This window comes from Mangifera indica, chromosome 6 (assembly GCF_011075055.1).
Source record: "Mangifera indica cultivar Alphonso chromosome 6, CATAS_Mindica_2.1, whole genome shotgun sequence".
Taxonomy (NCBI): domain Eukaryota; kingdom Viridiplantae; phylum Streptophyta; class Magnoliopsida; order Sapindales; family Anacardiaceae; genus Mangifera; species Mangifera indica.
Genome location: NC_058142.1, coordinates 9291730 through 9415754, shown reverse-complemented (window position 1 = coordinate 9415754; position 124025 = coordinate 9291730). Strand labels below are relative to the sequence as shown.

At 32.2% G+C, this 124025-nt stretch overlaps 11 protein-coding genes across 15 annotated transcripts; 6 read left to right on the top strand and 5 right to left on the bottom strand.

Annotated features, from left to right (window-relative positions):
* The first annotated feature begins 8521 nt into the window (after positions 1-8521).
* On the top strand, positions 8522-8878 carry LOC123219640. The gene has a single exon (XM_044641642.1). It carries the CDS (start codon positions 8522-8524, stop codon positions 8876-8878), a length of 357 nt encoding a protein of 118 aa, XP_044497577.1.
* Positions 8879-21325: 12447 nt separating this feature from the next.
* Positions 21326-26676, top strand: LOC123219356 (linoleate 13S-lipoxygenase 3-1, chloroplastic-like). Its single transcript, XM_044641266.1, has 8 exons — positions 21326-21875; positions 21981-22261; positions 22613-22850; positions 23796-24125; positions 24674-24867; positions 24960-25261; positions 25355-25621; positions 25709-26676. Exons 1-8 carry the CDS (start codon positions 21488-21490, stop codon positions 26463-26465), a joined length of 2757 nt encoding a protein of 918 aa, XP_044497201.1. The 5' UTR covers positions 21326-21487; the 3' UTR covers positions 26466-26676.
* Positions 26677-26901: 225 nt separating this feature from the next.
* On the top strand, positions 26902-28998 carry LOC123219357 (multiple organellar RNA editing factor 7, mitochondrial-like). The gene is made up of 4 exons (XM_044641267.1): positions 26902-27193; positions 27277-27374; positions 27459-27524; positions 28266-28998. Exons 1-4 carry the CDS (start codon positions 26952-26954, stop codon positions 28406-28408), a joined length of 549 nt encoding a protein of 182 aa, XP_044497202.1. The 5' UTR covers positions 26902-26951; the 3' UTR covers positions 28409-28998.
* A 3263-nt stretch (positions 28999-32261) lies between these two features.
* On the bottom strand, positions 32262-34252 carry LOC123219417 (putative receptor-like protein kinase At1g72540). Its single transcript, XM_044641377.1, has 5 exons — positions 33761-34252; positions 33530-33665; positions 33298-33434; positions 33088-33211; positions 32262-33010 (listed from the first exon to the last, which is right to left on the bottom strand). The coding sequence occupies exons 1-5, from the start codon at positions 34163-34165 to the stop codon at positions 32457-32459; spliced, it is 1356 nt and encodes a 451-aa protein (XP_044497312.1). The 5' UTR covers positions 34166-34252; the 3' UTR covers positions 32262-32456.
* A 10974-nt stretch (positions 34253-45226) lies between these two features.
* LOC123219561 (serine/threonine-protein kinase RIPK-like) lies at positions 45227-47069 on the bottom strand. The gene is made up of 5 exons (XM_044641569.1): positions 46680-47069; positions 46439-46574; positions 46214-46350; positions 46004-46127; positions 45227-45874 (listed from the first exon to the last, which is right to left on the bottom strand). The coding sequence occupies exons 1-5, from the start codon at positions 46986-46988 to the stop codon at positions 45297-45299; spliced, it is 1284 nt and encodes a 427-aa protein (XP_044497504.1). The 5' UTR covers positions 46989-47069; the 3' UTR covers positions 45227-45296.
* Positions 47070-49482: 2413 nt separating this feature from the next.
* Positions 49483-68967, bottom strand: LOC123218788 (exportin-T-like). Its single transcript, XM_044640415.1, has 15 exons — positions 66877-68967; positions 66662-66751; positions 66432-66521; positions 66077-66181; positions 65906-65965; positions 65554-65616; positions 65374-65469; positions 64615-64779; positions 51329-51502; positions 51144-51209; positions 50959-51057; positions 50606-50752; positions 49949-50091; positions 49822-49868; positions 49483-49723 (listed from the first exon to the last, which is right to left on the bottom strand). Exons 1-13 carry the CDS (start codon positions 68602-68604, stop codon positions 50002-50004), a joined length of 2973 nt encoding a protein of 990 aa, XP_044496350.1. The 5' UTR covers positions 68605-68967; the 3' UTR covers positions 49483-49723; positions 49822-49868; positions 49949-50001.
* A 9000-nt stretch (positions 68968-77967) lies between these two features.
* LOC123218871 (probable GTP diphosphokinase RSH2, chloroplastic) lies at positions 77968-81576 on the top strand. Its single transcript, XM_044640526.1, has 6 exons — positions 77968-79109; positions 79208-79393; positions 79760-80220; positions 80370-80528; positions 80613-80964; positions 81057-81576. Exons 1-6 carry the CDS (start codon positions 78447-78449, stop codon positions 81363-81365), a joined length of 2130 nt encoding a protein of 709 aa, XP_044496461.1. The 5' UTR covers positions 77968-78446; the 3' UTR covers positions 81366-81576.
* Positions 81577-82399: 823 nt separating this feature from the next.
* On the bottom strand, positions 82400-84428 carry LOC123218141 (transcription initiation factor TFIID subunit 9-like). Of its 5 annotated transcripts, XM_044639383.1 has the most exons (4): positions 84281-84346; positions 84091-84168; positions 83322-83594; positions 82400-82923 (listed from the first exon to the last, which is right to left on the bottom strand). In XM_044639383.1, exons 3-4 carry the CDS (start codon positions 83577-83579, stop codon positions 82618-82620), a joined length of 564 nt encoding a protein of 187 aa, XP_044495318.1. In that variant the 5' UTR covers positions 83580-83594; positions 84091-84168; positions 84281-84346; the 3' UTR covers positions 82400-82617. The 5 variants fall into 5 exon arrangements, with proteins under 5 accessions (XP_044495318.1, XP_044495319.1, XP_044495320.1 ...); XM_044639384.1 differs by lacking the exon at positions 84091-84168 and having other exon boundaries at positions 84281-84428; XM_044639385.1 differs by lacking the exon at positions 84281-84346 and having other exon boundaries at positions 84079-84168.
* A 4385-nt stretch (positions 84429-88813) lies between these two features.
* On the top strand, positions 88814-90442 carry LOC123218523 (2-hydroxy-6-oxononadienedioate/2-hydroxy-6-oxononatrienedioate hydrolase-like). Its single transcript, XM_044639993.1, has 4 exons — positions 88814-89691; positions 89772-89858; positions 90017-90084; positions 90173-90442. The coding sequence occupies exons 1-4, from the start codon at positions 88948-88950 to the stop codon at positions 90288-90290; spliced, it is 1017 nt and encodes a 338-aa protein (XP_044495928.1). The 5' UTR covers positions 88814-88947; the 3' UTR covers positions 90291-90442.
* A 2476-nt stretch (positions 90443-92918) lies between these two features.
* LOC123217888 (E3 ubiquitin-protein ligase SPL2-like) lies at positions 92919-96436 on the top strand. Its single transcript, XM_044638960.1, has 6 exons — positions 92919-93494; positions 94060-94158; positions 94720-94890; positions 95056-95177; positions 95670-95789; positions 95926-96436. Exons 1-6 carry the CDS (start codon positions 93111-93113, stop codon positions 96215-96217), a joined length of 1188 nt encoding a protein of 395 aa, XP_044494895.1. The 5' UTR covers positions 92919-93110; the 3' UTR covers positions 96218-96436.
* A 6727-nt stretch (positions 96437-103163) lies between these two features.
* On the bottom strand, positions 103164-105116 carry LOC123219572 (protein NODULATION SIGNALING PATHWAY 1). The gene has a single exon (XM_044641577.1). The coding sequence runs from the start codon at positions 104987-104989 to the stop codon at positions 103298-103300; it is 1692 nt and encodes a 563-aa protein (XP_044497512.1). The 5' UTR covers positions 104990-105116; the 3' UTR covers positions 103164-103297.
* Between the last annotated feature and the right edge of the window lie 18909 nt (positions 105117-124025).

Below are 124025 nucleotides of genomic sequence, written 5' to 3'. Positions count from 1 at the left end.
TTCACTGTATCGAGTAGCACATGGATGTATATTTATCGTTCTTCCTATGTTTATATGTATATATTCATTGTCTAGTCGTCTACCTCTATGTGTATGATATACTTTATCTGTGGTTATATATGGATATGTTTTGTATTTGATTTCAATTTTTTAAATCATCTTGACATGAAAAAATAATAAAAACGTATGATTACTCAAACATGTAAAAACATAAAAAAAACAAATAGAGGAAATCCAGTAATACTGAAATAACTCATAAGAAACACTAAATTTATTACATCAAATGACAATACAATTACACGTTTGAAACAATAATAAAAGTACATCGGTTACATATCAGTTCCACAATGAAGAATCATATAACAAACATAATTGAGTATAAACATGTCAAGATCTCGTTCCTTTGCCTTTTGTAGAGGAATGTTGTGGGGTGGAGCTTGGGACCGGTGCTGGGGATTTACAGTGGGTTCGTGTGTGCCCCGGTTCATGGCAACGACTACAAATCCTCGGTGTAACTATTTCTCCTTGAGAGGGACGTCGATTTCTGTTTGATGGACGACCTGCACGACGACTATCAAGGACGGGGGGCAATATAACTCTTTCCTCCGGTGAGTGTAACCAATCAGATTGATTTCCAAGAGGATTGATCGGTTCCTGATATATTGCACAGTAAATATCGGTGCGGAAGAATGGATGAACCCAGACGTGCACATTCGTGAGTCTCATATGTCGTGCAACGGCAATGACATGCTTGCACGGAATACGTGAAAGCTGAAACTTTCTACACGTGCAAGACATGTCACCAAAGTCCACAATACCCATGAATCCACCAAATCCAACAACCTGATACCGAGTAGGTGTAATCGGTCGAACTTCCAGACTTGCAGACTTTGAAAGGCGATTGCTGATCTTCTCTTCTGCCTAAGGGGTGAGGAAGTTATGACATTCACCTGTAGTTCAAAAAAAATATTAAGAATACATTTGGTAATATGATTAACAAAGTGGAAAAAAGTATATGAGACAACTTTTAATTAAGATCGATTTGATACTTACTTGCATGAGTTTTCCTCTCGTAAAACCATCGTTGCATAGTACCACGAATAAACTCCAAAAGCATGGTTATAGGTAGGCCCCGAGCGTGTCTGACAAGGGCATTAAATGACTCGGCAATATTTGTGGTCATGATATTGTATCGATGTCTTGGAAAGTACGCTCTACTCCAACGGTGAAAGCCGACATCCCGTAGATAAGCTCCAGCTTGGGGGTTCATTGAGTCAATAGATTGCATCATCGAACCAAATTCAGACTCTGTGTATGATTTAGCGGCTTTCCAATATGCCCCCGTGACCTGTAAGATGGTAAAAAATATGAAAACTCATTGTAAGCAAAATGTTTGAAAATGATAAACTGTTATAAATTTAATTACTTGTTTACAATATACCTTTGAGTCTCGTTTATACTTTGCCCGCATGTTACACAAAAGGTGATGACAACAGCATCCATGGTGGACATCTGGAAATACTTCAGCCATTGCCGAGTAGATAGCATGATGTCGATCGGAGATTATTGCAAGCTCAGAGAGGTCAGTGATGCATTCTTTAATTCTCATAAGAAACCAACACCACGTGTCGTGATCTTCTTTTTTGCCAACACCAAAACCAATAGGGTATATTTGATTATTACCATCAAGAGCCACCGCAATAAATAAATGCCCCAGATATCGACCTTTAAGGAAAGCAGCGTCAATGCAAATAACGGGGCGAAGATATTGACTAAACGCACGAACGGAACATCCTAACGCCATGAAAAAATTTGTAAATCGATGCTCATCATCTGTTTCAATAGCAGTAACGGTGCCCGGATTAGTACGTTGTAAATTGTAACAATAATCTGGTAACAACATAAAAGATTCCTCCGGTGAACCCCTCAATGAATTGATAGCCCAATTTCTTGCCCGCCAAGCCTGTAAGTAGGAAATATCAATTTTATATCGGTCGGCGATGTCAACAATTATTTCTTTAGGCCGATAAATTCGATCAATCATCACAAACTTTGATCTCATTAATTGACCTAAAGCTCGGGCGCCAGCTTGTCTGTGATGTGGCAAGATTTGATCAACTAAACATGTGTGGGTAGGATTCATAGAGTTGATACCCCACACATCACCAACAGTGGACTTGGTTGCATGTATATACCACTTACAATTTTTGACCTTGCACTTAATTTTCCACCGTTTCTTGTCAGACTTTTTGACATCAAATTGAAATCCTTTCAGTAAGGCAAATTGCTTCATAGCGTCTTTCAATTGGACTTTATTATGAAAAATATCCCCTATCTTGACACCATGCTCCTCTCGGATCGATCTGGAACTACCTGATGATGCTGATGGCTGTGGAGGAAAATCAGGAAGCCACCTAAATGGATCAGTGGGGACATTGTCAAAAAATGGCCCAGAATAATTTCCACCACCTGAAATAGGATCTTCAAGCTGTAAACTATCCATACCCTCGGTAACTGATGCTATATACTCAGGCTCTACATCTTCTGAAGGAATGTCGGGCATATCATTTCCATCAAAGTCACCCCAATAGGGAACTATATCTTTTTCTCCATGAGCCCATGAGTTTGCAATATACAACGGGTCATTACTGAAATCAATCAACTTTTCCAAATCATATTCTTTTTTGACCCAATTACTTTCGTTTTCATCTTCATCTTCATCTTCATCCTCTTGCCCTTCAATTGGGGTACATGTAACAAATACAGGAATACATTCCTGAAAGTACTGGGACATATCAAGAAGGCCCTGAACATCTTCATCATTTTGGATCTGGATAGGGCCGTCGAGCTCAATTTTTCTTGGCTTCATTGATACTTGAATGTAGTTTTTCATTGGATCAATACTGCAAGACTCCGTCAAAAGCTCAATAAATCCCTCGAATGTTGTTCCATAAGGGATTTTAATCAATTGTTTGGCTCCTCCAACATATTTCATTGTGTTGTTGCGACCTTGAATCCATTCTCCCTGATAACGAACTGATGCATAACCATCCATTTTAATTATGAATCCTGCAATGACCAGTTTTTGAAGATAATTATTCATTTATAATAAAAAAATCAATAATAACTATGAAAAACAATCGTACAATTATTAATAATTACAAAAAAAATCCTACTATTTTTCTGATAATTTATTTATCCCCCTATAATTATTTGACAATTTATATAACACTTTCGTATGTTATTTTACCCCTCAAAATGCATCTATCTGTTTGTAATGTTCTATTTAAAACGTTTTTATAATATCTATACTTTGAAATAGATATTCAAATTCTATACTTTGAAATGCTTTAAAATGTCAATAATAAAAAATTTCTTCAGAAATCTGGAAAATACTAGTGGATATATCTTAAAACGATAAAATTCAAAAAAACAGAACTAAAATTCAAATTCTAAAAGTTGAAATACCCTAGAATGGTAATAATCGAACAATTCTTTAAAAATCTGAAAAATACAAGTTGATATCTCCTAAAACGGTGAAATTAAAAAAAAAAAGAATTGAAATTTGAATTCTAAAAGTTGAAATACCTTAGAATAACATCAATCGAAAAATTCTTCAAAAATCTTAAAAATACGAATCGATATATCCTAAAGGGATGAAATTCAAAAAAACGGAACTGAAATTCGGAATCTAAAAGTTGAAATACCCTAGTATGGCAACAATCGAAAAATTCTGTAAACATCTGGAAAATGTGAATTGATATATCCTAAAGGAGTGAAACTCGAAAAAACGTATAATTTCAATTATAATGCGCCCACCATGTTTAATATGAAAATACGCCCTAATTTTAATAACATTTCATTTGACATTTTAGAAAAAGTAATTAAATAAATAAATATGAAAATGTCTTTATAATGTAAAATATCTAAAAACCCCCCCGTATTTATCTTAAATTACATTTAACCCCCTATACTTGTGAAACATTGCATTTAACCCCCATATTATAGCATAAAAACTAAACTTAACAAATGAAATTAAGTTTTAGACTAAGATTGACATAAATACCTTTTTTGATGAATAGTATTTTTTCGAGTCGAATATAGAAATACGAACTTCTTCCGTCCGAACGAATCCCTACTAATTGATGTTGAAAAACAAATGAAAGTGAGAGTGAGTGTTTGAGTGATATGAGAAGTGTGTGTAAATAAAGGGAATGAAGAGGGTTTATATAGATGAGAGGAAGGGTAATTTTGACATTTTAGAAAAAGTAATTAAATAAATAAATATGAAAATGTCTTTATAATGTAAAATGTCTAAAAACCCCCCATATTTATCTTAAATTACATTTAACCCCCTATACTTGTGAAGTATTACATTTAACCCCTATATTATGGCATAAAAACTAAACTTAACAAATGAAATTAAGTTTTAGACTAAAATTGACATAAATACCTTTTTTGATGAATAGTGTTTTTTCGAGTCGAATATAGAAATACGAACTTCTTCCGTCCGAACGAATCCCTACTAATTGATGTTGAAAAAAAATGAAAGTGAGAGTGAGTGTTTGAGTGATATGAGAAGTGTGTGTAAATAAAATGAGTGAGGAGGGTTTATATAGATGAGGGGAAGGGTAATTTTGCCATTTTAGAAAAAGTTTGAAATAAATAAATAAATATAAAAATGCCTTTATAATGTAAAATATCCAAAAACCCCCCATATTTATCTAAAATTATTTTCACCCTCATAATGAGTGAAGGGAGTTATATAAATAAAGGGAAGGGTAATTTTGACATTTTATAAAAAGTTTGAAATAAATAAATAAATATTAAAATGCCTTTATAATGTAAAATATCCAAAAACCCTTCATAGTTATCTAAAATTACATTAAAACCCTATAGTAAATGGGAGAGTTTATAAATATGAGGATAAGGGCAGTTTTGGTATTAAAAAAATTCATAGGCATTTTTTTTTTTAGAACAGTAATTTTGGGCATTTTGGCTTGGAAATAGTGATTTTGGGTATTTTTGCTTAATGGGAGGGCATTTTGGCCATTTTCTAAAATTTCCCTAAACAATAACCTGACTATATCAAATAGATATATCAACCAGATCAAGACAAATAGAACTCTGATCTAAAACATAAGACAAAGGCCAATTTAATATTGTAGTATATCGAGTCTAACCTATGAGTTTTCCAAACCGAGTCATGGGCATTAATATTAAATGTATAGATCAATCCAATCCGACCCGACCCATCGCTATTAAAAAAAATAAAAATTAAAACAAATATCTAATGCCCTTCTGCCAAAGGCAAAAGCCTTGTGGCAAAATAATCTGGCTTTTGCCTTAGCAGAAGCCTTTAAGGTTTTTTTTTTTTTTTTAATTTATTTATTTTTTTCTATATAAACCAATCTAACTCTTCTTCAATCTCAATTTCTCTCAATCTCAATTTTTTTATTATATTCTCAATCTCATTTTCTCTCATCAACTCTCTTTTGGAAACTATTTAAATTCACAAATAATAATTTTTTGTATTTATAATTTCATTTTTATTTCAATTTTATCATTACAAAATATTACAAATGAGTCTAATGTCAAAAGAATTCAAAGATTTGGATGTTAAAAATGAGTAGATAAATAATATAGTATATATATTTTATTTATATTTGTAATTTATATAGTATATAAATTAATTTATTTGTACTATATTATAAACTTATAATATTTTTTATCACCTAGTCACAATATTTCATCGTCACAAATGAGAGATTATAAATAAAATATTTGAGGTATTGTCTCTGGTTTTAATAATTGAAAAATAATTTGTATTTAAAAATTTTAATTAAATTAAAAAAAATTGTTTTACGGGTCGACCCATTTAAGGCCCACCCAACCTTATATATATAGGGTCGAGCTTTGGGCCTTAAAAAATGTATGGGCCTTCTCGACCCATAAACTTGATGGGTCGAGTTGGAGTTGGCCCGATCCAGCCCATTGCCATGTCTGATATCAAACATTACTGAAATGGTATATACAGTTTGATTCGGTATCAACTGAAAGTTTTTATAAACTAAACTTAAAAAAAAAAATAGTTTAAAAAATTTTCAAACTACGCTAAACAAAATTATTTTATGTTTTAAACTAAATTGAAAAAATACGATTTAGGTTACAATTTAAATCATAATTATCAATATCCTACAATACATGATACAGATGGAAACCCATACATGTCATAATATGTATTAAATTAATACGATATAGTAAACGTATCTTATGATACAATATATATTACCGATATGAATCAATACACTTTTTTTTTTTAGAGATAAGATATATCAATTATAATTTTCTATTATTTCAATTTTTAAAAGGGGCATCATACGATACAACATACAATATGAAAAATTAAATTTTTGATATATAATATATAAATATATATTTGTATTTGTACTTTTAACCCCCCAAAACCACAATCTAAACTGAAAAAAAAAATGTTTGAAAAATTTTCAACCCAAATCAAACTATTTTACAAACTAAACTAAACTAAATTATAATTTTTAAACGATTTGATTTGGTTTTACGATAAGAACCGAATTATGCATAACCCTGCATTGGTGAGTTGATTCGAGCCATGTTTGAAATTTCAGTTTGAGCGCTTATTTATCTTTCTGACAATATTATTCATTTTGCCTATGTAAATTGATATTTACTAAAATTAGGCAAACAATTAATCACAATAATATCAAATACTGTAATTAAAAAAACTCATAAAATAAATTCACATAAAAATGCAAAATATTCTTTAAGTCTTATTTTATATCAAATAAATATAAAACTTTAAATATGAATAAACATTGTTTTCGAATTTTACTAACCCTAAATTTGCCTAATCTATTCCCAAAAAATTAAAACTCGCACTTATCACATATTAATTGAACTTAGACATACTTGATTCCATTAGTGATCTGGTATAAGATTTTGTTTTTGGCTTGATTATTGAAAAACGGTTTTAGTTTTTCTCCTTTCTCCCGTAGACCTTTCTTACGTAAAATTGATACTGAAATAATTTTAATCTCATTTTGACAGAGAGAAAACTAGTCTTATATAATTATTAAAAAAACATAAATTACACTCCCATCAAAGTATATTATACTACATAAATTATTTTAAATTGATTTATAATACTTTAACTTATAATTTATAATTAAACTTATACTTTATATTAATTACATATGAATTATATTAATGAAAATATTTTTTAGTATTGTTTATCCCATCAATAATCGTTTTACAAAATTATGTATCAATTAGAATGAATTCGAATGATTTATTAATGATTCGAAATGATCTCAAATAGACTTTTATTCAAACACAATACTGAAATTAAATTTGTTAAACTCATAGGATAAAATTAACAATATAGTTAATTATAAATAAAAAATGGGTGAGATTGGTAGCCAGGCTTATGAGAATAAAATTTGTGTGGTGACGAAGAAGCATGACTCAATGACAAATATAGAGTCGTCATTGTATGCGTAACACTCATATGATAATATTAAATTATTCTGAAAAAAAACTATATATGTTATGTCCGTACCTTTTACATTCATAATTTTAAAAAGAAATTGACGATTCCATCATTTAAAAATAATAAATGGGTTCACATGCAAATCGAAATAGTTAATTTATTATTAATTCTCACCCAAGGTTTTATTAAATTATTTTTCACACTTTAAGTTTTAAAAAAATCATTTTTCCACCCAACTATTAGAGTTAAGTATTAGTTTTATTTTATAAATGCATTTATATCATGTTATTTAACTATTATAAAAGAATCAACATCACTTATATTCCTGAAAATATAAACAAATTACACATTAACCTTATGTATTTTAATTTTTTATTTTTTCTCTCTAATTTTATTTCACCTTAAATAAACATAAATATTAATGGTTAATAACAACATTTATGATCTAATTTTAGTGGAAATCACACAAAAAAACAGTGCAATTTCAACGTTGGTCTTTTACCAAATTTATAAAAAAATTTAAAAGGTGAGTGAAAAATAACTTTTTCAAATTTAAAAGATAAATATGTATCGTTTCATCAAACCTTTGGTGGAAATTAGTCATTTTGCTCTAAAATCATCTATGGAGATGTGTTGATTATTAAATATTTCATTTTAATTAATATAATAATTAATAATTAGTATTCCAGATTTTATAATATAAAAAAGAAATCACAGAAAAAACAAATTCTTACATAAATGTTTTAACTATTAGTTTGGTTTGATTATGACTTTGCATCTCACATGTCACATTTTAATCTCAAATATTTGAATTTTTTATATAATAATATAAAAAATTCTATTCAATAAATAAACAACAATAATAAAAGAATCAATAAATTAATAAATATATATAAAAAAATAAAGCATTATGAAATAATTTCTATATATTTTATGATATCCTATATAATACCACCTGTCGTCTCATTTCTCTCCTCGCATATCTTCATCACCATGGCACAAGATTCCCAAGGCAAGCCCCCCACCACAAACCGCCGGAGAATAATCCTGAGACGGCGGCGTAAACTGCCGGTGATTCGCCTGGGAGGGAGCGCCAGCGACAAGGCGAAGAGAGGGATATTTATAGTGAGACTAATGAGGAGGATGAAGCTGCGGTGGCTGAAGCTGCATTACATACGAATGATAAAGAAGCTGAAGCAGTATTATCGAGCCATGGTTAAGGATCTGATGGAGGCAAGTTCAAGTATTGAAATGTTTCAGCAGAGAGCTTTAGCTTTCTCCACCTTCCCGTCTACGGCGGTGGCCGGAGCAACAACAGGTCGTGGTAGTGACGCCGCGTTGTTCATGTAAACTCTATGTAAGTAAATAATTCTAGAAGTTTTTTGGTTTTATTCTTACTTAATGTAGATTATTATGAATAATTATATTATTCTACGTAGCTTAATCTCGTTAAGAATGTTAATAAAATGGTGGTTGCAGTGTGATAGCACCATGATTTATTTTTAATTATTTAAGCGTTTCTCTCCTCTGGGAGCCAATTTTTTATGTATATCCGATAGGATAAGAGACATGAGCAATGCTATATGTGTATATTTTTTGTTCAAAATTTGGGTACACAAATTATGTGTAATTATATAATTGGATATTGTTTTATCAATAAAACTATGTATACCCATTTTTGATACACAATTTATGTACACAGATGAGGTGATATCATGTGATTGGATGTTTCTTTATCATATGATGATACATGTTTTAAAATCACCTAATTACATGATGACACATAACTGTGTACATGAATTATGTACCAAAAATGGGTACACATAGCATTGCTCTTGTTTTATTTCTAATTCAAAATACTCTAATCATACATCATTTGTGTATAAAAAATGTGTACAAATAATTTTATCGGTCATAGGACTTATTCCCACCCGATTTTGATGCGTTTTCAAAGTCACACCAACGGGGTTTGAAAAACTCAAAGTGTCACTCAATGGTTAACTACAATTGAAATTTTCTGTTAGAGATAGAAGTAAAATCATTATTTTATTAATAATATTAAAAAAATATAAAATTTATTATATTTTCCCCCAAGTGTTAAAAGCTAACAACTTCACATTTGTCTAAAGTTTTCTAATTTTGAAAAATCACATTTTTTTCCCAAACCAAGGGTTTTTTTCTTCACCCTTCTGACCACAATCTCCAACTCCGACAATCTTCTCTCTCCACTTAAACCATTGGTTGACACACCTTAAACCATCTTCAATGAAAAGATCATATCTTTTCATCAGAAATGAAGAGATCTGCTTCATCGGAGACGAAGAGATCTATTCTAAATCTCTTTATCTCCGATAAAGAGATCTGCTCCAGATCTCTTCATTTCTAATGAAGAGAGCTAATCTCTTCGTCAAAGATGGCTTATGGTGCATTGACCAACCATTTAGGGTGGAGAGGGAAGATCGTCAACATCGGATGGGTGAAGAAAAAAACATTAGGTTTGAAAAAAAAATGCAACTTTTTAAAGTTAAAAAACTCTAGACAAGGGTGAAGTTATTGGTTTTTAAAACTTATGAGGGAAATAAAAGAGTGTTATGTTTTTTTTAATGTTATTAATAAAATAATGATTTTACCCTTGCCATTAATATAAAATTCTAATGGTAATTAGCCAATGGGTGAGATTTTAGGTTTTTCAAATCATGTTAGTCACCACTGCCAATGGTCAGAAATGGTAACAACTGGGTTCTCTCTCACTCTTTACTTCTCTCTCCACCCGGTCCATCCTTAACTATCATTGATTATTATTTAATTCGTCCTCATCATCAAAGACGATGACGTTTGACGATAGCCAAGGATGGATCGGGTGGAGAGAGAATTCAAGAGAGAGAGAGAACATAGTCATCATCGTTGCCATCTCCGGTTGTCGATAGTGGTGATTGAAAAACTTTAGGGGAAAATGGTTATTTTTCAAACTTTGCATGGGATAAAATTATTAGATTTTTTAAACCTAAAGAGGTGAATGTGATAAATTTTTAGTTTTTTTTTTATTTTTTTACTAAATAATGATTTTACCTCTAATAATAACATAAAAATTAACAAATTGATGGGTATTTGAGCTTTTTAAAGTTAATCAGTGACAACCTAGGAAAAGAGTATTTTTGGGTGGGTTAAGTCTTTTGGCCTTTATAATATATTAATCTACTCAATTGATATTTTGCTTTTTGTTATTTTGGTATTTGAATTGCATATCATATCACATATCCATACTCAAATTTTTCTTATTATATATTGTTTATCATACCATATCATATGATAGATCTTTTTAAAAGTAATAATTAAATAATTATAAATTTAACTTTTCATGTTATGATCTTGGAATATATCACAATCATATTTTAAAAATTCAAAATTATTAAGATATATCTCTACCACATCATCATTTCTAAAAAAAAAATGTATTAATCTATACTAATAATATATATTATATTATTCAATATGTATAATATCGTACGATATACTCACCTTATCATACCAATTTTTGATACACTTTAGAATACCTATCTTTTTTTTTTTTACATGTATTGTATCATAGCATATGATATATAATATGTATATTAAGATACTGATAACCATAATTGTTATGTGATGAAGTAAATAATATTAATGTTCAAATTTATATTTGTTATGTAGTTAAGATTACCACTTGAGAATGGTGTCATAAATAACACCTAGTCACTAGATGATGAACATTTAGCAAAGTGGCCAATGTCATGACACATCACCAAGCTAGATGCATGTTTTGTAACTAAATGTATATTCCAATCAATGAGCATTGAGAAACAAATTTGCCTCACATAGAAAGAAGGCTTGGCCATTGTTTAATTAAGAAAACACATCCACCATGGAATGAGATGCATGAGTTGTCACTAGAACAAATCTCAAGGAACAATCGTCACTATGACATGATCTATATCTCTTTAAATGTAAAATGACAACACCTTTTCTACACAATTCTAATAGCACATGTAACACTTATAGGTACATCTAAGGATAGAATTGTTTTTTTCCTTGTGTTTAAAATGTATTTGTAATTATATGGGTGCATCTATGACTATACACTACTTGGGGTGTACACCCATACATGAATGGAGAAGGGTCAAATCATCATTTTGTGCATGAAGTACAAAATTGGCTAAGTGTTAGAAAGGGTATGACCATGCATGTTAGAGATGGACGATCATATGTTTGAGAAACACAATGTATGTCTGTACGTGAAGTTATGTATGATCATACATGGTGTTTGAATTTCAGATAAAAACATTTTCCAGTGATCACAGATCATGATTTTTGTCACAAAACTACTGGTATGCATGAGGGTTGCATGATCGTACATAGTGTTATTTCACCAAAATAAAAAAGGTGTAATGTTTTGGATTGAAACACTTTTGCATATTTTATCTCCAAAGTAAATAGAAGGTCAATAGAGGATTTTAGTATGTTCAATGTGCATTTGAAGAGATTTTGGAGCCCCTAAAACATCCATTGCCACGTGAAAAACTTAGTAATCGTCGAAAGACAAGTAAGTAACTGGATCTTCCTTGGCAAAGTTTCAACTTTGTAGAATCCATATGCTAGGGTATGTTTTTGCATGAAATCAATAATTTTATGAATTATCAGATGGTTATATGATGATTTGGATGGTATAATACCTTATTGTTGATAGTTTATTGTTTATCACTGACACTTCATCATTTGAGTAGTCATGATGTCTTCCTAGATGTCAGTCTTGGTTTATAATGGCTAATGAATTATAAATTCATCACGAATTCGTTCACTAATAATATAATGAAAAGCTTATGAGTCACAGATAAAAGGGGTAGATCATCAAATCTAGAGACCTTAGGTTGTACAAAGTAAATCATGTTTAGGATTTGAAATGATAGTTTCAAGTTCGAAGAGATAGTTGGACTTAAGTGTGACTTTGTCTACTTTATAAGCCAAATTGACATAACCCATAAATAGATGAGCTAGAATGAAAATATAAGAGAGTTGATTTATCCAACTTGGATAAAGTGGATTTAAATATTGGATAAATGTCAATTCATATGAATAGACATAAATGAGCATTTGTTACCTCGAGTTAATCTTATCTGATAATCATATAACATATCTGGAAGACCAAATCGCATATGTGATGTGATGCAATAAGCTTGCATTAACAACCATGCATGACTATTGCCCGATCATTCACATGACTTTTGGTCAAATTTGAAAACGCTCTCTCATATATTTCTTTCCCTTTTCTTTATTTGTTATTGATTGTCTGATGTGGACATATCAGTGTCATCTCACATTTGATTGGGAAGTGATGTGCACACAACTTAAACCTTGAAAGTCAAAGGAGCCTCCAACTTGGTTTTATATGATACATAATATGATTCATAAATTGATCTTGTAATATTACTAATGAATGTCTTGTTAATTTAAATTTTTTTTTGTCCATCTTGTCACATGATGTTTTGAGTCCATAATAACACTTACAATGTACACAAATTCTTATAGAGAAAGAAATGGAAAAACCATAGAATAATACTATGTGTACAAACAATAATGTATCATTATATAATTAGATAGTTAAAACTTAAAGATAAAATAATATTTAATCACATGGTAATATATCTTTATTTGTGTAGGAAAGTTATGCTCATAGTTTTATTGAAAGTAACATACCAAAATACACATATTCCACTAAAATTCCACACACAAAGTCAAATGCTTATAGAGCTAATTTAAATATACTTTGAATTTTTAGTAATAATAAAAAACCTAAAAGAAGCCATCCTCTTAGAAAAATGCAAATTATCTTGCATTTAAATTTAGGATAAAATTTGGGTCGAAGGACTTTTTCCTACTCAAAGATTACCTTTTCTCCAACTCTTCATCTTCTATCTTTTAAAAACTCAAATATTCACTCATCTATTAAATTTTGTTGTTAAGGTTAAGGGTAAAAATATTATTTAATTAAAATATTAAAAAAACTAAAAATTTATCACATTTTCCTTCTATCTTAAAAAATCCTAACAATTGTCTCATACCCAACGTTTGAAAAATGAGTATTTCTCTCATAGGGTTTTTTTTCTCCACCTTCGATGACCATCTCCGTTCTTGTCGATGACTAGCCTTCCCAAATCTCTTCTTCTCCCATTGACGCCCGATGAATGACAACCATTTGACAAAGAGATAAATTATTGGATTTGGTTTTATTTTTAATTTGTTGTTACTACATCTTTGAATGAGGATCAAGACAATCGCATCAATTATTTATTAATTTATTTTTTATTTGCATTAATTAATTTCAATTTAAAACCACATATTATGAGAGTAAATTAATTTATTTGTGTAATTTGAAACTTATAATAATATCAATTTTGATATAAATAATTATGTGTTATAATATAGTTTGATATTTTAAATTAAAGATAGTTTAACATTTAATTATATAGTACTGCATAATTATCAATATCTAAATTGATACTTATTATAAATTCAAATTACATAAATAAATTATTTTTCTCTCTTAATATGTGGTTTTAAATTGACCAAAAAATAAATTAATATGGATTCATGTGACATTGTCCTACTGATTTGTATATCGACCAATGCATAGATTGTTGCATCAATATGTGTAATTTGCACAGATCGATTGCAACAAATTTGGCCATTTCGATCGAATTTTTGATGGTTTGTGCACCAAAAAACTATTGGGGAGGGAGAAAAGGTGCCAATTATGGGTTTGATGATGCATCAGAGTAAATCGCCAAGAAAAACGATCATCGGAAAGAGAAAATGAATTTTTAGGGTTGTAAGTGTAATATTTTGAACTTTGAGGGGAGGCGATATTAACCCTAAAATATATTAGCCCTAGGAATCCTAAATGTTTAGGGTGAAAAAAGAAATTTTTAAAATTAAGTTAGGGAGGAATTAGCAGTCTTCAAAATTAAGGTGAGAAATAGGGATAAATTATTATTTTCTTCAAATAAAATCTTAAAATAATGACTTTATCTGTGACAGTAACTATAAAATTTAATAGATAATTGAGTATTTTGGTTTTTGAAAGATAACGAGTGGAAACTTTGGAAAGGAGAAAACTTTAGGTGGGAATAAGTATAGTTATTAGTATCTTATAATACACAATATGCATCATACAATACAAGTATAAAATGATACATATCATGAAGTGTATCGAATTAATACAATATAGTGAACATATTGTACAGGTATCTTACAATATGATGCACATTGCCGATACATATCGATATATTTAAAAAAAAAATAATGATGTAAGAGAGGTGTATATGAAAAATTTTAAATTTTTAAGGATATTTATAATATTTTTTAAAATGAAGATGTGTCAATTAAAATTTTTTATTATTTTATTTTTTAAAACTCATATCATACGATGCAATACTCGATATATAATACATAAAATTAGACTTTTGATATACGATATGATACACGATTAGATTACCATGGGAATAAGTCCTTTGGCCTTCAAATTCTTTTATATATTGGGTGGGAAAATGTTATTTACTCTATTGAATTTAACTAAACTATATGCACTTATCATAATATTAATTAGAATATAAATGATGTTGTGTGACTTTAAATGATTTTAAATTAATAATAAAATAAAATTCAATCATATAATGAAATATTATTATTAGTGTTCAAATCAATAATTATTATAAATATATATAATGATATTCTTCGAATTTTAGGTCCATTTTCTTACAAGAGATTGTTTGATTTGAAATATATTGATAATTTTCATAAATCATTAAAAAAATTAATCTTATCAAAGGTTTTTTTTCAGTTTAATAACTTTTTAAAATGGTAGATTAAGCGAAATTAATTAATCTTATATAACTAATTTGATTCATTGCAGCCAATGAGTCCAAATTTAGATTCATCATGTGTAAGTGTAATTAAGACAATAAGGTAGGTTTAGTTTCGGTTTTATTTTAGGCTAAAAAACTATTTCCCACCCAAGATTTGTTGAAATGCTAATTTGTACCCTTTAAGTTAAAAAAAAAAAAATCATATTTTCACCAATTATCTATTTTTGTTAGTGAATTTCATTAAGTGAAAAAGATAGAAATGTTATTTTGCATTTTTTTTTAATTTTCTCTTTTTTCTTATATTCTTTCTGTTTTCTGTTTTCTCTCATATTATTTTTATTTTTTTCCCTTGATTTTTTTTTTATTTTCCCTTTCAATAGTTTGAAATGCATACTATTATTTTTGAAAATATTAGGGATATTAATGAATTTTATAGAATTGATGGTATTTTTTGAAAATTTTAAAATTCTAATATATATTTAATAGTTTAGAAAATGGTAGTTATACCTCAAAGAATTTATTGAAACATAACATTTTAAAATTGGTTAGAGTTTTAATATATTTTAATAGTCTAACTAATAAAATTTTAGACTAATAAAAATATATTGATAATTTCATATTTATAGTAAAACAATCATTATGAGAAAAAGAAAACAAAATGCACTGAAAGAAGTGAATGACAAATAAGAATTAGATTTTTTGAAACTTAAAGGATAAGAGTTTGTCATTTCATCAAACCTTAGGTGGGAAATAGTAATTTGACCTTTATTTTATATCCTCCTTTAAATTATTTCACATGGAGGGATTTTTATAGCTTCAAAAAATTGTGGGTGCATGATATCCTAACTGGTTTAAATTGATTAGTTAATTAATCTTTCATGTTATCCTTAATTAATCACTATGATTGACCTCATTTTGTAATGTAGATTAGAGCAGTTTTGGGCCAATGAAAAAGCCTTTCAGCTAAATAATAAGGAAACTTAATCACAAGAACAAGTATAATTAAGTGCTTAATGAATCATAACTTAAGAAAATGCTTTAATGTTAGTGGGTGTATTGCTTTTGTAATAAGACAAAGGTGTGGAATGAAAAAGATTTAAAATTTGTGTACTTTGGGAATGATAATCTCTTCCACTTAACCATTTTAATTACACTGTCAAAAGTTGATCCACAATATTAATTAACATCACTTAATTTAGATTATATTTTGTATTTGTTCATACTTCAGATACAACCTTTGCTCTTTGGAAAAGAAAACTCATTCAAAACAAAGGCCTAAGGAACTATTTTTCACCCAAGTTTTAACACAAAGACAAATACATATCTGCAAGAGATAAAAAATCTAAACACATATTCATAAACTAACTTTTGTTAGAATTTTCTTTTAGAGATAAGAGCAAAACTATCATTTTAACATAAGTATTAAAATATATATAATTTTATCTCATTTCTATCTCAAAATTTTGATAACCAACAACTTCACCCTTATGTAAACATTTTTTGTTTTGACAAATCCACCGAATCTTGATTGTCAAATCAAAGTTATCGTCGATTTATCTTCCTTCATTTTCCACCAGTTTCGTTCCAAATTAGGGTTCCAAATCGCATTGACAACAGAGATGATGAGATGCGTTTCAAATCGCGTTCGACAAACAAGATTCATCATCATTCGGGATGTTGTGATAGTTTCGTCATTGCATCGTTATCTAAGATGTAAAAGAGTGCACCGACAAATAAACAGTTGGCTAGAGAATGGTTGTTGGAGAATGTAGGAGAAGAAATAAAACCCTATAGGTGAAATGTTAACTTTTTAAATGTTGATAATGGGAATGGAGTATTATTTTTTAAAATCTGAGAGGAAAAATTATATTAACTTTCAGAATTTTAAAGTTTTGTGATAAAATAATAATTTTTTCTTGACCTATAACTAAAAATTCTACTAGAAATTAGTTTATCAATAAATGTTTAAATTTTTTATCTAACGTGGGTGTATAGTTATTTTTGTATTAAAACTTAGGTAAAAAATGATCCTTTGGCCCAAAACAAAATTAGGAGAATTCAAATACGACACCTTTAGCTACTCGTTGCATGACAAATATGCAAAGAAAATGATCTAAATTAGCTGCAGAAGCTACATGGAAGATGCAGCACGTTTATGATTACCAATTTCATTTGGTCACTTCTATGTGAAAAATGACTCATACATCGGCACCAATTTTGTTAAACTATGACAAGCCACGTTAATCATGCCTTTGAGAATCATTAACTATGGTGTTAATTTAAAATATATATATGTATATTCGCTTTTTCTTCTTAACGAAAGTCTGCATTGAAAGCAAGCAAGCCTGTGCAATGTAATCACGCAGGGTCCATCAAACTACAACATATCTTTTTCAAAGGTCAATATTTGTGGCATATTCTGTGGTTGGAATCAGGGAAATCTGTTGGCCAGATTGAGTATTAATTCTTTGACCTCATTGTTGAAGGCAATGTCTAATGGTATCGTCTCCCCAGTCAACTTAATTTACAGTTTAATTCTTCACCAAATCCGACCATTATTACCATTGTTCTTTCCTGGAATTTTTTTCTATGGTATAGTAGTTGTGTTCTACCAAACTGGAGAAGGATTTTTTTCCAATAATTTACTATTACGTGAAAGGAAATTTTAAGACAAAGATGATGAAGATGAAATGCTGTATTTTTTTGTTTTTTTTTATTGAGAATTACTATGGATTATATACAAAAAGTTTCAACGGTAATATGTTAAAATATAAAATGTTTGAATGATTTGTTAGAATAATAAAATAGATATTAGTATAATCTTGACCATTCAAATTCATGAGATAATGTTGTATATTTAGCAAGGTTTGACTCTAACACATCTTTACCATTTGGCCAAATGACTTATTCCCTTACGAGGTTTAGTTGTTATAATTAAGGATAAAATTGTTGTTTAAAATTTTTTATTTAAAGAAAAAAAAAGTTATTTCTTTTTTTCTCTTTAGTTTTAAAAACTAATCATTTCCTCTTAACTTAATTTTAAAAAATTAATTTTTTACCCTTATCATATATGGTTTTTAATATATAAAAAAATATATAAATTAATCAAATTTTCACCCTAGATTTTGAAAATAGACATTTCACCTTCAAGTCTTAACTTTGAAAAGTGACTTTTTGATCCCCAAACCTCTAGGTTTTCTCCTCTCCAACGACGACCACCATCTTCATCCTCCCTTCTCCTTCTGTCGATGACTCCGATGGCATGTGAAGAAACTCTGACCGATGATCAATCAAAGACGAATCGAAGATTATTGTGTTCCATCAAATCAACTGTAGCCCACCGCGTTTTTGTCACCTTTTGGTCTTCTCTTAGCCCATGGTTCTAGACGTGGCCATTGATTCCAGTTGACGAAGTTGAACCGACAACCTTGTCGATTCCAAACGACGACTCATCTTCTCTTGCGAAGACAAGGTTAGAAGAAGGGAGAGAGATTGCCAAATAATGTCAGCTACCAAAGAGAGAGAAGTTTCACTGGAAAATTAAAACTTTAAGAGAAAAAGTGAATTTTTTAAAATTTAATCTTGAGAGAAAATTATTGGTTTTTCAAATAAAAGGAAAATGAGATATATTTTTTTATTTTAATATTATTAATAAAAAGATAAAAAATTATTGGGTGTGGCAACAAAGGAACTTTGGGTGAGATATTTAGGTTTTTCATCTCTTATGGGCATGTATTATCTTTTCACCAAACTTTGGGTGGGAAATAGACCTTTGGCGTTCAAACAAATCATTAACATTTTTGGTCAAATGGCTGAATGTTTTGATCAAACACTGACCATTTTAATATTGGTATAATTCTTTAACATGGAATCCATCTTTTGGGACTTCGCCTAAAACCATTGACGGATTTTCAATATATTTGTTCTATTAACATAACATATTTGCGTCATAAATAGTAAAAAGGTGTATTATTTATATTTTATTTATATATTAAATATGTTATTTTAAATTTTTAAACTTAAAATATATTAAATACATATTTTATATATTCCTTATATTAAACATATATATATTTATAGTTTTATATATTTTTTGTTTTTTATAAATTTTTAAAATAAAAAAATATCTCTTATATTTTCAATTAATTATCATAATTTCATAAAACAAAAAACTTAATTTATTATCATCCATATTTTATATTTTCAGTGATACTATGAAAGTCTTTCACAGTTATTTTATACATATTTAATTTTCTTAACTTAAATATCGACAAATTATAATATTTTAGTGTAAAAATTTATGAAATAATAATTTAAAATCTATTTAATAATAGTCAATTAAATATTTTATATTTGATAAAAAACTTATGAAATAATTTTTTTTGGAATGATTGAATTTTGATTATAAATTAAGTTTAATAATCAATTAGATATTTTACATTTGAATTATTATATTAATTTTAACCGAAAGATCTATAAAATGTATTAAAATTATTTTTGATATTGTTATATTTTTAAAAATATATTATTAACTATTATGTGTCATATTAAACGCATATATACATATTCCTTATTTTTTTTATATTTTAATTTTATAGCTTTTTTTTATAAACATATATTTTTTATTATTAATCATATTATATTTATATAATTTTTATACTATTTTTTTCTTATTCCCGTATTTACTAATTAGGATTTGCACCAAACCTTAAGTATGACAAGCAATTAACTCCAGGACAACTGATGTTTCAGAATTTCATTCTAATGAGCTAAATATTTCTTAAAACTCAATAATGATAGACAATTTTCAGATGATTCCTTATGCAATCTTGATTAATTGTCACCTCATTTGATCACTATGAGCCTTGCAGAAGAAGAATTGAATTACAGCACGTCATTAATTTTTCTTTTTTTTAACCGAAACTATTCATATTTATTAAATAGATAAATCTGAGATATATATAATAATCAGATTTATAATTATTATATTAAATAAATTAAAATTTTATAGACATAACAGAGACTCAAATTTAAAATTTTATTTTAAAAATTTTAATATTTAAATAATAAAGATTTTTTTTATGTTATATTAAATAACAACAATAAAGTCAAATAACATTAAACGTAAAGTCTATCAAAAGGAAACATGTTTTTTTTTTTACATGAAATTAAATAATCCCAATTAATGTTGTGTGACTTTCTCAATTAGCAAGCTTATACGTTGAATTGAATCCTGTTTAAACTTCGTTTTTCTTTTTAAATCATTACAACAAGTATTCATGATTTATCAAAATACCTTTTTAAAACATTATATACTGTACAAATGTCGTTTATACAAAATTTTAATTTATTAAATAATATAATTTTAAGTAATAATTTAATTTATTCAATATTTTCAAGACAAATTTTTATATGTAATACAGAAGAGCAATACTATGTGTATCCACTTTAGGTATACAAATATATACACACTCATATGTGTCATCATATGATTGGTTATTGTTTTATTCTTAATTCAAAAACATCCAATCACATGATGACATATATAAATGTGTTTATATTTGTGTACCTAAAGTGGGTATACATAGTTTTATTGAATACAGAAATAAGCTAACCAACTTTCCCCCATTTAATAAATATCAGTTTCACCTTGCATAATTTTATATTTATTAAATCAACCCCTCTCACATAATAAAATATCATGTTACTCTAGTACAGTAAAATTCAAATAACCCAGTGTATGGTAAACTATCAGTTTACCCCAAAAGTTAAAAAATCAATAAACCCGAGGCAATCCTCTTTATATAGTAAAATGTCAGTTTACCCATTGCATACTAAAAAATAAGATTTCTCAGCGAAAATGTCGTGCCCATTTGCTTGACTTGATAATTACGGAGGAAAGAAAATGAGTGTCTGAAATCCATAACATAAATGGAAAACGTGCTCAGCATGAGATTCAGGTTTATTTAATTACCCTCTACACATCCACATTTTCACCACCAAAAATAAGAACTTTGAAGCTTTGATTTCGTCTGTTGAAGGGGATAGAAAGTTTGTCATCATCATGTCCGTGACAAAAGAGTTCATGGGTTGTTCTGTACTTGAGAGATCATTATCTTTAACTTCACCCTCTAGCGATTTTCAGAGGAAGTTGCAGAAGAATATCTTGATTAAACCGGCAGTTTTTGTGCCTCTGCAACCAAGAAGGTTAGTGCTGTTCAAGAAAGCGGCAAGTTTTACCACTCCTGTGGCAGCTCTGAGTGAAGATTTGGTTAAGGCTCCTGTGCCTGCACCTGACAAAGCTGTCAAATTTAATGTTAGAGCCATTTTAACAGTGAGAAAAAGTTTCAACGAAGACTTGAAAAAACAATTGGTTAACCAGTTAGATGCTTTCACTGATAAGCTTGGGAGAAATATTGTGTTAACACTTATCAGCACTGAGCTTGATCCCAGTAAGTTGTTTTCTCTTTTCTCTATCAGGTTTTTACTGATAATTATTCATAATTTATGGTGCTAAATTGGCTTTTTTTTTTTTTTTTAATTGTTTGTGATTGTAGAAACAAAGGATCCTAAGACAAGTGGTGAGGCTGTGTTGAAAGATTGGTCGAAGAAATCAAATGTTAAAGCTGAGAGGGTTCATTACACAGCTGACTTTCCATTAGATTCCGATTTTGGGATGCCTGGTGCAATCACAGTGACCAATAAGCACCAAATGGAGTTCCTTTTGGAGACGATAACCATTGAAGGCTTTGCTTGTGGTCCAGTTCATTTTCATTGCAATTCATGGGTTCAGTCCACCAAAGATCATCCTGGAAGAAGGATTTTCTTCACTAATAAGGTATTCTTTAAGCCTCTGCAGTGGGCTGTTGCTGTTGTCAATAATGATGACTTCGTGCAAAATGCCAGAGGACTGCCATTTACATTTCTTCAATCGGGTTAATTAAAAGTCAAAACCTTATGGTTCAGCTTTTGAATTTTGTCCTGGATTCAGCTTTTGAATTTTGTCCTGGACAAAATCAACTATGAATTCAATCATTTATTTTGTTTGTTTTTGTGCATGAATCATGACAAGTTCGTCACAAATGAATTTGACAAAAGCATCAAAATTTCCCACTTATTTTGTATTCTTGTTTATTTAAGAGAAGCAATGGTGACTTAATGTGTTTTATGATAACTTTATTTTGCTCAGCCATATCTGCCAAGTGAAACCCCTGAAGGGCTCAGGGTATTGAGAGAAGAAGAGCTGAAAGAGCTTCGAGGTGATGGCAAAGGAGTCAGGAAAATGTCAGACAGGATTTATGACTATGATGTGTACAATGATCTGGGAAATCCAGATAAAAGCAGTGATTTAATTAGACCAACTCTTGGAGGCAAACAAATGCCTTACCCTAGGCGATGTCGCACTGGCCGTCTTCCAACTAACAGTGGTAAGTTTTTTATTATTAAAACAATCAAACTATTTACATATATTTCTAGCATACAATTGAGTATACAGATAAAATAATCTTTAATTTTTAATTTTTAATGACATTCCCTCCCTCCAAACTTAGGTTTTTTTCTTCACTTCTTCGACTACCAGTGACCGTCTCTTTTCACCCTAAACTTAGCCGCCATCTTAGTTATCGTCTCTCTCTTTTCCTACCTCCTTCGTCAAATGCAAATGAAGGGATAATGAAGAACGAAGTTTGTTGTCTCATCTGGACAACACTTCTTTGTCCAAACCAAGGGGAAAAAGTGAAATTTTCCCCTTGGACAAAGAAGTGTCGTCGAGACAAAGGTTTTGTTTTTCATTGTCATGGAAGAAAGAGCCATTAGGAGACAGCGCCACCAAGAGAAAAAAGTCAGAATGGGAGGCTGCCATTCACCGTATTAGTTGGTCAAATTTGTTTTCCAAACCTTATAGAAAAAATTGAATTTTTCAAAGCCTAATTTTAAGAAAAAATTGTTAGTTTTTCAAACTAAGTGGAAAAAATAAGACATAATTTTATTTATTTTAATATTACTAGTAAAATAACAATTTTACCTTTGACCCTAACTTAAAATTATTGAATGTGTGGAAATGGACTAAACCTTGGGTGAATATTTGGATTTTTGAAATCCCATGCATTTATGTTTGTCTTTGCACCAAACCTTGGGTGGAAAATAGTCATTTGGCCTTCATAATATATGATACTTAAACCTTTCTGGGTTTCAAATTGGTATATATGCCTTGCCTAAACTTCATGGTAAAGGAAATTGAAAGTTACTTTATTCTTTTATTTAACAAACTGAGCAGAAAGCGATGACTCTGTTATGATCTTATTGAAAGAAAGTGTAAATCAAATAAGTGACCAAATTAATCTGATACTAATTTCTTGCATATATGCCTACAGATATGCATGCAGAGAGCCGAATTGAGAAGCCATTACGCGTATACGTGCCAAGAGATGAACAATTTGAGGAGTCTAAGCAAGACACATTTTCTGCTGGGAGGCTTAAAGCTATGCTTCACACCTTAATCCCCGTATTAAAAGCCAGCGTTTCTGCTGAAAATCATGACTTTAATGTATTTTCAGACATTGACAGCCTCTACGGTAAGGGGCTCCTCAACTTAGGAATACAAGATGGAATCCTTAAGAAACTACCTTTGCCAAGGTTTGTCACCAGAGTTCAGGAGTCTAGCCAGGGAATCCTAAAATATGACACTCCTAAGATCCTTTCTCGTGAGTATTCGGAACTCGAAAATTCTCTACAAATTACATCAAGAATTCTCTAAGATGAAAATTGTTCCAACATACATTTCTGTGATGCATATGAAATTATTTTTGTGAAGGCCAATGTGGATATCAATGTTCAGGCAATAATTTTAGTGAGTGCATGGCCCATGTTCTAGTGGGGGGGCCTTGTAACACTGAGAAAATCACCTTCACTGATTTTTAAAGGAAGATGTTTCGAGATTTTTGACTGCCTGTGGTGGCTTGTAAAGAAATAGAAGATATTGATTCTAGAAAATGACCCACCTCCATAAACTGTCTCCTTTGTTTGGCTCTTTCTCAGCAAATTGACCAGGCAAATTCCGATGCCACCACTAGCTTTGTTTTTTTCTGTAAAGTGCTTTATCATGCACGCATTAAACATGTGGGCATTTCTTAATGTTGCTTTGTTTCTTTTTCGGTTTTTATGAGTTCTTTTTGTTTTGAGTCAATTGGTTATTATTTAAATGAAAACCAATCCTTCTTTTGTTAAACCACCATGTGATTCACGATTGCAGTGGACAGATTTTCCTGGCTACGAGATGACGAATTTGCCCGGCAAGTTCTAGCTGGTGTCAACCCGGTCAGCATCGAGAGGCTTCAGGTTTTTCCTCCTATAAGCAAACTTGACTCTGAAATCTATGGTCCACAACAGTCTGCTTTAAAGGAAGAACACATTATTAGCCAAATTGATGGCATGAGTGTTCAACAGGTAATTGCAGTTTCTAAATAATCTTTGATGACACAAACGTATGACATCATTTATGAACGGGGAATAATAGTTCTGTATTTGTAAAATTTCAGGCCCTGGAGGAAAACAAGTTGTATATAGTGGATTACCATGACATTTACCTTCCATTTCTGGAAAAAATAAATGCACTTGATGGTAGAAAAGCATATGCAACAAGAACCATATTTTTCTTGACCCGTCATGACACTCTAAAGCCTGTTGCTATTGAGCTTAGCCTCCCGCCATCTGGACCAAGTTCGCGATCAAAGAGAGTGGTTACACCTCCTGTCGATGGCACCAGCAATTGGGTTTGGCAGCTTGCCAAGGCTCATGTGTGCGCTAATGATGCCGGGGTGCACCAACTTAAGCACCATTGGTAAGCACAATTATTCTTAAACGTATTTGTAATACAAATTCTCTCACCAATGTAAATAGATTTGAAGTTATTAAAATGATGTTTTGATTACAGGTTAAAAACACATGCAACCTTGGAGCCATTTATACTTGCAGCACATCGGCAATTGAGTGCAATGCACCCAATTTACAAGCTTTTAGACCCGCACATGAGATACACATTTGAGATCAATGCCCAAGCTAGGCAAAACCTCATCAATGCTGGTGGTGTGATCGAATCTTGCTTCACTCCTGGCCTTTACAGCATGGAGATTAGTGCCGCTGCATATAAAAACGGCTGGCGGTTTGACATGCTGAACCTCCCGGCCGATCTTATCCACAGGTGCTTATTAATCTGCAATCGTACACTAGTTTTTAGCATCATTGACATGTTTGAGTGAGTCTAATTAATCTGTGTTGATAATTTTAGGGGCATGGCAGTAGCTGACCCAACACAACCACATGGTCTAAAGCTTCTGATAGAGGACTACCCATATGCAAGTGATGGGCTGTTAATTTGGTCAGCAATTGAGGAGTGGGTGAGTACCTATGTCAACCATTACTACCCAAATCCAAGCATAATTTCTAATGATAGAGAGTTACAATCATGGTACTCTGAGTCCATCAAAGTGGGTCATGCTGATCTTGCCCAAGAGACTTGGTGGCCCACACTAACCAACGGTGATGATCTAGTCTTCATTCTCACGACCCTCATCTGGCTTGCATCCGCACAGCATGCTGCACTCAATTTTGGGCAGTACCCATATGGTGGTTTTGTGCCTAATCGGCCACCATTAATGAGAAGATTAATCCCAGATGAAAATGACCCTGAGTATGCTGTATTTCTAGCTGACCCACAGAAGTATTTCCTCTCAGCATTGCCAAGTGTATTACAAGCCACAAAGTATATGGCCGTGGTTGACACATTGTCTACACATTCACCTGATGAAGAGTACCTGGGGGGCAGACAGGAACCCTCCATTTGGACTGGCGATGCTGATATGATTGAAGCGTTTTATGAGTTCTCAGCAAAGATCAGTTGGATAGAGAAGGAGATTGAGAAGAGGAACACTGATCCTCACCTTAGAAACCGGTGTGGCGCTGGAGTGATACCATATGAGCTACTTGCACCAAGTTCTGAGCCTGGTGTAACATGCAGAGGAGTTCCAAACAGCGTCACAATTTGAACAAAATGAGATTCTAATGGTCATGTTTAATGATCAGCTCATTAGAACTTTGAGATGTAATCTCAAAATAGTTTCTAGTATAATTAGGTAGCATGATCATTCTTAAATTATATATTAATTTTGTGTATTATGATTCTATACTGGTGTAGTTTGAGTCTAATTGTATACGAACTGAATACATTTGAATAAAATTATAGCATATCATGTGGAATTTTGAAGATATAACATAACAATTTAAGTAATAAACAATAATTCTAACTCCTCTATATATATTGTTAATTATTTTAATTTTCTCTAACTATTTAAAGTATTTTGTAGAAGAAAAAAAGGGTGAATAATTTTGTATATTAAATATATGGGCCTTCGTATGTGGGCTGAGGGAAAAACTTGGGCCATCATTATTGTGCAGGGTCACTTCACCAAATCATCATTATTTTTATCTTTCAAGCAAAATGCAAAACGCAGATCCTTACCTTCAAAACGACAATGCCACGAAGCCTCATCAGGAATCTAATGGCACCTCTTCTTCGCCGTCATCTTCCGTCTTCGTCTCCGTCCAGTTTCTTCTCTTCCGGCTCGGAGGTGACTCAGTTGAGCCGGGTACCGAATTTGCTTGAGGGGTGTGACTATGAGCACTGGCTCGTCGTCATGGAGGCTCCTAAGGGATACCCACTTCGAGATGAGATTGCTAATAGCTATGTTAAGACCCTCGCCATGGCTTTCGGCAGGTAAAGTTTCAACCTTTTGTTTACTTCTATTTAGTTTTAGCTGTTTATCATTTATTTGGGTTTTCTTAATCGGGTGCATGCAGTGAAGAGGAAGCAAAAAAATCTATATATTCAGTTTCCACTAAATACTACTATGCAGTTGGTTGCAAAGTTCCTGAAAAGTTCGCTTACAAGATAAAATGTAAGGTTTCTTTTACTTTTTATTATTTTCCTTTGACATTTTTTTTTTCTAATTTTGTGGTGATGATTTTGTTCTGATTTGCAGCCTTACCAAATGTAAAATGGGTTCTACCAGATTCTTATTTATTCCATGGTGAAAATAGTTATGGAGGTACTAGTGTTCATTTTACTTGATCAAGATATATGATTAGTGATTGATCATCTCATTTCAGCAACATTACCCCATTTTAGTGACCCATCTCACTTTAACCATAAACCTGAGCTAGTGAACCAAGGTGTTTCAAAAACTGATGCAATGTATTGTAATCTATTTGATTGATTGTGGTGGTGGGTGGTGGTCTTTCTTTTCTTTCTTTTTTCTTTTTTAAGGGATAAGAGAGTACCCAATTGAATAGTTTCAATGCCACTATTGTTGCGTGAACTCCTTGCTTGGACAAATTGGTCTCTATGCATTTGAATTACTGAAGAAAACAAAAATTGATGCATCACCTTTTAATTAGTTCATTTTTTACATGTTTATTAATATAATTGTATTCAATGTATTCAGTCAATCAATCTATAACTTCTCTAGAGTGTGTGCTCTTGATTGATGAAATCCAATGTTGTGTCAATATCATTCCTACGAAAATTGGCAATCCATCATCTTGGTCTAAGTTCTTACCTAATACAATTAACTAGTTGATGCTAGTTGCAAATTGTTTTGAGTTCAAATCTATGTGAATAGAAACTCAAACAGAACGGTAAGGTAATGATTTGTCCCTCAATATCCTGATTTTGCATTCATTGCAACATCATGTGTTACCGGTTTTGTTTTTGTAATTGGAAGGCTCATTTTCAGTAAATTTACAAGTTCATTCTTTTTTATCATAACACTGGTATTTCTTTCTCACAGGAGAACCGTTTGTTAACGGTGAGGTTGTTCCATATGATGTCAAGTATCATATGGACTGGATCCAGGACAAGCATGATGATAAATTTCAGAGCTCACCCAACTCAAGGAAACCCAGGAGAAAACGTAGAAAAAACCAAATCTAACTACAGGCATGCAGCCGGCTTTGAACTTTTCCATCTTATTCACATTAAAGAAGCAATGCCATCCAAACTACAAATTGTAATTCACCAAGGCTATCGTTTGGATGCATCTGAATGGCTGTAGTTTTCTTTTCCAAACTAGTGCTCAATTGGATTCAGGCTTACTGAAACAGTCAAATGATGGGGAATCTTATGTAGTTTTGTCAAAAACTTATGGAGCAACTTGTATTACAACTATTTGGTCAGAGCTGTCCAAGCTCAAATCGCATTTCGGATCAGATCTGAGTTTGAGCCAACTTGATATGTTGAAGAATCCGCATTTTATAGAGGGAGTTTTTTCTACACAGAATTGGCTGCATAGTAGATGTTCCCCTAGGGGTAAAATGGTTGTAATATTAGCTGATGGAACACAGATTTTGAGAATCAGGAATAGTAAGAAAATTTTGACAAATGTTAAAAGGGGGAGCATTCTCATTGAACCTCCTGATTCAGCATTTGTATATATCATGCTGACATTTTCAGTAGGTAAGCAAAATGTAGCAAATTGCCAATTTTCTTTGTTTCAATTTCTTAAACGTGTGTAATTTTGTTCAGACACCTGAAAATTAATCAACCTCGTCCAAATCTGGCGTCGCAAGTAATCAATCTTCATTGATTCTGACCTTGAGCTCAAAGTTAAGCTTTTTTCACATGAACTGCATGTGGTCAAAAGTATAATATTCCTGAACCAGACTGTCAAGTTCCACAATAAAAAAAAAGCATCCGAAGATGTGTTATCATAACACATCGTCTAATTATCTAATTGAATATTTAAAATAGGATGTATATAGTTTTATTCAATAAAAAAATTGTATATCTAATAACTCCGATGCTTATGATAATCTTTAAGACCAAGAACTAATTAAGTTTGTCCTATTAATCAAGAAATAAGTCAAGACCATTTTTTTCTGCATATCTTGCCATTTAGTTCTGCAAATGGTGATCACCTTCTTCTATTTTGTCAAGATAAGATAGAAAAAAAGGGCACAAAATGGGTACGTTACCAATTTCACCACTCAACATAAACAGTACATAAAACACAAGAAATAAATATGTAAAATCAACTTAAGCTGCAGTTAATTATTACTGAACGGGCTGCAATTTGGAGAACCTTTGAACCCAAGCATTTCTTTTGAAAGTTTTAAATATTCTACCAATTTTGTTAACTTTTGAAGTCATCTTACTATAATATTCTTCACACACAAAGTTTTTGTAATTTATTATATACTACAAAGATCAAACTTCAAAGAATGATCTTTGAAATTTAAGGAGTCTTTGTTGCGTTGGAATTCAAGAGTTTCCACCATTGATATAACAAATGAATTTCAACTTTAAACTACTGAAAAATACATATGTGGCCACCTAAAATCCTTCAACACTTCATCATCTTCAGTTGACAATCTTGATTTTTTATACAAATTTCCATGGACTTTTTATCTTCATCATTGCTCACTTTTTCAAATAGAATAAGACAATGATAAGGCCAGATATACTTAAAATAAGATACATGCATTCAAGCTTTGCCTACTAGATTATTTGTAAATCGTAACAATTTTGTCTATGCATGATTGAGGCCATTTTTCCCAGTTCCCACCAATGAAGGAGCAAGAGTTCTGGTCTAACCTTGTACAACTTTTCTTTATAATGATAAGATATAGTTAGACTTTTGTAATAAATATAGGGCCAAAAGACCCCTTCTGACCTAAGATTAGGTGTAATCTCAATTTATATCCTCCAACTTTTAAAAACCCAAAGTCTCATTCAAAAGTAAAATTTTGTTAAAATTTTTAGTTAAAGTTAAAGGTAAAATTGTCATTTAACAAAAAAATTTAAAACCTAAAGTTTTATCACATCCTCCCCGTTAGTTTGAAAATCTAATAATTTTCTCCTATCTAAAGTTTGAAAAGTGACAATTTTACCTTTAAGGTTTTGAAACCATCATCGAAGATGACAAAGTTTGTCGTCTCCAGCCACGTTCGTCCTCCCACTTGGGTGATATCTCCATACTGATCAAATTCATGCTTTCAATTAAAGCGATTACCTCTGACAAAAACGAAATTATCTTTGTCAAAGTGTCTTCGTCAGAGGAAATCTCCATTGTCAGTGGGTGGGAACAAATCAATAGGAGGAGATAAACTGGGAGGGAGAGCCAATACGATCGGAGATGGAGGGGAAAAATTATCGCTTTTCAAACTTTGGGTAAGAGAAAATTAATATATTTTCAAACAGAAAAGAAAAAATATAATAAAACTTTAATTTTTTAAATTTTTAAATTTTTTTTGTTAAATGAAGATTTTGCCTCCAACATTAACTGAGTTTGTTGATAGAATTTTTGCTCATAGGTGGAAATTTAGATTTTTGAAAGTTAGAGGATATAAAATTAGTAGTACACTTAACCTTGGGTGGGAACAAGCCATTTGGCCTAAATATGGTATTGCAACTTTCTGAATTGACTACTCATCTATGGCTTTATAAGGCTCATGAAGGAGAAGATTTCACACCTATGATGATCAATATGCTCAACAGCTGGTGATTTCCCATTCCCACACAGATCTTCAATGATTTAGTATGAAATATTACTATGATAACATTTATTATACGTACCTAGGAAGCACAGAATTGCATCCCTGACGCGTTTTTATGTTTCCAAAACGTTTTCATTTCCAAAACGCTCTGAAATTGATACAAAATATTTTGAGGGTATTTCAAAAATATTAAAAAAAATCTTAAATGCATTAAAAAAATAAGGAAACACATTTTTCTTTATTTTTTAATCAATTAAAAATCGACTTTATGTTTCACTCTCTTTCTCAAACTTTAACTCTAATTTCATCTCTTCTCTAACATTTTAAGCTTTTTTTCTCTTTGATGTATTAAAACTCTTCTTCTCTTTATCTCTAACTTTTCTAATTATTAATGAATGTTCGAAAAATTGACTTCATCAAATTTAATATATTGGTAGACTAATTTGTCGAATACACACCTTATTATAATTGAAAAGTTATATTTTTTTTTAAATACAGGTTATCGTATTCTTTTTATAAAATTTGACATCTAGAAAAAGAACTTTATATTTTTTATATTTATACATTTCAACATTTTCATTTCCGCATTGAGTTTCTGTGTTGAGTAGGTTTTTACCTCAAAATCACATTTTAATTGTTTTAGAATGAAGTTGTACTTGTATTGATAACTATAGTTTTTCTTTTTCATTTAAGGTAAAGTTCACCTTTTCATCATTTCTTGTTTAGTAAGGATTTTCTTCACCATTTTAAGAGCTGTAAACGCTGAAATTGTCTTTCAGTCGTTTACTCTGAATTAAACAACTGAATCCAGAGACCGACACCGAAGTCTCTTTCCTTGTTTTTCACATTTCTGCTTTAAAATCCAACCATACCAAAATTTTCTGACTTGGAACTCCAATGGGAAATTCAAATTTCTTGAATAGTAAGCACTAAAGGTTGTGGATTGAGTAGGTGAAGTGGTGGAAATGCTCCAAGTCTTTGCTTATAGAAGTTTAAAATATATCCAAGCTAGCCCCATGGAATTTATTTCACAGCTTTCAAACATCAGCAAAAGCGGAGAGTCATCATCTCTGAGTTGTTGAAACTTTGAACATCCCACTACAGTTTACCTGTTCTTAGAATTTTGACTTTCAACTTTATTAAAACATTTTTAATTTTGGAATTCCAGAAGATTTTAGGTGGACTTGCACTTCTCAGCAAGGCTTCAGCATGATGAAGTTGGAATGTTGTCATCTTAAATATTAATGAGCTAAAAATTCAGAAAATTCAGAACATTGGACTGTATGTTATATAAATAGTGTAAAAATGAATATGTATAACTTGAAATTTAACTAATTTTCCAGAGTTCTTCCAGAAGTCTACAATTTGGGCTTTTTTGTATTTTTTTTCAATAACCCTTTTCTCCTTTTAACAGTATAGAACAATTGTAAGATCACATCACACAAATCAAAAAACAAAACAACAAAAAATCTGTGACCCTTTTGCCTCTAGTTTCTGGGGGAGTACAAGCTTGTTCCAAGAGCTTTATACAAAGCAGTATCAGAATATACAGCTCTAGACCTTGATGGCCTGATCCGTCGTCGACGTCGTTGACGGCGACCTTTTAGGAGTGGATGGCGGCCAGTTTCTTCTCTTTTTTCATCTTTCTCTTCATATTTTTGGGCATTGTTGTTGACATAAGTAATGTTGCCATCACTTGAAACAGTGCAGACAAAGGGTCCTATGGGGATGTCACTCAAGTCTAAAAGAGGCTTTAAAGTCTTGACCACAGTGCTCATTGTGGGTCTGGACTTGGGGTGATGGCTCAGGCATTGATATGCCAATGCTGCAGCCTTCTTAACTCCCTCAGTTGAGTACTGACCCTCGAGTCTTGGATCCATAATTTGTTCCAGTCGGTTGAAGTCCTTCAACAATGGCCTTGCCCATTCCACAAGATCTTGTTCCCTTCTAGGACGGTTCTTATCAATAGATTTCCTCCCAGTTAATAGCTCCAACAGCACCACTCCGAAACTATACACATCACACATAGTTGTCAAGTGACCTGCCGAAAATACTCATTGATGTTAGCAACTTTGAATGAGTTAGGATCTAAATTAAACTATGTAAGGCGCTTAGTACCTGTCTTTATGTATTCGGGAGCTGCATAGCCCTCTGTGCCCATGACACATGTTGTAATGTGAGAAACATCTCCTTCTGGACCATCTGTTGCCAATCCAAAATCAGAGAGCTTGGAACTGTAATCCTGGGAAGAAAATTAAAGCTTTGAAAACTTAAACTCCAGCTCACTAAATATGATAAACAAAAACGGCTTGGAGGAGAAGTGCTTACTGTATTCAGTAAGATGTTTGAAGTTTTCAAATCTCTGTATATGACTGGCTTTTCTTCTTCATGGAGAAAGGCCAGACATTGTGCAGCTCCCAGTGCAATTTTTATTCTTGTTAACCAGGGCAATGTTGCTGCATAATCTGCGATACACCATAAAAAATATACACACATTAATTATAACAAGAAACTTATGTAATACAGATGAGGGGGCAAGTTTAAGAGAAAGCTCATATACTTCTAAACAATTTATCCTCCAAGTTTCCAAGTGGCATGTATTCATAAACCAGAAGCCTGTGATCATCCTCACAGCAATATCCAATCAAATTCACCAGATGGGGATGCTTCAATTGTCCAAGAAATATAACTTCAGCCTGTAAAATAATAAAAAAATCTTTATTAAAATCATAATCTTCAATGGAAATATTGCTTTTAATGAAATTTATATAGACACTTATTATAATCTTACCAGCCATTCTCTATGCCCCTGAGAGCCATTCAAATCCAGGACCTTAACAGCAACAGGCTGAGCCTTCAAGCCAGTCCTGAGCTTCTCATCAATAAACCCTTTATAAACTTTTCCAAACCCTCCTTCTCCGAGAAACTCACCCTTGGAAAAATTATTTGTCACCATGTCCAGCTCCTTATGGGTAAAAATATGAAGATTTGATCCCACCAGAGAGCTCGACAAATCATTCAACGATATGAGAGAGCTGGTGTTACTCACATCAGAAAGCGACAATCTCCGCATAGACATTTGATTGGAATCATCATGAACTCTGGGTACTGATGAAGAAGAAGGACATGGTTTCTTGACCTGCAAACAACCAGGCAGGAAATATTTCCAACTCACCCTTTTTTTAACAAGAGCCATAGTGTATTAGTTAGCTGAAAGGTAATTCCTCAGCTTCTATGTATAAACAAACCCACCAATATCTATCTTCCTCAAGTGTATACAACTTGAAGAGATTCAAATGTGGAGGAATATCAAGAAAATGTTCAAAATAATTATGTATATATATAGATACATTCCTTGTCATGTCTCTACTGGCTAGAGAGTAAAAAGGCTGAGGCCCCAGGTTGACTTTGAATTAGACAGCGGTTTCATATTATCAAAATGAGGCCTGTGGCTGAGTGGATTTAGTGTATTGTCTTTTTTGTTTGATCATATGCTAAAATATTGAGCTTCTCAGTAATTTCATGGTTATTATCCAGTTGGCAATGTTTTAAATCCCTAGCTTGGATCAGAGTGGATTGGACCGACCAATTCGACTGTTTGGACCATCATCGGTAAAAAATAATTATTTGGGTATATTAAAAAACCGTTTTTGAAAATTAGACTAGATTAAATTTAATAAAACTTAAATTTGACCAAGTCAACAGAAAATTTATTTTTATTTTAAAATAATTTATATTATATATTTAACAATTAATTATATATAATTATTTTAAATATCATTTTTAAATAATTAATCAGTTTAACTATCAATTAAACTATCTAATCATTGATTAGAACAAACCACTTCTTTCATCATATTCATATCTAATCTTATTGCTAGAAAAGATATTATTATTATTTTATAAAATGTATAAAAATTAATATGAAAAAAAAAAAAAATCCCATGGCAACCAATCTTTCTCATGTTAAATGATTAAAATAAAATAAGGCTCTTGACTTGACTTTATTTCATTGTCATTAATTAAAAATATATATATACATAAGTGTGCTAGTCTTCGGGAGAATGCAGGAAGAAAGTTAGTTCATAAATTAAATGGTGGGCTTTTTTTTATATAATAAAATTATATATAGAATCTTTAGAAATAATTTTATACATAAATAATAATATATTATTATATAATTTAAAATTATTTTATTTTTAATTTTTAATTATTTAATCATATAATAACATATTATTATATATACCAAAATATATATATACATAATAATTTTATTTATATTCACGAGCGGTTTTAATATTTATTTGTTGATTACAACATCATGATGTAAATTTTAATACTAATATAAAGTAAACTTATTACTTAGTGGACAAAACATCTTATCAATTAAATAAGTTAGAACCCACAAAAGAGTTTTATCATATTCCTACCCACAAAAGAAATTCAAAATATTACATGTAAAGTGACCCACTTGAATTAGTGATCGACCATCATCATCAATGAACATTTATTATTATTTTTTTATTGATTCATATCATTATATAATAAAATTATGTGTATTTATTTTTGATACACATGATAATACATCATTGTGTATATAAATTATGTATCAAAAATAGATACACATAACATTGCTCATAATTATATTTAATTAATACACCATTTTGCATGAAAAACTTTACGTGAACTTTTTTGTAAGTGTTGTATTTGTTCAAGAAATTCATGGCTATTTTTTGCAAAAGGTTTAGAATTCAAAATAAGTTATCACCCACAAAAAGTTCTATCTTTGGAATTCGAAATTAATTACTAAACAATGTTTTATGCACAAACTTTTAAGTATATAATTAGGTATACAGATGATATATTATTAATTATTATTTTATCTTTAATTTAAAATAACATAATTACATAATAATACATCATTTATATATAATTATGTATTCAAAAGTGTTTGCATATAGTTTTAAAAAATTTAATATTGTTTCATACAGAAGATTTAGAATTCAGAATTAGATTACAACCACAGACTAATTGACGAAGACTTTCATCTTCATTAATTCTTTTGGAATCAACGAAAAGGTGTCTTCATCGCACGCCAGAAAGGATGAGAGATGAAGATGTGTTAGCTAGTCTGTCCTCAAGCAAAAACATAGTCATTGGTGGTCGAAGAGGGAAAGAATATAAACCCTATATTCGGGAGAAAATGTTTCTTTTGAAAGTTAGAAAACTATTAGCAGAGGTAAAATGGTTAGTTTTTAAAACTTTGGGAGAGAATGTTGAATTTCATATTTTTTTAATATTACTGATAAAATAACAATTTTACTTTTATCTCTAATAGAATGTTTTAACAAAAATTAGGTTATAAGTAAGACTTTGGGTTTTTTAAATTTCATAAATATGTATTTGTCTTGACATTAAATCTTGGGTGGGAAATAGTCCTTTGGCCACCACAGAATAATTTTACAGTGACAGAATGTTAAGAATTCATCTCTGGGAAAGAAAATTGAGTCAATTAAATTGTCGTATTGTTAAGGCAAAGTTCTTGGAAAAAAAAGAGGAAGAAGATGGAATATATTAGGCGAGAATTACCATCAAATGCTTCAGCCGTCCCATTAAATTCAATAACTTAACAAGAAGGTAATCACAAATTTTAGCAAGTCAAGTCTTCACACGGTGAGCTGTGGCTGAAATTACAAGGTTCATTGAAAAATTAAACCTCTTATGGGTTGGCTCCATCTATATCCCTTTCAGCATATTGCATTTTTTATTTAGGGATGACAAGGGGTGCGATGGCCGAATATTCTATTTCTGGTCCCTTTGCCCTTTTAGTCAATACCTTTGCCATCCCCTTTACATGAATGATGGAAAATCTTCGTTTCCACGACGTGGAAAAAATTGTATCTCCTTTCTCTTCTTGTCCCTATCCTTTATAAATTGTTCGCTCTCTTCTATCATCAATTACCAACTCTTGTCACCTCTACTCACTTTTTAATGCAACTACTATTAAGACTATAAATGAGTCAAGTTGTTTGTGATTAGCTCACAACTCAATTTAATTATTGTTAATTAGAGTTCAAACTTGTTGTTTCTTAATTCAATGAGTTTGTAACTTAATTAAAAAATAATATTAATAAACTTCTAAAAACTTAAAATCATACACTCACCCATAAAAATTTACATTTAATTTTAATAAAGGTCATTGATAAATATATATACTATAGGGTTTAATTGAAAATTTCTTAACTAAGCTCGAGTCATTTTGTTTATTCAAAATATGTACACAAATTTTATATTATCATATGGTTAGGTTATTTTGAATGAGAGATAAAATAATATATAATGATATAATTTATATACTTATTTTGTATATTCAAAATATGCATATATAATATTGCACAAAATAAAGAGGTTGCCAGTAGAATGATCAAGAGTGGAGATGACAGACCCAACAATTTTTTCCTAACAAAGAAAGAGAATCCTCCAGGACCCCTTAAAGGACGTTGGAGCAATACGAAGAAGGTTGAAAGATCTGAAAGGAAATGAAAGAAAACAAAGTGACAACCCAAACTTGGAGTTTCAGCGGGAGAGAGTAGTAGAGTGAAGACCGTAGAGAACATGAAAGTATAAGTTTTAGAAGGAAATTGGATTATGATTTAGGGTTTTGCTCTATACATTAATGACATTTTCATAATCGATAAAATTACGTATATAACTTTGTACATAAACAGTGATATATCATCATATGATTGAGTATTATTTTATTTATAATTTAAAACTATTCAAGTACATGATAAAATATCATTATTTACATATAATACTATTTTTTTGTATTAGTTTAAAATTGCAATATGAATTTTAGTAATTTAAATAGTGTAAGAAGTACTTGGCAATACAGATACAGAAAAAGATGAGTATACCCTAACCCATTTATAGGGATATTGTCTATTATCATTTCTATTTCTATCAAAAAGTCTCATTTTCATATCAATAGGGTATGATAAGGACCAAGTTGGGAGGGGCCAACTACTCTCATTCTTTAACTCAGATCTATACGTGCTTAAGAATTAAGTTTTAGTTAACTTGATTAAACATTTATTAGGTAAACAAGACTTTGATATCATTCACTCCCCATCTTAATTATCTAATTTTTTCACTTAAAAAGTCATTAAAAACAGACAACTTCTTGTGATCCTGTAATATTAAGAATCCCTGAGAATTATTAAAACCACACTCAAGCTCAAAAAGAAATTCTTGTAACAATATAAAAAATTAATTATTAACAAAATTCTCATTAGTTTCCAAAAGGGTAGACAGCAGGGTCTTTGGGAAGTCTAAGTCCCTTAGGCAAAAAACATAAAATAGCTAAATAGTTAAAAAAAAAAAAAAATCAAATCTATAACCTTGTTTGACGGGTTCTAAGCATAATAATAAAATAAAGTCTTAAAAATAATAATTCTAATCAAAGTCACATCACTACTTACCATTCAAAATTATTCTAATCAAATTCTACAGCTTTTCGGCGTCAATTTCTGGCTGCTTCCAAAACATCCGCTTACAGCTTTCACATCTTTCCTCATCAATTTCACAAATATTTCCTCATCATATCACTTTATCCTATAAATAAATAAATAAAATTTTTCTTTATTTTTATCATACCACTTGTTTTTTCAATGACCTAAAATATTTCTCGCCTAATTCAATAATTTCTTAGAAATTAGAAAGTTTCCAATGATTTTTAAGGGATTTTCAGATATATATTTTTTTATGAATTTTGATATGTGGGTACTTTCAATAATCTTAAAGTTATTTTTTTTAACATAATTTTTTATAGAAATATATAAATATGGATCATGTAAAGATGTTTGATTAATTCTAGGTCTTATTGTCACAAGGTTGAATGGAGAAAAATGGAAACAAAAAAGCAGCTAGAAATCCACTGAGCCCTCAAAATTTAATTTGAATGATGAGTCTTTGAAAGTGAAAATATTAAAGGTGAAGAAAAGATTGATTGGGGCGACAAGTTCAATTAATGCTTAGAGATTTGGTGTTTCATTTCACATTTAATATTCAAGTGAGCAAATGGGCAAGCATTGCCTGTTTTTCACTTACTTTATTCGGCCAGCTTTCAGCCAGGGCACACACCAATAATGAAAAGCTGTGATTGTCTTTGCCTATGTTAGCTCAAAAAAAAAAAAAATGAAAAGATTTACATGTTGTTGTTGCTATAAATTTTTAAATAAACAATAGTTTTATATAAAATTGGGTTAATTTATGATACTCCAAATGTGGCACATAAGTCCAAAGTAATTATTGAGTATTGGGTTTATGCATCAAATATTATTTGGGTCTAAATTAGTTTGCTTGAAGATGGGAGTACCCAATTTGGTTTTAGAGCCCCTCTCATAAAATTTTATGTGTATATACACTCATAATATATTTATTTATAAATTAGGGTATAATATAGTGGTTTGCCCTAGTGAATTGATAGCATTAGAGATTAAGGTCATAAAGATGAAGATTTAGAGCAAAATCACTTTCTCGGGTATTTTTCGTCATGTCACAAAATAGGTATACTAATCTTATTCTTTTAGTGTTTTGAATTTCGTAAAAACGATTTTTTTTATTTGTATATAAATAAATAAATATATATATATATCTTATAATTGATATCAGAGTTTATCGTGCATAAATTAGATTTCAAAAAGTTTATAGAATTTGTGAAAATTTTATGAAACTCATATAGAGACATGTAATAAAATCTATGTATTTTTGCCATTATTTTATGTGTTTTGTGATCAATTAATAGAATTAATTTGGATGTTTTGTTCTATTCTTAGAGGGTTTTAATTTGATATATTATTTGTAGTATAGAACCATTACAAAAGGGCTATGGGGAATATAAAAGCAATTATAAGAAAAGATTAAAGCATGCATGATTTATTCATCTACCTTGAGTAAAATTTTGGGTTCAAATTTGATAGAGAATGCATTAAATAATCAATATTATTAAGTTAAACACAATCTTTTGTAATAAAAATTCTGAAGAATTTAAAAAAAAAAAATGAAAGAGTCATAGAAACACCAAATTAGGCTAACAAGATTATACCATTTTCAACTATTTGTCTATGTTTTCTTTTAACCCAACCTAGACATGCATGATTTATGCATCTCCCATGAGCAAAATATTTTGTTCAAATTTGGTATGAAATGCATTAAATAATCAATATTATTAAGTTAAACAAAATCTTTTATAATAAAAATTATGAAGAATTAAAAAAACGTGAAAGAGTCAACGGAAGACTAGATTGAGCTAATAAGTTTAGACCATTTTTAACTATTTGCCTATATTTTCTTTCCATTTAACCTAGGCATGCATGATTTATTCTTCTACTATGAGCAAAATACTTAGTTCAAATTTGGTAAAAACCGTATTAAATGATTAATATTATTAAGTTAAACATAATCTTTTATGATAAAAATTCTGAAGAATTAAAAAAAAGGTGAAAGAGTCAGAGGAAGACTAAATTAGACTAACAAGGTTAAACTATTTTCAACTATTTGCCTATATTTTCTTTCGGGCCAACCTAGGCATGCATGATTTATTCATCTACCATGAGCAAAATACTTAGTTCGCATTTGGTATAAAATGTATTAAATGATCAATATTTTTAAGTTGAATAGAATCTTTTATAATAAAAATTTTGAAGAATTGAAAAAACGTGAAAAAGTCGCAAGCAGTCTCGACTGGGCTAACAAGGTTAGGTCATTTTCAACCATTTACCTATATTTTAATTTAGCCCAACTATTTTATTGGTAGGTAAAATTTGGTAAAAAATGTATTAAATGATTAATATTATTAAGTTAAACATAATCTTTTATGATAAAAATTCTGAAGAATTAAAAAAGGTGAAAGAGTCAGAGGAATACTAGATTAGACTAACAAGATTAAACTATTTTCAACTATTTGTCTATGTTTTCTTTCAGGCCAACCTAGGCATGCATGATTCATTCATCTATCACGAGCAAAATATTTAGTTCGAATTTAGTATAAAATACATTAAATGATCAATATTTTTAAGTTGAATAAAATCTTTTATAATAAAAATTTTGAAGAATTGAAAAAACGTGAAAAAGTCACAAGTAGTCTCGATTGGGCTAACAAGGTTAGGCCATTTTCAACCATTTACCTATATTTTTATTTAGCCCAACTATTTTATTGGTAGGTATGCGGACTAGATTAGATACTTAAGGAAATACTGATTACTTAAAGCTTTCCAAACTGACAAGCAAGACAAAAATGTTTGTCAATATTGCTGGGTTTTGACAATTGAAGATCTTTGAGAACTAGGGACACAATCTAATAAAATGGATGTCCTGGTTTATTGTGCTATAAATCAAACACAACAAAGAAATTAGATGTAGATAATTCAAAATTATTACAAGCTGAGACAAAACAATTTGAAACTGAAATTAAATGCAACTCTTTCTTAGGCATATTATTCAAATTATGAGTAACAAAGAATTCACATAATCTATGGAATAATTTTTGTTTTCAATAGTATAATCAATGGAGGTAAGACTAGTTTTACAAGATAATAAATTAGAAGAAGACACATGGAAAGGGACTTTAGTAGGTGAAGTTCAAATTTTTTGGGAAAGATAAGCTGATAGAGATCATTCTTATAAAGGTATTTGGTTTAGATAATGTTTTATTATTAAAATAAGAAGATTGCCTTGAAGATAAATTACTTAGAAGATTACTGGATATAAATGATTGCTATATTTGATAAAAGTTGGTAGATATAAATAATCATTGTGTTTAGTTAAAGGTAATAAAAGAATACTAGTAAATTATTTTACTTAAACGCCCTTGAATATAATTATTTTTAAATATTTTTATATTATTTGTTATATTAATTAAAAATAAATTTATTTGTCTAAAAAAATTAATGAATAATAATATAATTATAATAAAATCAAGATTATATTGGTAATCTTTTAATACTTAAGATGAAGTTAGTAATCAGATTATCACTTATATTACCTGTCACATCAACACTAATAATATAATATTACCGTAATATTTTATTACTGACAAACCAAACAAGGTAATATAAGTAATAAAAGATAGATTACCAAAGTAATAAAATCCCTATAACCAAACAGCCCTTAAGGTTTCCCTGTAGTAAAACAAAACGAGAGTTTTTATAACTTGTCATGCACTAATCAACAAAAAAACTCTACCAAAACATTATTATTTTTAGTGATTTTTTAAATTCTAAGTAAATTTTTAGTTTTGTAAGATACACATATTACATTTTTAAAGTGTAAGGCTTTAGTTTGAATGCAACTAGGAAAAGAAACCTTGACCAATATGAGATATTGTCAAATCCTTACCATTTTCCACTTGGAGTTGATCAGTCTCTTATAGGAAGAAGCTACTGATAACTAAGTTGGATCAAGAGTCACATGATCAATGGCTTTAGAATCCATAAACTAGAAGTTATCTTGTAATATAGAGGGAGTAGCCACAAGAACAGTATTAAAGATTAAGCTAGATGGGCTTAAAGTTGAGCTTTTGGCTTAAGAGGATTTTGAGAGAAAGTTTTGGTACTTACTGAGTAATAAAAGCTTAAGGATTCACGTGGTATTTAGAGGTTTTTCAAAGGTAGAACGATTCTTAACATGAGGCATGTAGAAGGAAGCTAGCGAAGAATGCACTTCTAATTGTGAAGTGTAACACCTCTCTCTAAGAACATACCCTTATACAAAATATAACCCAAAGAGATATGCACAATTTGTCTTTTTAACTCATTTAGTGGTATTATAGCACGATAATAAATACTTTCTTTAAAAGCATATAAAAAAGTGTTTAAAAAAAAAACAACTGAAATACTTCTATTTATTAAAATCATAATTAAAATATCTAAAAAATTAATCATTATAAATATAGTGCATAAATCATATGTATGGTCATAATTGAAATAATAAAATACACAATGTGAAATAAACTACAATTGACGATTTTTTCCCTATCCTTATACAACTACTCGATTGGATTGCTAGCTCTCTCACATGCCCTTCTACTTATCTTTACTTGTAAAACCACAAAATAAATACATGAATGAAAAACACTTAGTAACCAGGTGACCTCTCAACACATTACACAAAGCATAAAAATTAAAGCTAGCACTCCACTAGTGAATCTTAATGTGGTAATACTTGGCACTCTCGTGCCTTATACATAAGTCATTCACAAAGACTCTTAAGCTCTAGGCTGATTTCGACATATATGATACCCTAATGAAAACAATTGACACCTTTTTGTCTACAAACTATTATGTCTTGCACACGTCATACGACCTATCGGGTTGATTAACTATGATACTCTGGTCACACGGAGAAATTGGTCATAGTCCTTTATTTACCATATATATATAGTTACGAGACTACTAACTAAATAATCATCCTTGGATGGCTCTTACCATTGGCATGTACGTATGTGATACATCTCGCTAACCATATGTAGAACTAACTGAAGTGTCACTATCTTTAACCATGCACACCTGAACTGAATTGAACTATGTGGCTATTATGCCTTAGCGTTAAGTGCATAATGCATCTTATAGGTATTTATCTCTTTTAAAGTCTTATTGTTTTCACGTATTTCGTCACTTATACACACAACTGATGGCTATCTAGGTGTGTACCACGTTTCTTAACTTTCTTGATTTTCGATTCGAATTTGTCTTGGTCGAGGACTGTGTCATCTTTCACACAGTCGAACATTTTTACTATAAATGACTAGCTCATCTTGTTTGCTAAAAGTCTTTCTTTTCTTCCCTTTGCTCTTGCACATAGCCTAAGGATAAAACAATCTTTTTCCTTATTTTGTTACACGCACAAGTGTGCTTTGAGCTTGTACCCCCATGTTTGTCATGATCACACACACATGGGTGTGGCGTTGACTTACGGCGCCCCCCCCCCCCCCCCCCCCCCCCCCATGCTCCTCATAACATTCAAGCACGAGTATGCTATCTTCTAAACACGATTGTGCTCTATTGGAGAAGTCATGCATAGGTATGTATCCTATACCACATGGTTGTACAGACATCTCCTTAGAATGGAAGTGTAGCTACTAAGTTTTCTTTCTCATGCAAAGGATACATAAATGTGTAGGCTGTCTTTCATAGTTGTGTATCAAGATCTAGAAATCGCACCCTATTGGTTTCTACGAATTTTGACCAATTTTTGACAAGCCAATCACATACAAAGGTTCAAAGTATGTCTCTAGACATCCCAATACTTACACACACACACACACACACACACACACACATACATCAAACAACAACAACATCACCACTACATTCATAGATCATGATTATCAATATCATTGAATTCTATAATGGCCATATTGCAAGATAATCTCATAATTTCACATATCTCAACATTTTAATCATTGAAATTATACAATATGATCATTCAAATTTCCAACAGGCACGTAACAAGCCATGAACTACATAGGATGAATTATATAATCACAATCCATTATACTATAAGCTAAAAGGATGTCTTACTTACTTGTCCTTTGGCATTCAAGCAAGGTCTTCATATGGTTGATCGTTTTTCAACAATCCAAACTCCTCTCCGATGACTAGAGCTCTAACTCTCTTTCCCTTCTTTTCTATTCAAGCAGCTAGGTTCAGAAAAATAATAAAAATTTAAGGTTAGAGCTCCTTTTATTTTTGTTTGTCAAATATGACGCATGAGCGTGTACCTCCTATGCACGGGCATGTATCTCCTGTGTATAAACATGTGTGACACCGCACAAATATGATAGCCAATCGAAATTATTGCCTAACTATTCTTATCTAAAATTCAAAATTTGTTGACAATGCATGACCATGTGCCTTAGCACATGCAAGCATGCATCGTTCTGTACTTAATCAATTTCGCAAGTTTAATGCAAAATGACTTCCTTGCCCTTCCATGGCACGAGTAGGTGTCACCCTTATGGTGCAGGATTGCCCTCACAGCATCTCATCATTAATTACCAAGTAAATATAGATATGTTATACCAACAAATGTGTATCAATATGCCTTTTTTTTTTTTGGGTTTCAATAACACAGCATTCTACTTCAATTGAATATGCCTTGGATTCGATGAAGTATAGAGATCTTGTGAATAACTAACGACAAAAATAAAGAAAAGATTCGTATGAACAATTTGTTTATCTTAATTGGTTTCTTATTCTACAAATTTATCACTCAGAAATTGGTGCAAAAAATTGAAAAAAAAAAATTGCTCTTCTTAATGCTGAAAGCTACGGCTCATTTTGCCCTCTGTTGCCTCTTTTGGGAGAGTAGAGCCTACTTCCAAGGACTTTATACAAAGCAGAATCAGAACATACACCTCTAGACCTTGATGGCCCAGTTCGGAGCTGTTGTTGTTGGCCTTCTCGATGCCAATGGCCGCCATTGTCTTCCTTCTTCTTCTCCTTTTCTTCACCCTTTTCATCACTGTTATTAAGCACATTATAACTTGTGTTGCCTTCAGGTGAAACAATGCACACAAAGGGTCCCCTAGGGATGTCATTGAATTCCAGGAGAGGCTCCAATGTCTCGACCGCACTGCTCATTGTGGGCCGAGCTTTGGGCTCACGCCTCAGGCACTTGTAAGCCAATTTGGCAGCCCTTTTGACTCCCTCTGTTGAGTACTGGCCTTCAAGTGTTGCATCCAAAATTTGCTCTAGTTTATTAAAGTCCTTGAGCATTGGTCTAGCCCAATTGACCAGATACCGCTCTGCTCTGGGCCGGTTTCTGTCAACAGTTCGCTTACCGGTTAGCAGCTCCAAAAGCACCACCCCAAAACTATACACATCGCACATAACTGTCAGGCGACCTGTATAATTTCATCACTGTTAATCAATATGCTCGATAGTTAATCAAAAATAGTAAAATCTTTAAACATTCAGATGAGTTGGAGGATGATAATTTAGCTTATAATTGACTATATTCATAGATTTATTACCTGTTTGTATGTATTCAGGAGCTGCATAGCCTTCAGTGCCCATCACACGGGTTGAAATGTGTGTGTCATCTCCCTCTGGGCCATCTTTTGCTAGTCCGAAATCAGAGAGCTTGGCAACATAATCCTGAAAGGAAAAACACTTGAAATTAAACATTTTCATAGAATAAAATTATATCATCAGGGCCAGGAATTCAGAGAAGAAGAGATTACCTTGTCTAGTAAAATGTTTGAAGATTTCAAATCTCTGCATATTACGGGTTTCGCTTCTCCATGGAGAAAGGCTAGACACTTAGCAGTTCCTATCGCAATTTTAATTCTTGCTGACCATGTTAATGGTGCATAATAATCTGCATTATTCCCGAAAGGAGACATTTATATTAGTAATTGAGAGATGATATTGTTCAAAATAAGATTTCTAAGAGAAGGCTTAAGTACTTTCAAATAGTCTGTCCTCCAAGTTTCCAAGAGGCATGTATTCATAAGCCAGAAGCCTGTGCTCATCTTCACAGCAACATCCGATCAACTTCACAAGATGGGGATGCTTCAACTGTCCCAGGAAGATCACTTCAGCCTGTAAAAATTTAAATTAAAGCCACATTCAATTGAGTCTTCTGCACCTAATCAGAAAATCTATATAAAGAGATGAATATATGTATATGTATATATATAAACCCACCAGCCATTCTTCATGGCCCTGACAGCCATTCAAATCCAAGACCTTAACAGCCACAGGTTGAGCCTTCAAGCCAGGCTTAAGTCCGTCATCAATGAACCCTTTATACACCTTTCCAAATCCACCTCTTCCAAGGAACTCGTCCCTGGAAAAATTATTGGTCACCACTTGCAGCTCCTGGAGAGTAAAGAAATACAGATTTGATCCCACAAGAGAGCTTGATAAATCATGTAGCGAAATCGGTGAGCTGGGGTTGCTAAAGTCGGAAAGTGATAGCCTCTGGAGAGAAACCTGCTGCCTGGAAACATCCATTTGAGACTCTGAAGCTAATTTCTTGACCTTGGCAGAACCTGGAAGAACAATACTGGGCTTGATGCAATCAAGACAAACAGTTTTGCAACTCATCTTCTTCAGAATGGAAGCCATAATTTGGACTGAATTTTCGAAGTTTCCATTAGATGTTGATTTAATATATATAAGATATTTCTGAATTGGCTTCAGGACTGAAGTTTTGGGGGAATTAGTGAGAACATCCTTTGGACTTTTGGATGTGTACTCGGAGAAAGAATCTAAATATTGACATTTCTTATAACTAACCCGCAGAAAATTGTCAATGTTAGGCACTAATTTTTAAATCAAGAATCCTACAAATCTTATATGAATTTTATTAATTGAAATTATTTGATTTTTTTCACAAAAGAATACATATAAGTTTAAACAAATTTCTCTATAATGCTCTTATATACAACTAATCTGTTCCAAGTTATACATTAGCAATGTTTTGCATATCCAGATCTGAATGTCTAATTAGATATCATAATGATGTATTATTATGTGATTAAGTGTTATTTTATCCGTAATTTAAAATCACTCAATCATATGAACACGTTGTTTGAATACCTAATTATATACTCAAAACTAAGTGGATATAGTTTTGTTGGTTGTATATTCATTGAAAATATTTACACGAAACTTTGGATGGGACATGACACTGTTATAATTTGTTGACAATTTCATGCCCTGGACTTTTGGAAACTTTAGAGGGGAAAGTGAGCTGAAAACCATTAATTTGATTAATTCAATGGCGTGTGGCATTGAGATTACAACAGATTTAATTACTAATTTTGGGAGAGAAAGATGTAATTAGGTTGAAGGTGGCATCCTTGACTTCCAAAATCCCAACTAAATGAAGATTTAAACATGGAAAACTGTACAAATACACGCATTAAAGCTCCTCTATTTGTTGATTACGTCAATAGATTCTTAAATGTGAAATAAGAATTTAATATAATACATAATTAACTACCAACTTGTTTTATTTTCTCAGTTTCCGGAAAAGTGTTTCCAGAAGGGTGGCCATGGCCGAACAAAGTCAACATGACAACAAGAAAATTGGAACACTATGGCTCACAAGTTTTTTTATTTTTAGTATAATTAAATCTCGATCTTTTTTGAGATCTAGTTCATACTTATTTTTTTAGTCTTTGTTTGCAGTTCAATCAGTTAATAAAAGTATGCTTCATCACAACAGGTAAATTTTGATTTTTTTTTTTTTTAAAGCAAGTAAATAACATTTTCCCACTCGAACCCTCCAAAAACACTTTTCCCACATTGAGTAAATAACATAGTTGATTTGTTTGTGAAGATGAACATTAGTCTACCCAAATGACACCTTTGCTCATTAATCCAACTCAACATTTATGACAATTTCGGTCCAACTTTAAGGTCTCTACCTTGCCCCCACCCTATTAGAGAAAGAATTTTCTGATAGAAATAACGACGGAGAAACTTAATTAATAAAGGCAATATTTTTTTTCTTTTTAATATATATAAATTATAAAAGAATTCACTTATTTTCTCTTTCTTTCACTCTCATCATTTTTTCATCTCTTTTATAGATATGGATGTCTTTGTTATATAATCATTTATTGGGGGTAAATTTAGATTTTAAAAAATTTCATGGGTCTTTAAGAATTTTTTTAGGGGGTCATTAGAAATTTTAAAAAAGTTTGGAGGTGTTTTGAAAATTTTGACATATCATTTTGGCTCTTAATAATTTCAAAAATAACAATTACTCCCAAAAAATTGAATAAAATGAAATAGAGTTTTTTAATAGTTAAATTGTCATATTTAAAATATTTGAGTCTCATAAACAATATTCTATTTTTTATTTTTAAAATTAATAAATATTAAAATTATTATTTTACCCTTATCTTATTAGTTAGTTATTTTTAATCGAATTTGAGTTCAAGTGGAAAAATATTATGTATACAACCGAAGAGTACAAAAGTGTCTTTAGACCAAACCTTGGGTGAAAACATGTCATTTATTTACTCAAAGTGTGAAACTAAAAATTTATGTATTCCCAAAGTCCAAAGTCTCGATTTCTTTGACATGTAGTGTGGCTTAAGTGTTGGAGACTAATGGTGATCATTATTATTTTGTTACTACCTAAATTAAGCATCATCAATTGTGTGACCATGAGCATTCTTTCTTAGTAGGAATTCGGACTTTTAATTGATTTAATCAATTAAAATAATATATTAAGATCAAATTTTTAATTTATTTAATTTAATAATTATTAAATCAATTATTAAATATAAAATTTATTCTATTAACTGTAATTGATTTAATCTCGAAAACGATGATCTTTCAGTGATTAGAATATACCCCATAGAGAAAAAATATAGAATAACAGAGGGACTTTGTAAGAATAATCTTTTTAATTAAAGTGATTAATATGCATTAATTTGCGATATTGCCCTTCAATTTCATTTGGTCCGGGAACAAATATACTACCTGCACCTGGCATGAAGTAGAGGCTTTATAAAATTACAGTCAATCCAACTTTAAAAGGCTGGTTGAAGTAAATAAACATTATTCTGGTAATTTATATTTTATTACCAACATTCTAATAAAACAAAACATGGCCATTTTACCTAAAAAATAGTATACACAACCGTAGCCAGGGAAAACATGGCCATTTTACCTATAATATATAACATAAAAGACTGTCATATACACACCAATGTTATTAGGGCTGAAGCCTGCAGAATCAATACCAAAGGCAAAAAATATCAGTCACTCTGCTAGCAGCAGTTACAAAACGCAGTCAAATTAGGCGCAAAAAGAAAGCTCGACGCACCTCATTGTCATTGAAGAGAGGCAAATTGCTATTTACAAAAACAAATCCTGCATTATATGCCATTATAAGTCCAACAGAGAATTTATTGATTTGAATGAACGAGAATCTGATGGCAAGACAGTCGCACCTTTGATGAACAAAAAATGGATTGCCGACCAAAAGGATTTTTCTTTTGTGCTGCTATCTGAGAACAAAGCTCCCCTTCTGTTGGAGTCTTAGTTTTTCAATCAGTGATTGATAGGATGATTTTAATGCCTTCATATCACTACCCTGCAAACAGTGATAGCATTTGCATAAATTAGATAATACTGCAACCACTAATCAAGTAGTATGTCAAACACTAAACCTTAGCTAATCTAGGGCTATTACATGCCACGGGTTCAGGTAATGACCAAAGTTCAATCAGCTTCCAAGCCTATTTTATAGATATACAATTAAGTTCCAAATTTAAGGCCAAAAGGCTTGTTATTGTATAAGCTCTTGCTCCAGATTGGAGAACATCCTAGCTTGAACAAAGCATAAACATATCATTTCAATGGTATAGATCATGTGCAAGCAAGGACCATGAAATTTTATTAGAGCTGAACCTTGGATTACTAAATAGCAGTTCAAATCATACAAAAGGGAGTTCACCCCTAACAAAGGAAATTTTCTTTAACGTAGGGACTTGCCCAGTCTAGCTTTCATTAATAAGATGAATAAATATCAAAATCCATAGTGGTATCTTTCATATGCACATGCATACTAACAAAATGCATTCTAGAAAAAACGATTATGTGGTTACCTGCAACTTTTGACAATATTGCTTAGCTAAATCGTGAGGACAATGTACTGAAGGAAAGTCTTTTGATACAAGATGGATAAGAAAATCGTCGCCAAACTTTTCATATAAGACCTTCTGAGCAGTCACAATTTCTCCAAACAAAACAAGCTGGAAAACAGTCCAAAACAACGTTTTTTAATAAATAGGAATTCCAAAGAACATGCTCAGTTACAAAAGCACATAAAAAATAAAGTTAGACAAGGACCAAGATCCTCTGATTGATCAGTCAAGAAATAATAAACCCCATCAGCACACATATACTTTAAATTAAAAAAAAAAAAAACAAAGCACCAAAAAGGAAAGAGTATTCTTACTGTATTTGCATCTCCAAACTCAAAGGATTTGTCAAGAACACTGTACAAACAGCATTTCCTTGCAAAGACTTCAATTATAAAATTATGGAAACCAGACACCTACGCTCCATCAAATTTTAAACCCTTTAGTATCAGAAAAGTATACTCGATATGATGATGATAGAAAATTTTAATGGAGAGCAAACCTTTTCTTCCCCATAAGGCCTGACACACCAGTCTTTGATTAATCTTATAAATATCTGCACACATACCTATACAGAAAAAGGAAACTTTTAGGTTCACTCCATAGTAATCTAGTATTATAGGAATTGCAATCCCTCCAAAATCAAAATGCAGTATATAAATGATAACTTGGACTTATTACACATACCTTTCTCACAAGATAATCCCTATGACTACAAGAAGTAGACAATAACAATTGCATTATTTGATCCAAGTAGCTCCTACTCTTTGGGGAAAGGAACACAGAAGACAGATCATGTGTGGCTATCGCATGAAGAAATGTATACCATGTCCTCTGAAGTTCTTGCAATTCTCGAATTTCCTAGAAGTAAAAAAAAAAAAAAAAGATGTCTCAATAAACAAAAAAATAATAACAATAAAGCACAACATGCCATCTTCAGGACTTGTTTTAAGACTCAAGTATGCAAGATACATGTGCATTGATACCTGATGGTAATCTTATTACAAAGGTGTATGTGTGCAGGCCAAAATCCAGGAACAGGGGAACTATTATTAAAGTAAATGGAGACAAAGTGCAGAGCAGCAGTTCGGGAAAGTCAGAAGCAGCCCATGGGGCTATTAATGCAAAAGGCAGCACATAAGGGAAATAGAGGAGAAAGTGGACACAAAATATTCCCATTAATTTAGAATATATTGCTAGTTGATTTACAAAAATATTGCTATTAATGTGTTTCCTAAATAATTTGATATTGCTCCCTTTCAGTTTTGTTCAAAGCCCTTTTCGAAGGGGGAATTGAGAACATGGATGATATTATTTTAATTCTAATAATAATTCAGCAGTGATTATCATAGTTTTTCCTTCAATTATTGTTTACAAATAATTCATTAGTGCTCCTGAATTTCTTGTGGCAAACTGGAGTGAGAAACATTGTAGGATTGATTGAAGTGCTTGGGAAGTGGAGAGAAGGCTCGACTTGGGACCATTCTGCAGATGTTCACAGCTGGAACCATCAGATTGGAGGTTGGCTGGACTCTAGTCACAGGCACGCATCAAACTTGGTATCAGAGCTGACGATAATAGGGTATGGTATTGATGAGAATGGAAGGCCAAGTTGAAGAGTTAGAAAAAAATTGCCACACCTTGAAGGACCGAGTGGCTGCCATTGATGTTCAAATAGGGGAATTAAAGAACAATCTCAAGAATTCAAAGGCTCACACATGCAAAAGATTCGATTTCATTGGCGGTAATCTTTACGAAATCTAGCAGTTACTCACTCGAGAAATCAAAGGGAAGGACATTGAAAAATCGGTTTTGTCACCGCCAACCATACAAGAGAGACCTCCACCCCACATGGAGTTCGGATGAATTTGTACCTGGGTACACGCAAGGGGAGGCATCCAAAAACTTTCATCACCCCCATTTTGCACTAGTCGAGTAGGGTATGCATCGTGACAACCATCACTGACGCATGGAGATTTCGATGTTCAACTATGAAAACTTGTAGGGGTAGATAGCCAAGGCAGAAAGACATTTCCAAATGAGCGGGATAGACAATAAAGAGAGGCTACTTGCTATGATCCTCTGCTTCGAAGGTGAGATACTCAACTGGTTGTAATTCAAGGAGTTGTGGCAACCTTTCCAAGCATGGCAAGAAATGAAGGAAAAACTGCTCCCCCGTTTCCGATCGACGCAACGCTAGTTACCCTATGAGCAGATTATCCTCTGTCGACAGACGGGAATGATGGCAGAATATAGAACAATATTTGAGCAGCTAGTGGCAATGTTGCCAACAGCGTCCATTGATTGATTGAGAGTTACGTTTTTGGCGAGCTTATCAGATCAAATTCAAGTGAAAATCAAACTCGTCACCACCGGATTTACGTTCTCTAATACAGTTGGCAATAGATATAGAACAAAGGGATTGGGTCATCATCGGGTCAATCTACACTTCAAACAATTGGGGAACCCAATTTCGCTAAGGCCCAGGCATGCAATTATTAGGCACATCTAGCATAGACCCATCAAATTACCCACCTAATTTCTTCCCTTACAACCCAACACAACCATACCTATACAGTCCCAACACAAACAAAATTAATTCCATTATTCCCATTAAATAAAATTAATCCCACCCAGCCACCATTTACTCACACCTATAACCCTGAAAACACCGCAAAATTCGAGCCCACAATTCCAACACAAGAACCAACTTTCAATCACCCAAAACCAAACCGATATTATTTATCCAAATCAACACCAGGCCACATTACCAGCCCAAATACCAACACACTCAACCCAAAACCCAATTTTCTCCCTTTCAGTTTTGTTTAAAGCCCTTTTCGAAGGGGGAATTGAGAACATGGATGATATTATTTTAATTCTAATAATAATTCAGTAGTGATTATCATAGTTTTTCCTTCAATTATTGTTTACAAATAATTCATTAGTGCTCCTGAATTTCTTGTGGCAAACTGGAGTGAGAAACATTGTAGGATTGATTGAGGTGCTTGGGAAGTGGAGAGAAGGCTCGACTTGGGACCATTCTGCAGATGTTCACAGCTGGAACCATCAGATTGGAGGTTGGCTGGACTCTAGTCATAGGCACGCATCAAACTTGGTATCAAAGCTGACGATAATAGGGTATGGTATTGATGAGAATGGAAGGCCAAGTTGAAGAGTTAGAAAAAAATTACCGCACCTTGAAGGACCGAGTGGCTGCCATTGATGTTCAAACAGGGGAATTAAAGAACAATCTCAAGAATTCAAAGGCTCACACAAGCAAAAGATTTGATTTCATTGGCAGTAATCTTTACGAAATCTAGCAGTTACTCACTCGAGAAATCGAAGGGAAGGACATTGAAAAATCGGTTTTGTCACCACCAACCATCCAAGAGAGACCTCCACCCCACATGGAGTTCGGATGAATTTGTACCTGGGTACACGCAAGGGGACGCATCCAAAAACTTTCATCACCCCCGTTTTGCACTAGTCGAGTAGGGTATGCGTCGTGACAACCATCACTGACGCATGGAGATTTCGATGTTCAACTGTGAAACTCATAGGGGTAGATAGCCAAGGCAGAAAGACATTTCCAAATGAGTGGGATAGACAATAAGGAGAGGCTACTTGTTGTGATCCTCTACTTCAAAGGTGAGATACTCAACTAGTTGTAATTCAGGGAGTTGTGGCAACCTTTCCAAGCATGGCGAGAAATGAAGGAAAAACTGCTCCCTCGTTTCCAATTGATGCAACACTGGTTGCCCTATGAGTAGATTATCCTCAATCGACAGACAAGAATGATGGCAGAATATACAACAATATTCTATATTCTGAGCAGCTAGTGGCAATGTTGCCAACAGTGTCCATGGATTGATTGAGAGTTACGTTTTTGGTGAGCTTATCAAATCAAATTCAAGTGAAAATCAAACTCTTGTCACCACCGGATTTACATTCTCTAATACAATTGGCAATAGATATAGAACAAAAGGATTGGGTCATCATCGGGTCAATGTACACTTCAAACAGTTGGGGAACCCAATTTCGCTACGGCCCAAGCATGCAATTATTACGCACATCTAGCATAGACCCATCAAATTACCCACCTAATTTCTTCCCTTACAACCCAACACAACCATACCTATATAGTCCCAACACAAACAAAATTAATTCAATTATTCTCATTAAATAAAATTAATCCCACCCAGCCACCATATACTCACACCTACAACCCTGAAAACACCGCAAAATTCAAGCTCACAATTCCAACACAAGAACCAACTTTCAATCACCCAAACCAAACCAATATTATTTATCCAAATCAACACCAGGCCACATTACCAACCCAAATACCAACACACTCAACCCAAAACCCAATTTTCTCTCACCCAAGCCCGTTTCTGGCCCAAACGCAGATTCCTTACCCATCAGCTAACCTAATCCGATATTTAAATTCCCATAATACACAACTCGATCTCACCCACTAATCAACGTAACATCATCCATCCTCAACAACAACACTCCTCTACCTCAAAACCATGTTGCCATTGATTGACAATCCAACAACATTGGCAACCAAAACCAATACCTTCTGCTGACTTTCCCAACCCGAGATTCAAACCAGAATTGCTTAGGGACTATATTTAAAGTGTGGCAAAAGCTACAGGCCAACCCACCAATATCGTTTCAAGCAATTCCGACTTATGCTTTATGAGGATATGAGACAATAAAGGATCATGGAAATTATGAAGAAGCCGTTGGTGACTTCCTAACACCAGGGAAGACAATCAAACTCTCACATCACTCCACCGCCAACATCAACTCTCCAAAGACGCTAAAACTTCTAGAAGTTATTCAAAAAGTCCCAACAGTGGAATAGGTTAATAGAGGCGCCACTCACTACTTTATTTCTCAAAAGATGGTGACTCAGCTTCAACTTTCAGTGCTTCAGAAGGATTTTCAAGTTACCATTGGAAATGGGAAAAACATCCAAGGAGGTGGTATTTGTTTAGTAATCCCTATACAGCTTGGTGCCATGGAATTTACTCAAGATTCCTAAGTTTTTCCGTTGGGTAATGTCAATGTGATTCTAGGGGTGAACTGGTTGTCTACTTTGGGTGTTGTTCGCACGGATTGGCAGGCTCTTACTATGAGTTTTGAGTGAGATGACAAGACAATAACCCTCCACAAAGATCCATCCCTCGTCACCAAGGAGACCACCTTTAAGGGGGTCTAGAAAACCATCCAAATGGGCAACCCTGGCTATTGGATCGAGATGGCAATAGTAGATATTCAAGAATCCAATATTGACCCCCCAAGTCATCGAAGCATTATTGGATCAATTCAAATATTTATTTGTGGACTAACGAGGTCTTCCCCAACACCAATCACAAGACCACGCCATCATATTGGTTGAGGGTGTTGTTCCACCAAATATCAAGTCATAACGTTACCTCATCATCAGAAGAACGAGGTGGAAAGACAAGTTAAAAAGATGTTTTAGGCAGGAATTATCAGACCGAGTGTCAGCCTTTTCTCTAGTCTTGTCATGTTGGTTCAGAAAAAAGATAGAGGGTCGCATTTTTGTATGGACTACGACTTTTCGCACACATAATGGGCACTATGAGTTTCTCATAAAACCGCTTGGGTTATCCAATGCCCCAGGCACTTTTCATGCCCTGATGAATGAGGTTTTTCGAGACCACCTCCATCAATTTATTTTGGTGTTTTTTTATGATATTTTAATTTATAGTAGGACTCTAGCAAAGCATGTAGGGCATTTGCAAATTACACTTGATTTACTTCTACACATAATTTGGTACTAAATAAGAAGAAATGTTCAATTGTTGTCACTCAATTGAAATACTTGGGACATATCATTTCAGTGAATAGGGTTGCAACCGATCCCTTAAGATTCAAAGTATGGTTGATTGGCCTTTGTCTCAGGACATTAGTAAACTTAGGGGATTTTTGGGGCTCCCTGACTATTATACGTAGTTTGTTCACAATTATGGCAAAATCGTTGCCCTACTTTCACAGCTACTTAAGAAGAATTCTTTCATTTGGACAGATGCAACTACTCGCATTCCAGGCTCTTAAACATGCAATGACAACAATGTTAGTGCTCACTATGCCTGATTTTACACAACCAATTATTGTTGAGACCAATGCTTCAACCACAACTACTGGGGCAGTGCTCATGTAGGGAGGACGACCTATTTCCTTTATGAGTCAGGCCTCAACCATTAAGGGGAAGTCAAAATCTATTTATGAACATGAACTAATGGCTATAGTACTTGCATTGCAAAAATGGAGGCACTATCTATTGGGCAAACATTTCATAGTCCGCACGAATCAAAAAAGTCTTAAGCATCTCATTATGCAAACTATTATTAGCGAGATCAACGGCATTGGGTAATGAAGCTTTAGGGGTTTGATTTTGAGATTCAATATAGATTGGGGGTGGAAAACAAGGCTACAAATGTGTTATCTCGATTGCCTACTGCTTCAGTTACACAATCTACTATGACTACAAACCAATGGTTAGAGGGTGATATCATAGTTAAGGAGGTCTATGTCGATGAGCATTATAAAGAAGTAATACAAAGACTCTTACTTGATTCTACCAGCCATGCCAACTATTCCTTGAAGCATGGTGCATTATTTAATAAAGGGAGGTTGGTAATTACACCAAGATCCATGCTTTTTCCTACAATTTTATCAGAATTTCATTTTTCTCCTTTTGAAGGCCACTTAGGATTTTTTTCACACTTACAAAAGGAGAGCAACAATTTTTTATTGGATTGGCATGAAAATGACCATTCAAGATTATGTGGCTAGTTATGAAGTATGTCAGAGGAATAAATATCAGACTATGAATCCAAAAAGATTATTACAACCATTGTCTATTCCAGATAGAGTATGGGAAAATATCTTCATGGACTTTATTGGAGGCCTCCCTCGTACAAAGAAGGTTGACACTATCTTGGTAGTTGTTGATCACCTCTCCTATTCATTTTTGCCTCTTTCACACCCATACACTGCTAAGGAAGTGGTTGAGTTGTTTGGCAAAGAAATTGTCGAGCTTCATAGGTACCCCAGGTCAATTGTTTCAAACAGAGACTACCTGTTTATGAGTCAATTTTGGGGGAAATTGTCAAGCTTCATAGGCACCCTATGAAATTTAGTAGTATTTATCATCCCCAATCAAACGGTCAGACGAAGGTGGTTAACCCAAATTATCTACATTGCTTTTGTGTTCAGCAACCAAAAGATTGGCCTAAATGTTTTCCTTGGGTTAAGTTCTGGTATACTACCACCTTCCAGAGCTCTATTGGTATGACCCCATTCAAAGCTTTATACAAGCGAGAGCCCCCAACTCTCTTGTGATAGGATTCAGAACAGTCTAAGATTGATGTGGTTCATGTCTACCTTTAGCAATGTGACACTATCTTAACAGAATTGAAAGATCAGCTCAATCGTGCACAAGAGCATATGAAAAGGCAAGCAAATTTAAAATGACGGGAAATTCATTTTAACATAAGGGATAAGGTCTTTTTGAAACTTCAACCCTATCATTTTAAAATTCTAGCTCAACAACCAAATGAGAAATTAAGCCTACATTTGCATGGCCTGTTTGAGATTGTGGAGAAAATTAAGACGGTTGCTTATTACCTTTCCCTGCCTTCTGAGAGTAAGATTCATCTTGTCTTTCATGTTTCTCAGCTAAAGAAAGTCATTGGGCCTACCATTCAACCACAAATTCTTCCTACTTGCTAATCTGCGATCATGGAGTTACAGTTGCAGTTGAAGTCACTCTTGGGTGCTCACTTTTCAGGTGGTGGGCATTTGGAAGTCCTCATTAAATCAAGACAATTGCCCAACCACAAAAATTCGTGGGAAGATTATGTGGAGTTACATGAACAATTTCCCCTTTTTCACTTTGAGGACAAGGTGCAAGCCACTTTTTTTTTGGGGTGGGATGGGGGGAGGGGGGGTGTAAGTAATTGATGGGAATCTTATTACAAAGGTGTGTGTGCACAAGCCCAAATCTATGAATAGGAGAAATATTATTAAAGGTGTTGAAATCTGTTGAAATCTGTTATTTCCTAAAGTATAGTTCTGTTATGTTTTGTTTCCTAAAGTTTAGGGATTTTAATTATTTATAAGTTTCCTATTCTAGGTAGGAGATTGATTCTCTAATTAAGTTAGAAGATATATTTTCTAATTATAAGCTAATACTAGTTGTATATATGTGGGTGAGTTTTGTACAGAAAATAATAAGGAAATATATTTTTCTTCTCCATATTTCTTTATGGTATCAGAGCCAACTCCGGCTATATTCATCATTGCTTTTCCCGGCAATACTTATCTCTGTTACTTCCTCCGATAAAAACTACATCTCTGGCAATACATCAAGTTCAGATATGTCAAAATTTGGAATTGCTTTGAATGTCAATTCTGAAGGTTCATCCTCTGGGGGAAGTACCGTCGATCCATCTCAAAGTTCTCAAATCATCACAAACCACAGGTTAAATGGGCATAATTATTTGCCCTGGTCACAATCTGTTATGCTTTACATTAAAGGAAAAGGTAAAGCTGATTTTATTACAGGAGATGTGGAGATTCCAGAGAAGAAAGACAAGGGGTACAAGATTTGGGAGGCTGATAACAGCAAGGTGATGTCTTGGCTCATAAATTCCATGACACCAGAGGTTGGAGAAAATTTCCTGTTGTATGAAACGGCCTATGAAGTTTGGGAAGCTGTGAAGGAAACCTACTCAAATAAGGATAATATTTCGGAGAGGTTCAGAATTGAAGGAGTTTTACATGAAGTGAAGCAAGGTGATCTAACGGTGATAGGGTATTTCAATAAATTGTCACACCTTTGGCAGCAAGTAGACATGTTCAACAAGTTAAACTGGAAGTGTAATGATGATGGAGCTGTTTTCAAATTATACCTAGAAGAGATGAGGATTTTTAAATTTCTTATCGGCTTGAATGATAACCTGGATGAGGTTCGTGGCAGAATATTGAGTGTTAAACCACTGCCCTCCATTCGAGAGGTGGTTTCTGATGTGCGCAGAGAAGAAAGTCGAAAGAAGGTAATGCTCAGGTCTGAGTCAATGCCAACCAGTGGAGACGCATCAGCACTTGCGGCCAGAGGTAATTCAAACAATCCTGTTGATGGTAAAACCAGAAAAGGCCGACCATGGTGCGATCATTGCCGTCGTCCAGGCCATTACAAGGAATCCTGCTGGGAAATTCATGGAAGGCCAGCAGATTGGAAGCCACGTAGTCAGACCAAGAAGGGATATTCTGCATGTGGAAATAATACTGGTGACAGTGACGGAAATCTATTCAGCAAGGAACAGATTGAGCAGTTGCAAAAATTATTTGGTCACTCTTTATCAACACCTGTTGGGACTGGTTCTATGGTACAGTCAGGTACATTTTCCAGTGCCTTGAGTGTTAAAAATGAAAACCCAGGTTCTTGGATTATAGATTCGGGGGCAACTGACCATATGACAGGAGATCCTAACGTGTTCAATACATTTGAGCCATGCAAAGGTAATTTTAATGTTAAGGTAGCAGATGGAACATTCTCAAAGGTGGTAGGTTATGGTACTGTTATTCTCTCAAAAATTTTAACCTTACAATCAGTTTTATTTGTTCCAAACTTAGACTGTAATTTGCTATCCGTTTCCAAACTTACCTATGACAAAAATTGCCTCACTACATTTTACCCTACCTATTGTATTTTTCAGGACTTGATCTCGAAGAGGATGATTGGAACTGCTGAATTACGATCTGGTTTATACATTCTAAAAGCGGAATCTGCCTTCCATTCACAATGTCATTCCATCAAGCAAGTAGTTACTCAAAGTCACTCTAGGACTAGTTCAAATAAAGAAAGTACTGTGATGTTATGGCATTACAGGTTAGGCCACCCAAACTTCTTGTACTTAGAGAAACTTTTTCCTGATTTATTTGTTAATAAAAGTCCTAGTGAATTTTCTTGCGAAATTTGTGAGATATCTAAACACACTCGTGCTTCTCTATCTCCTAGTATTTACCATGTTTCCAAGCCTTTTGCACTTATTCATAGTGATGTTTGGGGCCCATCTAGAATTCCTACTGTGACTGGTGCTAAATGGTTCATTTCATTCATTGATGATCATACTCGAGTTACTTGGGTATTTCTCATGAAAGAAAAATCAAAAGTGGCCAATATCTTCAAAAATTTCAATTCCATGATTAAAACACAATTCCAAACTAAGGTGCAAATCTTAAGAACTGATAATGGAAAAGAATTTGTCAATAAATCTCTAGTAGATTACTGTCTTAATGAGGGAATTATACACCAAACTTCATGTGTTTATACCCCACAACAAAATGGTGTGGCTGAGAGGAAAAATAGACATCTTTTAGAAGTTGCAAGATCACTATTATTCACTATGCATGTTCCTAAGAAGTTTTGGGGGGATGCTATCCTTACGGCAGTCCATTTAATCAATAGGCAACCATCTAGAGTATTACACTTTCACACACCTACTCAAATTTTGCTTACTGCATATCCCTATAGTCATATATTGTCAAATATTCCTCTTAAAGTCTTTGGGTGTACAGTGTTTGTGCATGATAATTCCCCTCATCATAGTAAATTAGATCCTAGGTCCTTTAAATGTGTGTTTCTTGGTTATTCCCCAAATCAGAAAGGTTACAAGTGTTATCACCCAGCATCTAAGAAATTTTTTATCTCTATAGATGTTACTTTCTTTGAGAATCAACCTTTTTTCAGCAAGGAGGAAGAGGTAAGTGAATTACAGTTTCTTAATGATTTTGCACCAGTTTCCAATTCTAATAACAAAGCACCAAGTCATAATCCAATTCAACCAGTTCACAGCCCAGTCAATAGTCCTTCTGTAACTCCAAAACACTGTTCTAGTCCTGTATATTCCCAAGAAGTCACAGAATTCATAAACCTTGATAATGGTACTGATCAGTTCAATGCACTGCCCCAAGAAATAGAATCTGTCCAGGAAAATTCATCAAACACGTCACCTAAAACACTGTCCCAAAAGCCAACTCGTGTGTATTCAAGGCAGCCAAAGCATGATAGAGTTGTATTTAATCCAGATGTTACTCAGCAGGTTCATGATTTCTCACCAGGATCAGATGTCCAAGTTCACTCAAATACTCCATTTTCTACCTCAAATGAACCTTCCTTTGAGACAAAAGAGTGTGACAATCAGAGTGAAAAAATTCTAATTAGTGATAGTGAGCATGTTCAGCCAGAAAATGAGTTGCCAATTGCTCAAAGAAGACCTATGAGAAAATGTAGAGAGAGACCATTGTATCCTCTTAGCAAATATGTGTCATATGAAGGTTTGTCACCTAATTACAAATTATTTGCTATGAATATCTCTAATATTGCTGTTCCAGCAACTATTCAAGAGGCTTTGAGCATACCTGAGTGGAGACAAGCTGTTCAAGAAGAACTCATGGCATTACAGAAAAATCAAACATGGGAATTAACAGTACTACCTGAAGGAAAAAGGACAGTAGGATGCAAATGGGTCTTCGTAGTAAAACATAAAGCAGATGGAAGTGTTGAACGCTATAAGGCAAGATTTGTAGCAAAGGGTTTCACACAATCATATGGAATAGACTATGAAGAGACGTTTGCTCCAGTTGCAAAGCTGAATACAGTCAGGGTTCTTTTGTCAATTGCAGTGAATCTAGATTGGCAACTACATCAGATGGATGTTAAAAACGCATTCTTAAATGGTGATTTGTTGGAGGAGGTATACATGGACAGTCCACCTGGTTTAGAAGCAGAGTTTGGGAACAAAGTTTGCAGACTAAAGAAATCCTTGTATGGGCTAAAGCAGTCACCAAGAGCCTGGTTTGAAAGGTTTACAAAGTCTGTGAAAGGGTTTGGCTATCTTCAGTGTCAAACAGATCATACTTTGTTTGTAAATCATACTTCAAATGGCTTTATTACCGTTCTTATAGTTTATGTAGACGATATCATCATCACAGGCAATAGTGAAGATGAAATTCAGAAGTTGAAGATATTCTTGGGCAAACAATTTGAAATCAAGGATCTTGGTTGTCTAAAGTATTTTCTAGGTATGGAGGTAGCAAGATCTAAGAAGGGCATTTGCATTAATCAACGCAAATATGTCCTAGATTTGCTTAAGGAAACTGGAATGACTGACTGTAAACCAACTGAAACTCCCATGGATTCGTCAACAAAGTTGGGATTACTAGAGGGAAGTCCTCCTGTGGACAAAGGAAGGTATCAACGGTTAGTTGGGAAACTTATCTATCTCTCTCATACAAGGCCTGATATTGGCTTTGCTGTTAGTAAAGTAAGCCAATTCATGAACAGCCCAAATGAGGAACATATGGGAGCTGTGTACAGGATACTCAGGTATCTTAAAATGACCCCAGGTCGAGGCATTTGGTTTAAGAAAAGTGCATGTAGGCAAGTAAACATTTACACAGATGCAGATTGGGCTGGATCACCTCTTGATAGAAGGTCTACTTCTGGGTATTGTTCTTTTGTTTGGGGTAATCTAGTAACCTGGCGTAGCAAGAAACAATCAGTAGTTTCTCGCAGCAGTGCAGAAGCTGAATTCAGAGCTTTAGCGCAAGGAATTTGTGAAGGAATATGGTTACAAAGGCTGTTGGAAGAATTAAAGGTTCCCAATGTTATGCCTATAGAGTTGTTATGTGATAATCAAGCAACTATTAACATAGCCAAAAATCCAGTTCATCATGATCGAACAAAGCATGTGGAGATAGATCGACATTTCATCAAGGAGAAGATTGAAATGGAAGTTATCAAGTTGAACTATATTCCTTCCAATTCTCAAATAGCAGACATCTTCACCAAGGCGTTACCTAGATCTCAGTTTGAAAATATGTGTTCCAAGCTTGGCATACTTAACATTTACTGCCCAGCTTGAGAGGGGGTGTTGAAATCTGTTGAAATCTGTTATTTCCTAAAGTATAGTTCTGTTATGTTTTGTTTCCTAAAGTTTAGGGATTTTAATTATTTATAAGTTTCCTATTCTAGGTAGGAGATTGATTCTCTAATTAAGTTAGAAGATATATTTTCTAATTATAAGCTAATACTAGTTGTATATATGTGGGTGAGTTTTGTACAGAAAATAATAAGGAAATATATTTTTCTTCTCCATATTTCTTTAAAAGGAAATGGAGACAAAGAGCAGTGCAGCAGTTGGGAAAGTCAAAAGCAAAATCAGAAGCAGCCCATCGGGCTATTAATGCAAAAGGCAACACATAAGGGAAATAGAGGAGATAGTAGACACAAAATATTCCCATTAATTTAGAATATATTGCTAGTTGATTTACAAAAATATTGCTATTAATGTGTTTCATAAATAATTTGGTATTGCTCCCCTTTCAGTTTTGTTTAAAGCCCTCTTCGAAGGGGGAATTGAAAACAAGGATGATATTATTTTAATTCTAATAATAATTCAGTAGTGATTATCATAGTTTTTCCTTCAAAGATTGTTTACAAATAATTCATTAGTGCTCCTAAACTCTATTTCTTGTAGCAAACTGGAGTGAGAAACATTGTAGGATTGATTGAGGTGCTTGGGAAGTAGAGAGAAGGCTTGACTTGGGACCATTCTGCAGGAGCTGTTCACGACTGGAACCATCAGATTGGAGGTTGGTTGGACTCTTCTCACAGGTACACATCAATATCTAATTTTAAGCTAATACAATTGAAGTCATAGGTGTAGAAGCAAGTATGAGTTTAAGGCATACTTGAGCCACTCAGTACAAAGTTTGAGGTAGGTCAATCGGCCTCACAATCAAACTTCCTTGAGCTAAGGCATACTTGAGCCACTCAGTAAAAGCAAGCATCACATCAAGGCTCTTGAATTCACAAGTTCTCTAAGATATTTAAAGAAATGTCACTACACTAGAGTTCTTACCTCAGTATTGGTTCCAAGTCCTGAAGGAAACCCATTCCTTGGTATAATCCTTAATATCCTTTCAGCAATAGCAGGAAACATTTCATCCAATATATCATGCACTGAGGTGTTGAATTTACATATCAGTTGATTAAGTAATACAAGGAAGCCGATCATTTCCTTTGGCTGCAACACCAAAATCCCAAAGTCAGACAGCAATATCAAATGGGTAAAAAACAGAAGAACACTATACATTTAACAACTAAATGTCCACAAGGCCAAAAAGCACTTCATTTATTAGTGAGCAAGAGACCTAATGGCATTATGGTTCTAAAAGGTATACACAGAAATGATTATGTTTCTGACATGTGATCAGCCCGGAGACAGCAATAAAATAGCTCTTCCGGTAGGTGCTTTGTATTCCAACACTATTGACAACTGGCAGCTGATTCTCACAGAAACAGTGACAGGGTATGCCAACCAGATGAGAGACTATAGCAATAGAATTAAATGTATAATAGTCCTATGAGGCCTCTCAGATTCTAAACTTTAATTAATTTAAATGCCCAAAAGAATGCATCAAGATGCAATCATTTCCACACCATAAACACGAGAATGATAACACAAGTTATAATAATAAGAGTAGAAGAGTTATAAATGACCAATGACAGAACTGCAGCAAGCAACAACAGGTTCCTAGAAGTATATAATTTAAATGCCACCCTCAACTTCCCCTTTAAGAAAAGAAAAACAGTCATACTAAACTGGTTTATACAATACCTCACTTTCTGCAAGCAATTGCCCCAATGCCATAGGGAGATAGGGAAATACAGAAGATCCCAGAGTGTCCACCATCCTATGTATGAATGAGGTGACCTGTGAATATCAAATGTAAAATTTAGGCACTATGTACAATCAAGAAAACAAGAAATTATTGATCACATTGTTCATAACTCTTGCCTTGCTCCGCAGATACTCTACCCTTGGAAATACAACAAGGATTTGAAGCAGAACATCTAATGTCTGGATCAGAAAGAATGCAAAACCATTAAATGAAAGGGGTGAAAAAAGAAACCATCTTTCAGCTGGCATTTTCCCTGTTTAGTCTGCTGAATTCAATATGATCATTTATTGATGAGTACTTAAAAAAAGGATAAAGCAAAGCAATGTCGAATCCTTCATAACTTATAATATCAACTGTGAAGGTTCATGAACTGCTTAAACTTTGTTTCCATAAATTTGACATGAACTCAAGAAATTAAAGGACAGCATGCTTTCAAGAAAAATACTGAAATCATATCAAAATACCAACCTGCTTGAACATGAGACCAATTGCAGGGCGAGTACTGGTTACAAGACGCTCACTGAAGCCCTGGATCAAAATCATTGTGCCGGGAAATTGCATGTTTATAAGGAAAAAATCCAACTAGCAACCATACACAACAAATAACAAAATGAAAGCATAAAGGTGGAGAAAAAAAACCTTGCTAAGAGAATTAATAACCATGATTATTTGCTGGGCATTTGCAATTTTTGCAGGGGAATCTTCAGGATTTAAACCTTTTGCATCCTGAAGCAATGCTTGAACCTGGATAATTACAAGACAACTTCAGAAAACATATATTGTGGATTTGCCAAAAACAATAGGCATATAAAACATACTGCATCAGGCAATGTAAGTCAAAGAAGTTTGCTTATAGTATCAAGCACTTAAAGCAATTGGAAGGAGGAACTTGAGAAATGTAGACAAACACAAGATGATAAGTTTAAGCACATGAATTACAATGAGAACATATAAGGGATTTCTACAAAAATATAGAGATATAAGCAACCGCAACCTGTTGACAAAGAGGAGTAAGCAATGAAGAGAGATAATCTGATTGCTTTTCCAGTGGTACATCTTCCATCCCAATCAATAAACCAATTGCCTGTGAAGTTAGAACAGAAATTAGAACCAAAAAGAGCACTCTAAGCCTCTCTCTGAAGAATAAATTCTTCCACTTTAAGGCATCGCTTTAATATGTAGTGTCAATGCATGCATATAAATATAAAAGACATGACCAAATACCTCAAAGATGTGACTACCATCTTCAGATCCCAAAAGTTCTTTCGATGAATAATTCAAGCTTGTAAAACGAGTAACTGTATCTTGCAAACTCTGACAATAAAATAATAAGAATCAGGATACACAGAATGAAACAAGTTGCTCTTATATGACACATATATGCAGAAAAAAATATATATGCTGACAATAATTAAAGGTAGAAGACAAGTAGATGATACCTGCAAAATTTTCTCTATATAAGGTACAAGCTTTGCTTTTAAAAGTTTAACAACCCTCATGAACAAATAACTTGCCCTGCGACTGACATGGATGTTTGGATGGTGTATACCCCTATCATCAAGAAAAGCACCCAGAACCATAGGAATACACCGTGTATTATCCTGAACAAACTTTATATATCTTGTAACTGTCTCCAAATACACAAGAGCAACTAGCCTATTAGAATGGCAAGGAAGCTTTGCCTGTAAAAGCATCAGCATCAACTCACTTAAGAATCCATTTCTGGATCTCACTGCCTCATCACTCATGGACTCCCCAAGTGCATACAAAAGGGAAAGTGCAGCTTCCACCTCTTCTACATTTCTGTTTGAGGAAGATACAACAGAACTAGCTAATGCAGTTCTAATAAATAATTGAGTAACATCAGGTGCTACACGACCAACACTGCGCAGCAAAACAAATAAAGCCTTTCTAAACTCCACCATTCTGGCTTCCTCTTCTATCCCAATTTTATTCAATATATCAAGATGATCTCTGTACTCAGAGTCATAGCAAATCTGTGTGCGAATTACTTCCAATATCTGACCCAAATTCAACAGTTGTTCCTCTCTCAAAGGAATAAGACTCTTCATAGTGGCAACATAACCTGAAAGGAACTGGATAGTACTGAATGTGGTGTCTATCTCACAATTCTGCATGACATAAAATAGTGAAGGCAAAACTTCATTCAACAGCTTCATTGAAACCCCAGTAGCATCTTCTGAATTCAACCGTTTGACGCACTCTAGAGCCTCCACTGCATATCCAGTAAGCAATGCAGCTATTTCTGAGACCAAGTCAGATTCAACATCCCCAGATACCAAACCAAAAACCTGACTTATTTGGAGCCTTTGCAAAAGGGAAAGTTTTGATTGTGGATCCATTCTTTTAGAAACCACAGCCAGAACACATCGCACAGCCGCACCACGGAACTGTTCCGACAATCCATCCCCCAAAATCAACTCAAACAATAATGGAATAAACGCATCATTTACTACCAAATTAATATCAATCCAAGATATATACCTCCTCATGCAATCCAAAACGCTAGTACAAACTTCAAAATCTGAATTCCTATACATTGTCACAATTTCATACCATGCTATAACGATCTGCTTCACACATTGCTGCCTCATTGCGTCCTTTACTCTTCCAGCCACTGCTATTTCCTCAGAAGTTCGTGGATAATCTAAAGTGATCAATTCATCATCCAACGAATTCAAAAGCCGGCAAAACATATCAATCACAACAGTACCTTTACTTAAATGAGGCAAAAAATCAACAAATACTGAGGGCCAAATTAAAGGGTACTCAAAATAAATCAAAGTAACCAACAGTTGAGCAAGCTTGTTCCTTATAAATGGAGGACTCTCTAAAACCCGAACAGAACTCTTATTATCATGAAAGAACTCATAACAGGTCATTGAAAACACGGATTTCCGAATAAGATTCTTCTCTTCTACACTCATCAATGTATATTTAACCTTAATAACTTCATATAAAGTCTGTAAACACCAAAACTGAACCTGCACAAGCCTGCAAAGGTAAAGCTTTTCAATGCAGATTGCACATATCAATGGCTTCCCTTTAATCTGCTGACAAAAACTCACTGCTTGTGATTTCAGCTCTGAATCAACAGCACCTGATTCATCAAAGCTAAAAACTATCGCCTTTTCAAGATCATCCATTGTTTCAACCACTCAAAAACCCTTAAGACGAAATACCCACCAACTTTTTCTTCACTTTCTCTTCAAATCCCAATCAAGTTCTGATTTTTCACTCGGTTTTCTCAAATCTCAACTGGATTTTTCCGGGGTTTTTAGGCTTTCTCAGTAAAAGTACAACAAAGAAAAAGGTTTTTGAAAGCTTACCTTAAAGTTGTGATCAGATGAAATTGAGAGATCTTTTATAATGTGTATTACGTTTGTTACTATGCTTAGGGTTTTGTGTTCTATAAAAAAATCTAAAGCGTGTTTGGATTGGATTTCAATTTATAGCTTTTTAGTTTTGCCTTGCCAGAGGAGGAGTCAAATATGTCAAGGCAATGAGGAAGAACAGTTTGAAGAGAGGCTTTTAAAGTGGACATTTAATTACTATTATATCCTTTCTATTTAAATATAAACAGTTTTTTTGTGATAAGATGCTATTGATTCTACAACAGATAAAGTGGATTCAATGACGTGGCAGAATACAAAAAAAAAAAAGAATGTTGGGAAGTTTCAAGGATTTTATTGTCATTATGCCTTCTACTATTGGTCATCATGTCATTATGCAATGAGGGTATAATTGGTATTTGGATAATTTGTTGGATATAAGCGTAAGCCCAAATTCAAGCCCCAACCCAATATGAATAAAAAGAACTTCAATGAGTGATTTGATTCAAAGTTTGAACATCTTGAGACTATTTTGAGAAAAAAATGTTTCAGATATGTTAAATTATGATTAAATAATTTTAAATATAACTTGGATCGAATAACAAAATAAAAGAAAGACTAGTAGTCCTTTGTTTAATAAAAAATTTATCACAAACAATATGAAAAATTGATGAAATATTAAAATTTTTAAAAAGAAACATTTAGATTTGAGTTTCTGTCATATTTCTGAAACATTTATTTAAGTTAATTTTATAAAATTATTCTTCAAAAACTATTATGCAAATTGTTTTTTCCACCCTTATATAGGGTATAATACTAAATAAAAAAACAAAATGGAAACTCATATGTTTTTTTTGAAAATAATTTTTTCAGGATTTCACAACACATAACAGAAGTTCAAACTCAAATCTTTAACCTTAAAGTTTTAATATTTCACTAGTCTTAAACCTAAAAATTATAATGTTCCACTAGTTCTAATGCTTCAACCTGGAACTCATATTATTGTTATCTTTTGCTAATCTTTACTAATTACAATAACATTTCCTATTGATTGAACTAGTATTACTCTTTAACTAATTAGGAAAACAACGAACCTATAAATTGAAATAAATCATGTTCTAATATGGAAAACACTTAAATTAATAAATCTAGGTTAATTAAGATTCTTAAAACAAGAAATTGAATACCCTTAGCTAATTAGAAAACAATAAACCTATTAATTTGAAACAAATCATATTTTAATATGGAAAACAATTATTAAAATAAACCCAACTTAGTTAAGATTTTTACCATTAAACTAGTAATTGGCCTAAAACTAGGAACCACAAAATCTTGGGCAACCTTTAGAGCACCGTGTATCAAACCATCTTTCCCTATGTTGAATAGAATTTGCCTTCAAATTTAACTTATCCTTGTCCACTAAGTGAGGCATAGATCTCTTGCATAAATGGGACTTAACACATTAGATTCACCAATCAAATCAGTCTTATAAACAGTGTCATTCACATTTTCTAACACTTTGAAAAGGACATCGAGACATGATGAGCTTAGACTAACTTTTGCTTGGAAATCCCTCTTTTCCAAGATGAAAGCGCACAAAGTCACCTAGAACAAAATGAATTTCCTTTCTTCCTTTATTTGTTGCTTTATTATAGACAACATCCCACTTGGTAATTTGTTGTTTTACACTCTCATGGAAATTTTTAATTAGTTTAGTCTTATTTTTCTACCTAACCTAAATATACTCGTTTGTCGAAAGTGCCCTTAAGTCAAGTGGTATGATGGAATTAAATCCATAAACCACAATAAAAGGAGAATGTTTAGTTTATTCTATACACACTTATATTATGCAAAAGTCAAGCAATCATCTCAATTCTCCAAATTCTTGATAACAATAGTTATAATCAAAGAAGAAAACGAGTGGTTTACCTTTTGGTTTGTCCATATGTTTTGTAAATGACAAATTGTACTAAAGAGTAACTTTGTGTCAAGTTTTTTTCACAAAGTCTTTTAAGAGTAACTAAAAATTTTTGACATCTTAATTGAACACTATAATTTTTTTGTATTTCATACAATCTCACAATTTCTTAAAAGAAAAAATCTATCGTACTAGAAACATTATTGATTTTGTGATAAGGCATAAAATAGTATACATATATTCGATTTATTTTAACCTATTCTAGATACACGTGGTGTGAATTGGCTCCTTTCAATGGTAGAATATTCACTTTTATATTGTTTCTTATATTTCTTGCTACCTTCTTTGCTAATGTTGCTCTTTTGCACCATTGCTTACTTCAGGCTCATCTATATCTTCCACATCGTCATAATAATCCCATTTTGGTGTTTGAGATTGTTATGGTGGTTATCACACATCCATTCATTTAAATGTTTGAGTCGAATGGGCAAATTGCCCCATTATCTTTTCATTGTCTCCATTGGAATCCAATGATTTGAACTTGATCTAATGAAAGTTCTTTTGGTGCCTCTTTCCCTACCATAATCCAAATCTAGTTGGTTTAGTGTAGAGATTGCTCCACTCACATGTTTCCCTCTATATCATATGCACACACAACCTTTAGCTATGATACCAATATGATGTGCCCAAAAAACAAAGATTGTGTTTAGGGAATTTTAAAGTAACAATTGTATAGTTCTGAGATTTTATGACTTGAGTCAAATAACAAAATAAAAGAAAGACAAACAGTCCCTTGTTTGATAACAAATTTACTAAAATAAAAAAAATATATATATTAATTTATCACACTCTAAAACAAAAGAAGAATAAATGATAAAAATCAGTTATTAATTTGTCACTAAATAAATAAATAAATTATTTAGATAAGAATTAGGATAAATGCAAAATGTATTTTATAATATTATTATTTAAAAAATAATATTCAAAATGTTTTAACCACCCCTTAAATGAGGTATAATGTTAAAAAAGTAGCAAAATAGGATTCTTAATTATAACAAAAATTCTTATTAATTGAAAAAATATTACTCTTAACTAATTAGAAAAACATTAATTAAAACAAATTATATTCTAATATGGAAAACACTTTCAATTTAACTAGGACTCTAAAACAATATACCCATAAAGTATTGCAACCATTCCAATCAAGAAGTCTATTCATGTCTAACTTACCAAGCAATTTAGCAATGTGGGCTCTAACTTCTTTGCTTCCATCAAATGAGTTGCTTTCTAAGTAACAATTCAATACTTGTTTAAAGTTTCTTGGCCTTTAAATTAGTAATCGACCAAAACTAAGAATCACATACTCTTACAAAAAAACTCTTAAACACTGAGAACTGTTTGGTTTTACTAATATTTTATTACTAAAATTGAAAAATTACTTTAAAGATAGATTATTTAGAAAATTATTAAGTATAAATGATTATTATATTTAATAAACTTTAACAAAATTTGGTAGGTATAAATAGTTATTGTGTTTGGTTAGATGTGATAAAAGAATATTAGTATTTTTTTGTTTAAATGTCTTTAGATATAATTATTTTAAAATATTTTTCATATTACTTGTTATATTAATGAAAAACGATGTTATTTTTTATTCTAAAAATTTAATAAATAAGAATATAATTATAATAAAATTAAGATTATCATTGTAATCTTTTTACTATTTAAAAGGGAAGTGGTAATAAAATTATGAGTAATGTTATATGCATAATTTTATACACAAACAATGATGTGTCATCATATGATTGAATAATTAAAAATTAAAAATAAAACAATGACTGATTACATAGTAATACATCACTGTTTGTACATAAAATTATAAATAAAAGTTATGTATATAATACTGCTCATAATTTTATTATTGCTAATCTTTACTAATTACAACAACAATTTCTATTAATTGAACTAATATTACTCTTAACTAATCAGGAAAACAACGAACCTATAAATTAAAAAAAAATCATATTCTAATGTGGAAAACACTTAAAATAATAAATCTAGATTAACTAAGATTCTTAAAACAGGAAATTGAAAACCCCCTTTGCTAATTAGAAATCAAATCATTCTTGCAGGCATTGTCATTTACATTTTCCAACACTTTGAAAGGACATTGAGGCACAAGGCTGGACTTACTTCTGGTTGGAAATTTTTCTTTTCAAAGATGAACCCACACAAAGTCACCTAGAACAAAATGAATTTGCTTTCTTCCTCTATTTGTTGTTTTCTTATAGACAACATCTCACTTCCTAATTTGTTGTTTCACACTGAACATTTTTAATTAGTTCAGCCTTGTTTGTCCTACCTAAACATACTCACTTGGTAGTTGAAAGCATCAAGTGGCGTAATAGAATTAAATCCATAGACCACAATGAAAGAAGAATGTCTAGTTATACTATGCACACTTACATTCCACAAAATTCAAGCATTCGTCATCCAATCGTCCGGTTCATTGATTTTATTATTGAACTTTACTATTCAAAATACGTCTTAATAGTTTAAGGAGTTCATAAGTTATTTAATTAGTCGAATTTTTTTATTCCTAAGCGATTTAAAATATACAAACAAACTCAACATCTCTTGTATTTTACTGATGTGAGATTTACTTAAATGTGTCATACTCTAAAATATAAGGAAAAGTGATAAGAATTGATTATTAATTGACCACTAAACAAATAAATTGTTTAGATAAGAATTCTTATTAATTGAACAAATTTAATTTTTAATTAATTAGGAAAACATTAAACCTATTAATTGAAACAAATCATATTCTAATATGAAAACCATTTTTTAATTATAAATCTAGCTTAATTAAGATTTCTAAAAGAAGATATCAAATTTAACTAGAACTATAAAACAATATAAGAAAAAATTATTGCAACCATTTCAATCCCAGAAATCCATTCCTATCTAACCTTTCAATCAATTGGGCAATATGATTAATGTGGGTTTTCACTTGTTTGCTTCCATCAAATGAGTTGCTTTCTCTTTAAGTAATAATTCAATAACTCGTTGAGAGTTTCTTGGCCTTTGAATTAGTAATTGACCCAAAACTAAGACCCACATGCTCTTGGGTCACATCATCTAGGCAATTGTTATCATTTTGGTAATTCTTAAAAAGTATTAGGGTATTTTTGAAATGTACCTTTCTCAAATTTAGACCAAGTAATTTGAGAAAGGACAATCGATAGTCACACTAGCGTCTACGCAATGTAACACATTCATGCATGGTGTTGGCTTGCACGCTTCATCAAGCACCCACTCACATGCACGTTCTTTTCAGTCTTCTCTGGCACGCACTCATTTTACAAGAAGAAATTACAAGCTGGTAATTTTTAGAATTATTAACCAATTTAAAGATTACACAAGTTTAAATTAAACCGGAAATACTAAATTAAATTTTCTCTTAATTGATTTTGAATCAAATTTTAAATGATTATCTTATTTTATTTTTTAAAATATGTTCAATACTTTATCAGTTTCTTATTTAATTTTTTTAAAACTGATTCCGTTTGATTAATCGATTTTAAAAAATACACAAATCGATAATTGAATAAAAAATTTGATTTTTTTATATTTTTTATTTGATATTCAAACCAATTTTTTAAATAACTTATTTTTTAGTTTAAAAATCAGTTCGATTCGATTATTAAATAATTTTGAACATTCCTAATTTGTATGTTATCAATTATGTCCAATCTTTTATAATTATTACCTTATTGAACTAGGAATAGAATGGGGTTGTGATCTTGTAATTCCAAGTGTTCAAACTTTAATCATCTATAAACAATAAAATTATATATATTTAATTTTAATATATAATTTATATATATAAATAATATATTATTATATGATTGAATAATTTTAAATTAAAGATAAAATAATACTTAATTATATGATATTTTATTATCTGTATATATAAAAAATAAATACATATAATATTACACATAAGAAAAATCTATTCAGTTAAAATAAAATAATCATATTCTACCAAATAAATATTAAAAATTCATTTATTGGGAATTTAATTTTAGTTTGGAATTCTAGGGGGGTTCATACCAAAACGACACCGCCTAAAATTGCGGAGACTGCAGACGGACCACAAAGTTGGTACAGTCGACAAACCAGCGCTTGCGTCGTAGAGTTTGACAGTGCGGGGCCGTGAGCGTAGGCAGACAAAAACGCGCACCTACTTGCCGTCAATACAGGGCACGTGGAGAACGCTTGGGCTGACTAATTGGCGGTGGTCGTTGCCCGTGACACGCCACGTGCTTCAAAACAAACAAATAAAGAATCAAAGAACTGGAGTGTGTAGCCACAATGGACTTGCATGTTCTTCTAGAGGTTCAAAAGGATGGTGACATGGACTTATCACTGACCTTTTTTTTTTTTAAATCGATTTGTCCATATTACCCCTTTATGAATTATTTTTCTTATTTTATTAATTTTTTAAAATTAAGTAAAGAATTAAATACTAATGTTTTAAACTTAATTTTTTAACATTCTTTGTGGGTGTTAAATTAAAATTACATGGAACTATCTTTTAATTTCTTCCTTATGTGACACCTCGTAAGTCAATTGATTTTGGTAAATTTTTTTCACAAATGCAAGTAAAAAGTTAAAAGTTAATGATCAAAAACATTATTTTATCCTACTGAAAGTGTGCTTAGTTCAGAAAAATTATATTAAAAATAAAATATTATTACAAATATAAATTATTAGTAGTATTATAAGATATAAATCATGACAAGAATTAAAAAATAATACTAAAATATATTTTTACTAAAATGTCATTTTATATCAAAACTAAATCAGATGTGTAGTGACAAAAGAGGACGGTAACAAATAAAAAATAAGAGCTATAAAAAAATCGATAAAGGAAAAATTATAGTGAAACAAAAGGTGGGATTAAATAAGAATTTGGTGAATGTGTGACGGTGACTAGGATTGCTCCCCACCTTTGATCGATGTTGTGAGAGCATTTCTTTGACGAGGAAAAAGAACAGTTGATCTAGATTTAAAGTATCTTTAATAAATCTTAATCTCTTATAGCTGTAATCTTGATCTTTTCTCGTATTGATTAAAAATGTTCTTAGCAAACCAACTAAGAAATCAGATGAAGAACATTTTATGAAAGACTTTGTCATTAACTTTTTTGGTGATCTCTACAATTATAGGCGAAGGGTGGTAATTGTGTGAATGGTAACAATTAGTGGTGGGTAGTGATGGTACAAGTGGTAAAAATGTAATTTTGATTTAGATTAAAAGTACCTTGACCTTAATAATATTTGAGTAAAGGTAAAGTAATCACGATATGAGTTTTAATTTATTTAATATTTTAATTAAACAGAGAGTCTTTTCATAATAAAAGGTTGTTGGATGACTTTGAATCACGTCTCTAGAAGCACTTCATATAAAATTAAGGCAAAGGACTATTTCTCACTCAAACTATACTGAAATCAGAAAGTTCCTTTTATTAACTTTAAAATCCTTATTTATCCACCTATAACCGTTTAAATCTGTTAATTTTAAGAATAAAATTATCATTTTATATTTAATATTAAAAATAAATTTAAATATGATTTCATTTTTCCCCCTAAATTTAAAAAACTAATTTTTCTTCCCTAAACCAAGTTTGAAAAAATCACATTGCCCCCTAGGGTTTAGTTTCAAAACCCGTTCACTTTCTCTAACGTCATCGTCGGTCGTCTCCCCCTCTTGACAGTTTGCTTTTCTCCGACGACCCACCTTAACTCTACCCCAACCCATTTGACGTCGAGAGACGTCGGATGGGTTGGGGTGGAGTTGAGGTGGGGAGAGAGAGACGACCGACGATGACACCAAAGAAAGTGAACGGATTTTGAAACTAAACCCTATGAGAGAAATGTGATATTTTCAAACTTAGCTTATGGGATAAAATGTTAGTTTTTAAACTTTTATAGAGGAAAATGAGATTAAATTTTTAGAGGTTAGAGTTTCGTTAAATTTAACCGGCTATGAGTGGGTAAATAGTATTTTCAAAGTTAACAGGAAAAACTTCGAGAATTCAACATAGTTTGGGTGGAAAATAGTCCTTTGGCCTAAAATTAAATATCTATTTTTGTACACAATTGATTGTAATAAAAAATTTTAAAAAAAATTATATATTTGACATTTAAAAATAATAATTGACTAAACATAAATAAAAATAAAAAATGTCCATACATTAATATAATTAACCCAAATCAAAAGACTTTCCCTCAAATTTCATAAACTATTTAAATTTTGAGAAATTATAATTTAAATACAACCAAGTCAACATACATAATATCCCTTAGACTTCTTTACATCCCACCAAATCTAGAATAAAGTATTTACTAGATCTAATTTACAGAAAGCTCTATTTCATCTCAATAATCTCAATCCAATAGGAGCCGTTGGATTAAACTCTTGGGAACCAATCAACGGTTGTGGTTGTGACAAAGTCACCACCATATAAAAAAATCTTGATAAAATATTAAGTGGAATCTATCATCTCTTAAAGGACCCTACCCAACTTGCCATGCACTAAAAGTAGGAGATTCCATCACGACAATGTTTCCTTTGCTTGAATCACAAGCAAAAAAAAAAAAAAAAAAAAATTATATTATTGAGTTCCAATGACATGGTCATTCCAACAATGGATTAAATTATGATTAAGAGGATAAGATCAAATTAATTATAATTTAAACAAGATTTTCAATGTTAGAATAAAGTTGACACACTAATCAATCATCTAATAGTAAATTCATCATTGATAATAATTTTTATTCTTTTTTTATTTTATTTCTATGTACTTGTAGAAGTAAAAATGAGTATTAAAATTGCTAATTAATTATAAAATTATAATAATTTTATATAATTAACACTATGACTATAGCTCATATCATATATATATATATATATATATATATATATATATATTTTACTCATAAATTAAATATATAGATAATATATTATTATATAATTAAATATTATTTACTCACATAATAATATATTATTTATATACATAAATTATATATAAAAATATATATATATTTACATTTTATTCAGTCTAAAAAAAGAAAATAGGGAGTTAGTACAACACCGTTAATTCCGTTATACAGCGAGGACAAAACAGTAATTTCAGTGTCATTTTCCCTGCCACAAACCAAACAAGAATCAGGAGAAAGGAGAAATTCTCAACGAAAATTACAGGAAGCAGCAAAGAAAGAAGAACAGAACTCTTTTGTACACAAATTTCAACGTCCTTTTGACTTTCTTGTTTCTTTTTCATAATTTTATAGCTTTAGCTCTGTAAATTCTTTTCTATTTCAGCTTCTCTTGTTCAGAATTCTTGTGTATATAAAATTCTGAATTCTACCTCAAACAAACAGCGCTTTTGTTTCAATTCAATCTCTCTCTAGTTTTTTGCTTCTGAATCCAATTTCATGTGTTAATTTTAGTGGGCTGTTCTCAAAATTTGATTTTGGTAAACATATTTTAGTTTCACAATCTGGGCTGATTTTCGAATTTTGCAATTAGAAACTTCGTGCTAAAATTTACGTGAACAAATCTTCATAATTTCTCTCTTTTGGATTCTAAAATTCAATTCGATCTCTCAATTTTTCTGGGTATTTCTCAAAATTTGATTTTGTATAAACAAAAAATCAAGGCTTAATCAATGACCGGCTTGACGGTTCCGGCAATAGCTCTTTACGCGAGTCCACCAAGCAGTGTGTGTTCCTCAGCGCACCAGATGAGCGCCCACACAGCCTACGACTTAGACCTCAACTCCAGAACTTCATCCTCAACTCCCTGCACTACGGCACCGTCTCATAAACAAATAGTCGGCGGGCTCTCCTGCTTGTTCTCTTCTTCAAGCACTGACGTGGCAGCTTCCTACAACAGGGGGGAAGAGTTGAAGGAGCTAAGTAGCTCATTTGGCTATTCTTATGGGTCCTTAAAGAGGGAACCCAGTCCGGTTTCGGTTTTTCAGGGTCCGGTTTCGTGTAGCGGATCAAGAAGTAGTCCCATAAGTGTTTCATTGAAGGGGTCTACTGGGTTGTTCAATAGATTTGTGAGGAACGCGTTGGGGTCTTGTGTGGATTATGATAATTATAATTCTCCGAGCTTTGAGGTTGATGATATTGGGGCTTTAAATGCCGGTTCATCTTCAGTTTTGGTTGATGAATTAACGTTTAATATGGAGGATAGCCTTGTGGAGGGTAATGTAGTGTCTTATGCTAAGGATTTTCTTGCTGATGCTCAAGCTAGACACAAGATTTTTTATGATGATGTCGTTGTCAAGGCGTTTTATGGGGCGAAGAAGGCACATAGAGGGCAGGTAAATGAAGAAAGTATGGCATTTGGTTTTGATTTTGAGCGAATTTGGTTTTTTTCTTAAGTCCTGATGTGGGTTTTGTTGCTTCTGCTTTGTTGCAGATGCGGGCCAGTGGGGATCCGTATTTGCTGCATTGTGTGGAAACTGGAGTGTTGCTAGCAAATATTGGTGCTAATTCTACTGTGGTGGCTGCAGGGATTTTACATGATACGCTTGATGATTCGTTTTTGAGTTATGAGTATGTTTATAGGACATTTGGAGCTGGAGTTGCTGATTTGGTTGAAGGGGTAAGAGAGAGAGCTGTTTTTGAGAATGTTTATGATACTTTTTTGTTTGTGCGTGGAATTTATATATGGATCGTTCATTTGTTAGTTGATAAATTTGAATTTTTTGTATAGAACACAAGAAACTATTGTAAGCAGCCTTATATGATTAGCACAAGTGATTTTCCAGTAGTGGCATTAATGATATGCGACATTATGTTACCGATTCAACAATTAGGCATTGAAGCAATTGATTCAATGAATAATTTAAGCTAAATATTTATGTGGGCTTGTCATATTTGTGGAGTATGAATGGGAGTGTTCTTTTTCTTTCAGTAAGATGTTTGATGGGTGAATGAATCTGATTGAGATTTTTATTCCTTTTATTAGGTATCTAAGCTTAGTCAGTTGAGTAAGCTTGCACGTGAGAACAACACTGCAAGCAGAACTGTTGAAGCAGATCGACTGCACACCATGTTCCTTGCCATGGCAGATGCCAGGGCTGTTCTTATTAAACTAGCAGATCGATTACACAACATGATGACGCTTGAAGCTTTGCCTTTGTGCAAACAACAAAGATTTGCAAAGGAGACATTGGAGATATTTGTTCCGTTGGCCAACAGATTGGGTATCTTGAGCTGGAAGGAGCAACTAGAAAATCTATGCTTTAAGCATCTTAACCCAGATCAGCACAAAGAATTGTCTGCTAAGGTTGTAGAATCCTTCGATAAGGCAATGATCATTATTGCAATAGATAAATTAGAGTGGGCTCTCAATGATGAAGCCATCTCTTACCATGACTTATATGGAAGGCATAAAAGCTTGTATAGCATTCACTGCAAAATGTTGAAGTATGCTCTCTCTCTCTCTCTCTCTTTTACACACACATTTGGCTGCTGATAAAAATTGAGTGGTGATTGTAAGAAACTTTATGATATGATGAATCACTAAGTCGTGGCATGTAGTTGCTATAATAAAACTCCCATATAACCTTGTGCAGAAAGAAGCTGACCATGGATGAAATCCATGATATTCATGGGCTGCGTTTGATTGTCGAAAATGAGGAAGATTGTTACAAGGCATTGAATGTTGTGCATCAGTTGTGGGATGAAGTACCTGGAAAGTTGAAGGACTACATAAAACATCCCAAGTTCAATGGGTACATTGTAACTCTTAACTATTGGTATTTTCATGATAATAACATATTATTCATCTTTGTCTAAACTCTGAGCTTATACTACAGGTATCAGTCACTTCACACAGTAGTGATGGGTGATGGCATGGCTCCACTTGAAGTTCAGATTCGAACAAAGGAGATGCATTCACAAGCTGAGTTTGGATTTGCAGCTCATTGGATATACAAGGAAGGTGACTGCAAGTATGCTTCATTTGTGCTTCAGATGGTTGAGTGGGCACGATGGGTTCTCACCTGGCAGTGTGAAGCAATGATCAAAGATCGGTCCCGCCTTGGCTATGCTGATTCTGTCAAACCACCCTGCAAATTCCCCACGCATGCTGATGATTGCCCATATTCTTATAAGCCTCAATGTAGCCAAGATGGACCTGTCTTTGTTATCATGATTGAGAATGATAAGGTCTGATTAACCATCTATTACATTTCTTTTGTCATCTTGATCTATCACTTTAGTGGCATAAATTAAACATATTTGGTGTTTGAATGTTACAGATGTCAGTCCAAGAGCTTCATGCAAACTCCACGATAATGGATTTACTGGAAAGAGCTGGAAGAGGAACCTCAAGATGCTCTCCATATGGTTTCCCTCTAAAGGAAGAATTGAGGCCAAGGCTGAACCATAAGCCAGTGGGTGATCCCACATGTAAATTGAGGATGGGGGATGTGGTGGAGCTCTCTCCAGCCATTCCCAACAAGTCTTTAACAGAGTATAGGGAAGAAATTCAGCGAATGTATGAGCGCGGCCCGACTGTGTCAAGCTCAGGGCCTGCTGCAAGCAGTATGGCTGGATGGAGAAGTTGACCATTCTCTCATTCTTAGTTTTACACTACCATGTAGTCACCATTGGTTATTCTTGTAGATACATTGATAAATGTCTGTACAAAACAACCATATATGTTTCTGCCACTAGGAAGAAACGTCTAACTGGACTCAACAGAAGGCTGAACTATTGATTTCACAAATTTGCTTCATGAATGAAGGTATATTTATATATACGCAGTATTGCATTCCACTTTGTTCACGATTTTCCTTTTAAATATGTATGAGATGGAAAGCTAATCTTCCCTTGAGTTAACATCTCAGAGCTTGCTACAAATGGTATGAAAGATTTGTCAGAATCTGAGAGGTCTTTGTTTGCAGCAAAATCAAAGAATCAATTGTAGCTGCCATTGCTCCTCTAGTCTTTGTCGACCAGCACATTGAAAAATGGGTTGTCATTTGCTTGTCCCCAACAATTCTTCAAGTCAAGCCAGTATGCTTTCTTACTGTCAACCCAAAATCACTGCTAAATGAGCCATTTAAATTTCAGAGTTTGCTCTGCCTAAGTTGAATGACATGTTTTCAAATTAAAGATTTCTCGGTAATTTATCTTTTATTATTTACATTAATTAATAAAATATTTTGATAATTTTCTATTATCAATATTGATATAAAAAATAATATAAAAAATAATTTACGTACTATCTCTACTTTATATATTAAAAAAATATTAATATAATCTTGATTTTTATTATAATTATATCTTTATTTATTAATTTTTTAAGACAAAAATACTCTAATTTTTAATTAATATAACAAATAACATAAAAAATATTTTAGAATAATTATATCTAAGAGAATTTAAGTGAAATAATATACTAATATTATTTTATTACCTCAAACCAAACACAATAATTATTTATATTTATCTAATTTTACCAAATTTTATCAAATATACTAATAATTTATATCCATTAATCCTCAAAGTAATCTATTTGATAATCTTTCAATTTTGATAATAAAATATTTTTCAAACCAAACACCCCCTTACAAGTTAAAATTCCTTCGCAATTAAGTACACCCAAATCTTAATCATAACAGAATTAAACACTGGATATCTGTAACAAATAAAGAGCAAACAAGGACTGAACAAAAGTAACCAAATGACTACCATGTTTGAGTTGATATCAGCATATTAGTACAGAAATCAAATTGTTTCTTCTTTTTGACTGATGATGCACCTTAAGCCCTGTTTCTTTCAAATAACAGGGTGTCAATGAGATGTCTTAAAAAGCTAGAACATCTCTCGCTTTGGTTGTTTAAGAAGGGGAAATGCAATCCTTTGAGCTTGAGGCGTTTGTTGTGGCAAATCAATCCTTCGTTGTGGCAAATCTGTTCTCTGTTGCTGGGATGTGCTGGGATCAGCAGTTTCTTCATCCTCCTCTGTTTCTTCCATTGGTTGAGTAGATTTCTTTGGGATCAACAGTTGGTAGTTAGCACCGAGTAATGTGTCCTGCTGAGGCGGGAGTGCGATACCAGGTGATGCTATTACCTTTGGTAATGGGATTCTGTTCCTGGTTCTAGACAACTCTAGTAGGACCTGATGGTGAGATTAAAAACGTTATGCATCCTCAATAAACTAGAATCTCTATATGCTTGTACCGGAGACAGAAAACATAAATTAATTGCCATGTGAAACTAACAAATGAACAAAAGGAAAATTGTGCATTTGAATTCATGGTTTGCCAGATGAATCACATAAAATCCCACAACAGGGAAGCTACTTTAGCGGCAAGAGCCAATAACCAAATCAATTCAATCTCATTAAAAATAGCATTGAGAGTAAACCACAACAAACACAATAAGAAAGAAACAGAAAATTGATCTTAAAATCAAATCACAAATCCCATTGAGTTTATATTTGCAACCTTACAGGCATGCCCAACATCAAGTAGAATAAGCTTCAGAATATAAAGGAATACTAAGTGACAAGCTTACCTCTCTAGGTGGGGGTTGTGAGAAGCTAAAATTGACTTTCGACTGAATAGCAAGCTTGATATCTTCGCATTCAATAGTAGTCTTGCCAGCATGCTCTGAGTAAACCTGTGCATCTGTTAATACATCAACAACATACCGGTACCACAACTCCAAAAACTGATGTATGACTTGAGGTTCATAGTCTTCTACACCCATCGATTTCAGTAGTGATTTAACAATCTTTGCATCCCTAGGCATGTTCTCATCTCCCTCGGCCATTTCCTTCAACGTATACTATCACCCACAAATAAACCAACATTAGAAATCTTTGCAAATGCTATCCACACAACAAAAGACATTCACCTTATCTCAACATAACATCACTTTCTAAAACATGAAAACTAACACAGCAAAAGATAAATACTTATTCAAAGCCAAACACAAAAGCTCAGATCAATGACATTAGTTTCAACAGCGTATGAATACAGTTTTAGAAAGAAACATTCACCTCCACGTGACAAGTAAAACTCCAATTTATATCCAATTTCAAGGAAACTAAGTAAAATATTTCAATGTATTCAAATAGAGGAAATCTGAAAAAAAGATAAACATGCTGAAACCAAGAACCAAGTTTTCTGCTTTTAATTCAACATAAGTCCAAAATTTTTGATAAATTATTTTCAATCACTTCCATAGACACCAATCTGAGGCTAAAATATCCTAGAAAAGGCCAGTTCATTCGAAATAGAAGCTGCAACTTAAAAATTAAAAAAACCATCTCAGGTTGAACCTGCGAGCTCTCAGTTGCACGAAAAGCTAACTAAAATCGAACACATAGGATAAATTCTCACTCCCTCCGTTCAAAACCCTAGTAACAAAAACAATCGAAGTCGCAAAAATTTCAGGCTCAGCCCGATCTCTATTGCTCAATGACACCTTTCAGAATAAAAAGATGAAAAATTAGTCTCCAGTGGACTCACCTCTGCTACGGCGAGTTTTGTGTAAAGAAAGTGAATTTTCCGTCGGTGTATTTCTGTGAGTTGTTGTTCCTGCTTTCTGAAAAGATGATTGACATGATGGGCTATGTTCAAAAGTCCAATTGGCAGGACCCAAAATTCATCTCAAGATGCCAACAAGCCCAATGGTGAGATAAAAGAGTATCATTATGCATATTATTTGAACGACATAATTAATAATAATAAAATTTTATATATATATATATATATATATAATATTATCCTATGATTAGAAGATTTTAATAAACAATTTTCCTTAAATGGGATTTTTTCAATCACATCAAGTAAGTTAAATCTCAAATCTAGTGACCGACTTTATAACTACTACACCAATTAATGTTTGATTTTGATATGGTTTGTCAAATCTTATACCTAAAATCTTTTTTTTAAGATGCCAAACTCACACCACTCAAGTTACCCTCGGCGGTTTCTTTGTCTTAATTTATTCTACAACGTATGTATTAAATATTTATGAAACTTTTATAAGAGTAATATTATACGTACCTATTTTTTATATACAATTTATGCACATAGATTAAATGTCATTATATGAGTGAGTGTTATTTTAGTTTTAATTTAAAATTATTTAATCACATTATGTATACGAAAAATGTATAAAAATTGGGTATACATAATTTTATTGTTTTTATTATGGTTGGGTAGCTTTAATATTATTTTATTATAGATGATAATAATTTACATTAATGAAAAATGAAAATTGTCTCATGTAAGTTCTAAATATAATAGAAATTTGTACTAGTGTGAACCACAAAAAATAAAGATCTAATTCTGCACTGAAAAGAGCTTGAACATAAGTATTATTTGATATTAAACTTGTACATCAAAGTTGTTTAATTGACCCTCTAATCTAATCTATCTCCAGAAGAAATCTTGGACAGAATCTTGCCATGAAAGCACAAGCATGAGCATGAGCAACACCCCAGCAAGCCCCCATGATGAGCTCCCAATTCTTAGCACCCAAGAAGGATCAGGAGATGGAATAAGTGAAGAAGAAGCAGAAGATGAAGTTGTTCTAATAGCAATTATAAGCCCGCCAACAACCACAGGAAGAAGAAACCCAGAGTTCCATTTTGTAGTCTCATAAAATCTCGAGTTCTCCTCACGGTTTTTTCTGGTCACATATAATGGTGACAACACTACCGCTGATACTAAAGCCAACACCATGGCGACCCCTCTTGAGTTTTGGCCATTTGAGTTACAATAAGCATAGTTAGAAGCCATGGGAGGACTCAAAATGTGTCAAACAAAATACCCTTTTGATCTTCTGGGAGAACCTTAACCATGTTGATTTAATTTATAGGGGGAAGAAGAGGGAGAGAGTGAAGGAATCTAGTTGTAAAGTCAGTGATCTGAAGAGGGAAGAAATAGACAACCGGGCAAAAAGTTGTATTATAATCATTAAAGTTAAAGAGGAAGGTTGTAAAGAGAGATTGGAAAGAATTGGAAGTAAGGCATCTTACTTTGTTGTGTTCATACGAGGCTACAAGCATTTGCTGGACTCCCTTTTGTGGGAATTTTTTCTACTTTATGGCTTACATCTGTCTCCAAGAATCCATAAAATAAATGTAAGATTATTATATCATCCCAATGTAACGTTTTACTTTCATTGATATTATTAATTTTAGATTTAATTTAAATACCCATAGAATATAAAATATTAAAGTCAAAATTATGGATATAAAAAAATTTTTTTGAATCATGTCTCTGAAATTAAAGATCTTTATAAATTATGTAAAACTTGAAAACACGTTACGAAGAAATCTTTTTATAATGACTTTAAATAGATAAACGTATTAAAATTAGATTTTAAAGCAATGAATTATCTAATTTATAAGAGATTATTTGGGCTTCTCATTAAACGTCAAATAACTAAAGACTCATACTAGACCATTTATTTAGATTAATTATCTGGTTTTATGAAATTAAAACATAATAAATATTACCTTATATCCGAAATTTCTAACATGTATATCATTCATCATTCAAGAAAAATTGTTAAATAAATTATAAAAGAATAGTTTCCTTGCGTAATTATTATAAAAGTATTTTTATCTTTTTTGTATAAAGCCAATAATTCATACCTTGAAATTTAATAGTGTGCCAAAATATATTTATATATATTTTATATGAATGTATAAATAAATATTTTGAGACTTGTATATTTCCCTCTCTAAAATACTCAAGTAGTCCCTCACTATAACCATCAAAGCTCAGTCTAATCACATATTGAAAATCCTCTCAATTTGCCACCCTCTACATAGTTCTCATCCATGGTTGTAATTTTGAGTCATGGTATATTGATTATTGACACAACTAAACAATGTTTCAACTCAAAGCTTAATGAAATCAGATTGAAAGCTTTGACATTTTGATAAATAACTAACAACTAACAACTAACAACTAACAACTAGACGATTTCAACTTTTCGATTTGAAAAAAAAAGAAATTTTTAAAGATAAAATAGTGGTTACAATTCTGTTAAGAACGAGATCCATTTGAATTTATGATATAAAATTCTCATAAAGCTAATTTAACCATACTCTAGCTTCTCCATGGACAAGATTTTAGACATAATTTTACCGCATTTAAATTTGAATTACTAAAATCCTAATTTAAGAGAGTTTGGATATACTTTTTCTCTAAAAAAATATCTTGTATATAAATAAATATAAATGAGAGAGAAAGGGAGAGATAAACAACTAACAACTAACATTTTGAAATTAGATTGAAAGCTTTGACATTTTGATAAACAACTAACAACTAGATGATTTCAACTTTTCAACTTGTAAAATGAAAGAATTTTTTAAGACAAAACAGTGGTTACAATTCTGTTAAGAACGAGATCCATTTGAATTTATAATATGAAATTCTCATAAAGCTAATTTGACCATACTCTAGCTTCTTTATAGACAAGATTTTAGACATAATTTTACCGCATTTAAATTTGAATTACTAAAATCGTAATTTAGGAGAGTTTGAATATACTTTTTCTTTAAAAAATCTTGTATATAAATAAATATAAATGAGAGAGAAAGGGAGAGATAAATACAAAGTAAAGAGAAGAACACAATAATACAAAACACGACAACTTACACATTATTTTATATTATCAATAAAACTGTGTAACCCTTGTTGGTATATAATTCTTATATACAGATGATATATTATTATGTGATTGGATGATTTGTTACTAAATATAAAGTAATATTAAATCATATGATGATATATTATCTATATATATAAATTATATATAAAAAATGAACACATATAGCATTACTCTTATTCTATACTCAAACTAATATAACAATGATGAATGTAAACATTTTGTTCATTGAACCAAAATTTTTGTTACGTTTATTTTATTAGTTATTTCAACTTATTCTCTTAAACATATATATCAAACCTAGACATATCAACTGGGTCGGGTCAAATGAAGGTTTGACTCAAAGCTTAAAATTCAAGCTCAGTTCGGTATTATAGCACCATAGGTCTAACTCATAAGTTTTCCGGATTGAACTATAAGTTTTAATATTAGACTTATAGGTCGGCTTGATCTGGTCCAACGTTGTTTACAAATTTCAAAAAAAAGGCAGAAGCCTTCATTGCTTCTGCCACAAGCAATTATTTTTTTAAATTTTTTTTATTTTTTCTATATGAATTAATCCAAATATTTTTTATTTCTAATTTTATTTATAAATCTCTTAATCTCAATTCTTTCATTATATTCTCAATTTTATTTTCTCCTATCAATTTTCTTTCAAAACTATCTGAATTTGTAAATAATAATTTTTTGTATTTATAATTTTATTTTTATTTCAATTTTATTATTACAAATGGATTCAATGTCAAATGAATCCAATATCAAACGAATTAAAAAATTTGGATGTTAAAGACGAGTAGATAAATGATATGGTATATATATATTTTATTTATATTTGTAATTATATAGTATGTAAATTAATTTATTTGTAATATATTATAAATGTATAATATTTTTGATCATATAACCACGATATTTTTTTTGTTATAAATGAGATATTATAAATAAAATATTTGGGGTACTGTTCTCAGTTTTAATAATTAAAAAATAATTCATGTTTAAAAGTTTTAGTTAAAATTTAAAAAAATTGTTTAAATAAGTCAGACTGCTTAACCCGACCCTATATATAGGATCGGGCTTGGGCCTTCAAAAATCTATAGACCGATCAGGGCTGAAGGCCCATTACTATATATGCCTAGGACCTGATCCGATCTATGAGCTCGATAGGCTAAGTTGGAGCCAATCCAGCATGGCTTCTATGTGTGATGAAACCAATTAAAAAACTCTAATCATTGACATTAATTAATTATATAATCATTTTATTGCAACAACCTCGATTGTATTTGACAATAGAATCGGGGATAAAGATTATGAAATATCACCATCTTTCAGGGAAAAAAATTAACCCATCTCATTTGTCCAGGCTGAACTTTTATCTAACTCTTGTACGTCTTATTTTTTGGTTCACAATATAATATTCACATATTCTCCTCATTTTTTTTGTCTAGATAAAGAACAAACACAAGAAGCTCACTTTCATCCGGAAGAGAAGAAGAAGATTGATCCAGAAATGGATTTACCAAAATCCATTCTACTACTCATCTTCAGATACTTTCTTTTCATCTTCCAAAATTTGCACCGGTTTTCAATCTCAGTTACATTCATGTTCTTTCGAGAAACCCTTTCCAGGATTTTCCAGGTTCCGATCGTCATCGCATTTATCGATACAATGCTGTCGCTTTATTTTCATATGTGCAATCTCTCGCCATGCACCATCGATTTAGATGACAAAACCACCATGCATTTCTGGGCCCCCCAGCACCGGAGATTCAGCAAGCCTGATCTGGTGATTATTCATGGATATGGAGGGAATTCCAGGTGGCAATTTGTGTACCAAGTTGGTTCATTATCTAACAAGTTTAATCTTTACATCCCAGATTTGTTATTCTTCGGAAAATCCTACACTACCAGGCTGGAGCGAAGTGATTTTTTCCAGGCTGATTGTGTAGTTGAAGGGCTGAAAAAATTGGGCGTGGAGAGGTTTTCGCTTTATGGCATCAGTTACGGCGGTTACGTCGCATACCGTATGGCGGAGATTTATCCTCTGGTGGTTGAGAAGGTTGTGATTGTGAGCAGTGGAATTGGCTGCTCTGAGAATCAAAAAGAAAGGCATCTGAAAAGAATTGGAAAACCTCTTCTGGGAATTCTGGTTCCTCAAAGTCCTCAAGATCTAAGGCTGCTGGTGAATTTATCAGTTTACAATCAAAATCACATCAATTGGGCCCCTGATTTTATGCTTCGCCAGTTCATCAAGGTGATGAGTTAGCTTTATTTCTGGATTATAGGTTAGAGTTAAAAAAACTGTTTGCAGTGACTTTTAGAAATTTCTTCCAGATTATGTATGACAGTCAGAGGAAGCAGAAGCAGCAGCTGGCAGAGTATTTGCTGTATAAAGAAGCAAACATAAGCGTTTTATCTCAGGTAATTTCTGTTTGACATTGGCAAGAGAGAACGACTTTTCAGAGGATTTTACTCAGTTTTTAGTAAAATATAATACTCATATAGCTCTCATTTTGGGGCTTTCGAATTCTGCAAAAACGTTTCAAAGTTTCACTAATAAAATCTTATTTTGGGTTAAGGAAACTCTCCTAATTTGGGGTGATCAAGACAATTTCTTTCCACTGGACTTTGCCTATCAGTTACACAGGTGCATAAGTGCTTGTTGAAGAGCTTTCTTTTGACCTAGTGCTTGTTCCTAAAGTGATTTTTGACAAATATATGTTGATGAAATGCAGCAACTTGGGACCCAAATCAAGGCTGGAGATCATCAAGAACACAGGCCATGCTGCAAACGTTCAATCACCTTCACAACTCAACAGTCTAATTAAATCTTTCGTTTTGGGTCAGTTATAGCTTGCTTGCTATATGTTTAATGTTGAACATTTTTCATTCAAGCTTGTAGTGAGGCTAAATCAATGTTTGTTAGTCTTTACTTTTGTGAGCTAAGCTCTCCATTTTCTATTCAAGAAAAATGCTTAATGTATACAAGAACTTACTATCACATAGTATTGAGTCTGGGTCTACCTATCCGAATATATTAACTAACATGGGCAGCTAGATTTGAAAGTTGGAGGGCAGTTTGGGAGGAGTTATGGCTGACAGTTGAATATCTATTTATATGTCTATCATCTAATTAAATATACGTGGGATTTTCCACCACGGTCATGCTTAATATTGAAATGCATTAAATAATTTGGTGGACGTGTGAATAATTTTCCCACCCTGTAAAGACTTGAGCCATTTGGGCAGGCAATATTGACTTTGGGTGGCCTGCATTGAATGGCCTCGGAAAATTACTTTATCTCATGGACCGGAGGCGGCAAAACTAGTGTAAATATGCCCTCCCCTCTTCGTTTGTAGATGCTATGCATACATTGATTATTAATTCGTCTCCAGCCATTCATCTTTCCTTCAGTTTTCTTTCAATCCTCTTTTAGTTATATAAATTTTATAACGAACAAAGTTATTATTTATTTGTATAAAAATTTAAACTTTTTAAAGAATATAAATTATTTAAAGTAAAAAAGGGTTAATTGAAGAGATATATATTTTATTAAATTATAAATATTATTGTATGATTAAAATAATTCGAATAAATGTGATACAATCACCTAAATAAATATTTGGAAAAAAAGAGTTATGTGAATGATTCTATATACTCATATGTCTTTATCAAAAGGTCACAATCAGGATTTGTCATTATAACAATTTATGTTGATGACATGAATTTAATTGAAACTCCTAAAGAAATTTAAAAAACTGCTGAGTATCTGAAAAAGGAATTTGATATAAAGAATTTAGAGAAAACAAAATATTGTCTCATTATACAGATCAAACACAATTCAAATTGAATACTTATTTATCAATTAGTGTATATTGAAAAATTATTAAAATGTTTTAATATGGATAAAACTTATTCTTTGAACAGTCCAATGGTTGTTCGATCTCTCGATCCAAAAAAAGACCCATTTCGTCGTAAAGAAGAAGATGAAAAGATGTTCAGTCTTGAAATATCATATCTTAATGCCATTAGAGCTCTATTATATTTGACCTAATGCACTAGACCAAATATATCATTCGTAGTCAATTTATTGCCCTGATTTAGCTTTGCATCAATCTGTTGTCATGGAATGGAATTAAACATATACTTCGTTATCTATGTGGGACTAGAGATTTGAAATTATTCTATTTTATCAAATTTCTTAAAAATCCTAGTTTGATTGGATATACAAATACCAGTTATCTTTTTGACTCCCATAAGACCTATTCATAAATGACATATGTTTTCACTTATAATGACACAACATTATTACGATGCTCTACCAAACAGAATTTCGGTGTAACATTTTTGAATCATTTAAAGATTCTAGCTCTCTATGAAACTAATCGAAAATACATATGATTATAGTTTGTCATCCATCGTATCCAAAATATGATTATGGTTAGGCAATTTGACTTTGGGATGCTTGCATTAAATTACCTTGGAAAATTGCTTTATCTCATGGACTGAGGCGGCAGAACTAGTATAAATATCCCCTTCCCTCTTCATTTGTAAATGCTGTGCATACATTGGTTATTAATTCGTCTCCAGCTTTTCATCTTTCCTTCAATTTTCCCTTTTGTTATATAAATTTTATAACACATCCACATTATTATCTAACACCATTTGGACATGCCATTATTGTTCAGCTTCTCCTCTCAGCAATATCAAACTAGTAAACATAGAAATCTAAGGTCTCTTTAAATGGCAATACGTGGAGTCGTAAAAATAACTCACATTATATTTTCATATTGATGGAGATCGTCATAAAAATAACTCACATTATACCCTCGTGTTGATATAGATCATTTGGCCAATGATTCATAATATGAGTATACGAATTTTTTTTGTTATCAATTTACAGAATTGGGCATAATAATTTCCAACCCATAGGAATGCTCAAATCCAAGATAGGATCATGCCGACAAGTCTATTAACCAAGACAACCTACACTACCAACAGCATAAATTAAAAAACTCAAGAGAATCTCATTATACCTCAAAGTGAATCACCGTGATATAAATAGTAAAATGACAAAAACTTATAAGGTTGTTAAATTTATAGTGATATCTTGCTTCAGGATTAAAGAGTGTTGGGATAGATTCAAGCATATTGTTGAAGAAGGGATTGGGAAATCTAAAGTTGGAGGAAACCAATGACGTTATGACCAAAGTAGGTACACAAAAGATTGAACCTCGAGAATTGGGGTGCCCGGGGGTGTCTCACGGGCAGTTCCGTTGAGTCAAATCTGTATGCCCGAGACAAATGACACGAGAAACAGCTACACAAAAAACGACATGTCGGTTATATAAGAAATACAAACAAGCGGCGTCGGTCGTAACTCGTAAATTGCAAAAGAAGTAATGCGGCCGATGGTTTGATTCAACAGCGTAAAAAGTAAAAACGACATATCGGTCAAACTGAACAATCATACATTTGTATCCAAAAACTACCTCTCTTCTTGTGTTACAAAATAATTCCCTCTGGAGTTCTCGTCCACCACTCAATCGCTTGACCCTCCCTCACGTGAATCCAACACAGCCCAGTGACAGTGGTCCGTCACGTCACTTGCCCCTCACGGGTCCAAGGACCAGAAGGGACTAAGAAGAACAGACAAACAAAACATTATCGAAATGTCATCGCACGGGAACGACTTCGCCGCGATCCTCTGCCAGTTCTTACTTTCTTATGACGGCGCCGTTTTAGGCGTAACCCTAGCATACACCGCAGTCCGTACGCTCTTTAAATTTCGCAGTGTTTCCCACGCCCTACGCAAAGTCGAGAATGCTCCGCAAGTTAGGGTCTCCGATCTTCGCGCGCTTCTGGGAGAGGATGACAAGAGATCGCAGCTGTCTGATCACGAGCAGAATAAAAGTCGCCTTGTGATCGTGCGTGGCCACGTGGAAGCAAAATCGGCAGTTGATGGAAAGGATTGGAAGAACTGGACGAATGGTACCGGCGTTTTGGTCTCTCATTACAGTGGAGACAAAGCTGTTATAATTCAACGAACTCAAACTGTATGGATTCTTCAGAATTTTAAATTTATGTTTTTTGGAAATATTATTTATTTATTTATAATGTGGTCAAATTAAGGTGGGTTTGTGGACATATGTTAATTTGACAATATTGAAATTAGAAATGTAACAATTTAATAGACCAAAAATTTTGGTTTCTGTGTGTATGTGTATGTATGTGCATGTTTTTGTTTGAATTCATGTGTGATATTAGATCTCATGAATATGCTATGAAAGATTGTCTTCCAAATCATAAGAAAAGTTTTGTGAATTAACTATATAATTTGTGGATGGGCGATTTTTTTTTTCATTTTTATTTAGGATTAATGAAGTTGATGTAGTTGGTATTTTGCTTATTGTAATCTGGGACAACTTTCTCCCATAGGAAGAATATGAATGTCTTGTTTAGTAAGCAGAGAACTCGATTTATTGATGTGCCCTAATGAAGCAACCTTTGTTTATTGTTAAAGTAGCAGAACAAGAAAGTACTTTTTTTCTCTCTACATTTTGAATTTTAATGAGTTAATTTATGTTCAACTCAACTGATTGTCTGGTTTGTTTTGCAAAGTGGCTATACAACGAATGGAGGGGCTTTCTGGGATGGACTCCTGGTATACACGCCATTTTCGGGAGATCTTGGAGAAAAAAGGAATCGTCTTTGAGGATGGTAAAATAATTCCTTGCAAATTCAAATTGACATGTTTGCAGCCTAGTTGCTTTTAGTAAGAATGTAGTTGAAGCAAATAATACTTCTCTGTCAGTATCGGGATACATAGAGCATTTTTCCTGTGATTCCAGTAGATAACCATTCCAGTTCCATGTTTTATTTCAGATCTATTCAACATGTTTTAGTCTCCCATGTCTATTTCCTTTTTTGGCTGACACTGCCACTTCACGAGTATTGATGTAACATAAGTAGTGGTTCTTTATCCTTAAGTTCGGAAATTTTTTTGATTTTGGTCTTTGTTATAAGATCTTTATCTTTTGTTCCTTCATTTTTTAGGTCTTTCATATCTGTTGGCTTGGTTGCTGTAATTAAGATTTTGTTGAAGCTTATTTGTGTTCCAATTGTGATTTAGTAGTTTTCGTTAGATTTTATCAACTTTGTCTTCTTACCCATTTGAATCTTTATAACCATTGTGGAGGTTGTTTGTATTTGTGCTATTCATGTTGAGTTTATTTGTGGTTGTTTTAGCTGTGATTTATCTAATATATTTGTGTTATTCAGGTTCCTTTTGTTCTCGTTGAAGGGGGTTGGTGGCCTCAATCTGATCATGTTGTTGTGGACATGGAAGGGTCCAAGCATTGCTTGCCTCTTGTTAGAGTCTACCATGATTTGCAACCCTTTAATGTTTCTCCTTTTGCACTTCTTCAGACAATTTTTGGTCATGAGTGCCCTGTAAGTTCAGATTTTGTGAAGTTGGAAAGTGCCTAATGCATTATAGAGTATCTGAAAATATGCCAACACTGAAAAATCTGGTTCTGCAGTTGCATTTTGTCTGTCTTATGATCAGCTCATTATTGTTTCAAAAGTATGATGTCCTTCTTGGTTTGCTTGTTGAAGGTTGGTGTGCTTGATGAAGAGAAGATTCTTCCACTGGGAGAGAATATCAGTGCCGTTGGTATCTGCAGTTTAAAAAATGGATTCCCTGAGATCCAGTCTTGCAAAGATCTTCCCTATTTTCTGTTAGTGTTTTATTCAAGAACAATTTCTGTTAGGTCTTTTTGTTGGAAATTGGAAATGCAAAAAAATTCCATGCATGTCTAGGATTCTGTTTCTCTCTTCCTTGACAGTGATGAAAATTGTTAAATTAAATCTTGCTCTCTTCCTTGATTGTGTTGATATTAATTGAATTTTATCTTACTATCATTCATCCTAAAGACAGTTGAAGGTTTGATGAGTTTCCAGCAAGGTCTTTGACCAGTTCCCTCATTCCATGCATTTTTTCATCTGGTAGGAATAGATTTGAGAATAAGAGTGTCCTCTTTCAGCATATTAAAACATATAGTGCCTTGTATGCTAACCTATCAAACTGCCAAGTCTGTGAACATACAATTCCAGCAATATGGCTACAAATCTTCTTTTATGCTGGCATTTTCTTAACAAATTTGGCATACTTGTGGTGTCAGTTGGGAGATTCCATTTTTAGTTGAAACTAATATTCTGGTCTTCTGCAGGACTGAGATGACTAAGTATCAGATGGTAGCAGATCTTGCCTTCAAGTCACAAGTACTCTTTTGGAGTAGTGTTGTTCTTGGTTCGATGTCTTTTGTTACCCTTGGGTATGCTATTTTCAGGTACATTGGTTTTAAAGGACAGTATCTTACCATTCATCTTTCATCACTAAATTTTAACGAGTTCAATCTAATGTGAAGGATTATATTGATCATTGCAAATTTGGTTCTGAACCTATTAATCAACATTTGTGCCCAGGAACTGGAATAGATGGAAAGAATGTAGGGAGCTGAGACGGTTGCAGCAATCAACTCAAGCTTCTAGAGATGATGTAAATTCTCAGGTTGGAGACGATGAAGCAGCTGGAGATGTTCCAGATGGGCAACTTTGTGTGATCTGCCTGATGAGGAGGAGGTCATCTGTATTTGGTCCATGTGGGCATGTTGTTTGTTGTCATCGTTGCGCCATATCAGTTGAACGGGAAATATCACCTAAGTGTCCCATTTGTCGCATGCCAATCAGGAATTCAATGCGGATATTTTTTTCTTGATTGATGGTTTGGTAACTCAATGTTGCCTTCTTTTTCACTAGTCGATCTGTGTAAAATTCTTGTGAATGTACAATTCTTGTAAATGCTTCTCATATTCTTGCAAATGTGTACAACTGAAGCATTTCACTGACACAAATTGAAACATGCAAATGCATGGCTGATAACTGTTCAAATTTTACACAGAAATGCTTGTAAATAAGAAGTACAGATGGTTATATATTTGATCTGATCTCATTTACTCTCAGCCACAGATGCCACAATGAACTAAAAGAAACAGGCTGAAGAAATAAAACCGACCCAAAATATGGGGTTGTGTTGGGTCTATGATTTAATCAGGTTGGCATCGGTTAACACTTTTTAACTTGATCTGGTGCGGCTGAGTGTTGGGTGGTCAGTAAATATCTGGACCTAGAGATGATAAATGAGCTGGGCCGGGTATGAGCATTTCGGCACAGCCCGTGTTGGACCGGCACCGAAAAAATTGGGCTATGCCTGACACATGGGCTTAGAGGGCCATGAGGTAAGAGATTTATGGGCCAGTCCCAAATGGTCTGATACTGTTGATTTTATTTTAAATTTTTAGAGCACTCTCATTTGCTTTATTTACTATATTTGGAATTTTCAAACTAGGATATTTTTATAATGATATATGAGAATAAGAAGTATGCATTCACTCTGACAATTTTTATATTGAGCTTTTTCCTTCTCATTTGAGTCTATATAAATAAATTTGTTTAAATCGTTTGAGCACTTTTATCGTTTAACAATAAAAGAAAAAAACAAAAATAATAAAAAAAGTATTATAGATTGATATTTTGATACTTTTCCTTTTTTTTATTAATATCCATTTTTATATTTGATTTATACTATTTTTTTAATCAGACAACAAAAGTGTATCTGCACGTAAGTGAGATATTTTTAATAAAATTTTAAAATTTTGCTTAATTCGAATACAAATATAAATAATACGAAGACATAATTAATTTTACATAATTAAAAATAAATAAAATATTTTTTATAGGCCAGTTAGTTAAGGGCTCATGGCTAGCTCATTAAGGGTCCACAAGGGCCCGACCCAAAGACCGTACATTATGTCCTGTGCCTTCAAAATTTTGTTGGGCTAGCTTGATACATGGGTTTGATGGGCCGTATCAAGCTCAGCCCGCTTGGCCTAATGCCACCTTTATTTGGACCTTATCCCTTTAGAGTTCTCATATAACTCAACTTTTATTATCTGAGCTCCCTTACGGCACAAGTTAAGACACAAACAAAAGACGGACCTTATGACACTAAATTCCTCGTTTCAAACTTATAAATTTCATCTTTTGAGCTTTTTGCCCAAGTTTTAGAGCACAAACAGAAGGATTTATTTATTTTGATAAAGAAAAAAAAATTAATACATCAAACTGCTAAAGTTTTGTTTTCTATGATCAATTTTTAACCTAATAAAACTATATGCATAAATAATGATGTGTTATTATATGATTGAATATTATTTTATCTTTAATTTTTAACTATTCAATCATATGATAATATATCGTTATGTGCATATAAAGTTATGTATAAAAGTTGTACATATAACATTACTTTTTAGAATACTTGAATTTGTACGAAAGAGTTTACATTAGAATTTGCATATAATGTATTATTACTCATAAGATAATAATATTTAGATGTACTCAACTATCATTTTCTTTTTCTAATAAAAAGGATCAAATTTTGATTTTTCATTTTAAAGGGGTCAAACTTTCATTTTTAAAAGATTAAACTTATAATTTGTCAGATAAACACACTCTGACCTCTACTGTTATTTCAAATTAATGTTGTATTTTTTTGTTTTATTTCAATAATAATGATCAAGATAACCCTGGGATCACATGGATGATTTAAAGGCTGACATGAATAATTTCAATCACTAAATTAACCCATTGCCCTAAATTTATTTCCACAAAAACCATGGAAGACAACAAGAACAAATACTTACCATTAAGAATAAGCAAAACCTACGCATAATTAAATCCACACTTAAATCTTCAAATTCATATAACCAAACATTGAATTAAAATGAGTGAACAATTTAGCAGTCTTTTTACATCTCCCTCTTTACAGTAATGGGCAATGGGTTTCACATCTCCACCAATACATTAATCATTCCTTGAATCTATCCTTCTTGTTTCTACATTTTGATCTTCATGAAGCTCAACTTTTTTGATCTCGCAGTGTCATGGTCACTGGAGTTTGTCGGAAGGAATAGTGGTCGTGTTGGAGTAATCAAGAATAGGGATAAGCATAAGGGCAACTTTGAGACCATCCATATCCAAGATGCCCCGGGTTATGAGTTTGAAACTCAGTCTTGACAAAATGTTTACCATTGTAAAGGAACAAAGCCATGGGTATCACTTCCCGAGGGCAAGGGTATCAAGTTGTCTACTATTAAGGAGGCTAGGGAAAGGTAGACTGCCCAAGGTGCTCTTAAACTCTATGATAAAATTTTCCTTTTTAGTTACCTTTTGATGAGTTTTGATTACTTCTGTGTTCTTTAGTCAAGATATGATTGAAGTTAAAAATGCAACTTTGTTTTTTATTAATACATTTTTCAACCGGTCTTCATTTACGTTAGTTACTTATTAGTGGCTATTGTTTTTGTGAATAATATTATGCATATCTACTTTAGGTACACGATTGTATACATACTTATATATGTCATCATATGATTGAATATCAATTTTTCATTAATTCAAAATTATCCAATCATGTGATAACACATATAAGTGTGTATATATTTGTATGCTAAAAAAATAGATATATATAGCTTTATTGTATTTTTGTATGATTTAATGTCCACATCATTATGTCACTAGTCCTTGTTAGCACAACAAATGACCACATCAAAATTATTAACGATAAATGCAACATCATTTATATTTAATGTAATTTGAAACTAGGTGATAGTAACCCCTACATGTATGTGTTAAGGGTATTCAAATACTTCATTTTATGGTTAATTTTTAGGTTAAGACTCCCGGGCGTGTAAGGGGTGGATAAGAGATATTTATTTAAGATTAACGGTGAGAAGTGGTATGATCAAAGAGAGAATTTGGTTCTTTTGTCAAGTTGTGAGGTGAGAGAAGAATTGATTTAACCCAAAGGATTAAATTAGAAACAAGAGAAAGTTGAATGAATTCTGTGCTAGTTCTCATATTCGTTAAAAAAGACCTATTTATTTTAATTAACATAAAAAATTTTATTCCGTAACCTTCCCCGACACACCTCTTGCTCACACAAAGAGACTCTCTCCCCAAAAGATTTTGAATCTGTCCATTATGGATTTAATAGAGAACCTAAAAGTTGCACACAATAAGAGTTGATCGAATTCTAGAGATATAAGAGTATTTAAGATGAATGTAGTCCAATATTCGAATAGATGCTTTTGAGTCTTGCGATATTTTTGGGCTCAAAGTGCAATTTATTGCACTTAGGGACCAAAATGTAATAATTCTAAGATACTTGATTGTGATAGGAATTGTGAAGGATGAACTTTATCAATTGGATAAGGATAAAATCTGTATGAATAATTTTGACCCATGTATATTCGTGCATGTGTCATGCACGAGTATGCATGATCTTTGGATAAGGATTATCCGTGATCTTTATTGACCCAAAATCCGTATATATATATCATAAATTATACATGATAAGAATAAAGATCAATGCACGACCTTACACCTTGATGAATAGTCATGCATGACATCTATATAAGTAGATGCGATTTCGTAATTTCACCATTCTTCATTTACATTAGTTACTTATTAGTGGCTATTATTTTGGTATGATTTAATGTCCACATCATTATGTCACTAGTCTTTGTCAGCCTGACAAATGACTACATCAACATTATTAACAATAAATACAATATCATTCATATTTGGCATCATTTGAAACTAGGTGATATTTTAATACATGTAATAACAAATAGTGAAAGTTTAGTATCTTTAATTTCTTTAATAAAAATATCAAAAAGTTTAATCCTAATAATAACAAAACAATATATATATAAAAAAAAATATAGTGACCCTTACATGCATGTGTTAAGCTTATTTAAGTACTTTATGCTATGTTTAATTTTTAGTTTAAGACTTATCGGGTCCAGGGGGGTGGGTACGTAAGAGATAATTATTTAAGATTAACAGTGGTGTGAAGTGGATGATCATGGGGAGAATTTGGCTATTTTGTCAAGTTGTGAGGTGATAGAAGAATTGATGTTAACCGAGAGGATTATATTAAAAACAAGAGAAAGTTGAGGGAGTTATGTGCTAGTTCTCGTATTGGTAAAAAAAGGCCAATTTATTCTAATTAGCACAAATTTTTTTTCCATAACTTTCCCTCACACCTCTCGCTCATGCAAAGGCTCTTTCTCCCCATAAGATTTCGAATTCATTCACTATCGGCCTACTAGAGAGAGCCTATGAGTTATACATAATAAGAATTAATCAAACTCTAAAGACATAAGATTATTCAAGATGAATTTAGTCTAGTATCCAAATAAATGCTTTCGAATCTTGAGATATTTTTGAGCTCAAAGTACAATTTATTGCACATAGGAACTAAAGTGTAATAATTCTAAGGTGTTTAAATGTGATAGAAATTGTGAAGGATGAGCTTTATCCATTTGGTTAAGGATAAAATATGTAAGGATAATTCTATGCATATCCGTGCATGTGTTATGCACGGGCATGCATGATCCTTGGATAAACATTATCCATGATCTTTATCCACCCAAAATTCGTATATATCATAAATTATATAAGATAAGGATAAAGATCAATGTACGACTATGCACCTTGATGAATAGTCATGCCTGACATCTATATAAGTAGATGCAATTTCATAATTTCACAATCTTTTCACCCAAAACATACTACATAAGCTTGTACACCAAGCACCCTTACCCGTGCATCACGTTGTAACAAACTTTTGGTGCTCTTTTTGGCCTTCTCTTTATCTTTCATGTAGATACGAAAGTGTGGTTTTAAGCTTGGATTGAGAGCATATGTTGGCGCATTCCAATATCCTATGAAAGATGAAAGAGCCTCTAAACGCTGATATAATACTTTCACTTAATCGAAAGATCAATTGATTGATATAACATTTTTGTAAAACAAGAGACTATAGATGGATTTATGGTTTATGTTTGATTTAAAATTTAAAATTGCTTTTTTGCTACCATTGAAGGTTATAAACACTAGCAAAAGAACGATATATTAAACTTTTCTCTCCTTTTAATTGCTGAAACATGATTGAAATCGTTAAAAATCTCATTGAAATTTGGTATGTATAATTTGTTTTCAATACAAGGGTTTATCATACGTATTTTGCAATTGTGAAAAATGAATTTAAGAGTTGTTTATATATAGACAATTTCGTCTAAGTATAATATATTGGTTATATCCGTACAACCCCTAAAGAATTGGTCAAGTTTTGTACACCCCTTAATTTTGGTCAATTTATTTATAACCCTTTCCATAAAGACATTGTAATCGTCGCATGGACAAGATATACTGCTGCATGTTTACAAATCTTTAAAATTTTGTTGGTTAGGTAGCCATCCGAATTGTTGGTTAGGTTACCAACTTACTATCATTATTGATAAAAGAGGAAAAAGTAAAATTTTAAAAATAAGTTATCAGAGAATTTATTGGTTTTTAAAAATAAGATAAGAAAAGAGGATAAAATTTTAGTGTTTTTAATATTACTAATTAAATGATATTTTTATTTTTATAACTAATAACAAATTTTAATAGAAATTAGACGATTGGTAAATATTTTAATTTTTAAAACTTAATAAATATTATTTTTGATACTGGACTAAACCTTGGGTGGGAGTAAGTCTTTTGGCCTTGCATAAATACATTGTAACCGTCACGACATAATATACTAGTGGATGTCTTCATATCTTTAAAATTTTGTTGGCATTTGGCAAGGCATCCACCCAAATTTAAACGGCGAAACCGAAGAGAGTTAATGCTACTTGACTAAAATTAAAGCTCCCCAGTGAAATAGCGCAATAAAGTGAAAAACAAACACCCTGTTCTAATTTAATGATTACATAATATGAGGATTTGTGTTGGGCTTTGGGCCCCTTCGTTTAAGGAGAAATCCAAATTTATTTAATAAAAAAACTTAATCAATTATATTAATAAATTAGGTCAAAATAAAGATTCAATAACACACTAAAACTAAGATAAAGAGAGAAAAGAGAAAAACACCGTTTTAGGTTTTTAGTGCACATCTATAGTAGATTTTTATTTTCTCTTCATTTCATCTTTGAATCACTTTGATTTTTGGTGTACTGTTAGAAGACCCATCGTTTCATTCTAAACAGTGGAGATCGTGGTATAATTTTAAAGTAAGTAGTTATTTATGTTGAAACATGGCTGATTGTTTGGTGTAGTTCTATTTAGAAAAACATCTCTTTCTCTTTTGTTTACCGTTGGATTGTTCTCAGATTTTGATAATATTTTAGAAACATCTGGTGTTATACTTTGGAAGGTGGAGATTTGTTATTTTTGCCTATAACGTGAGATATAAGCTTTCGAGTTTACTATAATATTTCTTATTTTTCTGTAATTGTGTTATTTCTTTGTTTTGTTGTTTTGGAGAGTTGCCCACTTATTAGTAGGCTAAAAATAATGTTATATAGTGGATTGGTTTAGTTGGGTAAGACTTTGTGGTTTTACTTTTTATATTGGAGAGGTTTTCACGTTAAATTGTAGTGTTCTTTTCTACTATATTTGCTTTTGATTATTGGGTGTGGTAAAATTATATTTTGGTTGATTGTTTGCTGTTACATAGTTCAATCAAATAGGAAAAAGTTTGATTTTGGTATTTCTAGTCTGATTGTTTTCTTCCCAACAACTTGCACAGCAAATAAGCACAAACTGGAATGTTCACTGATGATAAGCTAATGGAGCTGCCAAACAACAAGAAGGATTACAAAATCAGCATTGTCATGCATGGCTGAATCCTGTTCAAGATTTACACAGAAATGCTTGTACACAAAATATAAAGTAGAAAAGATTGTTATATGTTTGATCTGATTTCGTTTACTTTCATCTCCACCTTCTTCTCCAGCTTCCACAGTGAACTGAAAGATACAGGCTGAGCTTTCCACCACAGCCCAACACACCCATCTTTCTCATCAACTCTCATTTCCCAGTTGCTATCGTACTTTCTCAACAAAGCCTTCCCTCCATCAATCACATCTTCTCCAAACGCTTCTTTAACAAACCCCACTTCTCTCATTCTCTCACACCATTTTTCCTTCCCTTCATTCATCTCTCCCCTGTTTGTCAACGCCTTCGCCGCCTCTCCTTCCATTACTCTCCTTTCTTCACTCTCTCGCCCTTTGAATGCTGCACTTGTTGAGTCCAAAAATCTCCATAAGTACTCCACTCGCCGCGCAAAACCTGTTGCAAAGTCACCACAACTGCTGCAGCTGCAATCCATGTTGTTTTCGCTGAGAATTACTCCTTTTGGCTCCAAGCTTTTTATCATTCTCAAGAATTCAGTTCTTTCATCCGGGGTGTTGTGATTCAACTGATGAAGTCTAAATTGCGCAGAGACGATTAACGTTTCTTCAGGTGAAAGGTTGATGACTTGTGCATTAAGATTTTGTAAAGAGTAGCTATCTAGTCTGTTGATTTGTAAATTTAAGTTCATAGACTTGGCAAAAGTGAGAAGTTGTAAGGAATAATTGTCACCTTGAGGACCAACCGAAAATGGGGTCTCAGTGTTTTGATCACTTTCAACACTCGGAGCTACAATTGTAAGGCGAACTAGAGGAGGAGGACCACCTGGTCTTCTTGTAAGAGGCTCAAGAAGTGTAGGCCATTGCACACCATGAGAGACGCCAATATCAAGAATGTGAAGATTCCTCAAATTGTCGTGTTCTTGAGCAAGAATTTGAAGGATAGAAGAGTTTGCAATATTGTTTGGGAAGGCAAACCATGGACTCTTATCATAGAAATTGAGTAAAGATTTCTGGAAGAATTTCGGATCTGTAGAAGCAAAAACAGACCCTATTGATGTAGATGTTGAAGAGGAAGATGATAAAGATGACAAATGATAGGTCAAGGCTCTGAGTCCGTGAGCTGCCAGCCGGTGATTGGCGTCACCAGTAGGTGAGGCGAGCTCGTGGAGGACATACAAAAGGTGTTGGACACGAGTCAAGTTACCGGCTGTGACTGCCATGGCACAAGGATTAAGCAACTGCTCAGCCCATCTACCATCCTTGTTATTACCGTTATTATTGTTACTTCCTGAAGTCTTGTTTGAGTTCTTCTTGTTACCAACTGACCTTTTAACTGTCACAATTTCTTCATCCCCTTCTTCATTTTCATTGATCCGACCACGAACCTGATTCTTCCTCTGCTGTTGACTTTGTGTTGATCTTGGAAGAGGGTCATCAGCATTTCTCCGTTTCTTCGAAGAATCCGATGGCTGCGGAGGGCTAGGAATGGTTAAATAATCACTAGGCATTATGGCAGTAGCGTTAGTAAAAGTAACAACATCTGTGTTCTCTACAGGACTAACGCTTGCATTAATCAGCTGTTCTTGGACTAAATTCTCTCCTTGTGTCCACCACTGATAGGTGTCGATACCGCCAGCATGGTAAGGATCATCAAAGAATGATGGGAGGAACGTTACAGAGTCCTCGAGCCAGTCAAGAATATGATCTGAGATGGGGTTTGGCTCAGGTTCTTCAATGGTCATTGTTCCTGAGAAGAAAGAGTGTTTGAAATTGCCAAAGAAGGGAAAGCTGTATTGTTTTGCTACGTTTTGGTCATTGACCAAAAAGGCTGAATAATATATGGTTTGCTGAGAGTTGTGTTTTAAAGCAATGACATGGGCAGTGATGTATTGGCGAAAGAGGTCATTGAGGGGAATATTTTAAGCATTGGCGTGGTGGGTTATTTGGAAGATGTGATGTTTTGTTGGGGATTTTAAAAGGAAATTATTCGAAAGCAGAGACTTTGTCATTTGCTATATTATTGGCTTGTATGTCAATGGTGGTTGATATCTACTAGTTGAGGATTGTGATGGGTTGAATATCAGCTTTCAAGAGACGGCAGACTCTTTTTTTATTTCTAATAAAAAACTATTCAGTCTTTGTTTGTTTCTGTTTTCTGCCATTTGGGACCAAATGGATTTATCTGCCAAGTGCCCAGTGTTATGAAAATTCTGATAACATTATCATGGACACTGTTGTTTATTTCCATATAAACAAGTACTGTAGCCTCCTGCCACATGAACACTTCGTTTATTTAAATTATCAGTAAAAATCATTTATATTTAGTCATCTCATCTATAATATTTTAAGCTTGGATGAACATTGAACTTGAACAAACGTAGACCTTTATTAGGAACCTGTACTTTAAATAAAGACGAACAGTTGTGTTTCTGAGACCGACATAAATAAAAATAAACATAACTAATGTGCTAATTGTATTTTTTTTATTGAGAATTCTCATTATTCTAGAGTTTGTCACGTCTACCCTCGATAATCGAAGGCAAACGGTGCATTGGATTGGCACGTTGGACTTGACGAAAGGTCAAAGGATGGTATGGCTGGCATGCCTAAATAGTGTGCAGGTGAAATGTTGTGGGTTGAGGAAATTGAGAATTCAAGGAGTGACGAAAGCCGCTTGAGATGATATTTGACGTGTTTGGCAATGGGCAAAGCCATACTAAGACATGTATGGTGTCTTTGAGCAAATGTGCAAAGCTACATAAGCAGGGGTGCATGGGCACTGAGAAATGCGGGGCCCCGTAGGCACATGACATAGAGACACCTATGGGGAATGTAGGATCATGCGTGTGAGGAGCATCACACAGACAAGATAGTTGAGTTGTGCGGAAGTGCACAACACAGGTGCATAGGGGCGACGCACCAACTAGGACGCAAAGGCATGCACATGAAAGAACATGTAGGCGTGAAACAGGCATAGAGGAAAACAAAAACACACGAGGCACGCAGATGTAAGTATGAAGAACGAAACAGGTGCGTGCAGGAGCAACTCTTATGCCTGATGAGTTGGTGACGGTGCATGACACAAACACCAAATTGTTGCAACAATGCCTTGAAAGGGACAAGGTGAGCCAAGGGGTTCACATGGTGAAGGAAGTCAAGAGCATGGCATGAATGGAAGAGTCAACATGTGGGGACGTTTATGTGAGGTGGGTGCAAGCGAGTCCAGAATGAGACATGAGGCTGGTCAAGGATGAGCTAAACAATATAAGTAGAGTGTGTTGGACCAGATGCATAAGCGGGGTGACTTATGTGTGATAAACATTGTGGGTGAGTAGCAGTTGCAAGGCCTAATAAATAGTTTGCTGACATAGCAGTTATTTGGATATGTGGTTGAGATATGCCCCAGACAGATAAGGATGTCAGCTGCATGTCTAAAATTTGTAATGCAAACTACCCTATGTAACTATTGGTCCTATGTCTATATAGAGGAGGATAAATGTGCTAATGAGTGCTAGTGTGTGCCAGTGTGTGCCAGTAGATATTAAATGTTTGAGTGTGTTTAATGCATTAGTAGGAGTACGAATGTATGTCTAAGTCATTGTAAATCAAGGTTGGGCGTGTTTTGTTGTAAGCCAGTGAGGGTGCGAAACTAAGCAGTAAAACTAGAAAACAGGTCAGCAGTGATTGAGCACTGTAATCTAAATTTTTTTTTTCATGATGAAATAAAAGCTGCGAATTGTTTCTTATACATTGCTTTTGATATTTGCTTGATGGGCTTTACATTCAGTTCGAGTTAAGATTGTCGTTTCTAGGTTTGCTAGAAAGCCAGATTTGCCTATTAAGTGACATTTAACAGGGTGCAAAAGTTGCTGAATCAAGTGCAGAACATTGTTTGCTTAACTTTTGCCTGAGAAAAGTTACCCTCGTGATACCTACCATTAGGATCATGAAATATAACTACTATCGTTTACAAATTAGTTAACATAACTTCAACATTTGGTAAATTTATGTGTAGACATATTTTAATACACAGATAATATGTTATCACGTGAGTAGGTTATTTTGAATTAAAAATAAAATAAAAATCAATCACGCAATAATACATCATCAATATATTTAACTGTATACCAAAATATAAGTATACATAAAATTTTCCCCTCTACATTATAAGTCATAATTACATTCATTCATGAAATAATTAATTATCAAACTATCATGTGGTGGTAAATCATAATTTCATTTATGAAAAACATTAAACATTAAACTATTATTAATTATGATGTAAGTTATAATTATTACATTCAAGTGTAAAACAATTAAACTTTAAATTATTATACCTATAATGTAAGTCATTATTACATTTATAAAGAAATATTTAATTATGTCTATAAATCTTAAATATCATGTTTTTACATAGTTTGAATATATAAAACATACCTTGATTTATTGTACTTTGAAACATATAAAATATAAAGAGAATTCATGGATAATTGAAAGAATGGATAAAAAAATTTAAAAAATATTGATTTCTCTCGTTTAACCCTTTGACTTAATGATAAATAAAAAGAACATTAGTTTTTTCTATTTGTAACTTGTTACTGTTAGTATGTTGTGTGTAGTAATGTAAGTAAAGGGTAAAGAGATAACCAACTCGTATTCATAAAGTTAATATTGACTTCCCATAAAAAAACACATCTTTTCATCAGCAAAAAGTTATCTCTTTTCATCAGCAAAAAGTTATCTCTTTTCATCATAAAGTCACCTTTTTTAATCTTAAAAGAGAAATTTTTTTTCATCATATAGAGTTATATCATTTCAATATAAGGAATCAAATCTTCAGCTTAGCCAATATAATTTAGGTTTTAAAAACCTTATTAAATATTAATTATTTTATCAAATAAATACTATTATATTTAATAAAATAAACTTTTAATATATCATGTGAGTCATAAGTCTTATATTGTCCCACTTGTCTCATATGATATTACTTGCATAATTTAATAAGAAGAATGTAATGTGCACAAAATTTTATACCAAAATCTTTTTTACATTGACTATAATATTATGTCATTATTCATAGTGGTTGTATGTCATTTTTTCTTGACATAGTCTATTTGATATACCCCAACATTAACTTTTAACTTCGTGTCAACACTACTATAAAACAATTATGTATACAAATAAAAAACAAGAAATATCATAAATGTATAAGTGAGCTTAGAATATTAAATGCATAAACTTAATATAAACATAATGTAATATCATTAATGACATCCAATAATTTCCATCCTTTCACCATGATTATTAAATGTTTTGGGAGATAATCCTCTTGCAAATAATTCCCATCCTTTCAACATGATCATTAAATGTTTTGGGAGATGATTCTTTTGCTAAAGGATCTATAATAATAAGATTAGTACTAATGTATTCAATTGACACTATTTTTCTATGAAATTCTTCTTTAACAATAAAGTATCTTATTTTTATATACTTAGCACTTTTAGAATACTTGTTGTTTTTAGAGAAAAAGACTATGACAAAGTTAATTTTCAGTGATTTGACTATACTGTCGAAAACCTTAGGTTTTGAAATAAAGTTCCGTAGTCATAATCCATAGCGAGAAACAACAGTTATGGAAGTTTTGAGTATAACAACTTCCACCCTAACTTCTTTGATGCTAATATTATGCATTATTTCACACCCACTAATGTTACCATTTTCAATGATTTCCAGATTCCATAATTCTTTTATCAGCACATCCAATATAGTTTGAAGATAACTGGACCTTATATAAGTAAGTATATTATCCTCGGTTCCTTGCACGTATTTTGAAACTTTGTAGCTTTCCAGTGATCCAAACTTGGATTACTTTGATACTTACCCAACATTCTAACATTAAAACTAATGTCTTGTCTTGTGCAAGTTTAAACATACATTAAACTCTCAATAACTAATGCATAAGGAATATTTTCATTTGTTTTCATTCCAATTCATTTTCTGAACATTGTTTAAGGTTAAATTTACCTCCTTTCTGAATTGGAACTATCCTTGTTGAGCATTTATTTATCTTAAATCTCTTTAGAGTTTTATTAATATAAATTTTTTAAGACAACCTTTACAATCCTTATGATTTATCACAAAATATTTTTGTTCCAATCATATCAGTTGCCTTTACTATATCTTTTATTTCAAAACTCTTAGAGATATATTTCTTGGTTTCATGTAATGAGCCAAAATCATTAGTAGCAAACATAATGTTATTAACATACAAATTAGAAAATTAAATTTGCTTTCACTAATCTTCATATATATACACTGATCCACAATTATTTCTTAAGACATCATTTTTAAGAGTCTTGTTTAAGTTTGTATATCGATTCCCACATTCATTAATGGCACTCATCCACATTTATCCCCCAAAGTCTTTAATTTTACTGCTAAGTTTGTTATCCTAAGAATATGCTCATGTATGGTACATAAACCATCATATTTCATAGTGGTCAAAGTATTCATACTGTTCAATCTTTCTCAAACTATATAAAGTTTTTTTATCATCGCTATTCTCATCAATACTAGTAGAAGGTTTCTTAATTTGGAATGCCAAATCAAGATCCAGAACACCTAAGTGAAACTAGAGTTATTCACTCTAATAAGATAAATTTAATCCATTAAATAATAGATAAAATAAGCATGTGAATGAAGTGAAATTGGTACAAATATTGCAATAAAATTAAAATACTCATACATTAATACTTTGAGTAATAAAATTTATCATATGAATTCTGATTTAAAATAAAACATAAAGTATATCAAAGTTCTTATTGGGTAATACTAAGATATACAAATATAAACAATAATTGGTAAGTACATATGCACTAATTAGAGTTTTTTGTTATGTTTGGATATACAAAGTAAACCCAATAAAACATAATAATTATTACAATCGTGTTTGTCAATTATAAGAACAATCAATTAACCTTTGGGCTAATTCTAAAGTGTCTCATAATATAATTTTCAATTTTACTCATGAACAACTATCATTGCATAATGTTAATGCCATATTTAAACATAAAAGTTTATGAGTAGATTACATTAATAATAAATTATAATTTAACATTTATTGACATTCAGATTTGATTACTTTGGTGAATAACAAATTATTCATAACCTAATTTTAAATTAGAATAAATTTCAAATCAAAATTTATTTATGTTAAGACTTGATTACTTTGGTGACAAACAAATAATTTTTAATATAAATTTCAAATTATAATAAAATTAAAATCAAAATTTATTTGCCTTAATATTTGATCACTTTGGTGATTAATAAATAATTTCTAATATAAATTTCAAATTATAATAAACTTCAAATCATTAGAAATATTTATAATTTATTTATATTAAAATTTGGTTACTTTGATGACTAACAAATCATCCATAATATAAATTTTAAATTATAATAAATTTCTAATTTTTTTAATTCTTTCATATTTTTCATAGTTAATATTTTATATATCACCGTTAGATTAAAACCCATTTATACATATAAAATTTATAATGAAAATAAGCTTTAATAACTAATAGCAATAACCACTATTCTTATCCTGTTTTTTCATGTAACATTTCTCATCCTTTTTTTTCGATACAACAATTTAACTATGTGGCTTTTCCTTTAGTATTATGCATACGAATGAGAAAATAGCCCTATGACTTATATAGACACGTGACTCAAAAAATTATCTTTGACCATGTATATGCCATTTACATCTTTGTTTCTAATCTAAGTACACTAATTTGTTTGTCATGTATAACAAAAATATACACTAATATAAAATTCTCACAAAACAATTATAATGCATTTATTTGTGCACTGTACTAATCTATTTGTCATATTTATTAACATATAACTAATCAACAATTCTCACAAAACAATTCTAATGCATTTATTTGTGAAATATGATATACATTATATCTATTTTTCATAAAAGAAAAGAAGAAGATCAATATGTCATATTGTCTATATAGTACCAAGACTCATTATTTGCTTTTACACATATATCAATATTGTTACTTTTATATGCAATTGAATAAATTTAAGGGAAATTATAATAAATAGCCAAAATTAAGGGAGTTTAAGCGAAATTGTCCAAAACATTTAGATTAAAGCAAAAATGCCCAACTTTTGTGAAATGTCGAAACTGCCCATATATAAACACAACAAATTTCCTCGGTTCCCACGGTAATCTTTGGGCATTTCACTGTTCAAAAACAGTGGAAAATTCGAAATTTTCCACTGTCCCACCTTCAGCCCACGGTTGCCTAGATTTTTGATGATTTTCGACGATTTTCGTGCTTTCCGACAACCGCAAATGGCAAAGAACGCTAGTATATCTTCCGTCCTCTTGTTTGAATCAAGTTATTGCTCATATTATTGAGATTTGAGTGAGATTTTACGGTTTAAAACTTTAGGGTTTCGATTTTGAACAATGCTTAAAATGTTTTGATTCTTAGTTGTTTTCGTTGAATTGGTTGAGGGGTTTTGTGTTATAACCTATGTAGATTTGATTTATGTTGAAATTGGAGGCCGAAACGACAAATTTTTGGCCGAAAAATCCTTTCGAAGCGTTCAACAGTCCTACCGTGGGAACAGTGTTTCCCACGGTCAAACGATTTTTCCCACGGTTAGAAGGGATTGACCGTGGGTTAGGGGGGTTAATTAGCGTTTTCAAAACATTAGAGAGCTGGGTGAGAGTCCTCAGTCCACGACGGGCTTTTATGAAATTTGCCACGTGACAGTGGGCTGTTGCCGTGTATACCGTGGGTTGGGGGGAAATTTGCTTTTTTGAAACTGCAGGGGAGCTAAAAGATTAGAAAATTACTGAGGGGCCAAGGGATAAATATTGAATCTATTTGTCATAGGAATTTCTTTAGGGGGTAAATTGAAAATTTTCTTATCTAGGTTTTCTGAATGTGTAGTTTTCGAATTTTATATCCGTTTTGGGGTTTTTCAATATGTAGTTTTCGAGTTTAAGATTCGATTTTTTGAATTTTGTGTTTTTTGACATATTTTACAATATAATGACGTAATTTCAGATTTTCGACTCGTATTTTCCAGATTTCTGAAGAATTTTTTGATTGTTACCATTCTAGGGTATTTCAACATTTAGAATTCGAATTTCAGTTCTGTTTTTTAGAGTTTTACAGTTTTAGGATATATCGACTCGTATTTTTCAGATTTTCAAAGAATTTTTTGATTATCGCCATTTTAGGGTATTTCAACGTTTAGAATTCAAATTTCAGTTCCGTTTTTTTGAGTTTTACCATTTTAGGATATATCGACTTGTATTTTTCAGATTTATGAAGAATTTTTCTATTGTTACTATTCTAGGGTATTTCAACGTTTAGAATTTGAATTTCAGTTCTGTTTTTTTGAGTTTTACCGTTTTAGGATATATCGACTCGTATTTTTCAGATTTTTGAAGAATTTTTTTATTATTGCTATTCTAGGGTATTTCAATATTTAAAATTTGAATTTTAGTTCTGTTTTTTCGAGTTTTACCGTTTTAGGATATATCGACTCGTATTTTTCAGATTTTTGAAAAATTTTTTTATTATTGCCATTCTAGGGTATTTCAACATTTAAAATTCGAATTTCAGTTTCGTTTTTTTGAGTTTTACCGTTTTAGGATATATCGACTCTTATTTTTTAGATTTCTGAAGAATTTTTTTGATTATTGCCATTCTAGGGTATTTCAACGTTTAGAATTCGAATTTCAGTTTCGTTTTTTTGAGTTTTACCGTTTTAGGATATATCAACTTGTATTTTCCAGATTTCTAAAGAATTTTTTGATTATTGACATTTTAAGGTATTTCAAAGTATAGAATTTGAATTTCAGTTCTGTTTTTTTATTTTCACCATTTTAAGATGTGCATATGTGTATGATGTACTTTATCTGTCATTATGGATAGACATGTATTTGATTTTATTTTTTAGATAACTTGTCACGGAAATAATTATTTCTGATTTGAGTAATGTTACTATCAAACATTAGATGAAATAAATACTCAAACAACTCATTCTAACAAATATAAAATGAAGAAATTATTTGCACTAAAGTTATTACATCACATATCAATACAATTACACACTTGAAACAATAATAAAAATACATCGGTTACATATAACTGAAGTACAACAATGATGAATCATATAACTAACAAAATTGATTCCACCACATGTCAAGATCTTGTTCTTTTACCTTTTTTAGATGAACGCTGCGGGGCGGAGCTCGGCACGGGTGCTGGGCTTTTACATTGGGTTCGTTTCATGTCCTGGTCCATGGCAACGACTACAAATCCTCGGTGTCATATTTTCTCCCTACGAAGGACGTCGATTTCTATTGGAGGGATGACCCGGATGATGACTATTGAGAACGGGGGGCATAATAACCATTCCTTCTGGTGAGTGCAATTATTCGATTGGTTTCCAAAAGGATTGACAGGTTCCTGATATATTACATGGTAGATATCGATCCAGAAGAATGGATGAACCCATGCATTGACATTCGTGAGCCTCATATGTCATGCAACAACAATGACATACTTGCACAGAATACATGAAAGCTGAAACTTTCTACATGTGCAGGACATTTCACCGAAGTCCACAATACCCATGAATCTACCAAAACTGACAACCTGATACTGAGTAGGTGTAATTAGTCAAACCTCCAGTCGTGCAGACTTTGATAGATGACTGCTGATCTTCTCCTCCGCCCAAGGGGTGACAAAGTTAGGACATTCATCTGTAATTTGAGAAAATATTAACAACACATTTGGTAATAACCAAAACTAAGGGGAAAAAGTACATGAGAAAAAACTTTTAATTAATAACGATTTAATACTTACTTGCATGGTTTCTCCTATCATAAAACCATCACTGTATGATACCACGAATGAACTCCAAGAGCATTGTGATAGGTAGGCCCCGTACATGTCTGACAATGACATAAAATGACTCAGTAATATTAGTGATCATGATGTTGTATCGATGTCCCAGAAAGTATGCTTTACTCCAATGCTCAAATCCGATATCACGTAGATAAGCTCCCGCTTGAGGGTTAATCGAGTCAAGAGATTGCATCATCACCCCAAATTCTAATTCTGTGTATGATTTTACGGCTTTCCAATATACACCCGCAACCTGTAAGGTGGTAAAATATATGAGAACTGATTATAATCAAAATATATGAAAAGGATAAACTGTTACAAATTTATTTACTTGTTTAAACACTATACCTTTGAGTCTTGTTTAAACTTTGCCCACATGTTACATAGAAGATGATGACAACAACATCCATGGTGGACATCTGGAAAGACTTCAGCCATTGCCGAGTATATAACATGATGTTGATATGAGATTATTGCCAGCTCAGGTAGGTCATGGATGCATTCTTTAATCCTCTGGAGAAACTAACACCACGTGTTGTGATCTTATTCTTTATCGACACCGAAACCAATGAGATATATCTGATTATTACCATCAAGAGCCACCGCAATGAATAAATGTCCCAGATATCGACCTTTAAGGAAAACAACGTTAATGCAAATAACAAGACGGAGATATTCTCTGAATGCACGAATGAAACATCCTAATGCCATGAAAAAATTTTTAAATCGAGCTCATAATCCATTTCAATAGCTGTAACGGTGCCCGAATTAGTACGCTGTAGATTGTAGCAATAATCTGGTAAAAACATAAATGATTCCTTCGGTAAGCCCCTTAATGAATTTATAGCCCAGTTTCTTACCCACCAAGCCTGTGAATATGAAATATCAATTTTATATCGGTCGGTGATGTCCGCAATTATTTCCTTAGGCCGATAAATTTGATCAATCATCACAAACTTTAACCTCATTAATTGACCTAAAGCTCGGGCCCCAGCTTGTCTGTGATATGACATGATTTGATCAACTGAACATGTATGAGTAGGATTCATAAAGTTGATTTGAAACACTTCACCAACTGTGGACTTGGTTGCATGTATATACCACTTACAATTGTTAGCCTTGCATTTAATTTTCCATCGTTTCTTGTCAGACTTTTTTTATCATGAATTGAAATCCTTTAAGTAAGACGAATTGCTTCACAACGTCTTTCAATTGAAGTTTATTATGAAAAATATCACCAACCTTTACACCATTCTCCTCTCGAATCGATCTAGAACCATCTGATGATGTTGATGGCTGTGGAGGAAAATCAAGAAGCCACCTAAACGGATCAGTAGGGACATTGTCAAAAAATGGCCCAGAATAATTTCCACCACCTGAAATAGGATCTTCAAGCTGCAAACTATCCATACCCTTGGTGACTGATGCCATATACTCAAGTTCTACATCTTCAGAAGGAATATCGGGCATATCATTTCCATTAAAGTCACCCCAATCAAGAACTCTATCTTTTTCTCCATGAGCCCATGAGTTTGCAATATACAACGGGTTATTACTGAAATCAATCAAGTTTTTCAAATCGTATTCTTTTTTGACCCTACTAATTTCTTCTTCATCTTCTTCCTCCTACCCTTCAATTAGGGTACATGTAACAAAAACAGGAATATATTCCTGTAAGTATTGAGACATATTAATAAGACCTTGGACATCTTCATCATTTGAGATCTGTACGGGGCAGTCGAGCTTAATTTTTCTTGGCTTTATTGATAGTTGAAGGTAGTTTTTCATTGGATCAATACCTCAAGTCTCCTTCAAAAGCTCAATAAATCCTTCGAATGTTGTTCTATAAGGAACTTTAATTAATTATTTGGATCCGCCAACATATTTCATTGTGTTGTTGTCACCTTGAATACATTCTCCTTGGTAACGAACCGATGCATAACCATCTATTTTAATTATCAATTCTGTAATGACAAGTTTTTGAAAATAATTATTCATTTATAACAAAAAAACTGTAATAACTATGTAAACATCTTTGTTTAATATCAAAATACTCCTTTTATTTTTTTAAAATTTTATTTAACCCCCTATACTTATCTAATATTTTTTAAACATCTTTGTATAATATCTTGTATCAAAACGTATCTATCTATTTTTAATATTTCATTAAAAACGTTCTTACAATGTTTAATATCAAAAAACCCCTCATATTTTTCTAATAGTTCATTTAACCCCCTATATTTATCTAACAATTTTTTAACAACCTTTTATGTAATCTTGTATCAAAATGTATCTATCTATTTTTAACATTTCATTTAAAGCGTTCTTACAATGTTTACTATCAAAATACCCCATATATTTTTTAATATTTTTTTAGCCCCCCATATTTATCTAATATTTCATTTAATACCCTTGTATGTTTCCTATTATTGAAATACATCTATTCATTCTTAACATGTTTTTAAATCCTTCATGATATTATGAAATATCAAAATACCCCCATGTTTTTCTTAACATTTCATATAACCCCCTATAATTATCTAAACTTTCATTCAACACCATTTTATGTTCTCTTGTATAAAAAAATATCTATCTACTCTTAACCTATTATTTATTTGCTTCATGTATTATGTAATTTCAAAATACCCCTTATATTTTTAAAATATTTTTTTTACCCCCTACAATTACCTAACATTGCATTTACCACCCTTTTATGTTGTCTCATATCCAAATACATCTATCTATTCCTAAAATTTCATTTATAATGCTCTTACAATGTTTAATATCAAAATGCCCCCTATTTTAATAACATTTCATTTAACCCCTCATAATTATCTCTTTATTTATTTAACACTCTTGTATGTTGTCTTGTATCAAAGTGTACCTATATATTCTTAACATGTTATTTAAATCCTTTATATATTGTATAATATCAAAATACCCCCCATATTTATCTAACATTACATTTAACCCCTATATTATAACATATAAACTAGATTTAACAAATAAAATTAAGTTTTTAGGCTAAGATTGGTATAAATACCTTTTTCCCATGAATAGTCTTTTTTTGAGTCGAATTCAAAAATATGAACTTCTTTCGTTCGAAAGAACCCCTACTAATTGATCTTGAATAAAAATGAAAGTGAGAGTGAGTGTTTGAGTGATATGAGAAGTGTGTGTAATAAGAGTGAGTGAGGAGGGTTTATATAGATGAGGGGAAGGGTAATTTTGACAATTTAGAAAAAGCTATGGGCATTTTTGCTTAGGAATAAGGAATTTGGGCATTTTTGCTTGAAAATAGTGAATTTGAGTATTTTTGCTTAATAGAGGGGCATTTTGGGCATTTTTTATAATTTTCCTAAATTTAATTTAAACTATATATTAAACCAAGAATCTTTAACAAAAAACATGAGTTTTTAAACCATACTCTGATACCACACATGTAAGTCATAATTACATTCATTCATGAAATAATTAATTATCAAACTATCATATGGTGGTAAATCATAATTTCATTTATGAAAAACATTAAACATCAAACTATATTAATTATGATGTAAGTTATAAATATTACATTTAAGCGTAAACAATCAAACATTAAACTATTATACTGTAACATCTCTCTTTAGAAGTATTACCCATTGGAGGAGAAATGTTATGAATTAATATCCAGAACGTCCATTATTTATTTATTTATTATTATTATTATTATTTTAAAAACTATTTTGAACTCAACTCATTACTGAAAGTAGTTAGAAATTATGTTAAGAAAATTGAAAATCTGGAAGCGACAAAAAATGCATATATATCTCATATAAAAACATCTAAAAATATGGAGTAATCATATACAATTATACAATCATCTCAAAAAGGTCAAAAGTCAATAAGAACAACCAGAGATAACTTGCTCCAGCCGAATCTATCTTCGCTGACCTAACCCGACCTCACTGCTACTTCGATCACTTGTATCTGCAATCATGAAAGAAAAGGAAGTGAGAGATAAAAACACTCAATAAGGGGAAAGAATTAAGTAAACTATTTCCTTTCTTGTTCTAACTCACTCTCGGGACTCAACCTTACATTATAACCTCTATAAGAAATTGAGGGGATAATCTAGTTCATTCTTTACTATTTGAGTCATACTTTGTCCCATCTGGTGTCTATTTGATACTTTGTGGAAACTGACTATAGGGATTTGACACTTTTCTAAGCTCAAGCTCTCTTCCTTTCCCTTGCTACACCATTTCTGAATTTGAATTGAGCTCTACTATGAGCATGTTCTACTACGAGCGGACCCTACTAGGGGTCTATGTCCTATTACGGACGTGTCCTACTGCAAACGTGCCTTACTGTGGGTGGTGTAGTGTAAAATGTCCCCTTATAGTTTATAGCATGCATGCGTGCCTTATATCTTACTAATCTTGCTTCTATCTAAATCAATTCATAACTCACCAGACCATACTCTTGGGACGACCCCTGAATCTTAAGCCCCAAATTTCTTTTCTTGCTTTTCTTTTTCTCTCCTTTCTTTCCTTTCTTTCTTTCTTTCTTCTCCTTTTCTCTTTCTCTTTCTTTCCCAAAAATGGTAAAATACTGTTCATGAAACTGTTCATTTGGTAGGACAACCTTCGTTTTCATACAATTTAATAGCCTAAACGGTCTCTAATTCATACAAGCTATATATCTTTGAAAAGAGAATTCAAAGAGCTTTCCAACAAGCTATAATAGCACTCATAATTCATTAGATAAGACAGTCAAAACGTGAGATAAAAACAGTGGCAAAAACTATCTTCACTGTTTATTTGGTAAAACAGTCCTTTTGGTTCATACAATATTTAATAGTCCAAATGATCTTTAATTTATACAATCTATATATCATTGAAAATAGGATTCAAAGAGCTTTCCAAAAAGCTATAATAACACTCATAATTCATTAGATAAGATAGCCAAAACGTGAGATGAAATCAGTGGCAAAAACTGTCTTTATCGTTTATTTGGTAAAATAGTCCTTTTGGTTCATACAATATTTAATAGTCCAAATGATCTCTAATTCATACAAGCTATATATCACTAAAAAGAGGATTCAAAGATCTTTCCAACAAGCTATAATAGTACTCATAATTCATTAGATAAGACAGTCAAAATATGGGACAAAGTCAGTGGCAAAACTATAAATATTATCCAACTCTCTGTCATGAACAAAATCACACACATAGATACCCCAAATGGCAAAACAACATTTCTCAACTTCAAAATCATCATTTATAACATAGATCTAAGGAACCAAAAGCACAAAATATGGAACATATCAAAGATAATACCCCTTACCTTGTTTCAAGCCAATCTTTGCAAGTTGACTCCCTCCTCCTTGTTTTGCTTCCTTTATCACCAAAACCACTTTAAATCAACACCAAAACACACTAACATACTTACATAACATGCATATAAACATAGGTAAAAGGGAAAGGAAGGAGATCTTTTGGTTACCAAGGCTTCCAAAGTGCTTCTTTGTTTCCTTTTCTTATTTTGTCTTCCAAAACCCTTCAATTCCTTCTTTTATCTTCACAAAAAAAAAAAAATAAAAAAAATAGCTTGAAGAATGTTGGTTGCTGGAATGGATGGAAAGATGATGGAAAAGCCTTGAAGTTTTTTTGTTTTGTCTTTTTTTCTCTTTATATATATATATATCCAAATCTATGTAATATACTTTATCTTTTTGTCCATATATATATATATGTATTTAAAACTTGAAATATCTCAAAACAGGGTTAAAAGACATAAATACTCCTGAAACGTACCTGAGGATATTACATATACCGATAATGTAAGTCATTATTATACTCATAAAGAAACATTTAATTATGTCTATAAATCTTAAATTTTATGTTTTTGCATAGTTTAAATATAGAAAACATACCTTGATTTATTGTACTTTGAAACAAACAAAATATAAAGAGAATTCATGAATAATTGAAAGAATGGATAAAAAAAATTCAAAGGATGTTGATTTCTCTCACTTGATCTTTGACTTAACGATGGATAAAGAGAACTTTAGTTTTTTCTCTTTGTAAGTTGTTACTGTTAGTGTGTTGTTTGTAGTAATGTAAATAAGGGGTAAAAATATGACCAACTCCTATTTATAAGGTTAATAGTGACTTCCCATAAAAAAAACACATATTTTCATCAACAAAAAGTTATCTCTTTTCATCATACAAAGTCATCTCTTTTCATCTTAAAAAGTCATATATTTTTAGTTTAAAGAGTTATATCTGTACATTAGTCAACAGAATTTAGGTATTAAAAATCATGTTAAAAATTAATTATTTTACCAAATAAATACTATTACATTTGATAAAATAAACTTTTAATGTAACGTGTGAGTTATAAGCCTTACATGCATTTCATCCTTTAAGCCAATATATTTATTTCCTTAACCAAACAAGTGCAAATTGTTGGATTTAATGGGTAATGTTAATATAAGCGTAATTATACTTTAGAAAAATAAATAAAACATATTAAATATGAATAAAAATAAAAGAAAGAAATTGGAATAAAATTTAAGGTTTGACACTTTATAATTGGACTAGAAGTGAGCCTTCCAAGGTTAACGAGTATTTCTAAATTCCTTTCAGTACTTGAATAGAATGACTTAAGAGCTTCTAAGGAGAGTTTGTTGAAACAAGCTCATTTTTTGCTTAAATCATATGGAATGATCGACCGGAAGAATGATCTTGTTCTACTGGGAACAATCTAGGATCGAAGTTTTGGAATGAACGTTACATAAGTTTAGCAAAACATATTAATGCCTATGATATATGATTAGTGTCCATTATTAAGTAATTATTTATACATTCATTTGAATTTCAAATATCTTTTAAAAGCCACAGGTTGTACTCATTTAAAAGCCAAATAGGGTGTCCATTTTAAGTTAAAAGGATGTGTTCATATACAAGGTTGTAATTATATAAACAAATGGAATTGTTTAGGTACCTATTCTTAACCAATACAATTGGTCTTGATGTATAACATGAAGGGGTGCCTTTTCATTTCCTATATAGATTATAGTTTAGTGAATAATTACATACTTTTGGTACACCTGACATACTTGATTTCTCCATTTCATAACTAGTTTGGATTGATTGTGAACACATGTTTGAATCGATTCAACTTGGATTCGTGCTATGCATAGAACAAACACTTATATATATATCAATAGCATTCAAACAAGTTCATACATACAATCAATCCATGAAATCATTCAATTTAGCACATATACCATTGCAAAACATAATACCTAGTATGAAAATGATTATGCATTTACTTGTGATGCATTGATCATCCTGAGATCTTTTTGAATAAAGCACAACTTATATTTATCAAGAGACTTATTAGAAATATCAACAAGTTAATTAGTTGTATCTATAAATTTAATAGAAATATCACCTTTTCTGACATGTATGTAAGAAATAATGCCTTTAATCTATATCTTTTGTCTTAGAGTGCAACATAAAATTTTTAAAAAGTTGGATAACATTTGTATTATCACAAAAAGTTGGAATTTTGTTTATCATAAAATCAAAATCCATAAGTTGTGCACTACAACTAGCCGCAAAAATGCATTTGACTTTCGTAGAAGAAGTTGCTATCAAATTTTTTTCTTTGAAAATCATAGGACTAACATCTTTTCTAAAATTGGCAAGTGTCACTTGTACTATTTCTATCAATTCTACATCCTCTCAAATCGACATAAAAAAAAATACTCTTACCTAAAATGAAGAACCTTTAGGATATCATAAACCAATGGTTGAGGTCTCTTTAAGGTTTCTTAAAATATGTTTTTGACATTTAAATGCAATTTCTTAGGATTCGATTATAATTTTGCACACATGCACACATTAAACATAATATCGAGTCTAGATGAGATTAAATACAATTATGCTCATATCATGCTTCTATATATTTTGTTATCAACATTTTTACCTCCCTTTTCCAAATCTAATTTGAGTGACGTACTCACTGGGGTCGGTTGTTCCTTAGCATCACTTATGTTAAATCTTTTGAGAAAGTCTTTGAGATATTTTGATTGATTGAGCAAGATGTCTTCCTTGAGTTACTTGATTTGTAGATCAAGGAAGTAGGTTAGCTCTTCTATCATGCTCATTTCAAACTCACCTTGTATCATTTTAGAAAATTGTCTACAAAAAGATTCATTAGTATTACCGAAGATGATATCATCAACATATATTTTTACAACTAAGATGTCTTGCTTATGCCTTTAATAAATAAGGTGGTATACACATTTCCTTTTGTAAAACCATTGTTAATAAACTATGTGTTTAACCTTTCATACTAAGTTTTAGGAGTTTGTTTTAAATTATAAAATGCTTTTGTTAATTTAAAAACATGGCTTGAAAATTCATAATTTTCAAAACTATGAGGTTATTCAATATATACCTTCTCTTGTATGAAACTATTTAAAAATGCATTTTTTAACATCCATTTGAAAAAGTTAAAAACTAGATGACATGCATAAAGAAGTAATATCTTAATTACCTTTAATCTAACTATTGGTGTATAATAAGTTTTATCGGAGTCAATACTGATATGAAGCCAACCTATGATCCATAAAGTTCCAACACTTCAAGCTCCACCAACATTACCAAAGCCTATGTTTCATCCTCGTGCCAACCGACCCTACACTTGTCATTGGATCTAAACCACTCCATTAGGTGAAATATGATTACTTCAGACCAAGCCTAACAATTAAGTCCAATGAACTTACTTATGTGTTAATTATGTATTAGTCTAATCATGTATTTTGTTATGTTAAGCTTTGTTAGTCTTGTATTACTTCACCTTGGGAAATCACATGACAAAGTCAAATGAAGATTTATTGGATGAGACAAGAGAGACAAGTGGGTAGCTCAAAGTTACCCATTTGGCAAGGACAAGGTTAAGTCTTGGGTTGTTTATTGGTTATTTATCTCCTTTATCCATTTTCTTTTGACCGAAGATTGATGGTGAATCTCCTTTAACCGGTGATGCATTCTTTAAGCCTTGGGTTATTACTTGGTCAAATACAAATATCAAACTTGTTTTCTTGATTCTTAGTCTTTAACTCGCTTTAAACTTAATTAATACATGCAAAAGATTCCATATCAAATACCTTTCTCTCAATAGCAACTTTGGGCAACTAGCCTTACCTTGTTTCTATAACGATTTTGACCTCATCCATTTTGTTTCAATATACCCATTTTGTGCTGGTGGTTAGATGATCCATTAGCCTTGATACTAATTTTGATACCTTGTTCCTCTCGAATTGGTTGGAATCTTCTTGCATTACCATCACCTTACTTTCATCACTTAGAGCTTCCTCTACCTTTTTCGGCTCTATTTGTGACATGAATCCCATAAATCCATATGTGTTCTTTAGTAAAGCTCTTATTCTGTAACACATTTTTCTAGATACATACTCTTACTCAGAATATGATTTGAAGAGACATGTATAACTTGATTTCTAAATTTTAAAGCACAAAATTTAATGCATGTCTATAAATATTCAAACATGCAAAAAGGTGTGGTCTGAATAAAATTTGAAATACCTCATAAATAAAATCAATGTTTGAAAACTCAACCTGAGTGATTATTGTGCATAAAAAAATATCAAACTATATTTGAAATGATAAAAAGTACATAAATTGTAAGAAGTTCTAAAAATGACAACTATATCCCTTGCCCTCGTATAGTTGGTCGTAAGATCAATGACTTTCTCGTTTGCCCCACTATTCACCTCTACCTACAAAATCATGAAAAGGAACATATGAGTGAAAAC

Coding starts and splice junctions, on each gene's coding strand:
- LOC123219640 (XM_044641642.1), top strand. CDS start 8,522: ATGGCACAAGATTCCCAAGGCAAGCCCCCCACCACAAACCGCCGGAGA.
- LOC123219356 (XM_044641266.1), top strand. CDS start 21,488: ATGTCCGTGACAAAAGAGTTCATGGGTTGTTCTGTACTTGAGAGATCA. Junction 21,876..21,980: donor CAGCACTGAGCTTGATCCCA/GTAAGTTGTTTT, acceptor TTGTGATTGTAG/AAACAAAGGATCCTAAGACA. Junction 22,262..22,612: donor GGATTTTCTTCACTAATAAG/GTATTCTTTAAG, acceptor TATTTTGCTCAG/CCATATCTGCCAAGTGAAAC.
- LOC123219357 (XM_044641267.1), top strand. CDS start 26,952: ATGCCACGAAGCCTCATCAGGAATCTAATGGCACCTCTTCTTCGCCGT. Junction 27,375..27,458: donor GTTCGCTTACAAGATAAAAT/GTAAGGTTTCTT, acceptor TCTGATTTGCAG/CCTTACCAAATGTAAAATGG. Junction 27,525..28,265: donor TGGTGAAAATAGTTATGGAG/GTACTAGTGTTC, acceptor TCTTTCTCACAG/GAGAACCGTTTGTTAACGGT.
- LOC123219417 (XM_044641377.1), bottom strand. CDS start 34,165: ATGGCTCTTGTTAAAAAAAGGGTGAGTTGGAAATATTTCCTGCCTGGT. Junction 33,666..33,760: donor AGGGGCATAGAGAATGGCTG/GTAAGATTATAA, acceptor ATTATTTTACAG/GCTGAAGTTATATTTCTTGG. Junction 33,212..33,297: donor CAAACATCTTACTGAATACA/GTAAGCACTTCT, acceptor TTTTCTTCCCAG/GATTACAGTTCCAAGCTCTC.
- LOC123219561 (XM_044641569.1), bottom strand. CDS start 46,988: ATGGATGTTTCCAGGCAGCAGGTTTCTCTCCAGAGGCTATCACTTTCC. Junction 46,575..46,679: donor AGGGCCATGAAGAATGGCTG/GTGGGTTTATAT, acceptor AAATTTTTACAG/GCTGAAGTGATCTTCCTGGG. Junction 46,128..46,213: donor CAAACATTTTACTAGACAAG/GTAATCTCTTCT, acceptor TTTTCCTTTCAG/GATTATGTTGCCAAGCTCTC.
- LOC123218788 (XM_044640415.1), bottom strand. CDS start 68,604: ATGGATGATCTTGAAAAGGCGATAGTTTTTAGCTTTGATGAATCAGGT. Junction 65,470..65,553: donor TAGAGTATCTGCGGAGCAAG/GCAAGAGTTATG, acceptor TGATATTCACAG/GTCACCTCATTCATACATAG. Junction 51,058..51,143: donor GGCCTTATGGGGAAGAAAAG/GTTTGCTCTCCA, acceptor GATGGAGCGTAG/GTGTCTGGTTTCCATAATTT.
- LOC123218871 (XM_044640526.1), top strand. CDS start 78,447: ATGACCGGCTTGACGGTTCCGGCAATAGCTCTTTACGCGAGTCCACCA. Junction 79,394..79,759: donor TTGCTGATTTGGTTGAAGGG/GTAAGAGAGAGA, acceptor TCCTTTTATTAG/GTATCTAAGCTTAGTCAGTT. Junction 80,529..80,612: donor AAACATCCCAAGTTCAATGG/GTACATTGTAAC, acceptor CTTATACTACAG/GTATCAGTCACTTCACACAG.
- LOC123218141 (XM_044639382.1), bottom strand. Junction 82,924..83,321: donor CACAACCCCCACCTAGAGAG/GTAAGCTTGTCA, acceptor TCTCACCATCAG/GTCCTACTAGAGTTGTCTAG.
- LOC123218523 (XM_044639993.1), top strand. CDS start 88,948: ATGGATTTACCAAAATCCATTCTACTACTCATCTTCAGATACTTTCTT. Junction 89,692..89,771: donor TGCTTCGCCAGTTCATCAAG/GTGATGAGTTAG, acceptor AATTTCTTCCAG/ATTATGTATGACAGTCAGAG. Junction 89,859..90,016: donor ACATAAGCGTTTTATCTCAG/GTAATTTCTGTT, acceptor TTTTGGGTTAAG/GAAACTCTCCTAATTTGGGG.
- LOC123217888 (XM_044638960.1), top strand. CDS start 93,111: ATGTCATCGCACGGGAACGACTTCGCCGCGATCCTCTGCCAGTTCTTA. Junction 93,495..94,059: donor TAATTCAACGAACTCAAACT/GTATGGATTCTT, acceptor TGTTTTGCAAAG/TGGCTATACAACGAATGGAG. Junction 95,790..95,925: donor CTTGGGTATGCTATTTTCAG/GTACATTGGTTT, acceptor ATTTGTGCCCAG/GAACTGGAATAGATGGAAAG.
- LOC123219572 (XM_044641577.1), bottom strand. CDS start 104,989: ATGACCATTGAAGAACCTGAGCCAAACCCCATCTCAGATCATATTCTT.